Source organism: Oncorhynchus nerka, linkage group LG2 (assembly GCF_034236695.1).
Source record: "Oncorhynchus nerka isolate Pitt River linkage group LG2, Oner_Uvic_2.0, whole genome shotgun sequence".
Lineage (NCBI taxonomy): Eukaryota > Metazoa > Chordata > Actinopteri > Salmoniformes > Salmonidae > Oncorhynchus > Oncorhynchus nerka.
The window spans coordinates 24,656,218-24,800,396 of record NC_088397.1 but is presented as its reverse complement, the minus strand read 5'-3'; the positions used below and the strand labels follow the sequence as shown (position 1 = coordinate 24,800,396).

The 144,179-nt window shown below is 43.6% G+C and overlaps 2 protein-coding genes across 5 annotated transcripts; one reads left to right on the top strand and one right to left on the bottom strand.

The window, feature by feature from the left end:
- Positions 1-31,781: 31,781 nt before the first annotated feature.
- LOC115133015 (rho GTPase-activating protein 6-like) lies at positions 31,782-119,281 on the bottom strand. Its single transcript, XM_029665834.2, is given in 14 exon segments — positions 31,782-33,875; positions 33,878-34,342; positions 34,430-34,501; positions 35,880-36,112; positions 36,300-36,391; positions 38,371-38,550; positions 39,535-39,683; positions 42,252-42,402; positions 44,097-44,152; positions 45,228-45,423; positions 45,587-45,864; positions 51,825-51,896; positions 59,701-59,860; positions 118,476-119,281. Coding segments are annotated over 14 exon segments (2,748 nt in total). The 5' UTR covers positions 118,995-119,281; the 3' UTR covers positions 31,782-33,750.
- A 3,060-nt stretch (positions 119,282-122,341) lies between these two features.
- On the top strand, positions 122,342-138,409 carry LOC115133007 (male-specific lethal 3 homolog). 4 transcript variants are annotated; one of them, XM_029665813.2, is made up of 13 exons: positions 122,342-122,578; positions 123,300-123,382; positions 123,878-123,973; positions 124,076-124,173; positions 124,300-124,400; positions 124,554-124,673; positions 124,957-125,117; positions 125,383-125,541; positions 125,807-126,129; positions 126,437-126,646; positions 126,764-126,848; positions 128,401-128,471; positions 136,607-138,409. In XM_029665813.2, exons 1-13 carry the CDS (start codon positions 122,480-122,482, stop codon positions 136,681-136,683), a joined length of 1,683 nt encoding a protein of 560 aa, XP_029521673.1. In that variant the 5' UTR covers positions 122,342-122,479; the 3' UTR covers positions 136,684-138,409. The 4 variants fall into 4 exon arrangements, with proteins under 4 accessions (XP_029521673.1, XP_029521663.1, XP_064881147.1 ...); XM_029665803.2 differs by having other exon boundaries at positions 124,551-124,673; XM_065025075.1 differs by lacking the exon at positions 128,401-128,471.
- Positions 138,410-144,179: the final 5,770 nt, after the last annotated feature.

Genomic DNA, 144,179 nt, shown 5'->3' with positions numbered 1-144,179 from the left:
TAAATCTAGGCCAAAATATTTTTGCAGCAGATTGCAGGATTTTGGAATTAGAAGTATGAGGCGCACTCCTCCCCAGCATGCCTGCAGTTTGATTGACAATAGGGGTTCAACATTACTCACTCAGAGCTTCAGCTTAATGTCCTGTAGTTCTGGAGCGATATCCAAAATGACCGCTTTAGACATCTGGGAAAAGCAATAATATGTTGTACCCCCTGATGACACAGGCTGGGGATTTGAATTACCCATAGCGGTGCCAGCAGAGCAAACCTCTTACAAGATCAGGAGCATAGTCAAGCTGCAACTAGACAGCCCAATTTCCCCAAAGGCAGGACATGGAACTGATTTCGCTAGTATCCCTCCACCCACACGTGCAGACACATGAGAGATAACCCAACAATGTGTTCAGTTAGATTACAGTTGGTTTAATCTTATCCCAACAAAGCTAACAGAATAGGCCCACCCAACATAAAACTGTTATTTTCATAATAGGGTTTACACAGTAGGGATGCAACATGGAATCTGATAGCTGGATCAGTTTAGAAGTACTCTAGAGGCTAGCTAGACAAAGACGACTCACTAAGTTTACCATCTGGTCAGTGTTTGTATTGCTAAAATGCTAAACAAGCAGCATAAGCGAGCTCTGGTTAGAGAAAAGAGATCATTCAATATAGCTGGACAGAAGCTCTTCAAAGAGACCAAACCAAGATCAGTTATGGTTAAACTGGGGGGAACGGAGGTTCACCACCTATAGATCAGTTATGGTTAAACTGGGGGGAATGGAGGTTCACCACATATAGAACAGTTATGGTTAAACTGGGGGGAACGGAGGTTCCTCACCTATAGATCAGGTATGGTTAAACTGGGGGGAACGGAGGTTCACCACCTATAGATCAGTTATGGTTAAACTGGGGGGAACGGAGGTTCACCACCTATAGATCAGTTATGGTTAAACTGGGGGGAACGGAGGTTCACCACCTATAGATCAGTTATGGTTAAACTGGGGGGAACGGAGGTTCACCACCTATAGATCAGTTATGGTTAAACTGGGGGAACGGAGGTTCACCACCTATAGATCAGTTATGGTTAAACTGGGGGGAACGGAGGTTCACCACCTATAGATCAGTTATGGTTAAACTGGGGGAACTGAGGTTCACCACCTATAGATCAGTTATGGTTAAACTGGGAGGAATGGAGGTTCACCACCTATAGATCAGTTATGGTTAAACTGGGGGGAACGGAGGTTCACCACCTATAGATCAGTTATGGTTAAACTGGGGGGAACGGAGGTTCACCACCTATAGATCAGTTATGGTTAAACTGGGGGGAACGGAGGTTCACCACCTATAGATCAGTTATGGTTAAACTGGGGGAAACGGAGGTTCACCACCTATAGATCAGTTATGGTTAAACTGGGGGAACGGAGGTTCACCACCTATAGATCAGTTATGGTTAAACTGGGGGAACGGAGGTTAAATCAGTTATGGTTAAACTGGGGGAACGGAGGTTCACCACCTATAGATCAGTTATGGTTAAACTGGGGGAACGGAGGTTCACCACCTATAGATCAGTTATGGTTAAAAACTGGGAGGTTCACCACCTATAGATCAGTTATGGTTAAACTGGGGGAACCAGGTTCCCACCTATAGATCAGTTATGGTTAAACTGGGAGGAATGGAGGTTCACCACCTATAGATCAGTTATGGTTAAACTGGTGGGAACGGAGGTTCACCACCTATAGATCAGTTATGGTTAAACTGGGGGGAACAAAGGTTCACCACCTATAGATCAGTTATGGTTAAACTGGGGGAACGGAGGTTCACCACCTATAGATCAGTTATGGTTAAACTGGGGGAACGGAGGTTCACCACCTATAGATCAGTTATGGTTAAACTGGGGAACGGAGGTTCACCACCTATAGATCAGTTATGGTTAAACTGGGGGGAACGGAGGTTCACCACCTATAGATCAGTTATGGTTAAACTGGGGGGAACGGAGGTTCACCACCTATAGATCAGTTATGGTTAAACTGGGGGGAACGGAGGTTCACCACCTATAGATCAGTTATGGTTAAACTGGGGGGAACGGAGGTTCACCACCTATAGATCAGTTATGGTTAAACTGGGGGGAACGGAGGTTCACCACCTATAGATCAGTTATGGTTAAACTGGGGGGAACGGAGGTTCACCACCTATAGATCAGTTATGGTTAAACTGGGGGGAAGAGGTTCACCACCTATAGATCAGTTATGGTTAAACTGGGGGAACGGAGGTTCACCACCTATAGATCAGTTATGGTTAAACTGGGGGAACGGAGGTTCACCACCTATAGATCAGTTATGGTTAAACTGGGGGAACGGAGGTTCACCACCTATAGATCAGTTATGGTTAAACTGGGGGAACGGAGGTTCACCACCTATAGATCAGTTATGGTTAAACTGGGGGTTAAACCTAGATCAGTTATGGTTAAACTGGGGGAACGGAGGTTCACCACCTATAGATCAGTTATGGTTAAACTGGGGGAACGGAGGTTCACCACCTATAGATCAGTTATGGTTAAACTGGGGGAACGGAGGTTCACCACCTATAGATCAGTTATGGTTAAACTGGGGGAGAGGTTCAGTTATCAGTTAAACTGGGGGAACGGAGGTTCACCACCTATAGATCAGTTATGGTTAAACTGGGGGAACGGAGGTTCACCACCTATAGATCAGTTATGGTTAAACTGGGGGGAACGGAGGTTCCTCACCTATAGATCAGTTATGGTTAAACTGGGGGGAACGGAGGTTCACCACCTATAGATCAGTTATGGTTAAACTGGGGGAACGGAGGTTCACCACCTATAGATCAGTTATGGTTAAACTGGGGGAACGGAGGTTCACCACCTATAGATCAGTTATGGTTAAACTGGGGGAACGGAGGTTCACCACCTATAGATCAGTTATGGTTAAACTGGGGGAACGGAGGTTCACCACCTATAGATCAGTTATGGTTAAACTGGGGGGGGAGGAACCTATAGATCAGTTAGGTTTCACCACCTATAGATCAGTTATGGTTAAACTGGGAGGAATGGAGGTTCACCACCTATAGATCAGTTATGGTTAAACTGGGGGAATGGAGGTTCACCACCTATAGATCAGTTATGGTTAAACTGGGGGAACGGAGGTTCACCACCTATAGATCAGTTATGGTTAAACTGGGGGGGAACGGAGGTTCACCACCTATAGATCAGTTATGGTTAAACTGGGGGAACGGAGGTTCACCACCTATAGATCAGTTATGGTTAAACTGGGGGAACGGAGGTTCACCACCTATAGATCAGTTATGGTTAAACTGGGGGAACGGAGGTTCACCACCTATAGATCAGTTATGGTTAAACTGGGGGAACGGAGGTTCACCACCTATAGATCAGTTATGGTTCAACTGGGGGAACGGAGGTTCACCACCTATAGATCAGTTATGGTTAAACTGGGGGAACGGAGGTTCACCACCTATAGATCAGTTATGGTTAAACTGGGGGAATGGAGGTTCACCACCTATAGATCAGTTATGGTTAAACTGGGGGAACGGAGGTTCACCACCTATAGATCAGTTATGGTTACTGGGGGAACGGAGGTTCACCACCTATAGATCAGTTATGGTTAAACTGGGGGAACGGAGGTTCACCACCTATAGATCAGTTATGGTTAAACTGGGGGAACGGAGGTTTATCAGTTATGGTTAAACTGGGGGAACAGTTCACCACCTTATGGTTAAACTGGGGGAACGGAGGTTCACCACCTATAGATCAGTTATGGTTAAACTGGGGGAACGGAGGTTCACCACCTATAGATCAGTTATGGTTAAACTGGGGGAACGGAGGTTCACCACCTATAGATCAGTTATGGTTAAACTGGGGGAACGGAGGTTCACCACCTATAGATCAGTTATGGTTAAACTGGGGGAACGGAGGTTCACCACCTATAGATCAGTTATGGTTACTGGGGGGAACGGAGGTTTAAGATCAGTTATGGTTAAACTGGGGGAACGGAGGTTCACCACCTATAGATCAGTTATGGTTAAACTGGGGGAACGGAGGTTCACCACCTATAGATCAGTTATGGTTAAACTGGGGGAACGGAGGTTCACCACCTATAGATCAGTTATGGTTAAACTGGGGGGACGGACGGATGGTTCACTCACCTATAGATCAGTTATGGTTAAACTGGGGGGGAGGTTCACCACCTATAGATCAGTTATGGTTAAACTGGGGGAACGGAGGTTCACCACCTATAGATCAGTTATGGTTAAACTGGGGGAACGGAGGTTCACCACCTATAGATCAGTTTGGTTAAACTGGGGGAACGGAGGTTCACCACCTATAGATCAGTTAAATGGTTTTAAGACTGGTTAAACTGGGGGAACGGAGGTTCACCACCTATAGATCAGTTATGGTTAAACTGGGGGGAACGGAGGTTCACCACCTATAGATCAGTTATGGTTAAACTGGGGGGAACGGAGGTTCACCACCTATAGATCAGTTATGGTTAAACTGGGGGGAACGGAGGTTCACCACCTATAGATCAGTTATGGTTAAACTGGGGGGAACGGAGGTTCACCACCTATAGATCAGTTATGGTTAAACTGGGGGGAACGGAGGTTCACCGCCTATAGATCAGTTATGGTTAAACTGGGGGGAACGGAGGTTCACCGCCTATAGATCAGTTATGGTTAAACTGGGGGGAACGGAGGTTCACCGCCTATAGATCAGTTATGGTTAAACTGGGGGGAACGGAGGTTCACCGCCTATAGATCAGTTATGGTTAAACTGGGGGTAACGGAGGTTCACCACCAATGGATTTGCTGGCATGAAACAGTGAAAGTTGAATACTAAATGAAGTAACTTCTCACAAAGTTCCTAAATGAAGTAAGACCAAAGGACAAGACAGTACACGTATACTGGGGGTCGCTAATCTTAGAGTGGTGGGCAGGGACAAAGGAACATTTAGGTCGTCAATCCTTATTTGCAAAGCCTTTTTAATCAAGTATCAACAACATGCTGTTCTTATCTATATTACAGCAGAAGTAGAGTAGTCCTGCTGAGACTGAGGCTGTCCTAATATGGACACCATGCAGCAGTCTTTTTCTGGGCAGAGGAATGATGGTCTCTCAGAGCTACTTCAGTAATACACAGTGGCGCCAAAAACACAAAACCCAGGGCCAAGAGTCAGAGCAAAAGTAACAGAGGCAGGTCTAAACTCTAAAGAGAGAATAGCATCCCTCCAGTGAATTCGCAGTAGTTTGTATACAAGTGGATGTGACAGGTTCACTGTAATACAGCTTGCTTTGGTACAGGTCAGTGGTGGGGTCAGGTTTAAAACATGACTCTCCAGCACAAATCTCAGGGTCAAGTCTGTGTCAGAGGAATGGATGGGGGAAAGTGTCCACGGGCAATGCTGTTACCTACAAGCCATTGAACAAAGACTGCCTGCTCATGACATTAATGCTTTGTGTCACAGTATACATGAACATGACACGATTTCTGCATGTGGAGCACCACAAGCCTTCACAACTGTGGACCATCTTCACCATCCTCCCTCCATCCTCCTCAATCCCAGAGGCTCTTATGTAATGTGGGTCAGAATCAAATGGAGACGGCTTGTATAGGACAATACACAATCCATCCAGCTAAATACTGTCACTGAGGTTGTATCTTTATTAACTGGGCACCAATGGAATGGGATTTGAAATAATCCAGACAATATTTTCCCTGAGACTACATACATTTACAACCATAAATTGGTGAATTATATATATGCTGTATTATGTTGTTGGCTTGGAAAGAATATTCTTCATCATGAGTATTGTGTCTGTCACTTAATGAGTGTTAGATTGTTAGAGCTATGAAGCAGTAGAAAGGAAACTGCTAGTGTGATCGTTAATAACTAAGGTATTGCAAGTTAAATGGAAAGATACTTAGCAATTTAGCTGACTATTGAGAGAGAATTGAGGAGACACCAATGCCTTTTATATAACATACATCTCAAGATCGTAGAACGACGCTAACCAACGACCTACTCACTCATGTCAGTGGCCATGAACTGTACAGTGAGATACTGTACAGTACATCCCCCAACAGAGCCATGTGCCAAGATGGAAGCCAGCGTTGAACTCCGTCAAGTCTCTGCCCATTTAGTCAGTGCAGCATGCCTTGCTGCAGGCTCTCCAGTACTTCTGGAGCTTCTATCATATGTAGGACTGTGTCTCCTCCGAGGCTCCTAGCCCGCCAGGCAATGCCTCCGGGCTTTAGTGTGTGGGCGAGGATGGGGAAGAAGAATGCCATGACCACTTACCGCCTCGTGTCACTACGACTCTCAGCAACCTTCCATTCCCTTGACCCCCCGGTCGACTTTGTAATTAAAGTAGGCCATGTCAGCTGCGAGGCAAGGAGCAACCATGGGAAGTGACCTGGAAAAATGATTCATTTTTCTCAGCTGCCCCTGAGGGGTTCGGAGGGCGGGAGATCGGGTGGGGGGTGGATGGGATGGATGTGTTAGCCATATAGCCTCCATCAAGCAACATTACGGTTTGGCCGGGGTAAGCTGTCATTGTAAATAAGAATTTGTCCTTAACTGACTTGCCTATTTAAATGAAGGCAAATAGGGTGTCACGTAAAAGAAGTGAATTAAACCAATAAGTACTGCAGTGACTCTCACAATGGCTGCAGATTGTGCTCTGAACTTTGCTGTGTTGTTCCAGACATATATAGTCAAATGTTATCTACGCATTCAGAGGACCCTCCAGGACCCTGAAGCGTACTCAGAGCATAGTTTCAATCACTCTCGCTCACTGTGTTCTACAAGCGATTTCTCGCTATTTGCTTCTTTGGGGGGAATGTTAATTTAATTACATTCACTGCCTGTTCCAGAAGGCCAAGAACAAAACCAACACAATTAATGAGCGATTCCTTTTGCTCTTTGTTCCTCCACAGTTCACCTAGCTCAGTACTCCCCCAAGGCCAAAGGGATTAGCTTTTTTTTGTTTTACTCAAATCCACCACTGTAATTTTCATTTGCTAAGTATAAAATAAACACCTCTTTCACAAGTTCACAAACTCTTAAAGTTTAAGCTCTGTGCGATGGGAATTTGTATGCAAGAGATTGAGTGTTAACACCAAGGTCTTCTTGGACTTCTTGAAATGCTGTCATAGTGATAGCTAATGATACTGCATCTCTTCCAGGACAGCTCACCACGCATTAGGATTTCTCAGGATTATATTTTGACTGAATAGATTGCAGATGGCCTCCATCTCCCACGTGCCACTTCACTGCATATTGGGGTTAATTAGCTAGCGAGTGCAATGATCTGGAGAAGAGAAACCATCAGACATGTGGATGGATGTAGAGACAACTGGGTTGTATTCATGAAAACAAATGTTACTTTTTGGACACATTCAGGTAGGCTGTCCCTGATTCCATCGCTTTGTCTTCTATTTGGTGTCTAATTAACATGACCCTGCTGTGTGACCTTCATATGAGCAACATGATAATAGTCCACCCTGGGGATAACGTATATAATAAGTATGTTAACCATTGTCGCTACAGGCATTAGTGAAAACTAGGTTATGACTGTATATTTCCATTATACCAATTAATTTATGGGACAATTATGGCGAGGACAGATTGAACCGAGAATACTTAACTATGGTATGTTATGTCATTTTATATTGTACTGCAAATTGCAACATTTGACAGGTGCAACTTTTCGGGAATAATGGATAACACTTGGATTTCACATCTTGGACACACACACACTTGAACACACAACCGTGTGGTTAAGGGCAATGGTGCATTAAAGAGATGCGCTATCCAGGCCCTCTGATCTTCCTTTTCCATCCCTGGAGAGGATTTGTGTCATTTCTAATTCCATGTCTTTATTGGGCCCATGTGTGCCACACACATCCACAGAGCCCACCGTAACACCACTACTACACATCAAGCTTGGTAATAACAACACTGTACTGTAACACACCCTGCGTGTGCTTGGACCACTACTGCGCCCTTTGCAACACTTTTCTTATACCTCTGATTGGAGTGGTAGACTGGTGGAGGACTGTCCATCAGATTACTGACACACACGTACAGATGTGGGGTCCTGATTGGATCATCCTGTTGCAGGAGAACTGTCAGGACATTTAAAACATGTTGTGTATTTGTGACCCAATTCAGGAAACTAGGCATATGTCGCAAGTCACAACTTCACAGGAGAGCCGACTGAACGTAAAACATGTTTTTTAATCAAAATGCGTTTTTGCCAGAAATGCCTTCTCAAACATGTGAACTTTCATGTGCCATAATAACAAACTTGTATGCCATCTGAAAATATGAATACAATTGTTAAATTACGAGCCTTGTTGGTTAAGCCACAGAAAAAGTATCCATGATTGGCTGGGATAATGAGTGTGCTGGACATGCCGAGAGAGGAGAGAGGATTGGTCTGCCATATTGAAGGCTTCTGTCTATTTGAGCTCGTCAGTTTGTGTTAGTAATCCTGTTGAATGCGGCTTTAAAAAAAATGTATTGTGTAGTGGAGCTGCATACGTGTTGCTCTCCACTTTCTGGGGGATCAAGTTTTGAAATCAGTGGAATAAGAGTGTGACAGCTAAAGAGATGGAGAAAACACCTGTCTCTGGATTACATCTTCAAACTAAGGGCAACTGTGGTATAGCATTCCTGACAGGGAGAGAGACGCTTCCATCATGCATGATGATGTATACAGGTAAGATAGTCTAGTGTTAGCTAGCTACATTTTCACATATTACATGCTTCTAATTTTGACAGAAAGTGGTTTCATTCCAAGCTAAACTGTACTGTATGCCAGCTAGCTAACGTTAGCTGGCTGACTCCCTTGCTGACATTATTATTTGTTTCCCAGAGAAGTTTGCTTTTCTAGTTAGAGCCTAATGTTAGCTAGCTAACATTGAACCTGGTTGATTAGCTCCCGGGAATGTGGCAATGTTGCCACTTTGTTCATTGTTGTTTAACTAGCTAATGTTAGCTGGCTGGCTCGTTAGCTAACATTACGTGATGTGTGTGATCTTAAACATTGTTTACCTAGCTAAGTTTGTTGTTTACCTAGCTAACTAGCTAGCTATATGTCTTAAGCTAAAGTGTACTGTTAGCTAGATAGCTAACATTAGCTGGCTGGCTCCCTAGTGGACATTATTATTCATTTCACAGGGCTGTTTGCTTTTCTAGTTAATGCCTAATGTTAGCTAGCTAACATTGAACCTGGGTGGTTATCTCCCAGCACTGTAGCATTTCTGACACTTTGTTCATTGTTCTTTAACTAGCTAACGTTAACTGGCTGGCTCGTTAGCTAACGATACCTACCTGTATGCCTTCAACTGAAATGTGTCTTCTGCATTTAACCCAACCCCTCTGAATTAGAGAGGTGCAGGGTGCTGCCATAATCAACATCCACATCTTTGGCACCCTGCCTTGCTCTGGGGTAGAACAACTTTTTAATTGGTCAGCTCAGGGATTTGATCCAGCAAGCTTTTGATTACTTGCCCAATGCTCTAACCACTGGGCTATACCAGCCATTTAAAAATAAAATAATCCCATTTGAAAGTTTGTGAAAATTTCCCAAAAATTTGAAATTTCTGTTGCAGACTTGTATCAAATTTTCTCTTATGACCACTAAAAATGTCCATCAACGGATAAACATCATACCTGAGAAAAATGTCCATGAATTATAATCCCAGTGGTCTTATATCAAATCAAATTCAAATCAATTTCTGATATCTTGCTGAAGCCTAAAACCCCAAACAGCAAACAAATTTTGCCCTGCTGTATCAAACTGGCTCAAGATGTTCAAAGATCCTAAGGCAGAACATCTGCAGTCTGGACTGGGGACAGCAAGGACCACTACACGGCACCACACATTGTCCACTGTCGTTCATAAATGACCAGCATGGTTGAATAATAGTAAGGCAGAACAGGATAAACATCATACCTGAGATAATGCTTCTACACATGTCACAACAACACGGATATAGTTAATACTAGTCCGTGTGTCTCTCCCAGTGGTCTTATATCAGTGTTTAGTGGTGATAATTCCAGAGGGAACATTTACTTAACAACTGTAGGCTAATCTGTAGTCCACTGGCTTATGGTTTCTAACCTTTGAAAGGTCATTGGTTGGCAAAGCGTCTCAGACAGACAATGTCCTGGGACTAAAGTCTTGGAATGTCAACTTCAAGTTAACATACTTGCTGATGGGCAACCAAGACCTTTCCATGGGAGATTAATGTTAGATAGAATGCTAGATAGAATGCACAGTTGTCTCTCTGAGAGAGAGAGAGAGAGAGAGAGAGAGAGAGAGAGAGAGAGAGAGAGAGAGAGAGAGAGAGAGAGTGGGGGGATATAGTATCACAACTCAGGATTAGACCCAGATGCAGACAGTTCGAATCACAGATGTTTATTGACTAAACAGGGGGCTGGCAGAGGTCAGTAATCCAGGGCAGAGTCAGACAGGTACAGAATGGCAGGCAGGCTCGGGGTCAGGGCAAGCAGAGGTCAGTAATCCAGGGCAGTGTCAGACAGGTACAGAATGGCAGGCAGGCTCAGGGCAGGCAGAGTGGTCAAACCCGGTAAAACTAGAAAAACAAGGGCTAGCGCTAAACAGGAGTATGGGAAAAACACGCTTGACAAGATGAAATGGCAAAAGACAAACATAAAACACAGATATAATTGCACATAGGATAATGGGGAAAATGTGCGACACCTGGAAGGAGGTGGAGACAAGCACAAGACAGGTGAAACAGATCAGGGTGAGAGAGAGAGAGAGAGAGAGAGAGAGAGAGAGAGAGACACAATGAGAACTTTTCCCTGATTATATTAACCTTTCAGTTTCCAATAACAGTGACCGTTGAGCAGGTAACAGGGCATCTTTTAAAATACATCTCCTTGCCGTGTTTGAGAATGTCTGTCATCCTCTCATACTCAGCCACATTTGACAAACATGTGTCTTGTATTTATCTCATTGATTTCATCACATACCTGCACCATACATGTGTTCACATACAGTATAGTACATGCCAAGACATTGTTCACCTCTCTGGAGAAGCACACAAATCATTCATTCTATGTTTCATTGTTTCGTCGGTATAGGGAAGTTGGTTTATAACGTTTTTTAGGAACACAACAGATGTCTGCACATACCAGTGGTTGTTTTATATTTATATTTCTTATGATTGGACAGCACATTGAGTTGAGCTGGATCATCAAAGATGGAAGGGAGGGAAATTGAGAATAAACAATGTTATGAAACATTTGAAGAGGGACTGTCATTCCAATTGCAAGATCTGAGCAAAGAGACCTACAATCTGATGATTTCAATTCATTTGGTGTTCTTGAAATATCTTTGAAACTCTTGTCGTTCAAAGGTAACCACCCGAGTTCAATCACTGCTCCTGGATAGTCCAGCGCTGATGAACTCTTCTCATCTGGGTATTTCCGAAGAGAACATAAAACAGATTGTGTTTTCTGAACCCCACAAAGAGCATAAAGAGCCTTTCTGTATCGTCTCTATCAGATGCATGTATTTCTCCCCAAAGAGATCATGTCGTCTCTTCGAAGAAAAGGGGAAACCGCAGCATCCACTTTTGTTGATGTATATTTTATAACCTCTCATTTTGTATATAAATATATATTCTTATTTGGCCAAGTGGGTCCCTGAACAATGCAGTCGTAGCTCTTAGGAGGCATTAAGAAGAAGCCTTGTGCTCTCAGACGAAGAGTAGCAATCACGCTTTGAAGGAATGAAGGGAATTGAAGGCTTTTAGTGCCACATGAAAACTTAAACACATCTCTGGCACATTTTTTGCTTAGTGACTAAAGCCAGCTCTCAGAACAAGGTTTATAGAGAGTTTCAACACCTCAGATTTGTATTCGTTTTTGAATGTATTCAATGTATTTATTTTTCCACTGTGTGTTACCTGCGACGTGTGTCATCAACTACAAAAGTGTATACGTTAACACAAATGTCCCACTGGGAACACACTGGTTGAATCAACATTGTTTCAACTTAATTTGTCCTCATATTGTGACGTCGAATCAACGTGGAAAATACATTGGATTCGAAAAAAGTAATCACGCAGTATTGTTTTCACCTCATTTCAAGCAGGGTTGCAAACATTGAAATTAGGGTAAAATTTCAACTTAAATACATTGACTTAAAGAGATACTTTGGGATTTTGGCAGTGATGCCCTTTACCTATTTCAGATGAACTTGTGGATACACTTTTAATGTCTCTGTGCCCAGTATGAACAAAGTTGGAGGTAGTTGCTAACTAAAGTTAGAGGTAAATGCTAACTAGCATTAGCACAATGACTGGAAGTCTATGGTTATCTACTAGCATGCTAGCAAAAACAAAATGGTATCTATGAGTTCATCTAACTCTGGGGAAGAAGATAAAGGGCCTCAGTGACAAAATCCAGAAGTATCCCATTGAAGGTAGACTCAGTGATATGACGAAGATGCAGAAAGCAAACAGCATAGTGGGTCACTTTCTGCACCAACTAAGAGCGTTGAAATGCGAGGCTCGTCTTCTCTGCTGTTTTGGTCCCGTGATAACACACATTATGACAACTGACTATTTCATTGACTTTTGGACAAATCATTATTTTCGTTCATTCATTTATTCCTTCCTTCACTTGTCTGTTGTGGTTGCAATAGCTGTTTATCATCGAAACACAATTTATCCTATTTTTGTTTTCACAATTCCCTGGCATGATGGCTACACTGCATATCAAGTGCCAGTCTGGGCAAGAAATGTGTTTTCGTGAGTTAAGTTACAGAAATTGCTTATGGCAGGCTGAGACTACTATACCAAAACAACATACCATAAATACACCATCAGATGTATAGAGATTCAGCCAGCTGAGATTTATAGTAATCTTGTACACACACAGAGAGCGAGAGAGCGAGAGAGAGAGAGAGACAGATAGACAGACAGACAGACAGACAGACAGACAGACAGACAGACAGACAGACAGACAGACAGACAGACAGACAGACAGACAGACAGACAGACAGACAGACAAGTCAATTATGTTTACAAACATGTTGTGAGAGTGCATAAGTGGATTAACATAAACTGATTTTAGTTCAAAAGGAAAGTTGTAAGTGTCAATCAATGTTTGCCTAGTATTTTCCACTAGATAGTCATTGGATGGTCGTTGGTGCGGCTCGCTCTAGACAAATTGGAATGGCATAGTGGTAGTTACAAACATTCTGCAATCAACCTTATCCACCAGCATCTACAGGGCTGTAACTGTATATTGTTACCTCTACTGTGCACTTGAATTAATCAAATTATACTTGTAAAAAGCTTCCAGTAAAGAATTAGATTTTAACAAGCCGAAGATGTGTGTATTTTCCCTTCACATGGAGATGAAATTCTCAGATGTTCATTGGAACATGTTGCACTCTCGATAGAGGCACGAAGCCCCAGGCCTGGTATGACACGGTGCACTCCACTCTAATCTGAGACATGACATCAGAGTTAGCACTGAGGGCAGCTGGGACCTGTCATACTGTACTGTAGGCTGGAGCACTGGAGCAACCAAACTAATTGCCACGGATAAAGACTCTCAGTTTTCAGAACAAACTCTGTAATTTGTAACACATACACGAACCCACGCGCAAACAGTGGACTGGCTGGAGTCACAGTTTCCACTGTCTGTCCAGGCGTTATGATATGGTTCCTCAGCAAAGTTCCACTGTCTCACATGAAAGGAGATCCATGGAACTCCACCCTGGACTCCACCCTGCTGTTGGACCTGGGCACAGCTTAGCGCTGTGTCTGGGATTGCCCACGGAGAGGGCAGGGCAGGAGAGGAGAGGACCAGATGTCGATGAAGTTATTTCTGGCTTTGGCCACCGTAATCTTGTAATTTGTGTTGGCAATGTTTCCCTTTGTAGTTCATCTCTGTTTTGACTTTGGATCATTTAGAAAACAACACAACCAACAATATGGCTGACTATGAAGTAATACTACACCCAGTGCTTGACTAGGGATGAAATAAGAGCACGAGTTGTTTTTTTCCAACTCAGTCCATTAGACTATGTTCACCGAAATTCACAGATGACATGATACTATAGAGACCTCTGATTATTCACTGTTAAGGGTTCACACACCTTTTCCATGACTTCTCAATGACTTTTAACCAAATTTCCATGACGATTATTATTATTAAAGCCTACATGAAAAAGTAAGCATTATTGACACTGGACACTGCTGTGTCTGATGGCCTACTATCTCCTGCCATTGTGGCCTCGATTAAGGCACTTAACCCTCCACAAAGTAGAACTGCACTGGTAGTCACACGTTGTCAACATGTGATCAACCCTCCATCTGGAGAGCTCCTAGGTATGCAGGCTTGGCTTTTGATCCAGTCCTGAAACACAGCTCATCAAGGTCCAGTTGAGCAGCTGATGTTAAAGCTACAATGCGGTTAGATCAGGGCTGGAACAAAAGCCTGCACATCCAGTAGCTATCTTGGAGGATGGTTGCCACCCTGGATTGAAATAGTGCAACATTATGCCTACAGGCAAATACTTTTGTCTTTATCAAATGATTCCCTCATTCAATGACTCGGGGATCAGATGGATAAGGTAGGCTGCTTCAAAGCAAGGTATCTAGACATGCTGTATATAAGGCTCAAGTATTCATGTTTCAGCCAGTTATTAGTCAATTAGGCTGTCTTAGAATATTTGTAATATTTTCGCAATTACATGGGAATCCCAGCTTCCCAATGGTGCAGATTTATTTAGGTTATCTACAGTGCCGGTGACAGTCAACAAGGAAATTAATGCTTAGTTAGCTATAGTTAACTAGTGACATATCTGCTCCAAGTTTTCTTTTGAATTGGTGATCTAGTTAGGCTGTTTGTCATTATTTTATACCTGTCGTGCTGTCTCTCCTCGGGCAACGGCCCACTCACACTGGCACACACCACAGGAGATTGGTGGCACCTTAATTGGGGTAGACAGCCTCGTGTTAATGACTGGGGAGGACAGGCTCGTGTTAATGACTGGGGAGGACAGGCTCGTGTTAATGACTGGGGAGGACAGGCTCGTGTTAATGACTGGGGAGGACAGGCTCGTGTTAATGACTGGGGAGGACAGGCTCGTGTTAATGACTGGGGAGGACAGGCTTGTGTTAATGACAGGGGAGGACAGGCTCGTGTTAATGACTGGAGAGGACAGGCTTGTGTTAATGACTGGGGAGGACAGGCTCGTGTTAATGACTGGGGAGGACAGGCTCGTGTTAATGACAGGGGAGGACAGGCTCGTGTTAATGACTGGGGAGGACAGGCTCGTGTTAATGACTGGGGAGGACAGGCTCGTGTTAATGACAGGGGAGGACAGTGGGACTGGGGGACAGGCTCGTGTTAATGACTGGGGAGGACAGGCTCGTGTTAATGACTGGGGAGGACAGGCTCGTGTTAATGACTGGGGAGGACAGACTCGTGTTAATGACTGGGGAGGACAGGCTCGTGTTAATGACTCGTGTTAATGGGAGGACAGGCTCGTGTTAATGACTGGGGAGTTAATGACTGGGGAGGCTCGTGTTAATGACTGGGGAGGACAGGCTCGTGTTAATGACTGGGGAGGACAGGCTCGTGTTAATGACTGGAGAGGAGTCAGTGGAATGGTATCAAGTACATCAAACACATGGTTGGATACCATTCCATATACTCCGTTCCAGACATTATTATGAGCCCTCCACCCCTCAGCAGCCTCCACTGGCACAGACAGCACACACAGTCATGCACTGAAGGGTCATTCCGATGATGGCTGATATGACGATTTTTGTGTTCCATTTTTTTTTTGTGTTTATTATATTTGAAAGTGTGCCTTTAGGAATTACATTAGCAAAAGTGATTTGACTAATTTCCATGACTTTTCATGACCTTACAAACCCTAATTTGACAAATTGGAACAGCGCATCATGCGCATTCCGGCTGGTGTATTATCAATCTGTGCAATCTCGAACAGCCTACTGTCACGCCCAGATTCACAGACTATCGGAAAATAAACTTGAACAAAATCGGAATCAAGAAATAAAATGTCCACTCTCCGTTGCTATTTAATGCAGATCCTGCCTTCATTCCGCTTTGATCAACCTTTTTTGCCTGTGTGAATCTGGGCTGGTGATTATAGAGGAGTCGGTACGCAATTCCGCAAAAATATGCTGGTAAGGAGCTCAAGACAGCTCTGGCCCAAATCAAGCACCGTCTACACCTTAATCAAAGTTGACAGTAAAGTGCCAAGACAAATTCCTGTAATCCTTTATCCCATGTCAAACTGTGCCACCAAGCCCATTACCTTTGTATCTGTTGTGCTAGATGAGGTCTTATTCCCAGCACATACATTTGGGAGTGAAATATGCTATATATTCAAAGGTAGGTGTACAATAACTGTATAAAAAAGTAAATAGGTGTCAGTGTTTAATTGGTATGTTTTACAATGTATTCGAAAGTATTCAGGCCCTTTGACTTTTTCCAAATTTTGTTACGTTAAAGCCTTATTCTAAAATGGATGAAATCGTTTTTTTTCCCCCTTATCAACCTACACACAACACCCCATAATGGCAAAGCAAAAACAGGTTTTTAGACATTTTTACAAATGTATTACATATTTTAAAAAATATATAAATCACAATTACATAAGTATTCAGACCCTTTACTAAGTACTTTGTTGATGCACCTTTTGCGGCGATTACAGCATTGAGTCTTCTTGGGTATGATGCTTGGCACACCTGTATTTGGGGAGTTTCTCCTATTCTTCTCTGCAGGTCCTCTCAAGCTCTGTCAGGTTGGATGGAGAGCATCGCTGCTCAGCTATTTTCAGGTCTCTCAAGAGATGTTTGATCGGATTCAAGTCCGGGCTCTGGCTGGGCCACTCAAGGACATTCAGACTTGTGCCGAAGTCACTCCTACATTGTCTTGGCTTTGTGCTTAGGGTGTTGTCCTGAAGGAAGGTGAACCTTTGCCCCAGTCTGAGGTCCTGAGCGCTCTGCAGCAGGTTTTCATCAAGGATCTCTCTGTACTTTGTTACGTTCATCTTTCCCTCATTCCTGACTTGTCTCACAGTCCCTGCTGCTGAAAAACATCCCCACACAATTATGCTGCCACCACCATGCTTCACCGTAGGGATGGTGCCAGGTTTCCTCCAGACGTGACACTTGGCAATCAGGCTAAAGAGTTTAATCTTGGTTTCATCAGACCAGAGAAAATTGTTTCTCATGGTCTGAGAATCGGACTGTTGTGTGCGATAAGAGCTACAATGCTAATATTTGAGTAAACTCTTCACAATTGTGTTCTGTGGGTGTCACCAAGTAGACTGATACCCATTTCATTGCTTCATATTCCAACCTTTTTTAACATGATCTAGTCTAAATATGGCATGATTCCACCAATTGTAACCTTTTGCATCACTTTCAAAGAGGTACTTTTATTTTGAAGGCAAACCGCAAATTCCACTATTTTGCCAAATCCTTATTGTGGCTAGCTTCATAACACAAAACCCGGTCTGGTCGAGCCTCACTAGCCAGATTAAGCTAGCTAGCTGCTTATAAAGTTAGCTTTGGGCAACAGGGTTAAGCAGCTGGCTAGCTATTTAATTTCATGAACTGAAGTTCAATTTCAATAGGTGAACAACAAGTGGCTACCGAACTAATACTTACTTACAAGGATTCCTAAATCATTGCTAAGAATAGTGAAAATGACTGCAGTTTCTACCGGTCATTGTTTTCAGGCTGGTTGTATTGGTGCAGGCTAGGTACCAAACTAAAGCTAGCTAGCTACCCCAGAAGTTGCGGTCGAACAAATATTACTAACGCTGTATTGTAAACATCATTCCTTGCCGGTGTTTGCTTGTTTGCAGACTTTTTTGTACAGCTTTGACAGATCTACTGATAGTAGTGGTGGTGCTTGGCTTGCACATGCAAAAGCAGAACACACAACATTCTATAATAGAACTGTGTTATTTGACGTGTCAAATTAAAAGCTTATTTAACGCGTCAAATAGTGTTATTGTCAAATAGTGTTATTGTCAAATAGTGTTATTTGACGTGTATCTTTTTTTGACACTCAAACACCCAAACGGCGTTCCATAGTATGTCGTGAAGCTAATAGCAGTGACGCTATTACCGTTTAACTCAGGTAGGGCAACATCTGAACAATAACGTACTTTTAACGTTAGTGTGTACTGGTGCTCGACCAGTCGTGAAAGCCAACATCGCCCACGACAAAGAACAGTTGATTGTCAAGGGCAATGAATTCCATTATCTTGGCATGAATGGATTTCGCCTTTGAGTTGTCTCGCTGAAATGTTCTTACTCTTTCAAATAACTCGACTTGTTGACTTGCTCAATCCACACAGCAGACATTGTGGGCTAGGTTAGGAATGCTGTGTTGCACGGGTAGCACCAACTTTTACGTGGCATCATTACGCCATGTACCTACATTATATAGGTCTGCACGTCAGCTTTCACACCGGTTTTTCACATCAGCGCTAAACTAGACATCGGGCGATAACGATGTTGCCATTTTTATCTAATATCGTCTGACTCTGATATGTTCACCGATATATCCTCCATGCACTTGCGCTCAATTTCAATTCTCATAGCAAAGGGTCTGAATACTTCCGTAAATAAGGTATGTCAGATTTTTTGCAAAAATGTCTAACAACCTGTTTCCACTTTGTCATTATGGGATATTGTGTGTAGATTGATGAGGATTTGTTCAATTCAATCAATTTTAGAAAATGGCTGTAACATAACAAAATGTGGGGAAAGTAAAGAGGTCTGAATGCTTTCCGAATGCACTGTATATATATAATAAGTTATATATTATAATATATTTCTGCTATTTGATTCAATATGTTTTCTACTATTTCTGTCCCAAAACTGACAAAACAAACAAGTACTGGGTTAGAGTGTTGTATTGAGTAGTCTTGGCCAGCATGCTTAAGTCCACTTTGCTCTCCTATCATTCATTGCCTTTAGATAAAACATTCAGTTTGAAATAATGAACACAAATTAAAGATAAGTAAACCCGTTTGTCAACTACGATCCGTCAACCAGAGTAGACAGGACGCTTAGCTCGCCCCTGAGAAAAATCCATCAGCATCTGCTGAACCACGATTGTCTGAACCACTTTCCTCCCAATTCAATTTCAATGCAAATCATGCCCAAAAGCAATATTCAAGCCAACCAAAATACAGAAATAAATATTCTGCATTAAATTCATAACTGGCCCCTAGTGTATTAGTTGCTTTGTGTATTTTGATAGGATACAATCATTACATAACCAATGCACTTTCATTATTATAATGATGCATTATTCAAACATAAAGTCTGGGCAAAACCAAGTCCCGATCTTGCCTTGTACACCTGTAACATTAGTAAACAGATTTGTGGGTTGCAGCATATGATCTTGTATATTAATCCATGCTGAATATGTATTTTCCCTGGACAGGAGAGGATTATGAGTGAAAATAACCCCAACAACTGAAGTTCTGGAAGTTCTATGGCTCAGACGCTATAGACATAAGTAATTCATAAAAGTCTTTATTTCAGTATAGCTGAGAGGGAAACTACAGTGAGGGAAAAGTATTTGGAACTTTTTGGGACACAAAGAAAAAAAAGCTCTGAAACATTCATTTTCGCTCTTTTAAATGAAACCGACTGAATTAATGCTTACAAGTACATCAATCATACACCAACTAGGTTGCATACAGTGTTCACACACTGTAACCATTCCTGAATGATGGGTGGCTTTAGAAACCTTTCTTACATTTTGAAGAAAAAGTATTTTTTTCCCCACTGAAATGAAGAAGTAGGATGAATCCTTGGGGAACTTCCAATGAAGCCATCCACTTAACGACTGAGAAGTTAATTGTCATGTTTAATGATGCTGGGTTTCCTTCCGGCTCTACGCACAGTAGCTATGAGAACCACATAGAGAGAGATCAATGAAGAAGAGGAGAGGGAGGAGTAGGGTGGGACGGAGAAGAGGCAATGAAACGGGGAGGAAGAAAATATAAAGTCATTGCCTGACCCGTCCAAGATGGTAGACTAGAGAGGCAAGGCAAGATGCACACTTGTGTATGGCTGATAAGTCCTGACCTCATGTGTCTTTCCAGAAAATCCCCACAATCTATCTTGCCTTTACACCATGGTTCAACTCAACAACTGCCAGGTACGGAATCAATATTTCACAGAGACAGCTGAAGCTCAGACGTCTCCAAACAATAGAATAATAGATGCCCATTAGGCATTGACCTTGCATTAGCCATTCATTATCTCCTCTCCAGGTAATACATATCGCACAAGGGGATGCAACTTTTACCAAACTTCAGGTAACTGAATCTCAACATCCGTCTTTCCTATCCGCAAAAGCTCTGCGGCGATGTATGATGTTTCAGGCCATCTACGATCACTAGTCTTACCCAGTGGACTGAGTGCGAGGCCTTTGAAAAATATCACAACTCGGAAAAGATTTCTTGTGAATCTTATTTATTCATTCTAACAATAGATGTGGAGGGGCGTACAACTACAGAATTGGCATCCACGCCAACGATGCACGGTGGACCACGGGAAGAGAGTTGAAGGTACCTCAAAATACATTCCGTTCGTCTCGTCAAGTGGGATTAAAGGAACGTTTCTTTTTAATATGCGATTCAAAATGGGCAACCGTTAAACTCGTCTAAGTAGAGCAGATCTGTATCTCTCCAGTAGCTCAACAAGACCATATAGCATAGCATTCTCATTAATATGAGAACGAGTTATCTAAATTAGAAATGGACTAATTACATTCTAGTACGGCAGTCAATCTGAGCGAGTGTTGAGCATCGACATCCGAATTCATCAGGCAGAGCAAAGAGAGTTATTCTGTAAAGGGGAAGAAAGAGGGAAAGACAGAGAACATAACACCTGTTGGACTATATTGATTAGTATAGGGTTAAAAGTCAAGTTGGTTCTATCACTTCAACCCGTTACCTGCACCAATTTGCCTGTGTTTTGAGAAAAACATACATTAGTGACTATATCTATGTCTGGTCTATATAGCATACGATAGCTGATCTTTAAACAATTTGCCTGCTGCTGTCTGCTGTGCAAAGTGAGTTCTCACAGTAAATGGTGCATACCACTCCCAGCAGTCTTTTTACAGACAGGCTCACTGAGAGGGAGGTACAGTGAGAGAGAGGACAGAGGAATGTGGAGGAGAGCCAAAGGTTCTGCTTTTCTATTACTGCTCATAGTAACGAGGCCAAATTCAGTTCGGCCACCTCTCTGCCCCTGCTCTCACATGCTCAGGAATGTTCAGTGAACGGTTTACATTGACATTGTGTGTGTGTGTGTGTGTGTGTGTGTGTGTGTGTGTGTGTGTGTGTGTGTGTGTGTGTGTGTGTGTGTGTGTGTGTGTGTGTGTGTGTGTATAGGCCCAAGATGACCCTGCCTGTCCTCAGAGTCTTCTCTTCAGAAAATACACAGCCTACTTATCATCAGGACTTCTGCTTCAGCATAATTACTACCTGATCTGAGAGCCCATAGTTATGTGTTTAAAGGCGTTCTCTACACTCTTCGGAAAAAAAGGATATATCTAGAACCTAAACCTCAGCTGTACCCTTTTGGAAGCCTTTTTTCGTAGAGTGTATAGTGTAGTTTAGCTTTGCCTCATAGACACACACTGAGGCAAGATCCGGTTTGACTAACTGCAAGGTCAGCAGGAGGTACCACATTGTCCTCCAAAGCAGTCCTGTCATTTGTAATTATCTATGTTCCCTTTTAAATGATATGTTACTTGCCAGAGAGTTGTGGTTTAAATGTTTCTTAAGCCTCCAAAAACAACCATCTCTCAACCTATTCTAAAAATGTTTGGAGAGCAAAGCCACTGTGGCGAGTTCAATGAAGAGGGGGGGGGGGACTGTATTGATGGTCTATCTTAAATCGATGTAGACATAACCAACCATTTTGCACCTGCAATACCAATGAGAGTTTAATTGAAAATTCCATGTTGAGTGACATCATCATTTCCTGTCAAGATGGTGACAAGTGATCCAGAACGTCACTTTGGACGCTTCTGCTGTCCTACTGTTACTTACTTTCCACTGAACCGGTCATATAAACTAAGTTATGAAAAAACCTGCATCTTGAAACAACTGGTTTCCCTTCTCCTGAGGCATGCTGGGATTCATATAATCTCTGAAACAGTGTTGCCTCTCACCCCCAAAGGTTACTAAGAGCAAGGGGAGCACAATCTGTCATAACACCTTATTCTTCCTGTACCTCCCATGTGGGACTATACCATGATTGCAGAACTCCCCTCACCTACCCTGAAATAACAGAAAGGTGTTGTGAAGTCATAAAGTACAATACCAGCCCGGGGATAATATGCCTGCTGCTGCTACGATGCAGTTCCGCTTGATTTTCCATCTCTACAATAGTTTTTGCAGACGACGTGGTAAAAATGTATGTAGATATGTTTTGACAGCTATTACATGTAATACAAAGCTGTTCTTTAGAAATATGAGTTTAGAAGGGTTTCAGAGGGAGAGAAAACCCTAAACACCCCTCAACATATTACATAGATTTGATCTATATCCTGAGTGAAATGTAATATGGTATGTGCCTTATCACGTCTTTTCCGGAAGCTAGCCTGGGTGCAAGAGGAGAGGAGAGGAGAGGAGAGGAGAGGAGAGGAGAGGAGAGGAGAGGAGAGGAGAGGAGAGGAGAGGAGAGGAGAGGAGAGGAGAGGAGAGGAGAGGAGAGGAGAGCTTATCAAAAGTCATTTCACCAAGCTTATTGAAACCTGGTAACGTGGGGATATTTAGTTGATATGCTTCAACGGTGAGTGATGCCTTTATTGGAGCCAGGTGATGGGGCATAGAATGTTGCAGGAGGTTTTAATAACCATTTAAACAGATAGCTGACTGTACCTGTCTCTAGTTACCCTGACCTTCCTGTACCCATACACTTCCATTCGCTCATATGTCAACATAGGTATGCGAAACATTTCACCGAGTATGTCTTCGCATAAGGGTTGCATCCCAAATGGCAGCCTATTCCCTATATAGGGCACTACTTTTTTACCAGGGTTCATAGGGAATCGCCCACTATATAGGGAATAGGCTACCATTTGGGATAAACACATTTAGTCACAGTTCTTATAGGAGAGAAACAATCTGTCTGTCTCAGGTCCGTTCGCACCATGAGCCAAACTGTCTCCATTTGCTTCGCTGCCAGTGCAGCTAAAATGGAAAAAAGGACATCTTACTCATAACAGTCTGTTCGCTCTGCATGCAACCATCTGGACAAATGAGTTGCGTTAGAGTTGATAGCCCTTTCTTTCACAGATGTAGTTGATGTATTGATTTAGTGGGTTTTGACTGTTGGATGGCATGTCCTTTTCACATTGTCCGATTTGATTACCCCATGGTGAAAATGTCACGTGAGACATTCCACTGTAGATTAACATCATATTAAGGTCATACACGACACACGTATGAGTATGTGTTGACATATACATACAGTAGATGAATGTATGAAGACATGTTTGTTCAAACCAAGAGCACCGGCTCTACAGTCACAGGCTAGAATTCCTCCATAAACTAAAAGAATAGAGACATTGGTTGTAGGACAAATGTCATCTTTGCAAACAACATGCAGACACTTCATGAAGGGCAGATCCCAGCTGTAACATATCACATTGGCAGTTGGCATAGTGTTTGCATTGGGGGATGTTAGTTAGCGCCATCCTCCCTGCCAGAAGTAACCATCTCCTGCTGCTACCCCGCTGGAGGGACCATTCAACCTGATTGTCACAATCAAAACAAAACAGGAAATTGCACTCAGCCAGTCAGAAGCAGCAAGGCTGTCGCCTAGGAAACCGGTGGTGCAGGGAAACAGAAAGATACTGTATGTGCCCCTGATGTGATGAGGTGCTTATCAAATTGGCTTATCACATCTGTTCATCCAACAGACTACATGGGACCACCCTTGAGAGTGTCAAAATGATTGAGGAATGTTTTCTATCAGCTGTTTCCTCTACAATATCATGCTGGCATGTTTCATAGACTTGACTGTGAACTGGAACGGTGTAGAGGAGAGATTGACTGCATCACTACTTGTCTTTGTGAACAGTCTGTTCAAATAGCTAACACACAGCTCAGACATCTTCCACCTCAAGTATTTTAAGCGAGCCGGCACAAAGCGACAGTGAACACACAGCTCAGACACCCGTACAAGACATGCCACCAGGGGTCTCTTCCCAGTCCCCGAGTCAGAACAGACTCTGGTAAATGTGCAGTCCTACAATGAACTCTCTTCCACATCAAGCAACTCAAGCGAGCCGTAAAATCCCATAACAAAACAAACAAAACAACACCTCACGGCACAACGCGAACTGTGAAGAGACACACACACAAACACACACACACGAATACACACACACACATATTGTAATGATATGGTATTGTGGATTTTATATTGTAATTTGTAATAATAGAGTAATAATGTAATAATGTCTTGTATGATTTATGGATTTATTTAGTGATGTATACTGTTGTTGTTTTTTGTTGTGATGCAATTGTTCTAATCCTGTTCGGACCCCAGGAATAGTAGCTGCTGCTTTGGTAGCAGCTAATGGGGACCCTAATAAACACTAAATATGATTGATTGTTGCAAAATGCAAAAATAGCCGCATAACTTTGTTTTTTGAACTTCCATTTTTTGACCTTCCCGTTGCATAGTTGCATCTGAATGTTCGACATCTGTTTGCATATACTTTGGCTGTCGACAATGGCTGCCAGAGACTACTACACATTGTAGCTCTAGGCTACTTCCAAACATCTAACAGTTCTTCATTCTCTCTTTCAGTACAATAAATGCATCGAGAAGGCTAAAGGAGGTTTGAGGGTTATACCTCCACTTCCTGATTTCAGCACTTACTGGGTAACATCCATCATACAGCTCCGAGCTCTGGGAAACACCTGCATGGAAAACGTGACCATGGTGACCAAGGCCTGAAGTCACTATTGTCACGCTTCACGGCTGCTGACTTTGAGTGGTCAACGACTGAGAAATGATCAACGACTGAGAAATGTGCACGACATGTATGACATACTGTATATGATCTATGTCTGTCAGCCCTCTTCTTTGAGGAGAACCCTGGCATGGCGACCATATCTTGGCTTTGAACTTTTGAAGTGGGCACTTCCTATTTGGGCACTTTAATTTATGCGGTATTTCCCTGGACTCTCGGGATAAATATGAATTATTCCCGGTATTGAAACTTGGTACATTCTCTGGAAAATATGAATCCCTACTGTACACAGACCCTATTAAATGGCTTTGATATAATTCCATTCCTCCGTTTTCTGTCTCTCTTGTTGTTTGACTTGTTTCCTCCAGAGCACTTTTCTTTCCTCCTTCGCCAGCTAGCACAGTGGATCTGGGCCGAACCGGCTGAGAGTCGGGTCAATCGGCTGAGAGTCAGACTCTGCCGACGTCGCGTGGCCCAAGTTCTGTTCGGCAGTATTACTTATGGCTAGGATGCGGGGATTGAGTTCTATGTCATCTGTCATAGTTCTGTCATCTCAATTGTCAAAGTTCTATGTCATCTGTTATATAGCATGTTGAGCGTTTGGGTGCTTTGTTTGTTTGCCACCTAGAAGAATGTAATTTATCTTACTGTTTCTCAGAGCCAGAATCTTGTCAGACCTACTGTATGATCCAGGTACATTAGATGTTGCCCCAACATACTCTTACCATTGGAGGTAAAAATAAAAAAAATCTGACCTTAGATCAGTTCTTTAGGTCAAATTGAATTGAGTCAAATGACCAGGTACAGCAGATCTTTCTCCAACCTACTCTTACTATAGGGAGGTAAAAATGTAATTGTGACCTTCGATTAGTTTATAGGTGTGAATCAAAGCCAAATTATATTATAACCCACTGAGTCAAAAACCAAGAACAACACAGGATACTGTCCCACAACATTGATTGCACCCAGAACATTCAATATGTGTTCAGGGGAGAGAGACGGGAAGGACATACCTGAGTTGGCCTTTATTTTCAGCGTGCTCAGACAGGCCTGTTCCATACTGTAAGGGCCCGCGGTAGGCTTCGATCGGACAGAGCAGGATATGGAACACATGTGCGTTCACATGGGGAGGGATCACAGCTGTTTCAGGGCTATCGGTGTTGAGTTGGCCTCTTACTCATCAAGGGAGTGGGCGTGTGTGAAGAGTAAGCAGGGTGTCTGTGTGTGTTGGGGGGGGTCAATGAATGGTTTGATGAGCATGAAAACAATGTAAACCATATGCCATGGCCGTCTCAGTCACCGGATCTCAAACCAATTGAACACTTATGGGGGATTCTGGAGCGGAGCCTGAGACAGCGTTTCCAACCACCGTCAACAAAACAGCAAATGATGACATTTCTTGTGGAAGACACTTGTGGAATGTATGCCAAAGCACATTGAAGCTGTGGTGGCCCAACGGCCTATTAAAACAGAAGAAAGGAAGAAGGGGAGCGCTGATAAGGTACACAATTGTAGGTTTTGGTAGAATCTTCGGTAAAAGAGGTCAAATGGTCATCAAAAAAAAAGGAGGACCAATGCACTCTTCATATATCTTTCAATGGAAAGAGTTTAAAAACTCAGACGTGTTTCGGCTGCTGCGTACTCCCTGATGAAAAACATGCAGCCGAAACATGTCAGAGTTTTAAAACTCTGTTTCCATTGAACATGCCATACAAATAAAGGCATTTTAATTCATTATATGAAGAGTGCCTTGGTCCTCCTTTCTTTTTAATGACCTATTAAAATACTTCATGTTGGTGTTTCCATTATTTTGCCAGTATGTTGCTCCCTTTTCTCCCATTATCCTTTGTTGTGCATGGTAGATGAACATTGATGTAGTTGAATGGGAACATTTAAGGCTTTTCTTTTCATGTATATTGATGTGACATCCAAATGCTGTCAAAAACATGGACACACGTGTGTGTGTGTGTGTGTGTGTGTGTGTGTGTGTGTGTGTGTGTGTGTGTGTGTGTGTGTGTGTGTGTGTGTGTGTGTGTGTGTGTGTGTGTGTGTGTGTGTGTGTGTGTGTGTGTGTGCACGGTTCTGCTCGTTCGTGTGTGTGTGTGTGCTTCCATATCTACAATACAGTATGTTTGCATCAGTGTGAACATGTGTGGTCCATGTTTGCTCCCTATCCCCTGTGGACAAATCTGACAATGTTACGGTTGGATGGAACACTTCCTCCTCTTCCTCTTCCTCCCCTCCTTCCTCCTGCCCTCATTCCTCCTCCTCCCCCTCCTTCCTCTTCCTCCTGCCCTCATTCCTCCTCCTCTTCCTTCTCTTCCTCCTCCTCCCCTTCCTCCTACTTCCCCATCTCTTCCTCTTCCTAGGCCTCCTCCTCTCCACTCCTTCCTCTTCCTACTCCCCTCCTTCCTCCTCCTCTTCCTCCTCCTCTTTCTCTTCCTCCTCCTCCCATCCTCCCTTTCTTCTCATTTCTTCTCATCCTCCTCTTCCCCTTCCACTCCTCCCCTCCTTTCTCCTCTTCTTCCTCCTCTTCTTCCTCCTCCTCCTCTTCCAACTCCTTCCTCCTCCTCCCCTCCTTCCTCCTGCTCCTCCTCCACCTTCTCCTCTTCCTCCTGTTCCTCCTCCTCCTCCTCCTCCATCCCTTCGGCTGCTAACAGAGCTCTGAATCCCCCAACTTCCATCCTCCTTGCATCCCAGCCCCCCTGATGATGTGCCCATCCACTCTGGGCACTGTTGGCATCCAGTCAAATCAGAGTCCCTCCCTGTCCCGACCACCACAACCTCAAACATGATGCAGATGAGCCAGTGGTAAAACACATCTGGATGATTATTTACTAAGTATACCACCGTTCTTGACTCACAACTGTCTTAGGGTTTAATCAAAAAGCTGGCCCATGGCACACAGCGTTATGCAGGCTATTTAATTCATGTGTAAAACGTCAGTGGGTCTCCGTGGGCAGAACCAGTACCAGATCACAAATATCCAGGAAATGTAGAATTTTCTCACCGCGCAATAACAATTGACAGGGAAATTAGGTCAGTAATCTTGATTATAAACAGACAGCTAGCTGCTGGTCCTTTTTGCTAATGAGGCTCTCAGGGGCACAAAGACCCGACACATACACACTAATGCATGAACACACACACACACACACACACACACACACACACACACACACACACACACACACACACACACAGTGATGGTGAGAAAAAGAAAAGTGATGGAGATAAAAAAAAAACATTGAGGATAAGAGGCTCGTGAATGCATTGGGCACCAAAGCACGTGCAAAGTGACTATCCTACCGATCCTCGACTTCGGCGATGTCATCTACAAAATGGCTTCCAACACTCTTCTCAGCAAACTGGATGCAGTTTATCACAGTGCCATCCGTTTTGTCACTAAAGCACCTTATACTACCCACCACTGCGACTTGTATGCTCTAGTCGGCTGGCCCTCGCTACATATTCATCGCCAGACCCACTGGCTCCAGGTCATCTACAAGGCCATGCTAGGCAAAGCTCCGCCTTATCTCAGCTCACTGGTCACGATGGCAACACCCATCCGTAGCACGCGCTCCAGCAGGTGTATCTCATTGAGCATCCCCAAAGCCAACACCTCATTCGGCCGCCTTTCGTTCCAGTACTCTGCTGCCTGTGACTGGAACGATTTTCAAAAATCGCTGAAGTTGGAGACTTTTATCTCCCTCACCAACTTCAAACATCAGCTATCTGAGCAGCTAACCGATCGCTGCAGCTGTACATAATCTATTGGTAAATAGCCCACCCATTTTCACCTACCTCATCCCCACAGTTTTTATTTATTTACCTTTCTGCTCTTTTGCACACAAATATCTCTACCTGTACATGATCATCTGATCATTTATCACTCCAGTGTTAATCTGCAATATTGTAATTATTCGCCTACCTCCTCATGCCTTTTGCACACATTGTATATAGACTCCCCTTTTTTTTCTCTACTGTGTTATTGACTTGTTAATTGTTTACTCCATGTGTAACTCTGTGTTGTCTGTTCACTCTGCTATGCTTTATCTTGGCCAGGTCGCAGTTGCAAATGAGAACCTGTTCTCAACTAGCCTACCTGGTTAAATAAAGGTGAAATAAAAAAATAAAAAATTAAAATAAAAAAAAATACTGTGTCGAAAAATAGAACCACACATTCTACATCTAACTAAATACTCCAGTACATCAAAGGTTTGTTTACCTCCCACAGCTCACACCAACCAACTGTTTAACCCCTGCAGCAAGAAATCAAAGGCCAGTGAAAGGGACAGATTTCTCTTCCATTGCCAGACGGCTTATATTATTAGGAGTTATGTCATTAGGCTCAGAAAGAAAGCTGCTTTGTGTTTTCTATGTTTGTTTTCACGGTCCATGCAAAGGCTATTGAGAACAAAGCTCCTATCCAGAAAACAGACATGTCCTACGGGCCAGAAGAGACAAAAGACAAAAGATCCGGGCCTTAGAAACACATCCCATTGGGCACACACTGGTTGAATCAACGTCGTTTCCACTTCATTTCAATGGAATGACGTTGAACCAACATGGAATGGATGTTGAATTGATGTCTGTGCCCAGTGGGATAGTCAAGCATCGGTCCCGATCGCTCTCGTGTTACTAAGGCAGATTGATAAAAGTGAGTGTTGCCTGGCTTCAATGCAGTATTTCTCATATCACACATACTGTAAGTAGTCAGCAGCATAGCGACTTCTCACGGTATCCTTTGGTGGGCTAATTTGAATAACTAGAACATTGAAATTAAACAGAAACAATGCATGGGCAAGCATTCAGTAACAGACGAAAGCTTCTAAGGAGAAAAGTAATTGTGTGCCGTTGTTTGGAGTCATTGTTTGGGCTTCAATCGTACTGGGCTTGTCTGTTTTTGGTCACAAAAGAGTTTTGTTGTACAACTCCTTTCTAGTTGTGATAGATACCAAACAGTTCACATTACTTCTGGAGGCGGAGAAATACTCAGGAGAGAACACAGAGTCAGTCAAACCTTCTCCCTGAAGGCACAGGAGTGTGTGTGGTCATCTCTTTGAAGAAGCGTACTTTCACTTGTTCTCTCTCTCTCCTCTGTCTCTCACAGTCCCCCTCTCTCTCTTTCTCTCTCTCCCTCTCTCCCTCCAGGAGTGTTTTCCATGAAACAGGGCTGCGTGGGCAGGGTAGCAGAGTGGAGTCGGATCTCAGAGACAGAACAGAACCTCAGACGGGCGTGTTCCTTCTCAGAAACAGAACCATTCCTCCTCCACTGGGCTAGGGATTGAGGTCAGTCTTGAGTCCGGCTCCAGAACCATCTGGTCCCCATGGTTCCACTTTGCAAGAGCCAAACCGGAGAAGGAGGGAATTACTGTGGCCTGCATGCGATCATCTGCCTCCACTGTATCTGCTTGTTCTGCAACACTGACAATCTATTACAATACATGGTTAATGTCAGGTGGACAAGGGAAAATAGCTACACTGGTCCATACCTGTAGAGTATGATCACTGCTTTCCATAGACTAAGATATCCCCTGGAAACTAATAGAAAAATAACTCCCTTCAGTGGTTGATGTCAGTAAGATAGTATGTACTCAATAATCCTATGGTCCTAGTGACGTAAATGGATTCATTATGTCTTGTATCCTTTCTCTCCTTGTGTCTGTGGTTACACCAGGCTAAGGGGAAATTGAGCTCATATTGAGTAAGAACGGTAGGCCTACCACTGCCTGCTCGGAAATATTCAGTGGTCTACAGATAGACAGTGATTGGAATTCCGATTGGGTGAACCACAGACTTTAAAGGAAGTACTTTAATCACATGCTTTGACTGCTGTTTTGGATGCTGAACTAGGGGGGGGGGATTCTGAACAGTCCATGGGACACTGCACCATTGAGTGTCAACTATCTTTGAGGAAGTCTGTTTTCAGATCATTATACACAGTCTGATTCCACAAATCACAGTGATTTTGTTTTATGGAAGCTATTTTCCACAGAAAGCTTAACATCCCTTTGAACTATTTTGAGCTAGGGGATTTTATTCATTTTCAAATGTTCAAAATACTTCTAGTTGATGGTTTGCAAATAATTGCACAAAATGACCTACCAAATAGCTTACTCAATCATCAAATGATCAAATAGTAGACCACATGTTTTTATGATGCTCGGAAGTCAGTGGAATCTTTGTGTCTTCTGACCACATCTCTCTGGCTGTACTTACACACGCAATTAGCAGGACATTACCGATTTAAGATTTGGGTAATGATCTCCTGGAAGTTCATTTTCAGCTCTGTTCTGTGCCGTAAACAGATGTAGGACTTCTCCTGAGCTCAGATGGAATTAAAGCCGCCAGCGTGGAACGTTCTTACGGAGGTCTTGGTCTTCACTCTTACCCTCCTCCCTTCCACACTCTCTCTGTTGCTCTCTCCTCCTCTCTCCTTTAGATTATTTTTCCTCTTTCAAGGTGAAGAATTATCAAATTGTCCAAATATATCCAAATTGTTTTAAGAACGTTTAATAACGTATCTTTAGAATGACCTGTGGACAAAACGACTAAGCAAAAAGATCTAGGGTCCCCTCTTTTGGTTCTACACTGTTATTACACCGTCAAACATTCATGTATTGTCGAAATGGGTTACATCGCCACTGGTAAAAGGAGTATAAGACAAACCAAGTACACAAAACACCTTCTTCCACGTTTAATTCCACAATGGCATATTTAAGACGACACACAATACAAAAGCGGACATCAGATCAAAACTCGGGCCATATACATGTGTTTGTTGATTTTTTTGGGGGGGGGGGGAGTAAAATCAGTTATTTCCACATATTACAATACTGAACAGACATAACAGTTGTAATCCTTTTCAAAGAGCATGGGTCCATGGCATACTTGACTCCAAACACACAGACATTGAGAATAGTGCATAGAAACACAAGCTGTCGAAAGCGTTTTTTTATAGAAGTGAAGATGGGACGCGTATTCGACATGTCATTTTAGGGACACTGTGAAGATATGTAGAAATGTGCGAATCCTTGTAAATAATTCAAATGTCTCTCACACTTCAAACTCCTCTCGACATGCAGACGGATTGAAATGAACCAACAAACCAACTACCATTTAGAAAGTGTGCAGTATTTGCCAGCAAATATCCACAAAACTAGGAAATGATTGTAGACTACTGGTGTATTTGGGAGCAAAAAGCATCAGGTAAATTATAGAGTATCAAGAGCTGTATCACATAGGGCGGCGCACAATTGGCCCAGCATTGTCTGGGTTCGGCCGGGGTAGGCCGTCATTGTAAATAACACTTTGTTCTTATCTGACTTGCCTAGTTAAATAAAGCTCAAACATTTTTTTTTTTACCATTTTTACATTTACAAAAAAAATAGAGGCAGACAGTGCATGTAATGACAAAAGCAAGAGACGTGTTTGTTTGGTTGTTGAAAAGGAGGACTCAAAAAAGCTTTGGCAATTCCCAGAGTCCAGTAGAGTACTGTAAGTGAAAATATCTCGTAAAATCCCATATCAATCGGACAAATACGGTGAGAGAGAAAGCAATGAATCTGTCAGGCCAACAATGAACCTGTCAGGCCAGCAATGAACTTGTCAGGCCAGCAATGAACTTGTCTTTTTAATATTCCTATGCAGCCATAACCTTGACATCAACCACCTAATGGAATGAGAGAATCATTGGAATGAATTATGTTGATATGAGCTTGTAAAATAAGCCATGCTGTAGCAACCATGGTGAGGTGAAATCCAATAGCTAAAAGAACAATATCAACTACGGAAAGAGAGAAAGCAGATGAGACTTTATAGGCACCCAGAATAATATTTGATGAAAAGAGAGTCAAGGAATTAAAGAACTTTGACACAGTACTGTTCTTTTAGAACCCAACTTAGTAAAGCTTTGACAGACGTTATCTTTTTAAACCGAGTTAAAACCACACGACACAAACATTTAGGCAGCCTGTAAAAAAAAATGTTAGCTAGGCCCGACATAAAATACATTATAATGCTTATATACAAACTGTTGCAAAACTGTACTATGGGCTCTGTTACTTGGTGACTGACATTGAATAAAACTCTGCTCATACAAACGTGTGCGGTACTTACCGGGATATAATCAGCAAGTAAATACCCTCTGAATATTAGCAGCGATCACTAATATATGTGATGACTTCAGTAAATATATAAGGGTAGGATTGGTCATGTAAATTGACTGTAGCTTATCAAATTGTTGTCATAAACATTAAACCTTCCTGTCTTCAAAAGTCACCTCTACATATTTCATGCAGCTCAATTTAAACTGGGGCCTTATCGAAAAGTGGACATGCAAGTGTGAATGAAATTGATAAACTTGACGTTTGAGGTATGTTTTGCTGACAGTTTCATTTTGATCCTCTCTGAAACAGCTCAGAGAGAATATTTAATAACATGTAAAGGGATGACCAGGATACAACATCAATCGCGGATCAATACATAGCAAATAGGAAACACTAGTGACTTTGTACCAAGTCCGTAGTATAGGCAGCAGCTGCACATGTAAACAACGCCATGGCGCCCATGTTTAGGGGGAAGGACGGAGGGGAGGACAGAGGGAGGGATGGAGGGATGGCTAACACTACCCCACGGTCCTATGGTCCAGCTTACACCAGTGTCTCTGGGAGTGTGTCTGCGTTTTCCGAGGACAGGAGTTGCCAGATCTGCCATCTGTCCCTCTGCCAGTCCTGCCACTCTTGGCTCATGGGTACCATGCTGTCCGTGGTGGGGAGGCTGAGTTCTGTGGCACCATTGGCCTCCCACCCTGCAGGGGGTGCTGGTGAGGGGGTGCTGCGAGGGAGGGGGAGACAGGCTGGGCTGGTTTAGAGGCAGAGGGGGAGAGCCTGGAGGACAAGCCGCCGTAAGGGGGAGGGGGAGGACCCGAGTGGGCGGAGTTAGGGCTGGGGTTAGCCTGGTCTCTAATGCCCTGGGGGAGGTTCTCTGCGCTGCTGGCTGCTGATTGGCTGTCAGGGTACGGTAGGGGTGGGGTCACAGGGTTGAGGCTCAGCAGGAGGCGCGGCCGTCCCGCCTTGCTGTGAGGGCTGCTACAGACCCGTGTGACAGGGGGATGGGGCCTGCATTCGGCCACGCCCAGCGAGGTCTGTGTCCGTCGTACCACCTGCCTGGCATCGCCTTGGAGACAGTCAAGTCCTTCCTGGGAGCTGCGTGAGCTGCCCTCTGACATGTTGCTATGGGAACCTGGAGATACAGATGTCAATGGAAAAAGTCAGAAAATTAAGATAAGTAAAAGTCCAAAAATGTGATTGTTACATTTCAACAGCTTACCTGCATAAGGCTGGTCCATCAGCCCTGGTTTCAGAGTGGAATGCCAAGCTCCCCAGATATTAGCATGCTCCTCTGACGTATAGGACATAATGAACATGACCATGTTTAGGGACCATCATACCCATTATCATCATCGTCATTATTATCAAGATTATAATCATCATCATCATCACCTCCACCACCACAATCATCATCGACATCATTATCAAGATTAGAATCATCATCACCTTCACCACAATCATCATCATCATCATTAAGATTATCATCATCACCTCTACCACAATCATCATCATCATCATCATTAAGATTATCATCACCACCTCCCAGGTGGCGCAGTGGTCTAGGGCACTGCATCGCAGCGCTAGCTGTGCCACCAGAGACTCTGGCCGGCCGCAACTGAAAGGTCCGTGGGGCGACGCACAATTGGCCTAGCGTTGTCCCGGTTAGGGTATTTTTGGCCAGTAGGGATATCCTTGTCTCATCGCGCACCAGCGACTCCTGTGGCGGGCCGGGCGTAGTGCACGCTAACCAGGGTCGCCAGGTGCACGTTGTTTCCCCCGACACATTGGTGCGGCTGGCTTCCGGGTTGGATGCGCGCTGTGTTAAGATTCAGTGCGGCTTGGTTGGGTTGTGTTTCAGAGGACGCATGACTTTCGACCTTCGTCTCTCCCGAGCCCGTACGGGAGTTGTAGCAATGAGACAAGATAGTAAATACTAATAATTGGATACTATGAAATTGGGGAGAAAAATATATATATATTTTTTTTATACAAAAAAAAAAATCATGGTCATCATCATCATCATCATTAAGATAATCATCATCATCATTAAGATAATCATCATCACCACAATCATTACCATCATCATCATTAAGATAATCATATTCATCATTAAGATAATCATCATCATCATTAAGATAATCATCATCACCACAATCATTACCATCATCATCATTAAGATAATCATATTCATCATTAAGATAATCATCATCGTCATTAAGATAATCATCCTCACCACAATCATTACCATCACCATCATTAAGGTGATCATTATCATCATCGTCATTAAGATAATCATCCTCACCACAATCATTACCATCACCATCATTAAGGTGATCATTATCATCATCGTCATTAAGATAATCATCTTCATCATTAAGATAATCTTCATCACCACAATCATTACCATCACCATCATTAAGGTGATCATTATCATCATCGTCATTAAGATAATCATCTTCATCATTAAGATCATCATCATCACCACAATCATTACCATCACCATCATTAAGGTGATCATTATCATCATCGTCATTAAGATAATCATCTTCATCACAATCATTACCATCACCATCATTAAGGTAATCATTATCATCACAATCATCATCATTAAGATAATTATCATCATCACCTCCACCACAATCATTATCATTGGACAGTAGTCCCCTCACCTTTTGAGACCCAAGGATTGGACCCATGGGTGTCCCGTGTCCGTCCTGCCACCTGCCTCATCAGGGTGTATTGTTCTGACCCTGGGCTGGTCCCTTCCCCCTGGTGCTCAGACAGAATGGGGGAGTTGTTGTCATAGGGGGACAGCTCTCCACTGGAGACCTTGTTGGAGTCACTGGAGGAGCGCCTCTCGCTCAGGGAGAAAGGATCCTCCGATCGCAACACGTCTGGACTCCTGTGGAGTGGAAGGAGGGATGGATGAGGGAGAGAAAAGGATGGGTAGAGAGAATAAAAAGATATTGCCAAAGATGATGGGTTCTTCACTTTCTCTCAACAGACATGAACACCAGGCTAAGCAACTACTTTCGATGAGTACTCAAAATGTGTGACTGTGATATGTGCAGTGGAACCAATGTACTCACTGTGATGCCTTTCTCCTGAGCAGATAGTCTACCACATCAGGATCAGTCTCCAGTAAAGTCATTAGGACCTCATTCTGCAGGTCCGGGGGCACCTACACACAGACAAGAGCTAACCATGTGTATGTGACAAATAACATTTGATTTGATTTGATTTGTCATGACCAAACAAGTACAAAAAACATGGTTTATGTATGTAATGGCACATGATAGAGCACTAGGGGGTGCTATTGACCAAGACAACCTCATGGTGAAAGTGAGTCTAACTTTTTCCATCTTCACGTTCAGTGACCACAAGCCAGTCAATACATGAACACATAGTATCACATTGAATACTATTAAATACCGGTCTATGGATCCATGTATAGCAGGGAAGGGCAACTTGGCGGCCCACGGACTACACCCTTTTGTTGGTCCGTGGACCAATTTCACACCAAAAACAAACAAACAAAAATATTTTTTTTGGGGGGGGGGGGAAGAATAATAGAATACACAAGGTTAAATTTAGAAACTTGGTTGTGCATCAGAATTCCCTCAATTAGCCCATTTCAGCATTTAAAAAAATATATATATTTAGATTGGTAAGTTAGTCTAGCGGCCAGCTATCTAAACTTATCGTCAGCATGGTTGAATTACCGCCCGGGTTGGGGATCATTGATGATCAGTTATCATATTAAAAACAGTTGCCCCCAACAGTTGCCCCCAACAGTTGCCCCCAACAGTTGCCCATCCCTGATGTATAGTGTCTGGGCAATGGGCAATCAAATACATGGGCAATAAAAGAAGTGATTTGGCAATGAAGCACGACAGTCCGAACACATCCAACTCAAGAGCTACAAACATCTTTATTGGTTTACGTCAGGACCTTCAGCAAACAACCCAGCCCAGTCGAAAAACACGAGGGATAACATTTCAGGACCTAATGTAACCGACGTGAAATGGTTAGCTAGTTAGCGGTGGTGTGCGCTAATAGCGTTTCAATCGGTGACGTCACTTGCGCTGAGACCTTGAACTAGTGGTTCCACTTGCTCTGCAAGGGCCGCAGCTTTTGTGGAGCGATGGGTAACGATGCTTCGAGGGTGACTGTTGATGTGTGTAGAGGGTCCCTGGTTCGAGCCCGGGTAGGGGCGAGGGGATGGACTAAAGTTATACTGTTACACTAACAATACCTCTTTCCAGCATCCCGCCACTACCCTGAATTACACGGTCTGAGCGGAGGGAAAAACAACCTCTGCAAAGTTCAAAGAATACGACTTCTGTTCAGGGAAATAGTGGTGGTGGTGTCAGAACAATCAGTGCAAGTGATTGGCCCATAAGTCTCTCTGGCACCGTCTCAAAAGCCTGTGATCTGTAGTGGTCTGGAACTGGGCCCTAAGGCCTTTAATCAGGTCCAGGATCAGCTCTAACAGCACTAACAAAGGCCCACAGAGCTTTGTTTTCATTCTATAAGACAGAACCATTGTCTGGTAAAGCCTGGAGAATCTATAACTTAAACACAGGCTGCATCCCAAATGGCACTATTCCCTATGAGCCCTGGTCAAAAGTAGTGCACTATATAGTGTACAGGGTGCCATTTGGGATGCAGATATATGTTACTGAGTGGCACCGCTAACCCGGGACGAGGGAGGGAGGGATGTGTGATGGCAAGAAAGAGGACAGGCAGAGGTAATGGAAATGGTATGGCTGTATACAGACCTAGGACATAGAGAGTTCATCAAATGTGTTAGTGCTAAACCCATGTATTTGACGTGGTAACTACATAAACAGATTGAGTTTACACAATGTAGGTTATGTAGTTGTTGCAACTTCTCTACAACTGCATCACCTCACCTGTGTACAGTGTATACAATGAACTCACAAGGGAGTCTTACTTACTGGCACAAGGGAGTCTTACTTACTGGCCAATCTAAAGTGATAATTCATTGTAGCTTGTTTGCTGGCTATTAGGAATACATTACTGTAATTACACAGTACCTGCCTGTCCAATTACCATATACGTGCAAGGTTGTATTATAAAGAGGGATTAAACAGGAGAATGGGTAGGATATCAACACACACACACACACACACACACCATGAAGAGGGAGTGGAAGGTTGCGATCATCCTCTGGAGGACAGCGATGACAGCGGTGCTCTCCTCTGCGCGGGCCGGACTCTGCACACTGAACTCCTTGTCTGAACTCTTCTGCTTGTGGAGCAGGTTGGGACCAAAGATGGTGGCCAGGTTCAGAGAGGTCATCTTGTTCCCCGTCACCTGGAGGAGATGAGGACATAGGAATAACAATAATGCCAGCTGCTTAGCAAATGGTTTTATCTAAAGCCACTGAGTACAGTGAGTGTATACAGTTTTGTGTGTCCTGTATGTGATTCCTGCATAGCATGGAATCACATACAGCCACACTAGACTAGGCAAACATGTGCAATTGACTGTCATTAACACAAATAGATACACTTCATTATACTTCCTGATTTAAAAATAATAATTTGACCAGATATAATACAATATTGACCTCATAGAATACCATATTGACCTCATGGAATACCATATTGACCTCATGGAATACCATATTGACCTCATGGAATACCATATTGACCTCATAGAACACCATATTGACCTCATAGAACACCATATTGACCTCATAGACTACTATATTCACCTCATAGACTACTATATTGACATCATAGACTGCTATATTGACCTTATAGACTATAATAGACCTCATAGACCACAATATTGACCTCATAGACTACTATATTGACCTCATAGAATACTATATTGACTTCATTGAATACGATATTGAGTGCTTCAGGAAAATAACTAGCTAAACAGAATTGGACAACTACCATGAAGAACACGCAACAATGGCTAAACTGAGACTTCACCACGATGTCACAGAACAGCAGCCCTCTGTATTCAACCCTCTGAATTAGCCTCGTCCCCTTGATCACATCAGGAGACCAAATCAGTCACTATGCATCAGAGGGACACAATGACATGACAATGTTTTGATTGCGTGTTCCTGAGACCTTGTGCCCCCCCCAGGAACCTGAGATCGCGAGAACTAGTCTCAGTGCGAGTTAGTGAGGGAGGAAGATATGCTGTTGAAGCTTGACGCCGGTTACACACCTATCCAATACTCTCAGATCTAGTTTATAGGGAGGTCTAGGGGTAGGGGCATGTGGTTGTTTTGGGAATCATGGGGAGTGGTGGGGGTAACGGAAGGGGTCTTCGCCTCACCCCCTGTCCGTCTTTGTCCTGGCTGTCGTGGGCGTGGTTCGCCACGGTAGAGAGGAACTGCAGGAGGCGGTGCAGGGTGTCGCTGTTACAGGCTGGCAGCAGGTAAACCAGGAGCTGGGTGGCACTCCGCTGCTCCTCACGGTCCAGCACTACAGAGGAACAGGACAGGGGTCAGGGGTTAGAGGTTAGAAGTCAGGGTGTCGCTGTTACAGGCTGGCAGCAGGTAAACCAGGAGCTGGGTGGCACTCCGCTGCTCCTCACGGTCCAGCACTACAGAGGAACAGGACAGGGGTCAGGGGTTAGAGGTTAGAAGTCAGGGTGTCGCTGTTACAGGCTGGCAGCAGGTAAACCAGGAGCTGGGTGGCACTCCGCTGCTCCTCACGGTCCAGCACTACAGAGGAACAGGACAGGGGTCAGGGGTTAGAGGTTAGAAGTCAGGGTGTTGCTGTTACAGGCTGGCAGCAGGTAAACCAGGAGCTGGGTGGCACTCCGCTGCTCCTCACGGTCCAGCACTACAGAGGAACAGGACAGGGGTCAGGGGTTAGAGGTTAGAAGTCAGGGTGTCGCTGTTACAGGCTGGCAGCAGGTAAACCAGGAGCTGGGTGGCACTCCGCTGCTCCTCACGGTCCAGCACTACAGAGGAACAGGACAGGGGTCAGGGGTTAGAGGTTAGAAGTCAGGGTGTCGCTGTTACAGCCTGACAGCAGGTAAACCAGGAGCTGGGTGGCACTCCGCTGCTCCTCACGGTCCAGCACTACAGAGGAACAGGACAGGGGTCAGGGGTTAGAGGTTAGAAGTCAGGGTGTCGCTGTTACAGCCTGACAGCAGGTAAACCAGGAGCTGGGTGGCACTCCGCTGCTCCTCACGGTCCAGCACTACAGAGGAACAGGACAGGGGTCAGGGGTTAGAGGTTAGAAGTCAGGGTGTCGCTGTTACAGCCTGACAGCAGGTAAACCAGGAGCTGGGTGGCACTCCGCTGCTCCTCACGGTCCAGCACTATAGAGGTACAGGACAGGGGTTAGATGTCAGAGGTTAGAGGTTAAGAGTGAGGATTCAGTCTAAATCATTTGAAATATGTCACACTCTCACATATATACATATAGGCAAATATACATACACATAGACATACAGTCGTTGCCAAAAGTTTTGAGAATGACACAAATATTAATTTTCACAAAGTTTGCTGCTTCAGTGTCTTTAGATATTTTTGTCAGAAGTTACTATGGAATACTGAAGTATAATTACAAGCATTTCATAAATGTCAAAGGTTTTTATTGACAATTACATGAAGTTGATGCAAAGAGTCAATATTTGCAGTGTTGACCCTTCTTTTTCAAGACCTCTGCAATCCGCCCTGGCATGCTGTCAATTAACTTCTGGGCCACATCCTGACTGATGGCAGCCCATTCTGGCATAATATATGCTTGGAGTTTGTCAGAATTTGTGGGTTTTTGTTTGTCCACCCGCCTCTTGAGGATTGACCACAAGTTCTCAATGGGATTAAGGTCGGGGGAGTTTCCTGGACATGGACCAAAAATATTGATGTGTTGTTCCCCGAGCCACTTAGTTATCACTTTTGCCTTACGGCAAGGTGCTCCATCATGCTGGAAAATGCATTTTTCGTCACCAAACTGTTCCTGGATGGTTGCTCTCGGAGGATTTGTTGATACCATTCTTTATTCATGTCTGTGTTCTTAGGCAAAATTGTGAGTGAGCCCACTCCCTTGGCTGAGAAGCAACCCCACACATGAATGGTCTCAGGATGCTTTACTGTTGGCATGACACAGGACTGATGGTAAGCGCTCACCTTGTCTTCCGGACAAGCTTTTTTCCAGATGCACCAAACAATCGGAAAGGGGAATCATCAGAGAAAATGACTTTACCCCAGTCATCAGCATGCTAATCCCTGTACCTTTTGCAGAATATCAGTCTGTCCCTGATGTTTTTCCTGGAGAGAAGTGGCTTCTTTGCTGCCCTTCTTGACACCAGGCTATCCTCCAAAAGTCTTTGCCTCACTGTGCGTGCAGATGAACTCACACCTGCCTGCTGCCATTCCTGAGCAAGCTCTGTACTGGTGGTGCCCCGATCCCGCAGCTGAATCAGGTGCAATCTTACTGATTCTAAGCACCCCCTCCTTTCTTTTGAAGCTTCCAGTCTGTTCTTTGAACTCAATCAGTATGACAGAGTGATCTTGTCCTCGTCAACACTCACACCTGTGTTAACGAGAGAATTACTGACATGATGTCAGCTGGTCCAGGACTGAAATGCAGTGGAAACTTTTTGGGGGGATTCAGTTCATTTGCATGGCAAAGAGGGTCTTTGCAAGTAATTGCAATTCATCTGATCACTCTTCATAACATTCTGGAGTACATGCAAATTGCCATCATACAAACTGAGGCAGCAGACTTTGTGAAAATGAATATTTGTGTCATTCTCAAAACTTTTGGCTACGACTGTACATGTAGACAATGACATTCGCATACACAACACTTGGCACAATGTATGCACTCTGGTAGGGTAAAGCCCAACCTTTACAGTGCATACAGCCTGTGTGTCATTGACCCAAGTATACACTCTTAAGTGTGGGTTTAGTGCAAACTGAAGGTGTGTCCTACTAAAAGAGGCCAACGAAGGCGATTGGGCCTAGGGCAGAGACTGACTCTAATGCTGCACACAGAGGGTAGTATTCATAAGTAGTGAAGTTGATGTTTCCTCACACATGGTGTTTATGAAGGCAGTGTAGAGCTCCTTGGTGAGGAGAGGGTCAGGCATGTCTCTGAGGAACTCCTTGAGCAGCGCGGCCACGTCGTGGACACTGTGCTCCTCATCCAACTGGACGTCCACTCCCCGGTCAAACTCCTCCCTCAGCTAAGAGTACAGAGTAAAACAGAACATGAGATATACCATGTAGTCCACATACTTTACTGTTTACAGCGACTACAGTTAGAAAGTGAACTCAGAGAAACACTCAAACATATTCGCATCACACGCATGTGAACACATTCCACTCACGTTACGGGGACACACAGATATACACACACCAGGTGTGACCTTGGTGGTGAAAACATTCTCACAGGTAGTCCTGGTCCAACCTGTTCTGTTCCCATACTGTGTCAGCCTGCTTACTCCGCAATCTGACCCCTAGCATTACTCAGGATTCAAATGGGTCCACTTAGTCCAGTAAGATAAGCATTATAAGCAAGTATTGTGTTTGATCAAGCATTCTAGCGAAGTTTGATTATAGCTTGTGTTTTAGATAAAAGCCTGGTTGCAGATCTAAATGTTGGCAGGAAGTAGCCTAATCATATAGCTACTTCCTTAAAGTGAGAGATGGTTGAGATTGAAGTAACTTTGAAAATACGATCTGTTAGTGATGTCGACGATGTAGTCCGTTCTTTTTCCAAGTCTGCAAACGGGGGATTTACAGTGAGAAGTCATGTATATTGTCTCACATGGTGACATTTTGATTCAACGCGCTGATAGCTTTGTATTCCCTCAAACGGTGAGATGTCGAAAATAGAAATAAACTCCACCATCTCAGAACGGAAACAACACCATTTAAGACCGAGGCTGAAACTGGCTGGCACCAGTGCTTGTGTTTTCGCTGACTCGAACGAAAGATTAGGATCTGCCATTGTGAGCGTTGCGTATGAGCTACGCATACAGAGAAGACGGAGAAGTCCAAACTCGGAGAACACAAGTCAGAAAACACTCAAATCTCCTTCAAAAAAAACAGAGACATTGTCCAAAAACAACACTTCAACGAATGGAGTTTTCTGTCATAATAACCAAAAGCAAACGTTCAACTGACATTAAAAACCACACTATGACTATATAGGCAGAACATACATGTCCATGTAATCTGATTCATTATGATATAAAAGGCGAACCTGATCCTAGATCAGCACTGTGATGGAAATTGAATACAGGCCCTGGGATGGAAATTGAATACAGGCCCTGGGATGGAAATTGAATACAGGCCCTGGGATGGAAATGAATGCTACAAGCCCTGCTTGAATTACAATATGGCATTAAGGCTCGACTACGTCCCTTTGTAGACTAGGGCCACGACTACAGAGGAGCCTGGCTCTTCAGCCGGGGCCAAGTTCATCCGCTCTGCTTCCTTTAATAAAAGTACGCTGAACTAATGCTAAGTGGGTGTGCATTCTCCGAAGCAGCAGTAATGTCAAAACCAATGCATGAATATAAATATATTGTGGCAATATATCAGAATTTGAATAGCTTCTATCTATATACATTCATTTCAACAGCTTCTATCTATATCACAGTATACAGAAATATAATGTAATTAGCATTGGTCCCTGTTAAAAAAATTATAATAAGGACTTATAAAACCATATTGTCAACCAGAACCAGTCAATTAATAAAATGTGTAATTCATTTCAATCGATGCTTCAACTGAGTTATCGATACAAAGATCCTCTATTAATAAGATGGATTAAGTTATAAGGGGTCGCCGACCACTCGCGGTGGGCTGTAAACAACAGCTTTGTGCAGCAACGTGTGAGAGGTATCAAAAAGTGCCTCTCCCAGGTTCTCACCTGCCTCACTCTCTTCTTGGAGCTCCCCACTCGGAATATCCCCACCGTCTGAAGACCTGTCGGAAGAAACAGCGGAGGACATAAGTGAGCGTCATCCTCCACTGGTCAAAGAGACACTCAAGCCAAATAATCACAGATGGAAGAGACGTGAAGACGCAGCCGCCATACGCCTCCTTTCAACACAGAGATTATAAACCAGCAAACCTACACCAACGCTACTGTGGCCCATTCCCGCCGAAGTGGACGTTAGCTCCTAACGCTCAGTCCAGCAAGTGAGGATTCAAAGACTGCGGGAGAGCGGGGGGAGTAAACCCAGGGATCCACGTTGAGAAGGATTGCAAAGTCGGTTCACTGAGTGTCGGGAATGAATGGCCAGACACTACTGCCTTGTTTCTACATCATCTTGGTTGAGCAGTGCAGGGCGGGGTAAAGATGTGGGGTTGGTTGGGCAGTGCAGGTCAGGGTAAAGATGTGGGGCTGGTTGGGCAGTGCAGGGCGGGGTAAAGATGTGGGGCTGGTTGGGCAGTGCAGGGCGGGGTAAAGATGTGGGGTTGGTTGGGCAGTGCAGGACGGGGTAAAGATGTGGGGCTGGTTGGGCAGTGCAGGGCAGGGTAAAGATGTGGGGCTGGTTGGGCAGTGCAGGACGGGGTAAAGATGTGGGGCTGGTTGGGCAGTGCAGGGCGGGGTAAAGATGTGGGGCTGGTTGGGCAGTGCAGGGCGGGGTAAAGATGTGGGGCTGGTTGGGCAGTGCAGGGCGGGGGTAAAGATGTGGGGCTGGTTGGGCAGTGCAGGGCGGGGTAAAGATGTGGGGCTGGTTGGGCAGTGCAGGGCGGGGTAAAGATGTGGGGCTGGTTGGGCAGTGCAGGGCGGGGTAAAGATGTGGGGCTGGTTGGGCAGTGCAGGGCGGGGTAAAGATGTGGGGCTCGAATCAGATCAGGTGAGTGATCCCTGACAAAGACGAGGATTTTGACCACAGGAATAGAGCCGTGTCCAACACATAGGAAACGTTTTAAAACAGGGAGGTGCTACCTGCACTCGTTTTTGTTTTCCGTTGCAACACCTTTTGCTGCATTGTGCCCTACTGAACAGGCTCCAGGTGTGATCAGTGAGAGGGGCTGTATTCATTCGTACCATACTTCTCCAGGTGCTGGCAGCAGCTGTCCACCAGGCGAGGCACCTGTCTGTAGATAGGGTTGAGGCTCAGCCTCTTGTCCCGGTGCTTCTCCTTCTTGCTGGGTGCTTCAGGGGGCAGAGACAGCTGCAGCGCCTCCAACAGGCGGGATTGGTTATCATCCAGGTCTGTGATGGAGTCCACCGACATGCCCCCCTGCAGACCACAATGAGAACATTATCAAGCTGACATCTACTTGAGGTCACAGACACACACACACAAACACACACGCACACACACACACACACACACACACTCACACGGCGATGGAGTGTGTGTATGGAGTTGGTACAGTAGGCGTGTGGGGGGAGACCCTCACCCTCCTGCGTGCCCGCGGGGCAGCCTCGGGCGTATTGGGCGATGTGGACTCGTTAGCTGTCTCCGAGGTGGAGCTGAGGGAGGAGTTACTGCTGGACAGCTCCTTATTGGTGGACCTCTTGGTGGCAAACTGCAGGATGGACGACACCAGGTCCGACGGGTCCTTATGCTCCTCCCTGTGAGGAGGGTCCTGACGCAGGCTATCCTGGCGCTGCCTCTGGGTCCGGTCGTTGGCGATCACCTGGGACAGGGCCATACCGAAGGCCTGGGGTATGCATTCTGGAAGGGGAGGGGAGGGAGAGGAATGTAAATACCATATTCTTAGCAGAGAGAGAGAGAGAGAGAGAGAGAGAGAGACAGACAGACAGACAGACAGACAGACAGACAGACAGACAGACAGACAGACAGACAGACAGACAGACAGACAGACAGACAGACAGACAGACAGACAGACAGACAGACAGACAGACAGACAGACAGACAGACAGACAGAGGACGACAGAGAGAGAGAGACAGAGAGAGAGACAGAGACAGATAGAGACAGAGGGAGCGAGAGAGACCGAGGGAGAGAGAGAGACCGAGGGATAGAGAGAGAATGAGGGAGAGAGAGAGGGAGAAAGCGAGAGAGAGAGAGAGCGAGAGGGAGAGATCGAGAGAGAGAGAGCCCAAGGGAGAGAGAGAGAGAGAGAGCGAGAGGGAGAGATCGAGAGAGAGAGAGAGCGGGAGAGAGAGAGAGAGAGAGAGAGAGAATGGTTGGGTATGCATGAAAGATGTATGTGCTCCTCCATGTGAATGTGTTGTGAACGATAGAGATCTTTAGATTATGATTGTTACTGTATTGATTGTTCAGTGAGTATTAATTCACTCATTGAATATTTGGACGCAGGTGTTGTTGCGCACGCATCCACACATTCGACTACATCATATTTACTTTGTGGCATTGGTAGGCCCGCGAGAGAAAAAGGAGACATTCTTCACGTGTGCTATAATAGTATAAAAATTTTAAAAAAACATAACAAATGATGTTTTAAAGGTTTCCTGATTCAGCGCCAAATCCTAACTGGAGAAGTGCGTGTGTAGCTCAGACGTTTGTGTTATTCATGCATTGATGTCAATTGGAGCTTGGCACGGAAATTCAAGTTACATACTTGGATCTCCAGTGAGGAACTCAGCCACCACTGCCTACCCAGCTTCTAGCGGACTAATGAAAAACAACAGTGGACTAATGAAAAAAAAAATATATATATATTTTTGGGGTGGTATTTTCCTTTAACAGGGTGTATCAATTCCCCTAACAGACACAGGTCCCTGACAGTACACTCTTAGAAACAAAAGTACAATCTAGAACCTGAAAGGGTTGTTCAGCTGTCCCCATAGGACTACCATTTGAAGAACCCTTTTTGGTTCCAGGTAGAATCTGCATTTGAGTCTAAATGTTGTTATTGACATAGCCTTGTTCTGGTCAATGTTCTCTACCTACAGTATATAGTAGTCTAAATATCCCAATTACTGTTTAGTTCAAAAGAATATCAGACACAAATTGCTGACACAAATGAGGCTTTGGAACTTTAAAGCCAATTATCTCAGAATCCTCTTTTTGCAGATAGAACCTTATAGTCCCAAGCTCTCGATATATAAAAACAATATTAATAATGTATTGTTATCATGGTGACCAAGAGACAATGCAAGAGACATGACCGACATGTATGAGACAGAGTGATAGAGAGGAAGGGAAGGAAGACAAGGAAGAAAAAGAAAGAAATTCAATTCACACAATGGAAAGAGAAGGGATTCGTGGAAATTCAATTCACACAATGGAAAGAGAAGGGATTCATGGAAATTCAATTCACACAATGGAAAGAGAAGGGATTCATGGAAATTCAATTCACACAATGGAAAGAGAAGGGATTAAGCTAAAAATAGCTGTTTACAGACTTGGTTTATCGCAGCTCAGGATTATCAATGTGAAACAAATCTCCAATGAAACCTTTCAAGATACTATCAGTTTTTCGATGAACACAGCGAAAAGAGATTACTGCAAATGCTACGAATAAAACAGATTAAACTAAATCTCATAAAACTTCTCACCCAGCCTACATTTTCCCATAAATAAGTCAACAAGGAACCATTTCTTAACAGTAAGTCCGTTTAAGACTTCTCTGCACGTAAGCCCACCACATTAGCCAGGTGGTCTTTGATTCCAGTGAACAATAAAGTCCTGCTTACAAGTCATTTTTAGAACAGGCTCATGGCAGTCTCGTAAATTCAATTAACAGTGTCTGTGTGAGCTGGCACTACTCTAGGCCTGTTCTCACTCTCTGTCTAGGAGAGAAACTAAACTATTTTAGTGTGCCCACTCAAAATGAGCACACTAAAATCAACTACAGTCACAACCTTTAGAGCAAGTGCGTCTCCAAACCGGAACCGAGAGAGACACAGACTACAGTAAATGTTAAGCCGTATTAGGTTCAATGTGGAAACCGTTGTTCACATTGGATGACAATATATCTTCCGTTCCACAACAAACCCAAGGTCCACCCAATCACAAGCCAAAGGCATCACCCAGACAGATGTCTGCTTCAGTCCCGGAACACATTCTGTTGTTGCAGTGCAGTGTTAGAAGGCTACATTATAAGCAGGTCCCTCTCAGGAGTGAGTTTGATGCAGTGTGTACCCTACTGTAAGTTCATTTACTATGGTTGTCTGAACAGCTGAGAGAGAGGCTGCTCCAGAGGCCAGTACGGCATCACGTCAACCCCTATGGACCACAGCACATGCCACATCATCACACACGTCCCGCTCTGGTGACAGATTGAGCCAGAGCTTTGAGACAACACATGACAGCTGGGATAAAGAGAGGGGGGTGGAAAGAGAGAGAGGGAGGGAGGCAGGGATGCAGGGAAGCAGGGAGAGAGAGAGGGAAAGAGGGGAGGGAGAGAGGGAGATGGAGGGAAGCAGGGAGAGAGAGAGAGGGAGAAAGAGAGATGGAAGCAGGGAGAGACAGAAAGAGAGAGAGAGGGAGGAGAGAGGAGGAGGGAGAGAGAGAGGGGGGAGAGAGAGGGGGAGGGAGAGAGAGAGGTATGGAGGGAAGCAGGGGGGGAGAAGGAGAGTCATCATGTACTAAACAACCACATATGCTAGGTGACACAGTCCACTCTCTCTACAACCACAAACTTTGAGAATGTTCACTTAAACACACACACACTTATGCACGCGCACACACATACATACACACACACCTTATTGACACAGCATTTGGCAGCCTGCATGTTCACAGCCACTATGTTTCTAACCCAGTACCTCAGGGGAATGTTTCATCGACCGCTGATCTCTCACGCAATGAGTTTACATGACATGAGAAACTGAGAATGGGACTGCTGCTGTGATTAATTATTTACATACAGTACCAGTCAAAAGTTTAGACATACCTACTCATTCAAGGGTTATTCTTAATGTTTTATTTTTTTCTACATTGTAGAAAAATAGTGAAGACATCAAAACTATGAAATAACACATGTGGAATCATATAGTAAACAAAAAAGTGTTAAACAAATCAAAGTAGCCACCCTTTGCCTTGATGAAAGCTTTACACACTCTTAGCATTCTCTCAACAAGCTTCATGAGGTAGTCACCTGGAATGCATTTCAATTAACAGGTGTGCCTTGTTAAAAGTCCATTTGTGGAATTTCATTCCTTCTTAATGCGTTTGAGCCAATCAGTTTTGTTGAAACAAGATAGGGGTGGTATACAGAAGATACGCCTATTTGGTAAAAAACCAAGTCCATATTGTGGCACGAACAGCTCAAATTTTGTAATGTTTTTTTTTATTTAACTAGGCAAGTCAGTTAAAAACAAATTCTTATTTTCAATGATGGCCTAGGAACAGTGGCCCCTGTTCAGGGGCAGAACAACAGATTTGTACCTTGGGGATTTGTAGCTCGGGGATTTGAACTTGCAACCTTTCGGTTACTAGTCCAACACTCGAACCATTATGCTACCCTGCCGCCCCAAATAAACAAAGAGAAATGACAGTCCATCATTACCATAAGACATGAAGGTCAGTCAATCTGGAAAATGTCAAGAACTTCGAAAGTTTCTGCAAGTGCAGTGGCAAAAACCATCAACCGCTATGATGAAACTGGCTCTCGTGAGGACCGCCACAGGAAAGGAAGACCCAATTTCTGAGGCTGGTAAACTCTAATGAACTTATCCTCTGCTGCAGAGCTCTGCTGCAGAGCTTCACAGAGTTCAAGGAACAGACACATCTCAACATTAACTGTTCAGAGGAGACTGCATGAATCAGGCATTCATGGTTGAATTTCTGCAAAGAAACCACTACTAAAGGACACCGATAAGAAGAAGAAACTTGCTTGGGCCAAGAAACACGAGCAATGGACATTAGACCGGTGGAAATCTATCCTTTGGTCTGATGAGTCCAAATTTCAGATTTTTTGTTCCAACCGCCATGTCTTTGTCAGACACAGAGTAAGTGAACAGATGATTTCCGCATGTGTAATACCCACCATGAAGCATGGAGGAGGAGGTGTGATGGTGCTTTGCTGGTGACACTGTCAGTGATTTATTTAGAAATCAAGGTACACTTAACCAGCATGGCTACCACATAATTCTGCAGCGATACGCCATCCCATCTGGTTTGCGCTTAGTGGGACTATAATTTGTTTTTCAGCAGGACAATGACCCAACACATCTCCAGGCTGTGTAAGGGCTATTTGACCAAGAAGGAGAGTGATGGAGTCTTGCATCTGATGACCTGTCCTTCACAATCAGCCGACCTCAACCCAATTGAGATGGTTTGGGATGAGTTGGACCGCAGAGTTAAGGAAAAGCAGCCGGCAAGTGCTTAGCATATGTGGGAACTCCTTCAAGACTGTTGTAAAAGCATTCCAGGTGAAGCTGGTTGAGAGAAATCCAAGAGTGTGAAAAGCTGTCATCAAGGCAAAGGGTGGCTCCTTTCAAGCATTTCAAATATTACATATATTTAGATTTTTTTTAAACACTTTTTTGGTTACTACATGATTCCATATGTGTTATTTCATAGTTTTGATGCCTTCACTACTATTCTACAATGTAGAAAATAGTAAAAATAAAGAAAAACCCTTGAATGAGTAGGTGTATCCAAACTTTGGACTGGTACGTTATACCACTTAGAGTAGTTTTTACCTCCATCTCTATTGGAGAGCTACCTTCCATCTGATCTGTAGTTAGCACGTTGCCAAATATGCCGTCTGTGATGCAAGCACAGTGGCTGTATTTCAGCCCAGTCCCCTTAGAAGGAGTTGCTCCACTTTGCTAAATATATCCCTGCTCCTCCCCTAGTAAATATGTCTATGTTTCATAGCCACTCTGCTATTCACCTGGGCCTGGGGCTACACTTTAAAAAAAGATGCTATCTAGAACCTTAGAGGGTTATTTAGCTGTCCCCATAGGAGAACCCTTTGAAGAACAATTTTTGGTTTCAGGTAAAAGCCTTTTGGGTTCCATGTAGTACTCTTTCCACAGACGGTTCTACATGGAACCCAAAAAGGTTCTACCCGGAACCAAAAAGGGTTCTACTAAGGGAACAGCCAAAGAACCCTTTTTAAACCCTTTCTTCTAAGAGTGTAGGGCTGGGGATTGACAAGTTTCTGTTCCTTCTGGAAACTAAATGTTCAGGACTGGGAAAACGTCTTCAGAAATGTGACAGCGTAAAAAGAAAAAGTAAAACCCAAAGAAAAAATTCAAACAAGAGTGCTCCCCTTAACCCCTGGTTCTAGTTTGCATCTGAAAATACACCCAATCCTTATCTTTCCAATATTTCCACTATCCTTATGCCTCCCGAGTCCCTTTTGAAGCACCAATAGTGAAGGGACTGCTTTCAATGTCTGCCTTGTTAAACAGTGTTAATCGTATTACCAAGGAGGACACTGCTTGCATAGCCTACAGATCTGTTATATTAACTTGACCAATTTGTCACAGCAGGAAAATGTACAGTACAAAGCACTTAGTCTTTCCATAAAATACCATGCTGAGGGCTTTGCACTAGTTACCACAGCTACAAAGTCATTTGGCTTTTGGTTCATTTAAAGTTAGGGTTAGGCATAAGGTTAACAGTGTGGTTAAGGTTAGGGTTGAGTTTAAAATACAATTTTAACAAGAGAAACTGAAGAAATGGGCAGGCTTATGACTTTGTGGATGTGGTAACTAGTGACAACCATGTTGAGGGCTTCACATCAATGTACCTTTATCTTTGTTTTTCTCTTTCGCCAAAGAGTCCAACTTCCTCCTCAACGACTTCTTCCTTTTCTGTCCATCTGAGAGAAAAAATTAAGAAAATCATGAAAAACTGTCAGTTATCTGTACACACTGATAACAATCCACACAATGGCAGCCATCTTCCATTATCATGTATGTCGGCCATTTTGGAGATGATCAAGCCAGTGGCTTCAAAGAGCATTGGTTATCAAAACACTGCAGCGATAAAGATGACAAATGAGTGTCTCCAGCCTCTGGTCCAGTGATTTCATCAATAGTAAAACCAAATGCATGCTTTTCAACCGTTCGCTGCCCGCACCCGCCCCCCCGACTAGCATCACCACCCTGTATGGTTCCAACCTAGAATATGTGGACAACTATAAATACCTAGGTGTCTGGCTAGACTGTAAACTCTCCTTCCAGACTCATATTAAACATCTCCAATCAAAAATCAAATCTAGAATCGGCTTCCTATTTCGCAACAAAGCCTCCTTCACTCACGCTGCAAAATGTACCCTAGTAAAACTGACCATCCTACCGATCTTCGACTTCGGCGATGTCATCTACAAAATAGCTTCCAACACTCTACTCAGCAAACCGGATGCAGTCTATCACAGTGCCATCCGTTTTGTTAGCAAATCACCTTATACAACCCACCACTGCAACCTGTATGCTCTAGTCGGCTGGCCCTCGCTACATATTCATCGCCAGACCCACTGGCTCCAGGTCATCTATAAGTCTATGCTAGGTAAAGCTCTGCCTTATCTCAGTTCACTGGTCACGATAACAACACCCACCCGTAGCACACGTTCCAGCAGGTATATCTCACTGATCATCCCCAAAGCCAACACCTCATTTGGCCGCCTTTCCTTTCAGTTCTCTGCTGTCAGTGACTGGAACGAATTGCAAAAATCGCTGAAGTTGGAGACTTTTATTTCCCTCACCAACAGATCAACTATCTGAGCAGCTAACCGATCGCTGCAGCTGTACATAGTCCATCTGTAAATAGCCCACACAATCTACCTACCTCATTCCCATACTGTTTTTATTTTATTTACTTTTCTACTCTTTTGCACACCAGTATCTCTACTTGCACATCATCATCTGCTCATGTATTACTCCAGTGTTAATCTATTAAATTGTAATTATTCGCTCCTATGGCCTATTTATTGCCTACCTCCTCATGCCTTTTGCACACACTGTATATAGACTTTCCTTTCTCAACTGTGCCATTGACTTGTTTATTGTGTTATTGGCTTGTTTATTGTTTACTCCATGTGTAACTCTGTGTTGTTGTCTGTGTCACACTGCTATGCTTTATCTTGGCCAGGTCACAGTTGCAAATGAGAACTTGTTCTCAACTAGCCTACCTGGTTAAATAAAGGTGACATTTAAACATTTTAAACATTTAAAAAAATAGAGGATCAAGAGGAAAGAAACATAGGACATTCTCATTTCCTCTTGATCCTCTGGCTTTCCTGTGAAGAGGGATTATTAAGGAATCAGCCAATCAGCATTCAGGGCTCGAACCATCCACTTTATAATAAGGAATCAGGTCACCTGAGCTCAATCCTGGAAGTGAAACTTAACACTGAGAAAAGTAGAGAATGAGCACCTTCAATGTAAAATGTATTTTATAGCATATTATTCTACGATTATATCAAGGTTACAGCACACTACTTCACAAGATTAGATATCACCAGCAGATGGACGATATGGATAATTTCACATCATGCTTGGAATTAGGGTGGATCCAAATATGAGTTTCAATTTGGAAACGACTGAATCATTATGAGGAAGGGAAAGAAGTGTTTTGTCAGCTGTCAACAAGATCTATGACTCCTAGCAAGATCTTTGATTAATGCACAGGAAACCTCTGGCAGCTTGGACCAAGGGTTGGAACTCTTATTGAGGAAATACCTCAAAACTGTGTCTATAGCCAGAGAATCCTCTAATCAAACAGTCGATGAATCTGTCTTCAAAACAGTCAAGATGTTATTAACTGGGCACACACTGATTGAATCAATGTTGCTTCCACGTCATTTCAATGAAATTACATTGAACCAATGTGGAATAGATGTTAAATTGATGTCTATGCCCAGTGGGTATGCTCTTTTATGATTGGTTTAAAATCTTAACAAGGATGTTTTTTCCCCCATTGGCTCAGTCAAATCCCACTGTTCGTGGAACAGGTATATATATACTGTATATATATTTATTTTTTCACCTTTATTTAACCAGGTAGGCAAGTTGAGAACAAGTTCTCATTTGCAACTGCGACCTGGCCAAGATAAATGGAATAAGCAAATACACGATCAATAATACAGTAGAAAAGTCTATTTACAGCATGTGCAAATGAGTTACGATAAGGGAGGTAGTAAGGCAATAAATAGGCCATGGTGGCAAAGTAATTACAATGGAGCAATTAAACACTGGAATGGTAGAATGTGCAGAAGATGAATGTGCAAGTAGAGATACTTGGGTGCAAAGGAGCAAGATAAATAAATAAATAAATAAATACAGTATGGGGATGAGGTAGATTGGATGGGCTATTTACAGATTGGCTATGTACAGGTGCAGTGATCTGTGAGCTGCTCTGACAGCTGGTGCTTAAAGCTAGTGAGGGAAGTAAGAGTCTCCAGCATCAGTGATTTTTGCCGTTTTTTCCAATCATTGGCAGCAGAGAACTGGAAGGAAAGGCGGCCAAAGGTAGAATTGGCTTTTGGTGGTGACCAGTGAGAGATACCTGCTGGAGCGCATGCTACGGGTGGGTGCTGCTATCTTTGTGGCTTGCATGGTCTAAAAAAAGAAATTGTCAGCCTGAATGTGAGCTATATAAAAAAATATAAAAAGCCTTAAGGACCTTGACTATTGTCTGAATCTGGCACGTAAGAATGGTGTGTTGTGATGGTTCTCCATAGATCTAGAGTGTCTGACCAGTGAGCTGAGATAAGGTGGGGCTTTACCTGGCATGACCTGGAGCCAGTGGGTTTGGAAAATAGTATTTTTTTTATTTTTTATTTAACCTTTATTTAACCAGGTAGGCTAGTTGAGAACAAGTTCTAATTTGCAACTGCGACCTGGCCAAGATAAAGCGTAGCAATTCGACACAAAGAACAACACAGAGTTACACATGGAATAAACAAAACATACAGTCAATAATACAGTAGAACAAAAGAAAACAAAAAGTCTATATACAGTGAGTGCAAATGAGGTAAGTTAAGGAAATAAATAGGCCATGGTGGCAAAGTAATTACAATATAGCAATTAAACACTGGAATGGTAGATCGGCAGAAGATGAATGTGCAGGGAGAGATACTGGGGTGCAAAGGAGCAAAAATAAATAAATACCAGTATGGGGATGAGGTAGGTAGATGGGCTGTTTACAGATAGGCTAAGTACAAGTGCAGTGATCTGTAAACTGCTCTGACAGCTGGTGCTTAAAGCTAGTGAGGGAGATGTGAGTCTCCAGCTTCAGAGATGTTTGCAATTAGTTTCAGTCATGGGCAGCAGAGAACTGGAAGGAAAGACGACCAAAGGAGGAATTGGCTTTGGGGGTGACCAGTGAGATATACCTGCTGGAGCGTGTGCTACGAGTAGGTGCTGCTATGGTGACCAGTGAGCTGAGATAAGGCGGGGCTTTACCTAGCAGAGACTTGTAGATAACCTGTAGCCAGTGGGTTTGGCGACGAGTATGAAGCGAGGGCCAACCAACGAGAGCATACATGTCGCAATGGTGGGTAGTGTATGGGGCTTTGGTGACGGATGGCACTGTGATAGACTGCATCCAGTTTGTTGAGTAGAGTGTTGGAGGCTATTTTATAGATGACATCACCGAAGTCGAGGATCGGTAGGATGGTCAGTTTTACGAGGGTATGTTTGGCAGCATGAGTGAAGGATGCTTTGTTGCGTTATAGGAAGCCGATTCTAGATTTAATTTTGGATTGGAGATGCTTAATGTGAGTCTGGAATGAGAGTTTACAGTCTAACCAGACACCTAGGTATTTGTAGTTGTCCACATATTCTAAGTCAGAACTGTCCAGAGTAGTGATGCTGGACGGGCGGGCAGGTGTAGGCAGCGATCGGTTGAAGAGCATGCATTTAGTTTTACTTGCATTTAAGAGCAGCTGGAGGCCACGGAAGGAGAGTTGTATGGCATTGAAGCTTGTTTGGAAGTTAGTTAACACAGTGTCTAAAGAAGGGCCAGAGGTATACAGAATGGTGTCATCTGCGTAGAGGTGGATCAAAGAATCACCAGCAGCAAGAGCAACATCATTTATGTATTCAGAGAAGAAAGTCAGCCCGAGAATTGAACCCTGTGGCACCCCCATAGAGCCTGCCAGAGGTCCGGACCACAGGCCCTCCGATTTGACACACTGAACTCTATCAGAGATGTAGTTGGTGAACCAAGCGAGGCAATCATTTGAGAAACCAAGGCTGTTGAGTCTGCCAATGAGAATGTTGTGATTCACAGAGTCGAAAGCCATAGCCAGGTCAATGAATACTGCTGCACAGTAATGTCTCTTATCGATGGTGGTTATGATATCATTTAGTACCTTGAGGGTGGCTGAGGTGCACCCATGACCAGCTCGAAAACCAGATTGCATAGCGGAGAAGGTACGGTGGGATTCGAAATGGTCGGTAATCTGTATGATAACTTGGCTTTCGAAGATCTTAGAAAGTCAGGATAGAATAGATATAGGTCTGTAGCAGTATGGATCTAGAGTGTCTACCCCTTTGAAGAGGGGGATGACCGCGGCAGCTTTCCAATCTTTGGGAATCTCAGACGATACGAAAGAGAGGTTGAACAGGCTAGTAATAGGGGTTGCAACAATTTCGGCAGATAATTGTAGAAAGAGAGGGTCCAGATTGTCTACCCCAGCTGATTTGTAGGGGTCCAGATTCTGCAGCTCTTTCAGAACATCAGCTATCTGGATTTGGGTGAAGGAGAAGTGGGGGAGGCTTGGGCGAGTTGCTGTGGGGGGTGGAGGACTGTTGATCGGGGTAGGGGTAGCCAGGTGGAAAGCATGGCCAGCCATAGAAAAATTATTCTTGAAATTCTCAATTATAGTGGATTTATCGGTGGTGACAGTGTTTCCTAGACTCAGTGCAGTGGGCAGCTGGGAGGAGGTGTTCTTATTCTCCAAGTCCCAGAACAGGATGCAAATTTATGCTTGAAAAAGCTGGCCTTAACTTTCCTACCTGCCTGTGTATATTTGTTCCTAACTTCCCTGAAAAGTTGCATATCACGGGGGCTGTTTGATGCTAATACAGAACGCCACATGATGTTTTTGTGCTGGTCAAGGGCAGTCAGGTCTGGAGAGAACCAAGGCTATATCTGTTCCTGGATCTATATTTTTTGAATAAAGGTAAAATAAAAAAAGAATAGATTCAAGGCATAATGTACAGACAGAGGTATGGTAGGATGTGAGTACATTGGAGGTAAACCTAGGCATTGAGTAATAATGAGAGAGATATTGTCTCTAGAGATGTTTAAACCAGGTGATTTCACTGCATATTTGTGAGGTGGAACTAAATGGTAGGTTAAGGCATATTGAGCAGGGCTAGAGGCACTACAGTGAAATAAGACACTAACCAGGACAGTAATGGACAAGGCATATTGATATTAGGGAGAGGCATGGTGATTAATAGGGGTCCAGTGAGTGGTTGGGCTGGCTGGAGACATGGCAATTCACAGACAGCTAGCAGGCCGGGGATAGCAAGCTAGCAGAAGGGCCTTAGAGGGACGTCTCGGCGGAGGAAAGTCTGTTTTAGCCTCCGCGTGCGGTGACGTCGATAGACCAGCCGTGATGGATTAGTAGGGTTCCGAGTAGCAGAGGCGTCCAAGTTCAATTGGCAAAATAGGTATAGTACTCAGATAGCAACTAGCTAGCTACGACGATCCAGGTGAAAATGTCCAGAGCTTGCGGTATGAATCCGGGGATATGGAGAAAAATATGTCCGGTATGCTCTGGTTTGAGTAATGTTGTACGAACTGGAGAAAGGTTTCCGAGCTAATGGTTAGCTGATGACTGCTAGCTAGTAGCTAGTGAGCTGGCTAGCTTCTATTGGGGGATTCCGGATTCAAAGTGAATAAACATACTTTAGAAGAAAAACAGATCCGCACCACATTGGGTGAGGCGGGTTGCAGGAGAGTGTTTTGAAGTTGAGGTTTAGAAAAATATATAAAAAAGATATGTGAAGAAAAAGATATAAAAAGATATATACATGGGACACGACAAGACAAAGGACAAAAGACGTTTGACTGCTACGCCACCTTGGATTAAGTTGAGCACAATAGGTTCATAGAGATGCTGACACCAATAACAAGCTTCAAGTGAGTGCAATTATGGGCAGTCAGATCAGTCCTGAGCAGTGTCCGCTATTTTGACCCTGGCTCTGCCCCTCGCTGCCACCCAGCCTCCCCTCACTGCCTCCCAGACTCCTTGGCATATATATACAGTGCCTTGCGAAAGTATTCGGCCCCCTTGAACTTTGCGACCTTTTGCCACATTTCAGGCTTCATATAAAGATATAAAACTGTATTTTTTGTGAAGAATCAACAACAAGTGGGACACAATCATGAAGTGGAACGACATTTATTGGATATTTCAAACTTTTTTAACAAATCAAAAACTGAAAAATTGAATAATTTTGCACGCCCAATTTTTCAGTTTTTGATTTGTTAAAAAAGTTTGAAATATCCAATAAATGTTGTTCCACTTCATGATTGTGTCCCACTTGTTGTTGATTCTTCACAAAAAATACAGTTTTATATCTTTATGTTTGAAGCCTGAAATGTGGCAAAAGGTCGCAAAGTTCAAGGGGGCCGAATACTTTCGCAAGGCACTGTATATATATATAGAACAGGTTGCTAAGAAACTATGCTTCGACATATCTACAGATCATTATGGAATATCTGAAGACAGAGTATGACAGAACAACAGTGAAGAATAGAGAGGGAGCGGGGAAAGGCAGCGGGGGGTATTAGAGAGATGCTATGAGAGAAAGGGAGCGGGAGACAGTATGTGTGTGACAGAAAATAGAAAGAAAGAAAGAAAGAGAGAGAGAGGAAATAGTTTGGATTCTTGTCAGTTGACTCGGCAAGTTGGACAGCAATCCCAGGAACCTCCAGTCCTCTCTCTCTTCCCCACTCCAATTACTTGTAAAACGATCCAACCAGCCATTTGCTTTTCTATTCTCTATTTTTTCAAGGATCTCTAGGCCTCAGCAAACCACCGGCTAACCCAACCGCAGGCGCAAGATAAACAAAACCCACAGTCGAGGTGCTGAAATATCTCAGTAACACATGCCTGAGGGGTTCTGGAATTCATAAGGAACACAGACGAACGCATTAAATCATCCGGGGGAGAGGTAGAACCTTTGACTGGAATGCACGCCCTGGCTAATATACAGCTCTCCACAGAGCATGACTTAGAACAGAGCAGCGGGCTACGGCCCTATGGTCCTGAGTGGAAAGGACTACATCTTCATGTGTAAGTGTCTTACTGACACTACATAAGACAGGAAGTTCACTCCTGAGTCTTTTAGATGTACTGTATAGGAAATCAGGTGTACTGAGGTTTACATCTCAAATCACAAGTGCTTACAGCTTCCTCAAACACACTCTGTGGAGGGGAAGTTCAAGATTGTCTGCTAGACAGTTTGAGGTTGGTCTCGGAGAGGTCCAAGGCGGATGTTGATGGCAAATGTTTGTGAAAATGCTTGTAGCATTAGCACAGGGACAGACTGACTAGCCACATGAACAGACAGACGGACAGGCGGATGGACGGACTAGAAAGGAAGTCAGACAGACGGACGTTTACACACACACACACACACAAAAATACCGCTATACTTTACCTTTGGGTATGGTGATCTGACAGCCCAGGTCATAGTCTTGATGGAGCCTGTTGAAGGCTACCTCCTGTAGCCAGGTCCGTTCCAGCTCTGACAGGCTCTGGATGGCCGTCGGCGTCAGCCGTACACTCCGCCCTGACAGGCTGTTCCAGGTGAAGTCACCCTGGGGAGAGATTTATATTCTGTCACTTGGCAGAGGAACATTTGTTAGTTATCAGGGCTAGTGGCTAGCACCACTGTTACCCTATCTCAAAGCAGCTGTTCTTATTTAACATTTTTGTGATAGGGGGCAGCATTTTCACTTTTGGATGAATAGCATGGCCAGAGTGAACTGCCTCCTACTCTGTCCCAGATGCTAATGTATGCATATTATTATTAGTATTGGATAGAAAACACTCTGAAGTTTCTAAAACTGTTTGAAAGATGTCTGTGAGTAAAACAGAACTCATATGGCAGGCGAAAACCTGAGAAAGATCCAACCAGAAAGTGGGAAATTTGAGGTTTGTAGTTTTTCAACACAGCCCCCATTGAAGATACAGGGTGATATTAGTTATGTTTCACTTCCCAAGGCTTCCACTAGATGTCAACAGTATTTAGAACCTGTTTTAAGGATTCTACTCTAAAGGAGGGGCTGATAAGGGCTCTTTGAGTGAGTGTCTGGCAGAGTGCCACAGCCTCGGTCTGACGTGCTCACGTGAAAGGTAGCTACGTTCCACTTCATTTGTACAGACAAAAGAATTGTCCGGTTGGAACATTAACAAAGTTAAAGTTTATGTTAAAAACATCCTAAAAATTGATTCCATACTTAGTTTGGCATGTTTCTACGGGCTGTAAACGGAACTTTTTGAACTTTTCGTCCGACGTTCGGCACGACCTGGATGAGCTTTTGGATTTGTTTACCAAACGCCCTAACAAAAGAAGATATTTGGACATAACTGATGGACATTATCGAACAATGTTGACGACCCAATATGGCGGGTATCTTTTTGTCTAAAGGCTGTACTCAGATTATTGCATGGTTTGCTTTCTCTGTAAAGTGTTTTTGAAATCTGACACAGCGGTTGCATTAAAGAGAAATATATCTAATGTTCCATGTATAATAGTCGTATCTTTATCAATGTTTATTACGCCGCAGCCCGTCTGGTGTTCAACCTTCCCAAGTTCTCTCACGTCACCCCGCTCCTCCGCACTCTCCACTGGCTTCCAGTTGAAGCTCGCATCCGCTACAAGACCATGGTGCTTGTCTACGGAGCTGTGAGGGGAACGGCACCTCAGTACCTCCAGGCTCTGATCAGGCCCTACACCCAAACAAGGGCACTGCGTTCATCCACCTCTGGCCTGCTCGCCTCCCTACCACTGAGGAAGTACAGTTCCCGCGCAGCCCAGTCAAAACTGTTCGCTGCTCTGGCCCCCCAATGGTGGAACAAACTCCCTCACGACGCCAGGACAGCGGAGTCAATCACCACCTTCCGGAGACACCTGAAACCCCACCTCTTTCAGGAATACCTAGGATAGGATAAAGTAATCCTTCTCACCCCCCTTAAAAGATGCACTATTGTAAAGTGGCTGTTCCACTGGATGTCTTAAGGTGAACGCACCAATTTGTAAGTCGCTCTGGATAAGAGCGTCTGCTAAATGACTTAAATGTAAATGTAATGTAAATGTATTATTAGTATTTCTGTAAATTGATGTGGCTCAATACATACATGTAACATGAAGTCCTATGAGTGTCATCTGATGAAGATCATCAAAGGTTAGTGACTCCTCGCTTTGGCTGGGAAAATTGCTGTGTTTTTCTGTGGCTTGGTGGTGACCTAACATAATCGTTTGTGGTGCTTTCGCTGTAAATCCTTTTCGAAATCAGACACTGTGGCTGGATTAACGAGAATTTTATCTTTAAAATGGTGTAAATACTTGTATGCTTGAGGAATTTTAATTATGAGATTTTTGTTGTTTTGAATTTGGCGCCCTGCACTTTAACTGGCTGTTGCGGGGGGTTCCGCTAGCGGACGAGTTTCAGAAGAAGTTATTTGTTTCTGGCCATTTTGAGCCTGTAATCGAACCCACAAATGCTGATGCTCCAGATACTCAACTAGTCTAAAGAAGGACAGTTTTATTGCTTCTTTAATCACAACAACAGTTTTCAGCTGTGCGAACATAATTGCAAAAGGGTTTTCTAATGATCAATTAGCCTTTTAAAATAATAAACTTGGATTAGCTAACACAACGTGCCATTGGAACACATTAGTGATGGTTGCTGATAATGGGCCTATGTAGGTATTCCATTAAAAAAAATCCAGCTACAATAGTCATTTACAACATTAACAATGTCTACACTGTATTTCTGATCAATTTGATGTTATTTTAATGGACGAAAAATGAGCTTTTCTTTAAAAAACAAGGACATTTCTAAGTGACCCCAAACCTTTGAACGGTAGTGTGCATAGCGGAGCGGACAGTATTGTATATGGTAGGTCAGGGAAAGGGGAGTAATGAGAGTGGATCGATTGACTTGCAGTCAACTCAAAAAGAGCTTAATGAGGAACTCATAAATCACCTCAATCCCTGGATATATGGTTCTGCATTCTCCTCTGTCATCCCTATGAGCTGGTGAAGAGAGAGGACAGAGCTAGACTACCGATGTTTTAGCCAGAGATCAGAGCAGGTCAGCGTTTCTAATCATGAACCTTGTTCTGTAGGCAGGTCTGCAGAGTGGTCACTAGCTGGCACAGCCTCAAAGTCTTAAATCTGACATACACACACACACACACACACATACACATACACACACATGGAGTCCCTCCTTGAACCTGCCTTAATACGTCATAGAACTTCATTTAGCTTATAACTTGTTCTTACGCAAGCCTAGTTTGTGCACCGACCTTGGATTCACTCCTGCTTAAAGATACAACAATACCCACCTCGTGCTCCCAAAACGCCCCAGCCAGCAGAGAGGAACAACAACATCATCCACCAGAACAGTGAAAAACAGGAGGTGGAAACAGAAGATCTACACAGTTGTACTAAGAGGACAAAGGCTTCTCACCCGCCCTGCAGAGGAGCAGCCAGATGCACTTGCTCCAATAGTTAGTCACTAGCGTCTAGCCCTGTGTGGATGAAACCACATCACTGTGGTTGTGAGTTCCCCACCCCACTGGTGATGGCAGAGAGTTTGTTCCGTTCCAGTCCCCGCCACTGGTTGCACACACAGGACACAGCCGTAAGGGGTGAAGGGAAGGAGGACCCTGCGGTTGAAGGGGGGTGACAACAGCTGGAAAAGCAGGGGCTGCTTGTCTCTTGAGCTGTTAGGTTTGGCAGGGGGGCTGAATGAGATGGCTAAGCTCCAATTCCCCCGAGTCCATCGATGGAACATGTTTGGAATGGCTATGGAACGCGGGTACCTCAGAAATGCTGCTCCCTCCCCACCACTTCTGAGTTCTCTTCAGACTAACTCTAGTCTCTATGAGCACATTTACAATACAGTAAACAGGAAAGCCAGTTGACTTTGACAGTGCTTAGTGTACACAACTAATTTGTTACAAAACAATTCAACATGTTTGTAAGAGCCATGACCCACTGGGTGAATTAAAGGGGTCAAATGTATCTACTATGGCTGCTCCCTTAACAACCTCAGGAATAAAAAGGATCTTGTCCAATTTTATCCTCTCCGCTGTACGTACTGTAAACTTTTGCCAGAGAAACAATCAATATTGGGCAGTTTGCTTTTCGTAATCACTCTTTTCACACTTGGCTAAGGATTACAGTTGACTAGGGATGACTAGAAACTACATCTCCCAAGCCTGTTAGCCATCTCTACTCCTGCTCCAAACCCCCAGCTTTGGGGCCCACACGGTCTTCCACACATGGCCTTCTCGTTTTATAGAGACAGGATCCGACGAGGCTGCCTCCCTCCATCCCCTTAGTGTGTTTTATACATCTCTTTTTCCACTACTCACACATAATATCCACTCTGCGCCTGAAAACATGTTTACCCTTGACATAGGTAGACCTCATGGCCAGAGGTACTGCTAATAGGACTAGGGCAGATTGTCACTCAGAATGAGTTGTCCTCAACACATCAATTCCATTTGATTTCCCAGTGAAATCAGGAAATGAATTCAACTTCCTTGCCAATTGCATTGAGCTGACATAATAAGCTTACTGTTTTCCTTTCAGTAGCGCATTGTCATAGGTGCCAATCACATTTGAGCTTGATTTAATAGCGGGATGAGAATAGAATTGTTTGTCCTTAAACAGTTGTTTGTTTATCCTATGACCCCATTCCGTTCACATTATAAAATGGCTGTGTACTGCAATCGAGTTATTCCATTTGCTTCGAACATCTCTATTCAACCAATCATCAGATGATGTGCTTGAAAACACTTCCTGTTATCTAACTATAATCTTATTCAGGTTGCCATGCTGCTGTGACTAATCATATCACTTAACAATTTGGCTTATGTAATTCAATTTTTTTGAAAAGTGTGAAAGTCTTGCAAGAAAGGTTAACTGTAGCATACCAATAGGGTAGGCCATGTAGGGTAGGCTATTACTCTACTGTGATATACAGGACAAGTCTACAATAATGCCTTAAGGCAGACTGACGGTTTGTTAAACAAAGTATACAATGTATAGAGGGAGGAACAACATCATGTTACACTAGTAATGGCTATTCCAGACCCTCAAATCCGAACTGAAAAATCTATTGACTCATGACAACATTCAACCTATAGGTTCTGTTCTCTCCAAGATACCTCTGTAATGTATTGTGGGGTTTTAATGTTTGTCAGGGCAGCCCTTTTCTAAATAGCTTTGGGATGACTCAGCTAATGAGGTGGGCGTATGCGCCTTTTTAAAATCTGTTCAATGAGCGAGGACAAATTGCACAAATTGAAGCAAAATAATATGTGTGTTTCCATGGTAACATGTACACAGAGCCTCAAGTGTTTCGGGATATGCAGAAAACATCACCATGGCAACCATCGATCGAACGCTCAATCGCTAAACTTTTCACAAGCTACTGACCTCACTGAATGGACATATAGTAAAGAAAGTGCATCATCAGTCGAATCAATGCGCATGTTTTCATATTAGAAGACCTAATGGAATGTTCCATCCGCTCTCTCTCATTTCTCAGTCAAATGCAATGACCTAAAACCTTCTTCAACAACTCAGCAACCATCAGCAGTAGCAAACCGCACAGTAACTTCAACTACATCATACAATCAAACATTTCATGGTGATTTTCATAACACGCTGTCTGCATGAAAACCAGTGAATTTAAAATTGGGAAGGCACAATAGCCCTGGTTGGCACTCTGCCAAAGACAACATGTTCCTCTCTCTTAGATTCATTCTATTACGACCCTGGCGGGTACAATCCCACTGCTTTAATTGAGAACATATTCATCTGATCCAAAGGACCAGAAGAACCTGGGCCCAGAACTGAGGTGTAGGATGTCACTCTAGGTATCAACACATAGTCATAGCCTATAGGTGAGAGCATAGAAATAGAGGTACACTCAATATGGCCGCCGGAATGTTGACTTGAATAACCATTCTAGTCATTCTAATTCAATGGGTGAGAGAGCGTAGAGAAAGAATGTTGACTTGAATGGGAATCCTCGGATATGACTGTATTGACAACACATGTCCATAGCGTTGGTTGCAGGACAAAAGATCACGACATCACCCATTAAAACCCAGCAAACAAACAATGCAGCATGTTCTGAACCTAACTAATCAATTCACCAGTCAGATTCAATTCTGGGCCACAGGAGGTTGTTGTATTACCTTAATTGGGAAGGACGGGCTCCCCAATGAAACTTTAGAATGAGAATCCAAACCCTGAAAATGAACCAACCAGTATGCTACAGACCTCATTTGCTACAGACGTCATTTGAGGGCGTCTTATTATAACAACAACCATGTGAATAAGATCGTGAACAGATGAAATCAGTGACAGCTGATGACCCTGTCATCAACTATCACCCCTCTAATTTTCTAAATCCATTGTTACTGCACGTGTATTCTATGTGATATGATGAAAGAGAATCCAATTAATGTAAAAACAAACCTTGAAACACTCCCAAACTAGCATATCCACACCACAGAGAGAGGACAAGCCCTTGGGCCCTTGGGCTCCAATAATACAAAAATAATTTTCTCAATGGAGGAAAATGCACTCCGTCCGCACATGTAACTAACGGCAAAATCTGTTCTGTTTGAAAATGACGGTCGGCTCTTCAACCCTCTCAGAGGAGGATACCACATCGCACATCTGGGGATGAAACATACCAATCCCAAATAGGCCTCCCAATCCCAATTTCGCGTAGGGATACCGCCTGATACCGTGGCCCAGGAAAAAAAAAATGTTTTGAAGAGGGAGATATGTTAAGAGATTGCAGCAAAGGAATGTTCCTTTTTACATAATTGTTTTTACTCTTTATGTTTTCGTTTTACAGGTCCCGTTGACTCTGACAGGGTAATGGATTACTCGTGTAGCGTTGGAACCACACCAAGGTGAACATCTGCTTGTAATTACAGCGCCGCTGGGCTAGCTAAACACTGGTTGGCCTGTCAGAGACAAAGGATTGATGGACCCCTCCACCTGCCGTGGTCCATCCGTCTTGCTGCCTGAGAGAAAATAGCCCGGGGGAAATCCTGGTATGTCAACTAACAAAGACAACTGGGGGGCTAATGAGGAAGAACATATATCATAAACATACAGTGAGAACAAAAAACATGGCTAACTATCCGAGCACATCAATTGTGAGCCTTCGTCTCATCTCGAGCATGACTGTCAGGGTGAGACTATATCCCACGCAAAATAACCACGGTGAAACAGGTGAGGTTACTACCACTGGTCTTATCAACAATGACAAAATATTTAGTGTTTCAGGGGATGGTGTGCTTCCAATGTACTATTCTAATTCGCAAATATGTGGGACTGTGACAACACACCAGCTCTAACTCATGACAAACATGCTTGTTTGATAATCAAGTGGAGGGGGGGTCATATGAGGTAGGTTATTTTGAAGACATTTGGGTAGCACAAACTCAAAACTGTAACGACATAAGCATGTGTGCATTAGGGTAACTGAGTTCAAACCTTGAGGTTGAGGGTATAGATTACATCATTGTTACATAACCTATAGAACCAAAACAACTCTGGTATCAAGCAAATGTGACTGTTAAGGAGAGGTTGTAGACAAGCAAATGTGACTGTTAAGGAGAGGTTGTAGACAAGCAAATGTGACTGTTAAGGAGAGGTTGTAGACAAGCAAATGTGACTGTTAAGGAGAGGTTGTAGACAAGCAAATGTGACTGTTAAGGAGAGGTTGTAGACAAGCAAATGTGACTGTTAAGGAGAGGTTGTAGACAAGCAAATGTGACTGTTAAGGAGAGGTTGTAGACAAGCAAATGTGACTGTTAAGGAGAGGTTGTAGACATTACCCCAGTCAGGCCAGCAAGACAACATGGGTTCAATTAAATCAGAAACACATTGAGTTTGTCAGTAGAAAAAAGGGCCAATCACAGAATGGTTTATTACTGTAAAGTTTTATTAGTGTAAGTTAAGTACTGTAAACTTTTCCTCCAGCATGCTATAACTTTATGTGTGTGCGAGTGGCCCGTGTGTGTGTGTGTCATATATTTTAATCATATAACCTCATGTGAAACTAAACCACACCTCCTCCCACTGCTCTATTCAGCCTATAGAATGACCCAAAATCGCTCCCCTCTCTCTCCTTCCTTCTCTCTTGTTCCCCATCCCCCTGTCCATCCAGCCAACCAGCCCAAACACTAAGGGTCTCTGGTGCAAGCGCTCCCTGCTCTCCCGTCCCCTACAGCCGAGATCACCACCTCCGAAGATTGTGTGTAATCTCCCATGCATGCCAGCAGGTAAATCCTCTAGCCTTTAAGCTCAACAGTGCGGTGAGCTAATGAGTGCTCTTAATGATTCCAATATCATATGCAGAGCTTTCAATGATTAGTCAATAGTGGGGAAAATGTGTGGAAAAAATGTGCCGCCCCTTGCAATTTGACTTGAGTGCTGCTGCGTGATTATAGCTGGAGAGGAAGGCAGTGAATTGGAGCCTTTTGAAGGAACAGTGGCGATCTCCGAATGGGCGCACAATAACAACAGATGAAGATGTCACAACAAACACGTAAATGTGAGGCAGGAACGCAAAGACGTGTGTGGCGCTGGATATCAGTTTCAAAACTTGAAAAGTGGTAGCCATAAACATCGAAAATACATCATCATTTTGACTGTATGTTCCCATGTCTCCATATTCACTGTCAATGGTCAATGAATGCATACTCTATGTTTCCCCATTTTCACCAATGCATATACTGTCAGGGGCCTGTGTCTTTTAGGGAAATTGTGTTTTTTTTAAATACCACCCAAAAATGATCTTCTGGTATTTCTTTCATTAGTCCACTGTTGTTTTTCATTAGTCCGCTAGAAGCTGGGTAGACAGTGATGGCTGAGTTCCTCACTGGAGATCCAAGTACGTAACTTGAATTTCCGTGCCAAGCTCCCATTGACATCAATGCATGATTTACACAAACGTCTGAGCTACACACGCACTTCTCCAGTTAGGATTTGGCGTTGAATCAGGAAACCTTTAAAACATAATTTGTTATGTTTTTTTAAATGTTATGCTATTATAGCACACGTGAAGAATGTCTCCTTTGTCTCTCGCGGGCCTACCAATGCCTCAAAGTAAATATGATGTAGTCGAATGTGTGGATGTCATACGCAAAAGCACTTGCGTCCAAATTCTTAAAGACGAATCACAGAACAATCAAAACGATAACGAGCATAATCGAAAGACCTCTCGTGTTCACACACAAAACACATTCACGCGGATGGCCGCACATCTCTCTTCCGTCTCCCCTCAGTTGCTGATTCTAATCTACACAGCTAGAAGCTCCTGAGTTAAGGCATCATTATAGTAGGATTTACACATATAAATCAAATCAAATCAAATAAAAAAATGTCACATACACATGGTTAGCAGATGTTAATGCAAGTGTAGCGAAATGCTTGTGCTTCTAGTTCCGACAATGCAGTGATAACCAACAAGTAATCTAACTAACAATTCTAAAACTACTGTCTTATACACAGTGTAAGGGGATAAAGAATATGTACATAAGGATATATGAGTGAGTGATGGTACAGAGCAGCATACAGTAGATGGTATCGAGTACAGTATATACATATGAGATGAGTATGTAGACAAAGTAAACAAAGTGGCATAGTTAAAGTGGCTAGTGATACATGTATTACATAAGGATGCAGTCGATGATGTAGAGTACAGTATATACGTATGCATATGAGATGAATAATGTAGGGTAAGTAACATTATATAAGGTAGCATTGTTTAAAGTGGCTAGTGATATATTTACATCATTTCCCATCAATTCCCATTATTAAAGTGGCTGGAGTTGGGTCAGTGTCAATGACAGTGTGTTGGCAGCAGCCACTCAATGGTGGCTGTTTAACAGTCTGATAGCCTTGAGATAGAAGCTGTTTTTCAGTCTCTCAGTCCCAGCTTTGATGCACCTGTACTGACCTCGCCTTCTGGATGATAGCGGGGTGAACAGGCAGTGGTTCGGGTGGTTGATGTCCTTGATGATCTTTATGGCCTTCCTGTAACATCGGGTGGTGTAGGTGTCCTGGAGGGCAGGTAGTTTGCCCCCGGTGTTGCGTTGTGCAGACCTCACTACCCTCTGGAGAGCCTTACGGTTGAGGGCGGAGCAGTTGCCGTACCAGGCGGTGATACAGCCCGCCAGGATGCTCTCGATTGTGCATCTGTAGAAGTTTGTGAGTGCTTTTGGTGACAAGCCGAATTTCTTCAGCCTCCTGAGGTTGAAGAGGCGCTGCTGCGCCTTCTTCACGACGCTGTCAGTGTGAGTGGACCAATTCAGTTTGTCTGTGATGTGTATGCCGAGGAACTTAAAACTTGCTACCCTCTCCACTACTGTTCCATCGATGTGGATAGGGGGTGTTCCCTCAGCTGTTTCCTGAAGTCCACAATCATCTCCTTAGTTTTGTTGACGTTGAGTGTGAGGTTATTTTCCTGACACCACACTCCGAGGGCCCTCACCTCCTCCCTGTAGGCCGTCTCGTCGTTGTTGGTAATCAAGCCTACCACTGTTGTGTCGTCCGCAAACTTGATGATTGAGTTGGAGGCGTGCGTGGCCACGCAGTCGTGGGTGAACAGGGAGTACAGGAGAGGGCTCAGAACGCACCCTTGTGGGGCCCCGTGTTGAGGATCAGCGGGGAGGAGATGTTGTTGCCTACCCTCACCACCTGGGGCGGCCCGTCAGGAAGTCCAGTACCCAGTTGCACAGGGCGGGGTCGAGACCCAGGGTCTCGAGCTTGATGACGAGCTTGGAGGGTACTATGGTGTTGAATGCCGAGCTGTAGTCGATGAACAGCATTCTCACATAGGTATTCCTCTTGTCCAGGTGGGTTAGGGCAGTGTGCAGTGTGGTTGAGATTGCATCGTCTGTGGACCTATTTGGGCGGTAAGCAAATTGGAGTGGGTCTAGGGTGTCAGGTAGGGTGGAGGTGATATGGTCCTTGACTAGTCTCTCAAAGCACTTCATGATGACGGAAGTGAGTGCTACGGGGCGGTAGTCGTTTATTGACTGGAGGGAGGAAACCCTGAAGTTCTAATAGTCCCCTTTTTAGACTGCTTACGTAGGTTCCCCTGACACATAGGTTGAGTGATTTGGCTTCATACCCAAGCGCTTGTTACTCGAGGTATGCAGGCCACAATGGCACCGCTGTTCTGTGTTTACAACAGAGGATGTTCTCCATTCCTTTTCAATTGTCCTTTGATGTCAAAGCTACCAGGGGTGTCAAACATGTGACCCGAGGCGAAACATGAGGTTTTGGTTAGGTTAAAAGGGAGTGGCTGATCTCGAATGAAATTACCTTTGTCCAACTTAGCTAATTATTGTGCTGTGAGTTATAGACTATGCCCAAAATTAGAGGTGGCAATGACAGTATAGCTGAGGTATGTTATAAGTATGGCCTCCCAATGTGTGTCAATAACTCCAGGAACTCTTAACTGCAGACGTTAGCTTCAGTAGTCAGCAGCTTCTGGTCTCTTTCCCTCTCTCAGCTTCTTTGTCTGTCTAGGAGGCAGTCGAGCCAGCCTGAGGCAGCGTGTTCGCTAACTAGCCCACTGGGCATTGGTTTCCCATAGAACCCTCCAGAGAACACTCTGCCATACCCCACAGCATGAGAGCATATCACTACATTACTACATCACTACATATCACTACATATCACCCATTCCCCAATAAATAATGTGCCACTCAATCATCCTCCTCAGTCGGGACGTCTGGAAATAAATAGAGAATCAATCAGGAGCAATCAAGCTGAACGACCATATTGAGACAAATGATCCACTAGTTGGTTTTGGATTAACTTTGGTTCTTATGGTGGTTTTCATAGAACCAAGAACTAGAGAAAAACAACAACACAATATTTCACAACGTTACACCATCAAGACTGGGGGTTTTCTGTGGGTGCCAGAAAAGTGAAATGTTTTATTTCCCTCTCTCCTCTCCTCTCCGTTCCCTTTCCTCTCTTCCTTCCTTCTCTCCTCTTCGTTCCCTTTCCTCTCTTCCTTCCTTCTCTCCTCTTCGTTCCCTTTCCTCTCTTCCTTCCCTGTCTCCGCACTCTTTTCAGGAAACCGGTGTTTGTTCGCCAGATAACAAACACCGGGGACCTCCAGACGCACTACACTCGCTGTGACATTTCACACTTCCTGCGAACCAATCGCAACATCCCTCTAGCATGGAGGGACTAAATCTGTGGCCCTTGTGGCCTGTTAATGTGATGTCACGGCAGCTCTGGCTCTTACGAGAGCTTCTTTAGCAAAATGGCTTTAACAACGCTTAATAAACAACGCTCAAACTAGCCCACTGTGAACGAGCCCCAAGCCACACTGCATTCCATCCACTACCTAGTCTCACTTTGACAGGCGCTGTTAAAAAAAAACAAGGATTACAACACTGCTTGGTTCCACTGGGCTGGTTTAAAGCTTTGATGACAGGGGGAAGGCCGAGCACCAGGCAATGCCCCTTTACGAGACACATGGCACCGTTTACACTCGCTACGCGCTAAGAAGCCATCAGATGTTCATGAGAATGTGATTGATGGTTACAGAGTGTTGTGGCTGTGCTGACTTAAGCAGGCTGAAAATGAAAGCGATTCATAACCAGAACGGTTACGCAAGGGGCCTGTAAAGGTGTTTCTCAGATGTCCTGATGGAGAGGTTATTACAGTACATTTGTCCTGTCCTGTAATTCTCCTGTCAAATTTTGACGGGAGATTATTCAGTCAACATACATCAGGGTTTCTTTAAACTTTGGGTCAGGACACTATTTCTTCTTAGTTTGGGTTGTTGGAGGAGGATTTGGGTCACGGGAGGACGGTCAACTACTTAGTTGGGTCTCGAGATTAAAACGTTTAAGAACCCCTGAACTATAGAATGGAAGAAGAAGTTGAAAACCCCCACAGATACTTCACACTGGGCACACACTGGTTAAATCAATGCTGTGTCCACGTCATTTCAATTAAATTACGTTGAACCAATGTGGAGTAGACGTTGAATTGATGGCTGTGCTCAGTGCGTTGCTGTTGATGCATCACCACTTTGTCATGAACTGTGTCATGAATGCCTATGTATAGCTAGTGTTTGTCTTTGAACCCTGCCAACTGTACACTCAGCAGGTGATATGACCAATGGGGAAGGAATTCTTACAGAACTTTCTCTTGCATCTGTGTGCGTGTGCACCCAGACAGGCCTGTGTGTGGCATGTATGTTGAATTTTGTCCTTATAATTTTGTCCTTATTTTGTCCTTATCTAGTTTTGTGCACAATAACACTACTACAGTTTGATTTACCAGTTGGACTTGATTTAACAACGACTCACAGTGTCACAAGCTGCCACAGTCAGCCATTGCTGCTAATTTCTCTTAACTCAGGAAGTTCTTCCGGCAGAGGTGTGTGTGTGTGTGGCAACAGTGCCCAGCTTTCCAGAACCAGGGCTGCATATATCAGCCAGGTCGGTTCGGTCACAGGGTGGGAGGCTGGTGCTTTATTGATTTTCCTGGCAGATTATTGATCTGAGTTGCCCGGCTCTATACCTCCTCCCTCCAGCACTGCAACATTCAGCTGACCTCTTCGGAGTTCAGCGTTGTGGACAACTTTCCCTTTTAGCCGAGTGTTACCATCGGCATTTGAACTGTGGGTGTAGTCAGTGTTCAATGCATTTGTTCATGATGATGAATATCATCCAACAGTCTGAATACTTGTTGATGAGTACTAATGAGGCATTTTTAATTAGCATCACGGTATCGTTCCACTATAAACACAGTCTAACGCTGGTAGGTTGTCATGTCTATACATGTACTGCTTTCCTTCCACACACACACACACACACACACACACACACACACACACACACACACACACACACACACACACACACACACACACACACACACACACACACACACACACACCCCAGATGGTGATTTACTGGTGTGTTTATAAGACAATGACTTAATTCTGTTCCCCTGCACTCACAACTTCCTCCTCAACATCCCTCACAGTGACAAATGACTCCCAAACTACCTATTAGAAAGTCTTTTCCACTAAAAGTGTAATTTCATAAATACACAAATCCTGGAGAGACCCGTTCTTCAGTGAGTCATCGACAGGCCATAATACCGGAGAATTAGAGAGCACTTCCGCTGCATATAGAAATCCCTGTTGACAATATTTGGGGTGAATGAATAAATAATCAATCCATTTTGGTACACCCTTTCTAAAAATACAATTTAGTCAGGTATTTTGGAGAGTCTTAATCACACCATGTATCTGTATACTTACTTAGCTAGTTTCCTGGTATGATTTCACCTTCGTTTGGGACTTCTTTACCACAGTTCAAATAGATTCATCTTGGAAAGCAGGAGTTCTGGCCATTAATCCAGCTATCTGCTGACTGCCACTAGAACCACCCAGCCTTTCATACTCTGTTAGGACTTGGCAAGGGAAGAGATAAAGTGCTGGACCTTAACGGTCTTCACTGAATGTTTTCTTAGACAAGGACCCTCCAAGCTAAACTGGGCTCTATCCTCCTCAGGGTCTAAGAGAGAGGGTGGGGAGCAGCTTTTGCTGCCTTTTCAAAGAAAAAGAAGGAAAACACTATCGTTTTGATCGCTTTCTCTCTCTCTCTTTTCTTCTGACATCACAGGAACCCTGTGAAGAAAAGTGGGAAGCGCTTTGTCATTTTTACGTTGAGTCTGGAGGGGGTCTCATTGGGGATACACAGCTAGCTCTAGACATGGGATATATACTAACGAGGTGTGATGTCACGTTACTGGAAAAAGGGAAAGAAAGGTCCATCATGGCATCACCTATAGAACAGTGCTTGTACTTAGCCACTGACATTTCCTTCGTCTTGAATACAAAACATGGAATAAGTGACAAACAACTTTTTCTTCCTAAAGGAACTTGCTCGCCCAGTCCTTTGAGAGAGAGTCGCTCAGTCTAACCACACAAGGCTGTCAGACACAAGATAAATGTCCACATGCTGGAGATAAGAGATAAGAGAGACTGAAGGCAGAGGAGACAGCCCTCAAGCCCCACATCTCTTCTGACGGATGGTTGTTCGGTCTCCCGCTCATCCCGTTGGTGTTTCCTCTGTGCCATGCACCTCTGACCCTGCCTGTTGGAATCCTCTGATGGAGAGAGGTGAGCTATCAGCTCACAGTCACAAGACACGACCAGCAAACATGCCAGGAGAGGGGGGGGGACAAGCACTTTCTGCTTTTTTTCAGCCACACAATGTTCACCGCAACCAGTTGAAAGTGAAGGGTGCAGTAATTCAGCTGTAATGAGGAGGAATGTCATCCTGATGTAAGAGCTTTGATGTGGTAAATATAACATATTGAGTGGAATTTCAGTGTAGTTTAAAATTCACTAATCAGTGATGCTTAACCTCGTTCGGCCTCCGTGTATGATGATGAGGTGTGTGTGTGTGTGTGTGTGTGTGTGTGTGTGTGTGTGTGTGTGTGTGTGTGTGTGTGTGTGTGTGTGTGTGTGTGTGTGTGTGTGTGTGTGTGCCGGTGTTGTATGCATAGTTGTATGCGTAGACACACTTGTCGGCCTGACATTCCTCACCTCAGCATGGAAACAATCTACTCTTAAAGGGAAAATCTACTCAAAAACTATATATATATATATATATATATATATATATTTTTTTTTTTTCATTAGTCCACTGTTGATACAGTCCCGAAATGTTTTGCATGTCAGCTGTCACATTTTCACGATACTGGACTTTCAAGAAGCAAAGTGTCACCGGCCACATCAGCATGAGCTAAGAGGTCACACACTAGGCTTGAATTAACTATGGCCACCCATACACAGACCTGTGAACGCCACAACACACACACACACATTCACTCACACGAGCACTCAAACATAGACACCCGTTTACACATAAAATCAGTACAAGCCCTCTTAGGCCTGTAACCTTCTGTGAATAAGTAGTCTGCAGAATTCTCCTTATATGGTAGAATATGTGCTCTTCATCATCTAGATTGGCAGTGCTTCTGTTTCCAGGAATAGAAATTGAACGTAGAACCATTACACTCACTTTACAGTCTAAAATAAAGTGCTATGTTCGTTCGCTCTTGTAACTATAACTCTTCTGAGCATTCAAGTGTCCATGTGAAATCAAGTGGGAATGTCCTTTCTATCCATTCAATTGTAAGTGTCTTGGGCGCTGCAGGAAATTGGCTCCATGTAAGCAAAGAACATGAATTTGTCAAGGAGTTCCAGGTTTTTGATCAGGGAAAAATATATAAAAAGCTTTTTATATCTACATCATCAAAAGGAATTTACAGGGAAGCAGGGAATCTTGCAGAGTTCATTTGGACACTATTTCCATCGGAAGCATATCCCACTATTTTTCCATACATCATCTAAGTTTTTGAGTGTAGCTGCATAAGCTTTTTCTTTGAATGTTCCTCTCCCCTGGCTGGTTGAGTTAGCCTAGCCACACTCCCCCGATCCTGAACATTTCCTTGACTGCAGTTCAGTGAGCTCCATGACCTTTAACACAGAGAGACATATCAGAAAAGTTCATCAGATGACAGAGATGTGCTGACCCCTGTCTCACCTTTTGACCCTGTGACCTCTGTAACACCACAAGATTTTCCAGTCCCAGGCTAAATGGGCACTGGAACAAAATAACTGCATCCGATTTTAACGTCCAACATTTGAGCCCCATTGGGCTGTTATGGCGGTTTTAATCCTACAATACTACTCAAATCAAGAGATAAATAAAATAAGAAATTGGTCTGACCTCTTCAAATGTTTTTTGAAAATGATATTAAACAGTACAGCTTATTCCTTGTATTTATATGTGAGGTTCTGGTGAGATTACAGAACCGTAAGTAGAGATCCAACACACTGAATCTGTTTCCTCAGAGTCCAATACAACGTGTTATACTGTATCATTAGTTTGACCATGTTGGCTGAAATCACTGAAATTGCCGGTAACAGAAAAAAGTAAAGCCTTGATAGAGATAGATATGTTAGAACTAGAACAGCTCTAACTCAATCAGAATCAATAGAAATCTACTCAAACACTGTTGGAACTGGGCAACATCCTGGAGGCCATAGGATCCTTGCCATGTTCTGTTATAATCTCCACCCGGCACAGCCAGAAGAGGACTGGCCACCCCACATAGCCTGGTTCCTCTCTAGGTTTCTTCCTAGGTTTTGGCCTTTCTAGGGAGTTTTTCCTAGCCACCGTGCTTCTACACCTGAATCGCTTGCTGTTTGGGGTTTTAGGCAGGGTTTCTGTACAGCACTTTGAGATATCAGCTGATGTACGAAGGGCTATAAAAATACATTTGATTTGATTTGATTTAATCATGGAGTCAGGTGCCTTGAAACAGCCTTCTTTGTGCGGCCGATCACCTGAGTCCTATTTGCAGAGGGAGTGGTTGTGGTTGGGCCAAAGCAAACAGCCTTCAGGAAACAACAAGGACAAGGTGAGCGGAAAACAGGTACGGGGGTCAGACCAGACCCTGTTATGAAACATCTACTTAGTACTAGAACAATGAGAGGAATTTGGAGCCTGTCTGTGCAGGTACTTGGCCCACTGACGAGGCTCTCTGAGTGTCTCCAGGATAGGGAAAAGGGTGGATGCAGGTTCCTTTTGGCCAGTGATGCCTCAGTTAGGAGGAGAGGCAGGAGGGCAAGTGAGAGCATGTGGACAGGGGGACAGAGACAGAGGCCCAGCCACTGTGATACAGAATTCTTTTGAAGGTCAGCTGACAACACCAGCACGTATGTCATCAGTCATTCAATTAATCAACAATTAAACAATCCGATCTGTAGTCAACGTGTCTGACTTTCTGTCTGCTTCCTCTCTCTGAGTCAGTCACATGCACACAGTAGACAATAGGTCTGTTGCTACATCACACAATGTACCAAATCTGTACCCATTTCCTGCAGTCATATTACCAAGGCACCCTCTAGCGGCCTCATGGGTGGAATGTTATTCATCTTTTTCAAAATTAATAACCATTTCAAAAAATGTTTATGTTTCTATGTCAAACAATGTTGTTATATTTCAGTCTTTTGTGATGTATATAACATGTAATATTGGGATGCAAACTCAACATTTTATACATTTAAACTCTATATCTGACATGGTACAGGGGTCATGTTTTTTTAAGCCCATAACCATGTGTGTGAGGTGTATACTTTTGGTATAAAGTAGATCTGTTTAAGACTACCAAGAAACACTCTGTGTGACCCTGAGTTACCCCACTGCAGTAAAAGGTTAAAGGACACATTGGAGAGCCAGGGGAGAGTAAAGATGCAGCTTTCGCACAACAGTGATACAAGCCGGAGTAGCAGGATCCAGCCTCAGCAGAGTGAGTGGCAGTTGAGGTTGACGTCACTTCCTCTAACCATGCCACAAGCACGTGCCATCCTGTGTAATGCCCTGACACTAAAACCAGCCACCAGATGACATCAACACATCACCATTTTAGTCAAGGAGGAAGCAGGCAGCAGATGTTTGGCCAAATGAGGAAGAGAGAATCCATCATGGATCCTCAAACTCCACCAAGACAAAAGCATTGGAAGAAAGAATCCGAACACATTAGATAACAACCATGTAATAACACCCGTCTGGGAATGGTCCGGAACAAAGGGGAGACCAACCTCGGTGAAAACCAATCCAGTGGCATCTGATCATTTTTTACATGTGTGTCATTTAGCAGACGCTCTTAGGGTAAAGAGCAATTAGGGTAAAGTGCCTTGCTCAAGGACCTTTCGGCAGGGTAGCCTAGTGGTTAGAGCCGGAAGGTTGCAAGTTCAAACCCCCGAGCTGACAAGGTACAAATCTGTCGTTCTGCTCCTGACCAGGCAGTAAACCCACTGTTCCTAGGCCATCATTGAAAATAAGAATTTGTTCTTAACTGACTTAACTAGTTAAATAAAGGTAAAATAAAAATAAAGAGCCAAGTAGAGCAGAGCCACATGGCCGCTTACCAGACAGATTCAACGTTTATGCTTCGGCAACCGGCATAGTGCTGCTCTCTCTCCTCTTCAAATACTCAATATCTCCAATCGGTATGACACTGGAATCTGGAATATTTATACACAGTGGACAAAATGACAGAATATGGAATTTGTTTATTGGAAGGCTGATGGGGAAAGCTTATGCGGACCTAATCCTCCTTTCCACGCTTTGTCTCCAACTTTTGGGATCCTTCGGCAGTGATATTACCCGGCAGTGATATGCCAGAGAGTTCACTACTAACAGCCAACCATAAACCACTCCTACACACTCGAGGCAGCAGCACTCAGGTTCCTGTGTCTAAGTCTAGGTGGAGTCTGCTTAAACAGTTACAATGAAAACCAAGGCACTCTGCTGCAATATGATATGTGCAATGTGTTGCTTACAGTCCACATGACATTCATAACTCCAGAGACAGTGGAAGTTGAACGACCAGTTCATTTCGGGAGAGAGATGCGAACATGTTGTTTATCTAAGTAAACTGTGTGTGAGTGATACCACAACTTAAGAGTTTACACACTTGCATGGGCTTTTCATACACGCTACATTTCATACCCCTCAAGAAAAAATGTCAGTTGGGAGACCACAGTGTTGGCCAGTGGAGCCAAAGAAATCTGTATTGTTTTTCAATCTTTGGTTGCGCTTTTATGAGTCTTCGCCTCAAAAACATAGCTCAGAAAGGGAAGTCGACACCACCGAACAGCCTCAGTGGGCAGTAGATTCATTTCCAAGGGGAAAGACAGCAACACGCAATGCTGATCTAACCACCCATGAGGATTTACAAGCAGAAGAGTTCTTTGTCACTCCACGATTTGGTTAAGACTCCACTACGTAAACAAAAGACACCACTCACAATTGCTAAAGAGGCTATAGTTGCATTAGTTCAGGTATTATCTGTGATCACCGACAGCATGGATTTGATTGGTCCTTATCTACCACCTCTGTGGTGCCTGATGGAGTCAACCGCATCAAAACACAATTGTGGCAACATGGGGTCATTGGGACACAGAGCTCCTATAATGTTTTATGTAACCCAACCTATCTTTTAAATACCCGAAACGTATAAATTAACCTGTTTCTGAAGGGTTATCTAATCACGTGCTACTTTGGAATGAGCCCTTAATGCATGCTGGGATTAAGCAAACATACAACACATTCTGACAGGTGTAAGGCGTGTGTGTGTTTCTCTCTATCCTCTACTCTGCCTCTCTGACCCTTGCATCATTAGACCACCTCTCTTTCTCTCTCTCTCTCTCTCTCTCTCTCTCTCTCTCTAATAAGAAGTGATATAGAATGTGAAGTTAGCACAAGAGGGAAGACTGTGGGCTGATGGTAGGAAATGACAACATGTTCAGTTCATGAAATACTGGAAACACTGCGGTTCCAAAAGCACAGGGCATTAAAGGCTACACAAAACCTGTTGCTTTCTATGCTCGGAGCTCTATGTGAAGCCTGAGTGCACTCACTGCACTGGAACCCTGAGCTGACAGTGAGAAAAAGAAGACTTATGGCTTTGCTTGTACTGTTCTTTCTTCATCTCTGTGGTAACATCCACTCAGCCAGCCACATAACTCTCCAGAGTCATGAGGCAGCCTACCACTGACCTTAGCTGCCTCTGGCTCTCTCCTCTCCTGTTTTGACATCGGGGAAGGACACTGGATGGCCTATTGTGTGTGAAACTAACAGATTTTAGTTGGCATGGTTCGTTGGTAATTTGAATACCAGCGGAAATGAGGTGAGGCTAAAACACTACTGCCTGGAGGAAGAAGTAAAACAAGTGTGCATATAGCACATAGCCTGGATTCATGTCGATGCTGCACAATGTGTCAGTCATTTCTTTTCAGGAAACAATATCCTTCCATCTCTGTCCTCTAACATAAACAAATACAGGAGGAAGCCTATGTCTCAGCTACCATACTTCTTAACCACAGTCTGTATAGAGATAAGCATAACGCAGAATACTTACAAGGTAAGCATTGTGCCTCTCCAAGAATACGGAGTCGCCCATGATTCAGAACAAGTGTCCACATATAAAGTAGCCTATCCAAAAGTGAACGAGGAAAGAAAATAAATGTTCATCGAATCCCTCCAAAAGTAACGGAACGAGCGTTATCCTTATATCCTCACCACTCGCTGTATTATCAGTTTCGATTGAAGAAAAAAGCTACACAAAAAAACAAACACTTGTAACAGGTTTACGCTGAATAGTCAAATCCCCGAATAGGACAACACTTGTACGGTTGGAGGTTATGCATGCCACGGAGGACAGCAGTGTCAGTGCGCAACAGCTCCCGCTCCATGCTGGCTACTCGGCTCTGTAGTGGACCTACTGCTGAAGTTTGCGATGCTGCGCCGCGGTTCTGAACAGAGAGGAAACTAGTAGGGGAGAGGGGCTAAAGGCGGGGCACCTCAAGGGAGCACACGGAGAGCGAGTGGAGAAAGTGAAAGGGATGAACGGCCAGTGCAACAACAACATAAAGTTATCCCGTGCATTTTTTTGGGTGCAGTGATACAATGCATTTCCTGCAATTCTACACATTTTTCCATGGGGTAGTGAGACACTATTGTCATTTTAAAGCTCATTTCTTGCAGTTCTATATATTTTTCCAGTACTTATGCCATGTTCATGATATCTGTGTGAGAATGACTGGAGGTCAGGGCCCCTGTAATCTAATGTAGTGGTTGTAAAAGAAACGCCTGAGTGGGTCCCCACATTCGGTTTTCAGGGGAAAACATATAGCTAGGTTGAAGATACCTTGTCCCTGAAAACCGATTGTATATTCAGTTGAGGATGGGGCCCTGAGCAGATGCCCTGCATGTCAGGTAAGGTCAACTGGTGATGATTAGGCCTATTATATATAAGGTCTATATAGCTGGCTAGACTACTTTACCTAGCAATAAATAAAACATGTAAAAAGCTATCTGACACGGGCTAATTGAGTGACTGACATAACAAGTGGAAAACTGCTGATGCACAACTTTTCTAACTCTCGTCAGTCCGTTGAGACCCCGACTGAGTTCCCCAAAAACATTTACCAAACGCACACAAAGGCGATTGAAAAGGTGCCTTTTCCAGTGCAACCGGGGTCCATTTCTTCTTCCCCGCTATCAGTGGAACAAACTGTTATAGGCTGTTTACTCAGTCACCCTCCCGTTGTACAATTAGGCTGTATTATGCATGGTTGTCACAGCGGTGTGTAGTTGGAATCAAAATAAACAGTTCACCCCATTGCTTCTACAGAAACTTACAGAGATGCAGGGAAATGAATGTGTTGTGACGTCACCACTACGCAAAACCCCTTATGTACATTGTTTGCGGTGGGGAGGGGGGGACTATAGATGAGACCCTCAGACTTCAAAGTTATGCACGATGGCTATGTGTCACACTACTGTTAAAAGGATATTAAAGAGAACTAGTGGCTAAAAATAAAAGAAAGAAATTAAAAAGTCAATTTGGGCTTTAGGGGGACATTGCTGAGTTTGTGCAATGCTTTGTGTGAGACCAGACTTGAGCAATCCTGGCCAAGGTTTGCCTGCAATTTCTACGAACACAAACATGAAATAAAGCGGTTTTGTCAGGTCACAGTGCACAGGGACTAATACTGGCCTCCTGTGAGGGGTTTACAATACATTTTCCAGACTCCTATTCACTTGAGTTAATGCAAACCATTTCCCTTGCTCTCTATTGGCAAGTTGGCCAAGGGTTTATTGGGAAACTTTCTTCACTGTCCGTCTCTCATGTACTCATGTACTCATGAGTTCTTATAGGGGACACTAATACTGTACCAGCACGGGGCATGGTTAAACCTCAGGGGACTCGGTTGAAAATGACATGCAGCACATGATTAGGGTATGTAGGCTATACGCACATTCATACACACACACAAACAGTCTGAATACCGGTGTAATCAGAACGAGACGTGTAAACATCTGAAGAATGTGTGAGGCACAGCAAAGTGAAATCTGCTGACTAAAAGGAAAGGAGGGTGTTTGCATTACACTACAGTACAGCTATATCAAAGTGCATGATCAAGATCAACTGACGTCATCATTGTTACAATCTGAGTATGGAACCTGGGAAACGTGTTCGTTTGGCCAACCCTGCTCCCTGAAATAAACATAGATCATTAAAAATGAATAGGTCATAGTACTATAGATGTATTCTTTCCAACTCATTGAGTTCACTCCACTGGGTAAGCATGAGTTCATATCTGAATGAGCCACTTTGTGATCCCCTGGATAAATCCTTTGTCTCCTAAAAGGGTATTTTGATAGTCCCGGTGTGACTGTAGCTGACACGCTGACATAGCGGCCTGTGCTGAAGAGGAGGGAGAAGGAGGAGGAAGGAGGAAGGAACGTGGCAGAAAATCCCAAAACTCCAGATGTGTTGCATCACACAACATGGAGCGGTTTGTCCCAACCAAGCAGCGCTCTCAGTGTTCAAACCCTGGCAGTGAGAGAGTTTAACTCAAGAAGGAAAGCTGATCAAAAAGAAAAGGTTAGCAGCAGTGGTTTATTAAGTGAAACAGAAGACATGTTTAAGCTCCCACACCTCTCTATTGAGAAAAGGTTGCCAGTTCAGATTCCAAACTGGCCACTGCTATGTTACGCTGAGCAATCCACTTCATTCTGTTCCCACACAGCTGTGTGAGTTAGTGAGTAGGATGAGAATGCCCGACACTATACATTCCATCTTCATCTTGCTGTAGAACAAATGCCTCATTAACGTGTCTGGCAAATGTCAACCTAACCAAGAGTCCCCACTGAAGCCTACAAACATATAACATGCATATTATCCTGAGCTCTTCTTGCAATATACTCACAGCTCGTCAAAGTGTAGGCCTAATCCAACAAGTGAGAAATAATTCAAAAGTGCAGGTCCCTCCCAGCTTCCTCCCTCACAACGTAAAAATTTGAAAGTGTAAGGCTCCGAGATGGGAACATGATCATCATATTCAATCTGACCTGAGTCATCTTGAGCACATACATCTTGAGCCTTGGGATTTTCTCTGTAACCTTTAACCTGCTTCTTGTGCTAATGTTCAGCAGCAGGGACATTTTTTGTTATTGTATTTAGCACTGTGCTTAATTTTTCCACTGTTGATTCTGGCATAGAATGATCCTATTGATGGTCGACATATTTCATAGTCAAGTCATTCATATTTGTGGCAATGAGAGGAGAAAGGTTCAGAGGGGAATAACAAAAAGACTAACAGTTGGACAGAATGTGGAATGTTACTACTCCCCAACACATGAAACATAAACACACATTTCTAATAATATTACTAATTTCTTCTTCACATGCTCCGTTATGCGTCACACCTCTGTTATTGCTGGTTGTGTGTACATTGGTTGTATGGACTATTGCTTTTTGTGACTCAACTATAGTACAACATACAGTGTATTGTCACACCCTGATCTGTTTCACCTGTATTTATGATTGTCTCCACCCCCCTCCAGGTGCCGCCCATCTTCACCATTATCCCCTGTGTATTTATACCTGTGTTCTCTGTTTGTCTGTTGCCAGTTCGTTTTGTTCATTCAGACCTACCAGCATTTTCCCCCTTGCTCCTGTCCTGTCTATAGTGCCTGTTTCTGACCTGTCTGTCTGCCTGACCTGACCCTGAGCCTGCCTGCCGTCCTGTACCTTTGCCCCACTACTCTGGATTACAGACCTCTGCCTGACCTGACCCTGAGCCTGCCTGCCGTCCTGCACCTCTGCCTGCCCGTGTTCGATTTAATAAGCTTTTGTTACTTCGATATTGTCTGCACCTGGGTCTTACCTTCAAACCTGATTGTATATATAACCCTGACATATTCTACTGTCTGCCATGTGTCTGTTTTTATAACTGGTATTTGGATTGTTTATTCCTATGCCTGATTCCGTGTGAAGTGATTTACTACCTCAGTTATTTCTCCCAGGCTATGCATCTGGAAAATTACAAAAGAATGAAATGCACTCATCTGAGGCCATCCTAATACCTTCTGTCATCATACTCGGAGCAAAATGCAAATGTTTACATCGCTCAGTTACTACGTGCCTGCTTTCTCCAGTCAAGTGACTACATGTCTCTGCACTGAAATCACTGAATCGTATGGAAAATCTCCCATAAAAGGATTTACGACAATCTAATAAATGACAAAATATCCCATAAGTGGTCAAGACCTGTCTAATAAACATTCACAGAATTAGATGTTGTGACATCAAACTCGACATTAAATACTTGCACGAGTTCTGTTGTTGCCCTTTCTGTGATCGTTTGGTGGATTCGTTTTGTTTATGTGACTCTCTTTCTTCATCTGGATATCTCCCATGATACAAGAAAAGAGCTAGTGAAACACTGCAATAGAACAATAGTAACATTTAACCCTGGACAAATTTACAACACTTGTTTGCCCAGTTTTTTCTTTCATTTGAGTTCACGCTCTCCTCTGTGAAAACACCATCTTACGAGATAAGCACGAGAAGGGATCTGGGGAACACAAGCGAGAGCGAAGAACAGAAGTGGGGAGGGGGGGGAACGCTGAAGGTTGGGTACACACATAAACGACTTTACTGCGGGAGCGACACAAAGCGACCTGGAGTGATGACCTCAAAGCTGGGGAATGCAGATTCGACCCTTTTCCAGAGAGGAAAATAGAAGAAAGAAAAACAGCCGCTTATTAACCACTGTGTCTCTCGCTGACATCTTCAAGGACCTCGGATAACGCCACTGTACGAACATGAGTTCTTGCAGAGGAAGAGGGGTTAGGGTTAAGACACCCTTCTTCGCATCCACCCCATCCCAAACACACAACACCCCCTGGGCTGGATTCAATCACCAGGCTTCAATCAGCAGGCAACAGGGACCACTTGCCCTGAATCCATTTCTGTCCTGAGGGTGAACAGGACTTCTATACATATTGTTTACTCCAGTTGTCCCATCCAAGAGCTATTCAAGAGCTATGCTAAAGCTGAAATGGGCAGAATTTATTTTCAAATACTCGAAGTTAAAAGTAAAGTAGGAAGGAAGTAAAACACTAATCAAATCCAAGTGTTTCAGAAGACAAAAGGCCATGGCAGTGAGATGGAATCCAGGCTTGCGTGCTTTTTTTGGGTCAGTGTGTCCTAGTTACACCCTCTTGCCTGAATATCTGGCTGCTGACGGCTGGCTATACTTCATCACATGCCTCCCAGTGATGTCGTCATGAAGTTAGGCTTCTCTGGCGAAACTGCACAGCTTGTACTCTCCAGCACAGTGGTATGGTAAAAATTAGGATTAAGTTGGCCTGTGACGGATTGGGAGTGACGTTTACCAGGCTACACGCATAACACTGTGCTCTATTTCTCCCCTTAAGTTTTACATGTAGACAGAGCCACTCACATGAAGTATTCCCTGTTTAGCGCCACTTAAAATATGGCGTAATCTATTCCCCGTTTAGCTCACAACACAGTTTAAGAAATGTCTCTGTTGTGGCTTGGCTTTGTGAGGCTTTTAAAACCATGGCAAATTAGGTAGTTGGAATGTCATTCGTGTGAGCTGTTAAGGACCTCAAAGGTAGCTTGAGAGGACTTTCAGCTTCTGCGACGTGTCCTCAATGTCTCAATGTCAGACTGTCCTTAAGGGGAACACTAGTCCCGTAGAAACCAATGCGGACACAGAGGAACAGAGGAACTGAAGGCAGGCGTAAACCAGACCTAGACAGGGAAATATGATGTGCGGCTCACGCTGCTTTTACACAGAGACAGAGACAGACATCCTCCACCTACGCACCTACATGTTTTCCACTGACCACCGTTGACGACTGTTGCCATGGCGTCAGGGCCTGCCAGATGTAAGAGACAGCACAATGCTACGAATGTCCATACAATGTCAGTGTCACGCGTCACATTGTTTGTCACATGAAACATACACTAAATCTGAAAGAGGACTGACTGAGGGTTACTTGACTAAAGAGAGCAACGGGCATCTGGTACGGACAGTTTCACAGAGATGGTATTTACTTGAAGATGATTTGGTAGAATTACACAAACTACAATTATCAACCACTTTAGATTACATCCCTACTTCCATCCATCCCCCTCTCTCCCTTTCCCTAAACCCTTATATCTGAGTCCTACTGTTGGCACCAATACCTTCCTGTGATGCTGTGTCTCTGTCTAAGGAGAGGAAGATGCTTGAGGGCTCCTTGATGAATTAGTCCTCAATAAAGCCAATGTCTCACCCTACAGTAATCAGAGATGGCATGTCCAGAGAAAACACAGACTCACTACCGGCTAATGTCTCTCAAGTGACTCCTCTTCTGCACAGCTAAATATCTCTTAATTGTCCTCCCTCAAAAGGAGGGTTGTCTAAATGGGCACACAGGCAAGAAGGGGAATGGCTACTTTAAATTAGGTGATTATATTGCCCTGCGCTGTTGTGGATGTAGTACACCGTCTGCTCTGTACTGTCATTGTGTGATCATGGGTGTTCTGGTCCATTAGGAAATTGCAGCTTGAGCATAGCGTTTGGTCTTATGAATTGGTCTCACAGACAGAAATAAAGCCAGAGTGAGACAACCGGCATCCACACACACACACACACACACACACACACACACACGCACACACACACACACACACACACACAAGCAAATACAGATGCATGTACGTGGTCATGGACATGCACTGAATGCTCTCACCCATCCCCAGCCCTCTCCTTGTCTCTCCCCTCTCTCCGCTGGCCTTGACAGGGTCACCGGGCCTCTGAAGCCTGACCTAGCCCAAACCCAGTAGACATAACAGAACAAGTACAGTGACAATGTCTGGAACGGCTGTTCCGGCGTGACTATCCTCTCTAAAGGAAACACAACCCAGTAAACCCAGTCAACCCACTATAGTATACTGAGAGCTGAGAACAACCCACTATAGTATACTGAGAGCTGAGAACAACCCACTATATTATACTGAGAGCTGAGAACAACCCACTATAGTATACTGAGAGCTGAGAACAACCCACTATAGTATACTGAGAGCTGGGAACAACCCACTATATTATACTGAGAGCTGAGAACAACCCACTATAGTATACTGAGAGCTGAGAACAACCCACTATAGTATACTGAGAACAACCCACTATAGTATACTGAGAACAACCCACTATAGTATACTGAGAACAACCCACTATATTATACTGAGAACAACCCACTATATTATACTGAGAACAACCCACTATAGTATACTGAGAACAACCCACTATAGTATACTGAGAACAACCCACTATAGTATACTGAGAGCTGAGAACAACCCACTATATTATACTGAGAGCTGAGAACAACCCACTATATTATACTGAGAGCTGAGAACAACCCACTACTCTACAAAAACATGCAGGACATATTTGGTGACTTTGCTAACAATACATTTATTATACTGAGAGCTGAGAACAACCCACTATAGTATACTGAGAGCTGAGAACAACCCACTATAGTTATAGCTGAGAACAACCCACTATATTATACTGAGAACAACCCACTATAGTATACTGAGAACAACCCACTATATTATACTGAGAACAACCCACTATATTATACTGAGAACAACCCACTATAGTATACTGAGAACAACCCACTATAGTATACTGAGAACAACCCACTATATTATACTGAGAGCTGAGAACAACCCACTATAGTATACTGAGAGCTGAGAACAACCCACTATATTATACTGAGAGCTGAGAACAACCCATTATATTATACTGAGAGCTGAGAACAACCCACTATATTATACTGAGAGCTGAGAACAACCCACTATATTATACTGAGAGCTGAGAACAACCCACTATATTATACTGAGAGCTGAGAACAACCCACTATAGTATACTGAGAGCTGAGAACAACCCACTATAGTATACTGAGAGCTGAGAACAACCCACTATATTATGCTGAGAGCTGAGAACAACCCACTATAGTATACTGAGAGCTGAGAACAACCCACTATATTATACTGAGAGCTGAGAACAACCCACTATATTATACTGAGAGCTGAGAACAACCCACTATAGTATACTGAGAGCTGAGAACAACCCACTATAGTATACTGAGAGCTGAGAACAACCCACTATAGTATACTGAGAGCTGAGAACAACCCACTATATTATACTGAGAGCTGAGAACAACCCACTATATTATACTGAGAGCTGAGAACAACCCACTATAGTATACTGAGAGCTGAGAACAACCCACTATATTATACTGAGAGCTGAGAACAACCCACTATATTATACTGAGAGCTGAGAACAACCCACTATATTATACTGAGAGCTGAGAACAACCCACTATAGTATACTGAGAGCTGAGAACAACCCACTATATTATACTGAGAGCTGAGAACAACCCACTATATTATACTGAGAGCTGAGAACAACCCACTATATTATACTGAGAGCTGAGAACAACCCACTATATTATACTGAGAGCTGAGAACAACCCACTATAGTATACTGAGAGCTGAGAACAACCCACTATATTATACTGAGAGCTGAGAACAACCCACTATAGTATACTGAGAGCTGAGAACAACCCACTATAGTATACTGAGAGCTGAGAACAACCCACTATATTATACTGAGAGCTGAGAACAACCCACTATAGTATACTGAGAGCTGGGAACAACCCACTATATTATACTGAGAGCTGAGAACAACCCACTATATTATACTGAGAGCTGAGAACAACCCACTATAGTATACTGAGAGCTGAGAACAACCCACTATATTATACTGAGAGCTGAGAACAACCCACTATATTATACTGAGAGCTGAGAACAACCCACTATATTATACTGAGAGCTGAGAACAACCCACTATAGTATACTGAGAGCTGAGAACAACCCACTATATTATACTGAGAGCTGAGAACAACCCACTATATTATACTGAGAGCTGAGAACAACCCACTATAGTATACTGAGAGCTGAGAACCCACTATAGTATACTGAGAGCTGAGAACAACCCACTATATTATACTGAGAGCTGAGAACAACCCACTATAGTATACTGAGAGCTGAGAACAACCCACTATATTATACTGAGAGCTGAGAACAACCCACTATATTATACTGAGAGCTGAGAACAACCCACTATATTATACTGAGAGCTGAGAACAACCCACTATATTATACTGAGAGCTGAGAACAACCCACTATATTATACTGAGAGCTGAGAACAACCCACTATATTATACTGAGAGCTGAGAACAACCCACTATATTATACTGAGAGCTGAGAACAACCCACTATATTATACTGAGAGCTGAGAACAACCCACTATATTATACTGAGAGCTGAGAACAACCCACTATATTATACTGAGAGCTGAGAACAACCCACTATATTATACTGAGAGCTGAGAACAACCCACTATAGTATACTGAGAGCTGAGAACAACCCACTATAGTATACTGAGAGCTGAGAACAACCCACTATAGTATACTGAGAGCTGAGAACAACCCACTATAGTATACTGAGAGCTGAGAACAACCCACTATATTATACTGAGAGCTGAGAACAACCCACTATATTATACTGAGAGCTGAGAACAACCCACTATATTATACTGAGAGCTGAGAACAACCCACTATATTATACTGAGAGCTGAGAACAACCCACTATATTATACTGAGAGCTGAGAACAACCCACTATATTATACTGAGAGCTGAGAACAACCCACTATATTATACTGAGAGCTGAGAACAACCCACTATATTATACTGAGAGCTGAGAACAACCCACTATATTATACTGAGAGCTGAGAACAACCCACTATATTATACTGAGAGCTGAGAACAACCCACTATATTATACTGAGAGCTGAGAACAACCCACTATATTATACTGAGAGCTGAGAACAACCCACTATATTATACTGAGAGCTGAGAACAACCCACTATATTATACTGAGAGCTGAGAACAACCCACTATAGTATACTGAGAGCTGAGAACAACCCACTATAGTATACTGAGAGCTGAGAACAACCCACTATAGTATACTGAGAGCTGAGAACAACCCACTATATTATACTGAGAGCTGAGAACAACCCACTATATTATACTGAGAGCTGAGAACAACCCACTATAGTATACTGAGAGCTGAGAACAACCCACTATATTATACTGAGAGCTGAGAACAACCCACTATATTATACTGAGAGCTGAGAACAACCCACTATATTATACTGAGAGCTGAGAACAACCCACTATATTATACTGAGAGCTGAGAACAACCCACTATATTATACTGAGAGCTGAGAACAACCCACTATATTATACTGAGAGCTGAGAACAACCCACTATATTATATACTGAACAACCCACTATATTATACTGAGCTGAGAACAACCCACTATATTATACTGAGAGCTGAGAACAACCCACTATATTATACTGAGAGCTGAGAACAACCCACTATATTATACTGAGAGCTGAGAACAACCCACTATATTATACTGAGAGCTGAGAACAACCCACTATATTATACTGAGAGCTGAGAACAACCCACTATATTATACTGAGAGCTGAGAACAACCCACTATATTATACTGAGAGCTGAGAACAACCCACTATATTATACTGAGAGCTGAGAACAACCCACTATATTATACTGAGAGCTGAGAACAACCCACTATATTATACTGAGAGCTGAGAACAACCCACTATATTATACTGAGAGCTGAGAACAACCCACTATATTATACTGAGAGCTGAGAACAACCCACTATATTATACTGAGAGCTGAGAACAACCCACTATATTATACTGAGAGCTGAGAACAACCCACTATATTATACTGAGAGCTGAGAACAACCCACTATATTATACTGAGAGCTGAGAACAACCCACTATATTATGCTGAGAGCTGAGAACAACCCACTATAGTATACTGAGAGCTGGGAACAACCCACTATATTATACTGAGAGCTGAGAACAACCCACTATATTATACTGAGAGCTGAGAACAACCCACTATAGTATACTGAGAGCTGAGAACAACCCACTATAGTATACTGAGAGCTGAGAACAACCCACTATAGTATACTGAGAGCTGAGAACAACCCACTATAGTATACTGAGAGCTGAGAACAACCCACTATATTATACTGAGAGCTGAGAACAACCCACTATATTATACTGAGAGCTGAGAACAACCCACTATATTATACTGAGAGCTGAGAACAACCCACTATATTATACTGAGAGCTGAGAACAACCCACTATATTATACTGAGAGCTGAGAACAACCCACTATATTATACTGAGAGCTGAGAACAACCCACTACTCTACATGCAGGACATATTTGGTGACTTTGCTGACAATACATTTATAAAAATAAAAAATTGCTGTTATTTCACGTTGGTCTAATTTCAAAACGTCCAAATCAACAAAGTCGCGATTTTGAACACATCAAAACCCTTATCTGTCGCACAACCGAGAAGCTTCAATTATTTTGAGCTCTCGTCCTAAATATTTATGTTGGATTCTAAACACGTGGTTCTGAGAGCACAGTCTGCAAGCTGTGAAGACGGGGTCATTGTATGTGTTAGAAGAAGGACCGTGAGCAAGCAGAGAGAGACGGCAAGCACCGAGTGTATTTTTCCATTTTGGTTTCATGCCACCTCTTCTGTGTCAGAGTGCCCTAATTGTCAAACATAACGTAGACTGGAACAAGACATTGGTATCTCACCTCCTACACCACACTAGGCCACTGCAACATATACACACACACTCACACACTCTCAAACACGTCAGCTTGTGGGGAATCCCACTACACACCATATTATCGTATTATACACGTCCTACTGTATATCCATAGTATGAAGCACGTGGCATTAATGATGAGTGAACACAAACCACCACTGTTTATATAGTCGATTGGCAGTCTGTGTAACTCTACTGTAAATAATATTGAATTCATTGTTTGCAGCATTAGGTCCTAACTGTACTTTTCCAGACGTTCTGTAAATATTTACACTAACCCACGGAGGATTTGACAATTGAAACTACATTTTGGAGAACGATTCTAAAGGTTGATCTCATGAATTGACTCTCCTTCCAAAAGTGTAGTCGTGTTGCGTTTCTGCTTGAGCTTTTGCAGGCAATTGTGGGAGAGAGAGGGATGGAGGGAATGAGGAAAGAGGGGAGAAAGATCCATCCCGGCTCCGGTTGAAAGATCCATCCCACCTCCGTTGCCCTCCCTGGGAGCTCCCGGAATGCATCTGGAATCCTACCCAGACTCCCCCATGTGCACCACCCCTCAGCTCCAGCCTCCCTCTCATCTCAAACCAGCAGGCTCCTCTAGCACTGCAACAAAACCCACCGAGGTGAGATCTTCAACTAACTACCGCACAAGAGATGGTTCAAACTGATGTGGATGTTACATTGTGAGTTGGAGGTGGTATTCTTGAGAAGGTGGTATTCTTGAGAAGGTGGTATTCTTGAGAAGGTGGTATTCACGGTCAGACTTGGGAGGGGTTTATTTGGCCCCTATAATAGCCAAAGGAGGTGAATATGCTTGTTCCTCACAACCAAATGTAACCCCTGTGCATTACAGCCTACATACCTATACTGTAAGCTATTTGTATGAGCCTTTAACATTCTCTGAGTGTAAGCGGTCCACGTTCTGGTTTATAGAACATGTAAAGATGCTGTAACCACTGTGGGTCTACATGCAGTATAGAGACATCTCAGAGGCTTTAGTTCAGTACCTTTCTTCTGGATTACCCTACCTACTCACCCTCCTACAGACAGGGTCACCAGAAATGTTTACAACACTCCATGGTCGCCATGGCAGCAGCCGTGAAACACGCAGGAGGAAGCAGAGAGGAGTGTGTGGGCAATATCACCGTTGGGAGTACGCAATAGCAAAGCGAATATCAGGCAAATTGTACAGTTTTAGGTCCTACTACTGCTTGGCTATTGCAACATTCGATGACCCAACCACATCTAAAATGTTACATTATTATCAGATGGAGAATCAAATATTTTTGTTGGACGCAACACAATGAATATATATATTTTTGCATTTCACCACTTAGTCTGCCCTTTTCACACTACCATAGTTCCTGGAACCGTACAGTATGGTTGGGGTTGGCATGATAGTGTGAAAAGGGTTTTTAGAGCCATGTCGTGTAACCCTCCATCTATTCAGTCAGAGTGGATGGTCAACCTGGAGGACAGTGGTCACTCACTGGTCAGTCCGTTTCCCTGAGTCTTAATGCACCACAGGCCCTCGCCACGAGCGTGCTCTCAGTGAGAGGTTAGCAGTGTGTGTCCTCCTGCTCTGAGAGCTTCCAGCTGCTCTTGGCTCTGTAGGGGTGAGCCGACACCAAGTGTGTGTGTGTGTGTGTGCGTGTGTGCGTGTGCGTGCGTGCGTGCGTGCGTGCGTGCGTGAGTGAGTGAGTGAGTGAGTGAGTGAGTGAGTGAGTGAGTGAGTGAGTGAGTGAGTGAGTGAGTGAGTGAGTGAGTGAGTGAGTGAGTGAGTGAGTGAGTGAGTGAGTGAGAGTGAGTGAGAGAGAGAGAGAGAGAGAGAGAGAGAGAAGGGGAGAAAGAGACACTCCAGGGATAAGGTAGAGAGGTCTGTATGCTCAGTGGCAAGATAGGGCCTGCCTGTTGTTATTACATGTGTATCCAATGACAACATAAGTAAAAGTAGTGGGAACAATATCAATTGCTTGTGGTAGTGGTACAAGTAGAAGTGGCAGCATGAAAGTGGTAGTGGGCTAATATCAGCAGTTTCAACATGATAGAAGTAGCATGCAGATGAGCATACAGTAGCAGGCTGATGAGTTTATTAAGTTATAGAAACTTGGATGGGCAGCCCCCTGAGAGAAGAATGTTGGGCTGCTGGTTGGTAGCAGTGTTGGCCAGTAGAGGGCATATTCTAGTCGCTCTGCTGCTGCACTACAATGGAACAGTGTTGCCCAGTAGAGGGCATATTCTAGTCGCTCTGCTGCTGCACTACAATGGAACAGTGTTGGCCAGTAGAGGGCATATTCTAGTCGCTCTGCTGCTGCACTACAATGGAACAGTGTTGGCCAGTAGAGGGCATATTCTAGTCGCTCTGCTGCTGCACTACAATGGAACAGTGTTGGCCAGTAGAGGGCATAATCTAGTCGCTCTGCTGCTGCACTACAATGGAACAGTGTTGGCCAGTAGAGGGCATATTCTAGTCGCTCTGCTGCTGCACTACAATGGAACAGCGTTGGCCAGTAGAGGGCATATTCTAGTCGCTCTGCTGCTGCACTACAATGGAACAGCGTTGGCCAGTAGAGGGCATATTCTAGTCGCTCTGCTGCTGCACTACAATGAAACAGTGTTGGCCAGTAGAGGGCATATTCTAGTCGCTCTGCTGCTGCACTACAATGGAACAGTGTTGGCCAGTAGAGGGCATATTCTAGTCGCTCTGCTGCTGCACTACAATGAAACAGTGTTGGCCAGTAGAGGGCATATTCTAGTCGCTCTGCTGCTTCACTACAATGGAACACTGTTGGCCAGTAGAGGGCATATTCTAGTCGCTCTGCTGCTGCACTACAATGGAACAGTGTTGGCCAGTAGAGGGCATATTCTAGTCGCTCTGCTGCTGCACTACAATGGAACAGTGTTGGCCAGTAGAGGGCATATTCTAGTCGCTCTGCTGCTGCACTACAATGGAACAGTGTTGGCCAGTAGAGGGCATATTCTAGTCGCTCTGCTGCTGCACTACAATGGAACAGTGTTGGCAACACAGTGACGATGACAAATCCACATGCTGCTAATCTACGGAGTACAGGTTTAACCCAAATGTGCTGTGTCTGTCGGCAAACATAAGAACAGGAGGTGAGAAGGGACCGTTTGGAATGTGTGAATGCAGTGGTGTGTGTGCTTGTCTGTCTGTCTGTCTGTCTGTCTGTCTGTCTGTCTGTCTGTCTGTCTGTCTGTCTGTCTGTCTGTCTGTCTGTCTGTCTGTCTGTCTGTCTGTCTGTCTGCCTCTCTGTCTGCCTCTCTGTCTGTGGGTGCAGCACAGTATCTAACATGAAACCCACCGTCTTACATGGAAGCCACTGTCTCACACTGAACCCAGTAAGACAGTGCTCTGCTCCTCACACAGCGGCAGCAGCAGTAAGTCATTTCAGAGCCTATTAAGTCTCCATTAGAGGGAAGTCCTCCCTGCTGGCTCAGCTAATCCGACACAGGTGTGGCTTCAGACAACCGCAGCTCTCAAACGGGCCTCAGCCTGAGCAGCTTCTACCTAGGACTCCATTTCCCACGCTACCCCATGGGCTTTGAGGTTCAGCTTAGGGCAAAGTATGATTCATTCATTGATTGACGACTCAAACGGAGTTCTTCCACTGTCCTATGTTCGCTCCATACTTCAGTCTAAGACTGCCATCTTTGAAGTTGTTTGTGGTGATGTCAAAAAGCGGGGTGTTGTACAAAACAAAGTAATCTGCAATTGGCTCAGCTCTAACCAATCAGAGTATCTAGCCCAACCCATCGGTTTCTGGGACCAATCAGAATGGTTAGAATGTGTTTGCATTCTATAAATCGTCTGGAAGGTACTCAGATCCAGACTCATTGCGGACAATGAACTAACGTGTGGCCTAAGCAAGTTTGGGGAGCTAGGCAAATTAATTCAGCCTTCTGCAGAAAATTAGTAGGAGCCGTTCATTTTTACAATCATATTAAAGCCGAGACTAATGTCTTAATATAATGATCTAGACTCCTAGTTAAAGTGTTGGCTCCTCTTTGGTTTAGATTGACCACAAGAACCTCCCCTCTTTGTTTCAATAAGCCTCCCAAATGTATTTCCTTCGTTCAAATTATCCAGAGACAATTAAGCTATTCTAAACTGAAATTCACCCATCATTTGGGCTTCTTAATGTAACTGACCCCATGGGTGTCTTGATTCAAATGACTCTGACTTTTGAATAACGAGAACTCAGCCTTAGCTCAGCGTCCTTTCCCTGTAGTAACAACCTCCTCTCTCTACTCCTTCCCTGCCCCTCCCTCTCCTCTCTCTACCCCTGAAGCCGTCTGCCTCTCTCCCTAATACTCCTCCATTGCCGCGGCAGCTCGAGTTTCCCGAGCGGGCCAGAAAAATGATTATTCCTGTAATGTCTCCATTCCAGCAGCAGACTGTTCTCATCTGAGGGGAGCCAGTGGGGTGTGGGTGTAGTGATACAACGTGACAAAGGGATGTGGAAGCAGAGAGAGACAGGAGCAGCAGCATGGACAAAGCCAGGCAGACCAGGCACAGTAAAGTGGGCACTAAGGGGACTCTTTCAGTGTGTTTATTCTGCACACATTCCCACAGTGCACTGGGCTTTGGGTAGAATGATGACATTTTAGACACTAGAGCAATCTATGGCTCTAGTCTTTTCTAAAATCATAACAAGGGCATTTAAAGGTTTATAAAACACTTGGCTAGAACATGAGCACATCATCAAGTGTATCCAACTGCTAAAAAACACACACACACACACACACGCATACGCACACACACACAGAACACTGAAGTGCGTCAGCGCTCTTCAGACCCTGCTCTGGTATGACGAGGGTCTATGATCCCTTCCAAAACAGTGTGAGTGCAAGGGAGGGAGGGAGGGAGGGAGGGAGGGAGGGAGGGAGGGAGGGGGAAAAGAGGAATAGACACAGGCGCTATGTTTACCTCTGTAACCAAGATAATAAAAGGACAGCTTCTTTCTGCCGTCCATTTAATTAGCTACTAACATGGAGTCTGTGGGTATGTCCCAAATGTCAGCCTATTCCCTATATAGTGCATTCATTTGGAAAAGGGGCCATGGGGCTTTTGTCAAACGTAGTGCACTATATAGGGAATAGGGTGCCATTTGGGACACATCCTGTGACTTAAGGAGGACACGCCATCTGAATAAAGTGAAGGATGGGCGATAGAGAGATGAAAGGAGGAAAGGGAGAGATAAAAGGTTGGAGAAGGGAAAATGTGGACAATGAAAGAGTGTTTTCAAAAAGATACAATATATTATCACAAATAATATCCCGACATGTAACTGTAGCGATCTTTTGCCATCACTACCCTACACTGCTCTCACATCTAGAGGCCAGGATACACACCACATTTACACACACACATTCTCTCACTCACTCACTCGCACACACACACACACAAACACACACACACACACACACACACACACACATACACACACACATACGTAACGTCACAGCAAGGAAGGGACCCAGCAGTAGGGTAAAGGATCCATGCCCTGGATATGATGTCTATACCCACTGAGTAACTCATTAGTACTTTGTTCTCTGGCCATAGTATTACCATAATTCACACTCTTATACAATAATATTATGTTGTAACAGCATAAAAAAAGAGGAATAGACACAGGCGCTATGTTTACCTCTGTAACCAAGATAACAAAAGGACAGCTTCTTTCTGCCGTCTATTTAATTAGCTACTAACATGGAGACAACATGTCAGCCTATTCCCTATATAGTGCATTCATTTGGAAAAGGGGCCATGAGGCTTTTGTCAAACGTAGTGCACTATATAGGGAATAGGGTGCCATTTGGGACAAATCCTGTGACTTAAGGAGAACACGTCATCTGAATAAAGTGAGGGATGGACGATAGAGAGATGAAAGGAGGAATGGGAGAGATAAAAGGTTGGAGAGGAGGAGGAGGAGAGGGGAATATGTGGACAATGAAAGGGTGTTAGAATACAATGCAATACAGCAAGGTGACACATCCATACATTATCCGAAGAAAAACAACTAAATATTTCAAGCACCGCCTTGAAATATTAGAATACTTTATAGGGTTGCAGACCAGACCATGCAGTGTGCCATATCACTTATTTTCTATGTTGACATAAGAATATAGCCCTCCGTCAGCTTTAGTAAAACAACATACTGAAGGTTGTCGTTTTGTTACCTCAGCTCCCCTGCTCTTCCTGTTTCAACTGACTCCTCCACCGCTCGTTTGTGCAATAATAATAGTCACTCTCCTACAGTCCTCCCATGTTACCGTCTATTCACCCATGGTGAACTCAACCCTAACCCTGGTGAACAACTCTAAGCCTGGGGAACTCGACCCTAACCCTGGGGACCTCGGCCCTAACCGTGGGGAACTCAACCCTAACCCTGGTGAACAACTCTAAGCCTGAGGAACTCGACCCTAACCCTGGTGAACAACTCTAAGCCTGGGGAACTCGGCCCTAACCCTGGTGAACAACTCTAACCCTGGGGACCTCGGCCCTAACCGTGGGGAACTCGACCCTAACCCTGGTAAACAACTCTAAGCCTGGGGAACTCAATCCTAACCCTGGGGACCTCAGCCCTAACCCTGGTGAACAACTCTAACCCTGGGGAACTCGGCCCTAACCCTGGTGAACTTAACCCTAACCCTGGTGAACTCAACCCTAACCCTGGTGAACAACTCTAACCCTGGGGAACTCGACCCTAACCCTGGGGAACTCAACCCTAACCCTGGTGAACTTAACCCTAACCCTGGTGAACTCAACCCTAACCCTGGTGAACAACTCTAACCCTGGGGAACTCAACCCTAACCCTGGTGAACTTAACCCTAACCCTGGTGAACTCAACCCTAACCCTGGGAAACTCGGCCCTAACCCTGGTGAACAACTCTAAGCCTGGGGACCTCGGCCCTAACCGTGGGGAACTCGACCCTAACCCTGGTGAACTCCTCTAACCCTGGTGAACAACTCTAACCCTGGGGAACTCGACCCTAACCCTGGGGAACTCAACCCTAGCCCTGGTGAACTTAACCCTAATCCTGGTGAACTCAACCCTAACCCTGGTGAACAACTCTAACCCTGGGGAACTCAACCCTAACCCTGGTGAACTTAACCCTAACCCTGGTGAACTCAACCCTAACCCTGGTGAACAACTCTAACCCTGGGGAACTCAACCCTAACCCTGGTGAACAACTCTAACCCTGGGGAACTCGACCCTAACCCTGGGGAACTCGGCCCTAACCCTGGTGAACAACTCTAAGCCTGGGGACCTCGGCCCTAACCGTGGGGAACTCGACCCTAACCCTGGTGAACTCCTCTAACCCTGGTGAACAACTCTAACCCTGGGGAACTCGGCCCTAACCCTGGGGACCTCGGCCCTAACCCTGGGGACCTCGGCCCTAACCCTGGGGAACTCGACCCTAACCCTGGGGAACTCGACCCTAACCCTGGGGAACTCGACCCTAACCCTGGTGAACAACTCTAACCCTGGGGAACTCGACCCTAACCCTGGGGAACTCGACCCTAACCCTGGTGAACTCGACCCTATGCTAGGCTGGGAATTACTAGGGACCTCACCATATGATATTATCACGATACTTAGGTGCTGATAAGATACGTATTGAAAACTGTGATTTTATTGCGATTTGATGTTCCAAACATATTGCTCACCATATGTCTGCTGCGACAAGAGACAGAGCCATCAGAAAACACGTTTTTATCAGTCATGAAAATAAAAGTGCTGAAAACGAATTGGCTCCCTATTTAAAAAGAACAAGCCATGAAGAAAAAATACTGTCGTTTTGGTGCAGCTGCAGCCAACTAGCTGAAAAATAATATTATAATATTGTCAAAAAGATACAATATATCATCAAAATAATATCCCGACATGTAACTGTAGCGATCTTTTCCCATCACTACCCTACACTGCTCTCACATCTAGAGGCCAGGATACACACCACATTTACACACACATTCTCTCACTCACTCACTCGCACACACACACACACAAACACACACACACACACACACACATACACACACACATACGTAACGTCACAGCAAGGAAGGGACCCAGCAGTAGGGTAAAGGATCCATGCCCTGGATATGATGTCTATACCCACTGAGTAACTCATTAGTACTTTGTTCTCTGGCCATAGTATTACCATAATTCACACTCTTATACAATAATATTATGTTGTAACAGCATAAAAAAAGAGGAATAGACACAGGCGCTATGTTTACCTCTGTAACCAAGATAACAAAAGGACAGCTTCTTTCTGCCGTCTATTTAATTAGCTACTAACATGGAGACAACATGTCAGCCTATTCCCTATATAGTGCATTCATTTGGAAAAGGGGCCATGAGGCTTTTGTCAAACGTAGTGCACTATATAGGGAATAGGGTGCCATTTGGGACAAATCCTGTGACTTAAGGAGAACACGTCATCTGAATAAAGTGAGGGATGGACGATAGAGAGATGAAAGGAGGAATGGGAGAGATAAAAGGTTGGAGAGGAGGAGGAGGAGAGGGAATATGTGGACAATGAAAGGGTGTTAGAATACAATGCAATACAGCAAGGTGACACATCCATACATTATCCGAAGAAAAACAACTAAATATTTCAAGCACCGCCTTGAAATATTAGAATACTTTATAGGGTTGCAGACCAGACCATGCAGTGTGCCATATCACTTATTTTCTATGTTGACATAAGAATATAGCCCTCCGTCAGCTTTAGTAAAACAACATACTGAAGGTTGTCGTTTTGTTACCTCAGCTCCCCTGCTCTTCCTGTTTCAACTGACTCCTCCACCGCTCGTTTGTGCAATAATAATAGTCACTCTCCTACAGTCCTCCCATGTTACCGTCTATTCACCCATGGTGAACTCAACCCCTAACCCTGGTGAACAACTCTAAGCCTGGGGAACTCGACCCTAACCCTGGGGACCTCGGCCCTAACCGTGGGGAACTCAACCCTAACCCTGGTGAACAACTCTAAGCCTGAGGAACTCGACCCTAACCCTGGTGAACAACTCTAAGCCTGGGGAACTCGGCCCTAACCCTGGTGAACAACTCTAACCCTGGGGACCTCGGCCCTAACCGTGGGGAACTCGACCCTAACCCTGGTAAACAACTCTAAGCCTGGGGAACTCAATCCTAACCCTGGGGACCTCAGCCCTAACCCTGGTGAACAACTCTAACCCTGGGGAACTCGGCCCTAACCCTGGTGAACTTAACCCTAACCCTGGTGAACTCAACCCTAACCCTGGTGAACAACTCTAACCCTGGGGAACTCGACCCTAACCCTGGGGAACTCAACCCTAACCCTGGTGAACTTAACCCTAACCCTGGTGAACTCAACCCTAACCCTGGTGAACAACTCTAACCCTGGGGAACTCAACCCTAACCCTGGTGAACTTAACCCTAACCCTGGTGAACTCAACCCTAACCCTGGGAAACTCGGCCCTAACCCTGGTGAACAACTCTAAGCCTGGGGACCTCGGCCCTAACCGTGGGGAACTCGACCCTAACCCTGGTGAACTCCTCTAACCCTGGTGAACAACTCTAACCCTGGGGAACTCGACCCTAACCCTGGGGAACTCAACCCTAGCCCTGGTGAACTTAACCCTAATCCTGGTGAACTCAACCCTAACCCTGGTGAACAACTCTAACCCTGGGGAACTCAACCCTAACCCTGGTGAACAACTCTAACCCTGGGGAACAACTCTAACCCTGGGGAACTCAACCCTAACCCTGGTGAACTTAACCCTAACCCTGGTGAACTCAACCCTAACCCTGGTGAACAACTCTAACCCTGGGGAACTCAACCCTAACCCTGGTGAACAACTCTAACCCTGGGAACAGGCCTAACCCTGGGAACTCGGCCCTAACCCTGGTGAACAACTCTAAGCCTGGGGACCTCGGCCCTAACCGTGGGGAACTCGACCCTAACCCTGGTGAACTCCTCTAACCCTGGTGAACAACTCTAACCCTGGGGAACTCGGCCCTAACCCTGGGGACCTCGGCCCTAACCCTGGGGACCTCGGCCCTAACCCTGGGGAACTCGACCCTAACCCTGGGGAACTCGACCCTAACCCTGGGGAACTCGACCCTAACCCTGGTGAACAACTCTAACCCTGGGGAACTCGACCCTAACCCTGGGGAACTCGACCCTAACCCTGGTGAACTCGACCCTATGCTAGGCTGGGAATTACTAGGGACCTCACCATATGATATTATCACGATACTTAGGTGCTGATAAGATACGTATTGAAAACTGTGATTTTATTGCGATTTGATGTTCCAAACATATTGCTCACCATATGTCTGCTGCGACAAGAGACAGAGCCATCAGAAAACACGTTTTTATCAGTCATGAAAATAAAAGTGCTGAAAACGAATTGGCTCCCTATTTAAAAAGAACAAGCCATGAAGAAAAAATACTGTCGTTTTGGTGCAGCTGCAGCCAACTAGCTGAAAAATAATATTATAATATTGTCAAAAAGATACAATATATCATCAAAATAATATCCCGACATGTAACTGTAGCGATCTTTTCCCATCACTACCCTACACTGCTCTCACATCTAGAGGCCAGGATACACACCACATTTACACACACATTCTCTCACTCACTCACTCACTCACTCACACACACACACACACACACACACACACACACACACACACACACACACTCACACTCACTCACACACACACACACACTCACACTCACACTCACACACACTCACACACACACACACACACACACACACACACACGTAACGTCACAGCACCAGGCTTCTGGGGAGGGACACAGCAGTAGTGTAAGGGATCCATGCCTGGATATGATGTCTATACCCACTGAGTAACTCGTTAGTACTTTGTTCTCTGGCCATAATATTACCATAATTCACACTCTTAAACAATAATATTATGTTGTAACAGCATGATCATGTGTAGGGGTTATAATCCAATGAGTCACTACCACCACAAAGTTTGAGCAGGGAGAGATATTCATGGCAGGTTAGCCAGAGGAGGGGGGTGGGGGGGGCAGCTGGGCACAGCTGTAACCACAGGCCACCCGGAAGCTCAGCTCATTCACACTGACTGTGTTCTGCTGGATTGCACCAAATGTCATTGCAGCTGTAGACTCAGCATTCTGTTCAGCTAGCTTTGAGTGAGGCTGTAACAGGGGATGGGGAAGTCAATAGCACCCCCGTCTGGTTAACACAGCAACCTACACCTATTTCTCAACATTCCATCTTGTTTCTTGCACTCTGGATGCGTTCCAGTCTAACTCCCAACTCAGCCACATTGAAATGAATATCACTAGGTGGAGTTAAAGGGTTACATTTCCAAATGAGACACTCCCTTCGTCCGCATTGTCACAGAGAAGAGACTATTTATCTGGAATATGTTAACCAATTATTGCAGATGGATAGTCTCCTCGAATGCACTTTTGTGTGACCTCACATACAAACCTAAGCAACAATCAAACTACCACGTAGCTGTAGATGCCAATGTAAATCCCATATACATTTTCCACGGTTCTAGCACTGCAGACACACACACATTGCACTAGAAATTCAATTTGAACATGATCAATTATCAAATCAGCTTCAGGGCATCCACACACACACACACTATAACGAGATGTTCATTCCCTGTCCTACTCACATAGCCTCCAGTGTGTACTGGACTGAGACATTAGGCCAGAAAACTCTACAAAGAAACACCTACTGTATATTGATACCAACTGCTCCACTACCACGTTCACATGGACACACACACACGCACACACACACACACACACACACACACACACACACACACACACACACACACACACACACACTAAACCCATCGCCCTGTTCCTCAAACGTAGGCCGCCCGGAGAGCAACAAAATAGTCTGAAGCTATTTTCTATTAATAGCTGCAGAGGCCATGGCTGCTGGGACTAAAATGCCTCTTGCTTCATGTTTTGTTATGCTTCCTTGCTGTCTGACAGAGTTCAGGGTGAAAGGTCTTCTGGTTGGAGAGTCTGTTTGGCCTACATCTGAGGTACCATATTTACACAACCATTACTATTTCTGCTGGCAGGCATTCAGGTCAGGCAAAGACCTGAATTAGAAAACCCAAGCAAATATATGCCTCTTATTTTTAGAATCCCAAACACTTTTGCACATTTCAGTTTCACATCGGACGCCATCTTGCTTGGACACAGCTACTGTTGGATGTTTTAGTAATAATCACAAAACGTACAAGCTACAATAGCTACAATAGCTACTACAATACTTTGTCATGGTCTCTAGTGACAATCCTACTGAAGTTGCGAGTTATTTTAAATTATAAACTGGGTGGTTCGAGCCCTGAATGCTGATTGGCTGACAGCCATGGTATATCAGACCGTATACCACGGGTATGACAAAACATGTATTTGTACTGCTCTAATTACATTGGTAACCAATTTATAATAACAATAAGGCACCTCAGGAGTTTGTGGTATATGGGCAATATACCACGGCTAAAGGCTGTATCCTGGCACTATTCGTTGTGCATAAGAACAGCACTTAACCGTGGTATATTGGCCATATACCATGCCCCCTCGTGCCTTATTGCTTAATTATTTCCAAGACCAAGACTGTACAACAGCAGATAAACCTGTCTCCTCTGAGCTCTGCCGGCCAATGGGAGTGAAGGGGGAACACACTGATAAGGTCCTCTCTCAGGAGCGATAGAGTTAGCTACACTGTAGCCTAGCTGAGTAATGTCTTGTTAGTTCACTAGCTCTGCAACATCCCTGTGATTAAATGTGGAGATTATTCTGCTGCTGGGCTCTGCCTGTCTGACAAACAAGTTCAAAGAGTCTCCCATCATTATTTAGGATGGATAGGCCTTCAAGAACGACAAGTTAGTTAGACTCTGTGATCTGTTCAGGTAGGATATATGGGCGCAATGATTGCTGGGGTCTAGCTATATGTTGTCATACAGGGGTTGCAGTTAGCTTGTTTTGGATTGTACTAGTAGCAGTGGGGCGCATTTAACTGTGTAGAGGTTGTCAGTTAGCCGGACTATTTGATTTTTGACAAAACTGGCACATGGTTGATGAGTAAGGCGGACTCTGATATTTCTCAACCCACAACTAAGGATTGTTTGTGAGCTTCGTCCATGTGATTAAGTGCAGTGAAGAACACTACGATACGGAGGAGGAGGAGGGCCTAGCCCAGTTGGCTGCCATGGAAACCAGAGGTCAGGTTACAGCACTGAACAGGCAGAATGGAGAGAGGGAGCGGAGAAGAGAGAGAGAGAGAGAGAAAGATAGAGACACTCCAGGGGTAAGGTCTGTGTGCCTGCTGTTATTACAGATACATGTGCATCCAATGACAACATAAGTAAAAGTAGTGGGAACAATATCAATTGCTTGTGGTAGTGGTACAAGTAGAAGTGGCAGCATGAAAGTGGTAGTGGGCTAATATCAGCAGTTTCAATATGGTAAAGGTAGTATGCATACTGAACCTTTATTTAACTAGGCAAGTCAGTTAAGAACAAATTCTTTTTTACAATGATGGCCTACACCGGGCCAAAATTCGGACGATGCTGGGTCAATTGGGTTCTTCACGTGGGCCTCCTCACACTGACTTACCCCTCTTTTGACCCGAGTCAATCAGAGAGCTGTCTAGAACAGTACATTAGATTTTATGTTCACTCGGATGAGAACACGCTGACCAACATCACAGGCTGTCTGTAGAGTTTGTTTAGCTACGAATTGATTCAAAACACCTGAATATGGACTCTGCGACATGACAATGTTGCTAGGCATAACTGTGTCACTTATTCCATAAGCTCATTCTGTGGACTTGATTAAATGTCAGCAGGATCCTATATCGGCATAGGATTCAACTGAAGCAACTGTATCCTCCCATCTACATCAATCACAACATCAATCAAATGGTAAATTCAAAACAAGCCATAGGCTCCTATAGACATAACTGAATAGAGGGGACCTAGTAGTTCTACAGCATAAACGTACGTATGCCATTCAGACTACTGTGTGTTTCTGACACCAGTGCCTTGGTTATTCTAGGTAACAACAGGCCTGGGAAAGCAGGGTGAAAAAATTTAGCAGAAATAGCTGGAATTTAGCTGAGTGTGAAGCCAGAGGAGAGGATTGGGAATTGTGGGCAGTCACCCTTTTTTCATCAGGGTCCCATGCATCAATGGACTGGAATTCCAAACAACTCTTTCACCCTTCTCTGAGGCTGAAGCTAGGAAGAAGCCGTGAACGAGTGAGGCTGAAGCTAGGAAGCAGCCGTGGACGAATGAGGCTGAAGGCAGAAAACAGCCGTGGACGAGTGTGGCTGAAGCTAGGAAGCAGCCATGGATGAGTGTTGCTGGAAAGCAGCCATGGGTCCAGGAAACAGCCGTGGACGAGTGAGGCTGAAGCTAGGAAGCAGCCAAGGATGAGTGTTGCTGGAAAGCAGCCATGGGTCCAGGAAACAGCCGTGGACGAGTGAGGCTGAAGCTAGGAAGCAGCCAAGGATGAGTGTTGCTGGAAAGCAGCCATGGGTCCAGGCTGAAGCTAGGAAGCAGCCAAGGATCAGTGTTGCTGGAAAGCAGCCATGGGTCTAGGAAGCAGCCGTGGACGAGTGAGGCTGAAGCTAGGAAGCAGCCAAGGATCAGTGTTGCTGGAAAGCAGCCATGGGTCTAGGAAGCAGCCATGGATGAGTTTCTTTCCCTCATCTACTATAAATGTCTACAGAAAAAAACGGAATGATTCGGACACGTAAAACATAACCTAACCAAGAACGATTTTTCTTTCTCCTTTTTTAGGAATGACTGTATTAGGAATTATTGTATCTCAAAAAGTTAAGTACAAAATATGAAATTCTTGGATGTGGGAGTGGTACTCCCATCCTAAAAGTGATTTATTTCTTCTCCCTCATAGTGATACTGAGTCTCAGTAGGAACGGCATGCGAATGGAAACTAGATGCCAAACTTCATGTTCTCGAAAAACATGCACAAATCATTTCTGCTTATGCCGATCTTATCTCACTTGAGCAGAACTGTACCGATGTTAGAGAGTTTTGACACAGACAAATCCTAGATGGAAATTAAAGCACAAGGTAAATGAAGACTTATAGTTGTAATAATTTGTTAATGACACTTGTTTTCAGTGCTTCTCTCTCCAAATAAGATAGAATTCACATCGCAAATAAATTCACATGTAAAAGGTCATTTTGAAAGAATGTGTGAATCGCAAACAGCAGTAGCCTATTGTGAAATGGAAACATACTGCAGCCGGACACACAACTTGTGTGTCAAATAGAATGTATCTTATTAAACCCTCCTGACGGACGGAAGTAGACCTGGCCTATAAAACACTTCCTTCCTTCAGGCTCATTCTCTAATAGTGACAGGAAATGAAAACTGCTCGACTTCCTCGGCCTGATGAAGTCTACAGGTCCCGCTGGCAGAAGGGCCGGCCTGTACGGCCCTCTATTACAGATGGACAGAGGCACAGAGAAACAGCAGCACCTCTAAACTAGTCTTCAGGTGACATGCAAGATGGTAATAACCGTAGAGCAAAATACGTGAGTCCAACTCTCCAAGCTTTGTGATCTTGAGCAAGTGTGTAGGTAGTCTATATGCGTGTTCTACTGAACAGCCACAAACATGGTAATCAGTGATATTGACTTGAGGGGAACGGAGGGCCTCTTGCACAGCCACTATTCCCTTTCACATGGGCTGGAAGCCCAGGTCTGTTTGAAATACTTTACTTGTGAATTTCTCCATGTGAAGATTTAGCCTTTGTATAACAGATTGCCACAGTTCATATTCAACTAAATTAATAAATAAATTGAATTCATGAACCCAATACCCAGTACAAAGACTTATATTGGAGCAGTGTGAGGGTTTGAAATGGCTTAAATCATATACATGCTTTTCCCATGACTGACCACATTAACGTGTGAGCCCTTGTAAGGAGAGACTTAATTGGCAACAGACACTGAGATTTGGCAACGGAAAATCATGTTTACTTTACATGTGGTTCTATTTCAGTAGATACCCCTTTTTCTCAAAGGAGAGAACACTTTCCCATGTAGACAAAATAATAAACCTAAACCATGCCCCAAAATTCCATTTGTTTAATGAAATGACTGCTAATAAACAGTATATATTTCACACTACAGTTGTGAAATATAGCACCCAAAAACGTTTTAAAGCACTGAAAATCGTACTAAAATCCAACATTCAATATTACAAACTAACTGAATGATCACCCTCAGCCAGATCGTATGTCATACAACCCTTTGTGGCATCCAACCCCTGTGTTTGAACAAACCCACAGTTTTGAATGTTTTCCTCTCCTGGCAGGGAGAACAGACGGTTGGTTATTTTCATTTCTCCAAGCTGTAGAACATCATCCTAGTATGATTTTCAACTGCATAAACATTCCACTGTATCTCTCACAGAGACAGCAGGAGCACTTCACTCTGTGGATCACCTGAGGGAGCCATCTTGAGATAATGCAGAAGCCAAAGGTCTGTAGCCTTAGTGGTGATGGTGGGCTAGCACTAGTTGTATAGCCTGACGCATGATCTGTTTGTGCTGTCTTGTCATAGGAGAAGAGTCAGAAGAGCACAGAGATCTGGGACCAGGCTGGTAGTTGTAGGAATGGTGTGCCAATGTGTCTCCTGATAAACCAACAAATAGTGCCCTTCATACACAAATCCAATAACATGCTATCTTCACTTCTAGGATTTTGTTTGTCTTAGGGTCCACTTTTTCAGTCAGATAGCGTCTGTAATTGACGGATAAATAATAGAGATATAAAATGCAAGCAACAACTCTAAAAAACAAATCTGACCCAGATAGCATGGTGTCGGTCGATAGTAACAACTACCACAACAAATTACATTCTGAGTGAAATTAGATTAGAACTCTAGCGGCAGAGGATTCGCAGACGCAAGTCCCCGGTTGATTTCCCCAAGGGGAAGGATGCGAGGGGGGAAAATGCGAACCAGTTATTTCTGCCGGTGTGGCATGCAGACGCACTGTCTTCTTTCTGCAATTAGCTTCATCGTTTGATTGAAGTCCGGCCAGGGAACAATAATTGTCAGATGACATTCACCGAGACTTCTTTTCGAGCTAAGACAGAGTTGCGATTCAGCACTACGTGAAAAAGCGAAGTGGGCAAAAGGGATGGCAGGTTGAACCAATCCAGACGCTACTACATACACTGAAAAACATTCCGGAGATGTCTCTGTCAAGGTCGTCACCCCCCTCTTTAAAGAAATGTGTGTGCGGGCAGGCGTGCGTGCGTATGTGCAGAGTGTAAGGTGGGGTAGCTTTTAGGCAAGATCGAGTTGAAATCAAAACCCTTTCCTCAAAGATCCCAGTGTGATCCACTGGTGATCAATCAACTGGACTTGCCTAAACAGCACTGTAGCCTGAAGACAGACCTCACGATGACTATGCTGAGGAGACACGCTCAGAACACATCCAGAACAGTAATATCTACCTAACCTTCTTTGAACACATGCATCCAGTTAGACCTGCAGTCTACGGTCTTTGAACAGGTACAGGCAGTTATCAATGGTCTTTGAACACATGGTCTCGATTGTTTTGACAGGAGGTCTTCTCTAGGTCACTTGACTTGAGAATGTCTCTCTGTGTGTCTGTCTCTGTCTATGCCAGCTAGACTAGAACACGTACATTATACAGTGGAAACTGTCTATAGCAGCACTGAGCAGCAACCAACCTGTAGCTCAGAGGAGTTTTCCTTATTCAATCTTACACTAACAGTGATTGCACAAACTTAACCTCATCGCTAACCCTAACAGTAAACATTTGGGATTACATGTCTAAACTTAACCCGTCACATTTCTCGCCTAAATAAACCATTCACATTTGTTTCTGCCCTCAAGGCATTATGGCCAAACAGTTATATTTTGTTTCACCAGACCAGTGGACATTTCTCCAAAACGTACGATCTTTGACCCCATGTGCAGTTGCAAACCGTAGTCTAGCTTTTTAATGGCGGTTTTGGAACAGTGGCTTCTTCTTTGCTGAGCGGCCTTTCAGGTTATCGATATAGGACTTGTTTTACTATGGATATAGATACTTTTGTACCTGTTTCCTCCAGCATCTTCACAAGGTCCTTTGCTGTTTATCTGGGATTGATTTGCACTTTTCGCACCAAAGTATGTTCATCTCTAGGAGACAGAACGCGTCTCCTTCCTGAACGGTACAACGGCTGCGTGGTCCCATGGTGTTTATACTTGCTATTGTTTGTACAGATGAACGTGGTACCTTCAGGCATTTGGAAATTGCTCCCAAGGATGAACCAGACTTGTAGAGGTCCACATTTCTTTTCTGAGGTCTTTGCTGATTTCCCCATGATGTCAAGCAAAGAGGCACTGGGTTTGAAGGTAGGCCTTGAAATACATCCACAGGTACACCTCCAATTGACTCAAATTATGTCAATTAGCAGAAGCTTCTAAAGCCATAACATCATTTTCTGGAATTTTCCAGGCTGTTTAAAGCCACAGTCAACTTAGTGTATGTAAACTTCTGACCCACTGGAATTGTGATACAGTGAAGGTTATAAATAAAATAATCTGTCTGTAAACAATTGTTGGAAAAATTACTTGTGTCATGCACAAAGTAGATATGGTGTGTTAACAAGAAATTTGTGGAGTGGTTGAAAAACTGGTTTTAATGACTCCAACCTAAGTGTACGTAAATTTCCGACTTCAACTGTGTATCCACAGTAAAATGAGTCCTATATCGACATAACCTGAAAGGCCGCTCAGCAAGGAAGAAGCCACTGCTCCAAAACCGCCATAAAAAAGCCAGAGTACGGTTTGCAACTGCACATGGGGACAAAGATCGGACTTTTTGGAGAAATGTCCTCTGGTCTGATGAAACAAAAATAGAACTGTTTGACCATAATGACCATTGTTATGTTTGGAGGAAAAAAGGGGAGGCTTGCCAGAGAACACCATCCCAACCGTGAAACACGGGGGGGCAGCATCATGTTGGGGGGGGGGGGGGTGCTTTGCTGCAGGAGGGACTGGTGCAATTCACAAAATAGATGACATCATAAGGGAGGAAAATGATGTGGATATATTGACGCAACATCTCAAGACATCAGTCAGGAAGTTAAAGCTTGGTCGCAAATGGGTCTTCCAAATGGACAATGACCCCAAGCATACTTTCAAAGTTTTGGCAAAATGGCTTAAGGACAACAAAGTCAAGGTATTGGAGTGGCCATCACAAAGCCCTGACCTCAATCTTATAGAAGATTTGTGGGCAGAACTGAAGAAGTGTGTGCGAGCAAGGAGGCCTACAAACCTGACTCAGTTACACCAGCTCTGTCAGGAGGAATGGGCCAAAATTCACCCAACTTATTGTGGGAAGCTAGTGGAAGGCTACCTGAAACATTTGACCCAAGTTAAACAATTTAAAGGCAATGCTACCAAATACTAATTGAGTGTATGTAAACTTCCTACTTCAGCTGTATATCAGTAATACTATAATAATGTTATCCTGTCAACTTATAGGAGGGGAGAAACCATTAGGTAACTGCAGCTAAAAGAGTTGCCAGTATAAATCACAAGTAAGGAGTGAAGGGGTAATGACATCGGGCCAGTTTGAATAACTCTTTGAGATAACGTCTAGTAACTAAATGAGTACATACTTATCCTAAATGAGTATGATGTGGACATATCAGTGAAATGCACATGCGCCAACCAGAACTATATGAAGAGTTTCATTCCAAAACACTATAGAGACATTTTTCAGAGATGTTGGTAAATGAGCTTTTATTGTTTTAAGAAATTATAAAAGAGATTGGTGCCACAGTGTCTCCTGACCCCTCCTGTCTCAGCCTCCAGTATTTATGCTGCAGTAGTTTATGTGTCGGGGGGCTAGGGTCAGTTTGTTATATCTGTAGTACTTCTCCTGTCCTATCCGGTGTCCTGTGTGAATTTAAGTATGCTCTCTCTAATTCTCTCTTTCTTTCTTTCTCTCTCTCTGAGGACCTGAGCCCTAGGACCATGCCTCAGGACTACCTGACATGATGACGCCTTGCTGTCCCCAGTCCACCTGGCCGTGCTGCTGCTCCAGTTTCAACTGTTCTGCCTGTGATTATTATTATTTGACCATGCTGGTCATTTATGAACATTTAAACATCTTGGCCATGTTCTGTTATAATCTCCACCCGGCACAGCCAGAAGAGGACTGGCCACCCCACATAGCCTGGTTCCTCTCTAGGTTTCTTCCTAGGTTTTGGGCTTTCTAGGGAGTTTTTCCTAGCCACCGTGCTTCTACACCTGCATTGCTTGCTGTTTGGGGTTTTAGGCTGGGTTTCTGTACAGCACTTTGAGATATCAGCTGATGTACGAAGGGCTATATAAATACATTTTATTTTATTTGATTGGTGTGTTTTTTCCCCCTATGGCATGGGGTTGTTCAATGACAGTATTTGCTTAAAATCTATCACTTCATGGTTTCATATCAGAGGGAGAAATAACCATATTATTTTCAAAATGCTTTATGTACGCATCACTCAGAGAAATAAGTAGTTTTGCTATGTTTTACACAGACAAATGTAGCAAACACAACAAAATAAATTGACATCAATATTTAAAATATATATATTTCTTTGTTGATATATCATTAAATACAGTAATATGAGATTTGCATTTTAGTCATTTAGCAGATGCTCTTATCCAGAGCGACTTACAGTAAGTGCATTCATCTTAAGATAGCTGGGTGAGACAACCTTCGCTGTCTTCAAACTCCCTGTCATAGATGAGCCAAAGGTGCAGGGTGCATGTAACACCACATCTTTAATAAAGTGAAACCTTCACACAAAAAAAAACACTTATACAGAAACCGACCGTGAACAAACCGTGGCGCACGCAAGCACGCAATCGCACACGCACGCACACACACACACACACACACACACACACACACACACACACACACACACACACACACACACATACATACATACATACATACATACATACATACATACATACATACATACATACATACATACATACATACATACACACACACAGAAAATAAATAATTACCCACAACATTAGGTGGGAAAAAGGCTGCCTAAGTATGATTCCCAATCAGAGACAACGATAGACAGCTGCCTCTGATTTTGAACCACACTTGGTCAAAAACAAAGAAATAGAAAACATAGAATGCACACCCAAATCACACCCTGACCTAACCAAATAGAGAAATAAAACGGCTCTCTAAGGTCAGGGCGTGACACAACCACATATCACAGTCAAATATACAGGATACGAACATTCCATTCCAGCTAAACAATGTATATATAGCATTTTGGCAAGAATAAGACTATTTCTTACACACATCTAAAATCTATTAATTTAAAATTTGAGAATAGTAATATTTTACACACACGTGAAGGCACCCATTAGCGATCATTTCTGATGAAAAAACACAAATGTGAAAAATAGGTGGATATAGCATATTGGAAATAAACTCTTCGTATGCTATACTGTACAGAATGTGCATTAAATTAAGTCATATATGCCTGGATGAGTCTCAGGCCTACTTAGCAACAACGGAACATAAACAGTAAACATACAGTATGTCCAGTAATGGCCTTTTCCTGTTATAGCCTGACTGAAGCGTCAAGCTGGTGTCTTTAGTAGAATGACTCAATAAGATAAACTAAGACACCCTAGCTACTGCTTTTCTCCTTCTCTTCCCCCTTTTTCTTCTTTCCACTCGTTCACTCTTAAACCATTAATGGAAGTGATGTACAAAAATAGGTCCTGAATGTAAACCTTCTAGTTCCTCACAAACCTCAACAAACTGGTTTCACTTCCTGTTCGTGGATCACATCGGAAAATAATAATTACTCTACTCTGAATCTCTTAGCTGAGTAGTTGGTCGAAATGTTCAATTCGGTATCTTGTGATTTCATTAGGCCGATCTGACACAGAATCAATACAGAATCAACACCCACTAATCAACACCCAACACCCACTAAGGGAATCCAGAGATAGACTGTCAAATGGCAATTTATGACAAGATAATCAAGCTACAAAACAAAATATGATATGACAAAAACATGTTCGAAAAAACTGAATACACTACAGCATGTATCCACTAGTTGTGCTTGCCGGCATCTGTAGGAATAGACTAGTGGGATACCACTATCTTATCTAAATATTTTTGAGAAGAAGAAGCAACCCTGCTTTATCTCAATGATACATAATGTATGCAGTGGTAGGATATCCAAAAACAGAGTTACGACCTTGTTAGAGTTTAATATGATAGGCCTTGGGAGTGATCCAAAAAACATAAATCCCAAACCACCTTTGCCAGTTTCGGTTTGCAATTAATGTTCCCTGTACTCTCAATAGGTGCCCTTGGGGTTTTAGGCTGGGTTTCTGTATAAGCACTTTGTGACATCTGCTGATGTAAAAAGGGTTTGATAAATACATTTGATTGATTGATTGGTTGTACCGTCCGAGGATTTCGGGATGAGAAATTATACACCCAAGGAGGCAACACCCAATTACACCCAGGTAGACGATTTGATTGTAGACTTCAAAGGAGCCTTCTAGAGATAATAGATAGCAGATCAAACACACTTTTCATCACCATAACTGAATCAGAGACCCAAAATACTTGATGTGTTACATCATATGCTGTTGATGTCAACTAGTTTAGAACGTCTGGTAACGAGGAACTACCTGTCCTTTCCGTTGCCATATACCTGACAAACCTAGCAAACCTGACATGTTGGTTTTGGAATTGAGTATTTTAAACAACGTGCCACCGTCATAAAATGCCACCTTTCCAACTAATTTCTGCCCTGCTAGAGCTGCCTGTAAGCTGTAAGTGCCGTTATTATGAATTGGAAACATCTCGGAGCAACAACGGCTCAGACGCGAAGTGGTATGCTACACAAGCTCACAGAACGGGATCGCCAAGTGCTGAAAAGCGTAAAAATTGTCTGTCCTCGGTTGCAACACTCACTACCGAGTTCCAAACTGCCTCTGGAAGTAATGTCAGCACAAGAACTGTTCGTCGGGTGCTTCATGAAATGGGATTCCTTGGCCGAGCAGCCACACACAAGCCTAAGATCACCATGTGCAATGCCAAGCATTGGCTGGAGTGGTGTAAAGATTGCCGCCATTGAACTCTGGAGCAATGGAAACACGTTCTCTGGAGTGATGAATCACGCTTCACCATTGGGCAGTCCAACGGACAAATCTGGGTTTGGCGGATGCCAGAAGAACGACACCTGCCCGATTGCATTGTGTCAACTGTAAAGTTTGTTTGAGGAAGAATAAAGGTCTGGGGTTGTCTTTCATGGTTCGGGAAAGGCCCCCTAGTTCCAGTGAAGGGAAATATTAAACCTACAGCATACAATGACATTGTAGATGATTCTGTGCTTCCAACTTTGTGGCAACTGTTTGGGTAAGGCCTTTTCCTGATCCAGCATGAAAATTCCTCGTGCACAAAGCGAAATCCATACAGAAATGATATGTCGAGATTGGTGTGGAAGAACTTGACTGGCCTGTAAAGAGCCCTGACCTCAACTCCATCGAACACCTTTTGGATTAATTGGAATGCCGACTGCGAGCCAGGCCTCATCGCCCAACATCAGTTCCCGACCTCACTAATGCTCTTATGGCTGAATAGAAGCAAGTACCCGCAGCAATGTTCCAACATATAGTGGAAAGCCGTTCCCAGAAGAGTGGATACTGTTATAGCAGCAAAGCGGGGACCAACTCCATATTAATGCCCCTGACTTGGAATAAGATGTTCGACGGGCAGGTGTCCACTTACTTGTGTAGTGTACTGTAGCTCGAATGGATAATACCAGTCACAGGAAAGATACTGCCTCTACTCCTGCATCCTAGAGCATCAAAGTCACCATAGTTTGACGGTCAGCAAAAAAAGGAAATCCTTTCTGTTGCCTCTGTTTAATCGATTTAAATATAAATGTAATTATATTATATTATATTCAATCACATTCAGGCTTGTAGGAAATTCCCACCATTCACACTGACTGAGTTTCCTGAATCATGGGTCTATGTCACATTCATTGCCCTGTTTTGGGGAACAACAACATAATGGGGAAGGGTCCACAAATCGTGAGACAGCTCATTTTTTTCATGTGTCTGTCTTTGACCCAGTGACAGTTCAGTTCACACTGGTGAGAACCAACTCAGTGCCATCAAAATGCGTTGTCACGTGCTGCCAAAGCATCGCTACATGAACGTAATTCCAGGTTTAGCGCTACACGGGATCCTTGGGACGTCCCAACCCTAACCCTAACCCTAACCTTAACCTTAACCCCTCCATTTACCCTAGGGCTCTCCAACCCTGTTCCTGGAGAGCTATCGTCCTGTAGGTTTTCGCTCCAACACCAGTTGTAACTAACTTGATTCAGGTCATCAACCAGCTAATTATTAGAATCAGGTGCGCTAGATTAGGGTTGGAGTGAAAACCTACAGGATGGTAGCTCTCCAGGAAGAGGGTTGGAGAGCCCTGCTTTACCCTAACCTTAACTGTAACCACAGGAGGTTGGTGGAACCTTAATTGGGGAGGGCGGGCTCATTTTAATGGCTGGAGCGGAATCGGTGGAATAGTATCAAATACATCAAGCACATGGTTTCCATGTGTTTGATGCCATTCCATTAGCTCCTTTCCAGCCATTATTATGAGCCGTCCTCCCTCAAGCAGCCTCCCTTACCTAACCCTAACTTTAGCCCGTAACTTAACCATTTTAAATGTAAACTTCAGGTATGAGCATCCTAAGGATCCCAGATAACAAGGGAGTCCACTAGAGATGGAAGGGGGGGGGCATCATTACACCTTTCAACTAGACTGGAGCATGTGGACAGCTGCCAAATATGCAGCCATTAAAGCCACAGCTAAAAATAAATCCCAAGTATGTTTTTGTAAGGATTTCATTATGGGTCTGACTGCTGCAGCCACTCTGCAGATGCTGTTACATGCAGGCACTCTCTCCTATTAACTATGAAAATATGAAACAAATCATCTCTAATTATCAAAAGACAAGAAATGGAAATATAAACATGTGTCACCTTCAGGCCTACTCCGGAACGTTGTACAGCGCCTTCAGAAAGTCTTCATACCCCTTAGGTTGTTACACATAAGTTGTTGCATAAGTTGTTACACATTCTGTTGTGGTACAGCCTGAATTCAAAACGGATTAAATCTTCTTCTTCTTTTTTTTACACATCTAAACACAATAACCCCATCATGACAAAGTGAAAAGATGTCTTTAGACATTTTTGCACATTTATTGGAAATTAAATACAGAAATATCTCATTTACATAATTATTCACACCCCTGAGTCAATACATGATAGAATCACCTTTGGCAGCAATTACAGCTGTGAGTTTTTCTGGGTAAGTCTAAGAGCTTTGCACACCTGGATTGCACAATATTTGCACGTTTATTATTTGTTTAATTCTTCAAGCTCTATCAAGTTGATTGTTGATCATTGCTAGACAGCCATTTATAACTTGCCATAGATTTTCAAGTCGATTTAAGTCAAAACTGTAACTAGGCCACTTAAGAACATTCAAGGTCGTCTTGGTAAGTAACTCCAGTGTATGTTTGGCCTTGTGTTTTAGGTTATTGACCTAAAACAAATTTGTGTCCCAGTGTCTATTCCGTTTCTTTTTATCCAGAAAAAAAAACCATAGTCCTTGCCGATGAGAAGCATATACATAACATGATGTTGACATCGCCATCGCAGTTTTATTTTAGTGTCTTATTGCAATCAGGATACATGTTTTGGAATATTTTTATTCTGTATTTTATTTTGTATTTATTACTGGGGTCCAAACACACCAAGCACCCACATTTTATATAAAACAAAATTTAAAACAGTGAACTATGTTTGTACTGAATGAGCTAAAGATAAAACAGTAAATGCTATAACATCCCTACACCACCACATATCCACAACACAAAATGTTCAGTACCACTATACAACAATATCACAATGTGTGCGTATGCATGTACCTTGCCTTAATAACAAAGGTATTGAATACTTATTGCCTCAACATTTCACCTTTTCATTTTTTTAAATTTGCAAACTTTTGTAAAAACTTAATTCGCGGTATTGTGTGTAGGTCAGTGACACAAAATCTAAATGTAATCAACGTTAAATTCAGGCTGTAACACAACTAAATGGGTAAAAAGTCGAGGGGTGTAAGTACTTTCTGAGGGCACTGTAAATCCTCAAAGACAAACGTATGTTGTCAATATGTCATTCCTCTTGAATACCATGAAGGCTTATTTTTTACTGCGTGGAGTGCACGCGTCGTCATATTTACCTCCGACTTCCAAACGATATAGGCGTGAGAACTGGACTGTTGCTGCTTCTTCTGAAGCCATCTCCGCGGTGAGAATAATGTGTTCGTGCTCCCAGTTGGAGTGACGCTGGGGCTCCTCACCAGAAACGGTAAATCCCACGCGGTATTCCGCTTTGTGCCCCTCACAGTCACGTCATAGTTAAAGGGAAAGTTTGATGTCGGGGAGAGGTCCAAGGGTGTGGAAGGACCAGATAAAGACGAAAGGGGTTGTTTCACCCTAAGATTTCTGGACCGGGCATCTGATTTCAACGCAACCGGGTGCTCAGGGGAGCTTGGCGAGGATGAAAACGCACCTGCCTCCTCAATGCGCAAACCAGGTGACCCCAAGCGGTCCCCATGGGTTCCATCTGTCTCTGTGCCACATTTCCTTATAATATCAGGGTCCAGGCTCCGAGTTTGTCGCAACTTCCTTTTGGAGATGGCTTTGGAGGCTGGAGTGGAGCAGGAGAAGACGTTCAGTAGTCCTTGACCAGATGACATCTCTATCTCTATCTCCTCTGCACAAACGCAGCAGCGTTTGAAAAAAACAACCTTTTCTCAGAAGTTTAGTTTAAGCGCCATAAAGAACCAAACCACGAGATAGGTCCCATCAATATACTCCCACAGTGAACCCTCGGTCCGCGTGTTTTTATGCTGTCATCGTTAGAATGCCTTTATCTCAGATAAAGCGAGACAGAGAGCGCGCAAATGAATCCAATTCTCTGTGCCGTGTTATTATGCATGCAGCTCAGCTCGTTCCCAAACTGTAGTCAGAGCGGACCGCGGGATGAGAGAAGTTTCGCAGCTGATTACCCTCGCCGCCGCTCCTCTAATCCGTCCAATGCGCTCCTGTGGCTGTTAAGACTGCGCACTCGTTTTGCTCCAATGAGCAAAACCAGTGCATACAAATGTCTTCCCCGGGTCTTTACCTGCATCTTTCAAGTTTGAATCATAAATTAATTGTATAGCCTACATAGGTTGGGCCTATGTGATGTATAGCTGCATAGCCTAACTTTCACTTTGTTGAAATAAAGCACAACTAAAGCTGGCCGATTGAGGACATGGCATAAAGATTAATCATCGACCTAAAGCCATAATCCATAAATGAGGATTAATCCTATAGTCTAGTCTAGTCTATTTTACTATAATTCACATTTGTACATTACATTGGGACACATGGCGCGTGTGTTTTACCCTCAAAATAAATATCATGGTCTGATTATCTTGCTCTCTGCATTTTCGCACCACAAGTTTCTCAGAAATTGTGAGAAAGACTGTCAGGCACAATGTTGCTATATATGGGTTAGCTGCTATGCAGCACGTTTGGCCAGAAGGAGCTCAGACTTGGCTCCTTCCTTCCAACTCAACTCTACCAGTGTTAACATTGTAAAGGGACATTTCGTCTTTTGAGAAGCTCAGGGTTATAGGAGCATGGCTTCCTCTTTCTATAATTCTCCCAGCTTTCACTCTCTCAATTCAATTCAAGGGCTTTAATGGCATGGGAAACATAATGTTAACATTGCCAAAGCAAGTGAAATAGATAATAAACAAGAGTGAAACAAATTATACAAATGAACAGTAGACATTACACTCACAGAAGCCCTTAAAAAAAGACATTTCAAATGTCACATGATGTCTATATACAGGTCGCTCTGGATAAGAGCGTCTGCTAAATGACTTAAATGTAAATGTAAATGTGCTGTAGCGATGCGCAAATAGGTTCAAGTGCAAAATGGAGGAGCCCCAGCGTTTTCCAATTCTTTGTGGATCACTCTCTCTCTTTATCTCATCGTTCCCCCTGTCTGTTTTTAGGCTGGTCAAATCTCACTGAGCTGTTATCAGTGTCATGCAGTGCAGCTTCATAAGCAGCTTTATCAGGGCAACCCCCTCCTCCAGTCTCCCATGAGGCACCATTTTCCCCATACCTTCACACATACATACAGACAGGTACACACCCATGCATGCATTTACAGGAATGAACATAGGCATGCATGTACGCAGAAAGGCAGGCCTGCAAGCATGTACACACATACACACACAAGCAAGGCAATTATTCATCCCTTCTCATCATTTTGGGGTCCCGAGTGGCGCAGTGGTCTAAGGCACTGCATCTGAGCGCTAGAGGCATCACTACAGACCCTGGTTCGATTGAATGCTGTCTCACAACCGGCCGTGATTGGGAGTCCCATAAAGTGGCGCACAATTGGCCCAGTGTCGTCTGGGTTAGGGTTTGGCCGGGGTAGGCCGCCATTGTCAATAAGAATTTGTTCTTAACTGACTTGCCTAGTTAAATAAAGGTTAAATCAAATTTAAAAAATAAAAAATGGTAAAAGCGCAGTAGTGTAGATAGAGGGATAAAGATTGGTGAGAAGGAGTCAGAAAGAAGCAATCTATTGCTGCTCTACCTCGTGGCTGCAGGGGTTGTAAAAAGGGTCCCCAGCACTGAAACCAGACATATGACTATATGGTTGGTGTGTACCAGAGGTAGAAATCATCATCACACATGCATGTGCCTGTAAGCTCCCCCATGTTAACCCAATGAGTCCCACTGTAACGCAGGCACGTTTTGGACTTCTAACCCCTTTTAAATATCGTTGTAACATTGGATCCGTCTATTTATTCTGGATGTGTAGATACCAACCATTAAACTGTGTGATTAACAGGGGCTGAGCGGTGTTTGTGATGGGTCGGGGACGGGGGCCGGGTCTTTTTTACAAAAACGTCTGTAGTGTCCGAATGGTTTGAGCAACAAACTATTAAAACCACATATTTTATTAATAGAGTAATGGGAGTAAAACAGCCTGCAGGGGTTAAATTAGGATGAGAGGGGTGCTGGGTAGGGACTAAGTAGAATGGTTTCTAATATACTTTAGTGGGCATCAGCCACTAGAAACCAAATATGATTCTAAAACACTTATATAAAAATGTGTTTATAGATAATATCAGTCCAATTGGCTGTTATAGGAAGAGTAAAGATTTTTTAACAAAGAAACTGTTCTGCTCTAATTCATTATAATTGGAGAAGTCTGTTTCTTGTCTAGCCATAAGGCAAGAAATAGGTAGCCTACTTCATCAGTAACCTACTCTGGCCAACAGTAAACATATGTAGTGTGTTAGGCTGATTAAGTAGGCTATGACATACAATCCTGACCTTGTGAGTTGACTGAGCTAAATGTATCACTCATTAGAATTGCACTGTGAATGCAGGTCTTATTCATGTCACACATCAGTGTGGTGACAGAAGTGACAGCAGAGATAGCCTGATGGTTTCTGTCAGAATGGAAAAAAGCACACACTTGCACTGATAAGCGGTTCAGCATACAAGGCATCATACACATAAATGCAACTAGGCCATAAGAAGAGGGATTTCCTTCAGAGTCTCTCTCAAACTGTCTCGCTCACTGTTTTTTCATCTGAAAACTGAAATGGTGCTAGTTCGGTCTCCAAATTTTGAAAATAATGAGCCTCATTAAACTGAGTAAACATTCACCATCTGAACCCTATCAAAATGTTTTTGTTTGCAATATGTAATAAAAAGCATGAGCTGGCGCACACCCAGAGAATCACTGTGCCTTCTTCAGGGTGATGCAAACATATAAGCCTTGGTTTGAAACAAGCTCAGGTTGGAAAAAGCGTATTTTTTGTTGACATAACTTTTAATTGTTACTGGTTGTCCTTTGTTGCGTTATTTACTACATGGACAAACTTTTGATTTATTGTAGGAGGGGCAACATGTCACAGAAATATTAGTAAGATCATCTTTGAATAACGGCCGCCCTCTGCTGGTCAATTTATGTCATGTTTATTTCTACGGCGTCCATGAAGGACCAAACTAGAAATTCCCTATTACGGATTCGTTTGATGAGTTGTGTCCTAGCGCCATCTCCATATTTTTTTCAAAGACCCCTTTGGATACAGCCCGGCGGGGAAAGGGTTAAGGAGCGGGGGGTCCAGATGCCTCCTCTCCTGCTCGCTATGACGAACAAATGAACTCCCGGGGAATGAAATTTAAATTCCACAAAGGAGAAAAAGTCCTATGTTTCGAACCTGACCCTACGAAGGCTAAAGTACTCTATGATGCAAAGGTAAATGGCTTGTTGTTTAGCCAAGAGTTTGTTTGTGGTCACGAGGGCTGATACTGCATGCAATTCCCAAACATTTTGATTGACATTTTTTATGACTTTATCCAATACTATAGCTAAGTTAGACATCATGTTTATTTGATATATCCGGATAGACCACAGAAGGCCCGACCGAGGTTGCCATGCTAGCTAGCTGCTAGGCTAACGTTTGCTATTAGGCTAACATACCGTTAACGTAATATGGTAGGTTTATGGCAAAAACGAGGCCATCAACAATGGCTGCAGCCGTGTTATTTGTTGCTATGCTGTAGCCATGTTGTAGTTGCTATCTCTGCACGTGCTGTAGCCAGGTTAGCGCGGGTATATTTTCTTAGCTAGCTCGTAGCTGCTACATTTAGCTAACGTCAACTGTCATAACAACAACTGTCCGCTAACGTTGGAAGCAACGTTAAACACCAACGGTGAATTAACATAGCATGAGTTCACGTTAGCTAGCCTCTGTGCAATGCCAGGGCAACACATTACAATCAGCCAACTCGTTGTTTACATAACATTAGCTAGCTACCACCAATTAGTAATGTGTTGTTAGCTAACTAACGCGTACTGATGGCTAACTGTCTATTTGGTGTAGATGTGATACATTTGCCTGCTGTCTGTTACACGCTAACTTGAGTTTGGTTGGCTACCGCTAACTATCGTTCATTTCTGGGATTGTGTGTTGTAGGTCGTCGATGTTGTAATTGGCAAAGATGAACGTGGAAAGCGAGTCCCAGAATACCTGATTCACTTCAATGGTTGGAACAGAAGGTAAACTCACACACAAGACACAGTCTGGGGTGGGGGGCTTGAAGAAGGGATACTGGGGAGGAGGTTGGGTGGGGACAGGTAGCAGGGTTCTTGCTGTGTTCCTGAGGGGTGGGGTGGATGGGAGGATCACCCCCAAATAAAAGTGCCATCCCCTGTATCTATGAGTGGTTTAGGTTAATTTCCCCATCCTTTGTGGATTCTGCCTGTTGAGCAGCAAAAGGGCTCATTTTCCAACATTCGCCCTATAAGCAAGCTACTGGTAGAAACTTTGTACGGTTGGCTAAAAATAGTGGTCACGTTTATTTAACAATCCTTTGAAAACTGTACATAGTTGTCAATGATTTTAGCCATCTATATGGTGGAAATCATTGAGTGTGTATAGCAACCTTCAGTGGAGCTTTGTTCTTGATATCACTTTGACAATACTGTCATGCCGACTGCATGCAGCTTGAATTGGAAGGGGTGGTATTTATCATCTGTTGCTTTGTGCTACAGTTGGGATCGATTGGCAGCAGAGGACCATGTGCTCAGGGAAACTGACGAAAATCGCAAATTACAACGTAAACTGGCTCGTAAAGCTGTGGCTCGCATGTAAGTTTGACTCCATTGGAGAATATCAGAAAAGTAAGCATTAGGTTTGACAGCAGATTTGGTGCCAGTGTCCTGTCTAACTGTGTCCACTTCAACCCACAGGAGGAGAAAGGGATGGGGGAAGAGACGTCGTCGTCTACCCGGTGTTGAGTCAGCTCTGAAGACACTTCCTGAAGAGAAGGAAGAGAGTGATGACGCATGTGAGTTTGCCTGTTCCATCACACTCAAACTAGTGCTAGTGCAAAGTAGTTTATCGGAATGGCTTTTCGGTGGAAATGGCTTGCAAGCTAAAATTACATGCACTTTTTGGTGGGGGTATCTTTCAGGTTTGATTACGTCTTCAGACAACAGTGACGAGGACGATTCCGAGGATCCTGAATCTTTGAAAAGTGAGGAGAGCGACTCTTCCGAAGATTTGGACAAAATGGTATTGTGTTTTGAATTATAGACTACGACAGACAAATAGGTTATGTATTGAGAAAACATATCAACTCAGTTGTTCTATTGACATTGTCAGAAATACACATTTTGACAAAATGGCTCGATGGATCTGACCGTTTGCCCATCTTATCTCCAGCAGGAAGAGCAGGAAGCTCACGCTAAGATGGAGAGTGAGGACAAGACCATCAACATAGACATCCCTGAGGTTCTCAAGAAGAAACTGGAGGATGACTGCTACTACATCAACAAGAGGAAGAAGGTGTGTAATTAAACAAAGATAACACCCGCTTTATTGTAGTTCCGTATACCTATTCATATCCCTCCAAATTCCTAGATATTGGTCCATGTTCAGTAGAGACAAATGATAGAAACAGGGAGGTACTAACTGAGCTAGTCCAATAGGAACACAGATTTGTCATATTCTGTTGCTAAACTTTTTGCCTTGATGTACCGTACTGAATGCAACTCTTGACTTTTGACATTTCAACATCTCACTGCCAATGAGCTGTGATCATGAAGGGCTTTGTTCTTTTTCTACCCAGTTGGTGAAGCTTCCGTGCCAGATGAACATATTGAACATCTTGGAATCATACGTGAAGCACTTTGCCTTCAACGCAGCCTTCTCTGCCAATGAGAGGTACAGAAGTCACCAGAGCACCGCCCAGACCAGCCTCAGTCCTCACTATGTTCCTCCAGAGAAGAAGTGAGTCCCCAAAGTACAACATTTCCCATAAGCCTTTTCGAGTCCCATGGGCTACATAATGGTTTTGTTTGACATTGCAGCCGCCTGCCAACTGACTGATCTACAAATCACCTTGCATCATAAATAACTACTCAATGTTATTTGTAGATCAAGTATGTCAGTCACAATATTACCAATAAATGCATTACAGATTCGATGCTCTCGAACATGGTTATTGTGGATGAAATTATCTTTGTGGTAGCTAAAAGCCACCGTTTTGTTTCAGTGAGGAGCTTTGCAAGGAGATGGTGGACGGCCTGAGAATCACCTTCGACTTCACCCTTCCCATGATCCTCCTGTACCCCAACGAGCACGCTCAGTTCAAGAAAGTCAGCTCCTCAAAGTTCTTCATGCCTATCCGGGACAACACAGCCAGCTCCAGCAAGTAAGACAGACATCAGGCTATGTATGCAATCCTCTTGAATAATTAACATTGGGTCATTTTCAGGTTCGGAAGATGAAACAAAATGAAGTTGAAAACGTTTCACTGTTGGAAGACACTAAGTACATCAGGCCTTTGTTCAGTTTGTATATCTGACCTAAGTTGAAAATGTCAGTGACAAATTATTGTACGTTTCTTTGGTTTTGTGGTGTTGGATGTCATTACCAAACTGGTCTTTCTTTGACCATCTCCGCCCTTCCTATCCCAGGACCCTGCGTGAGCGCACCCCCAGCCCCTCTGGCCACAACCCCTCCACCCCCCAGTCCACGGACAGTCAACCGGCCCTGAGCGAGGCCTCCACAACCACGGCAAACCCCACCGCCACGCCCAAACGCCGGCGCTGTGCCTCCACGGCAGACCCTGACGCCCCTCAGTCCCTGCGGCGCTCCACACGTCACACCTCGGGGGGTGAGCGGATGGCGGGCGAGGGGGGCAGCGGCAGCGCTACGACCTCACCCCAGCCCAAACGCCGCCTCGCCAGCCTCGACACGCCTGCCCAGCTGCCCAAGTTCTTCCTCAATCTGGAGAAGAGTGAGTGGCAAGAAAACACACTCAAACACAATAAGCAGTTAATTGTGTAGTGCTTTACTTTATGCAATGTCACCCGTAGCCTCTGTTGTTGTAATGACTATATCCACCCGCTAGATGGCACTCTTCCCTCTTGTCATACATTACAGTCCGCTCCCAAACACATGGAATATTGTCTGCGCACAGCTTCTCAGTGTTACAGCACACAGTAAATGTCTGTTGTTGTTTCTGAAGTGTCCATAAAAATGTTGTCCTCCACCCACTCCCATCAGTTGATTGACTGCCGTCTGCCCTCCTGTCCCCTTCCCAGAAACCCCTGTCCACAGTGGCTCGTCCTCTCCGTTGCCCCAGACGCCCAGCAAGGAGGGCAGCGGCGTCTTCTCTGGCCTGGAGAGCCGACGGAACAACGAGCTCAATGAGGTCCTGAGCTGGAAGCTGACCCCTGATAACTACCCCCAGAGTGACCAGCCTCCCCCACCCTCCTACCTGTACGGCTCACAGCACCTCCTACGCCTCTTCGGTAGGTGTCCTCCTAAGCCCTTTCTCTGTGTGTGGGGGAAACAGGGATTGTTGTTTAGTTCAATGTAGCCTCCAGTCACTCGTTCTCTTTCAATCTTGTTTTATTCCCCTTATACAGTGAAGCTGCCAGAGATCCTAGGGAAGATGCAAATCCCAGAGAAGAACCTAAGGGCCCTGGTCAAACACCTGGAGCTCTTCCTCAGGTACCTCCTATCTAATTATAGAATAATGACATGTTTTCTGTACTTTTGTTCTTCTTTTAGTGATCAGCCACACACCATAACTAGGCTAGAACCAGGGCTTCAATAAGCTCTATTTCGGCTGCCATAGCTCACCTCCATAGAACCTAGGCCTGGAACGTTTCCTTTTGCTGCCAAAGTAGCCGATGTCAGGTGGTTATTTAAGAAGAAAATGTTTTCTCATTAACCTTCCTGGTTAAATACAGGTCATAAATCACGTTTTCTAAACTGGGTGGTTTGAGCTCTGAGTGCTGAAAGCTGTGGTATACCACGGATTTGACAAAAAAATACTACTTACTGTTCTAACTATGTTGCTAACCAGTTTATACTAGCAATAAGGCACCTCAGTGTTTGTGGTATATGGCCAATATACCACAGCTAAGATCTGTATCCAGGCACTCTGTGTTGCATCATGCATAAGACCAGGCCTTAACCATGCTATATTGGCGAAATACCACACCCCATCAGGCCTTATTCCATTAATAACTAATAACTCCTCAAGCCACATTAACTCGCAGTGGAACTGAAGATGCACAAATCGCCAGTCTCCAGGATTAGTGACACTGACTGGGCGAAGCCCGTTATCCCCCAGTCAATCACTGTCTGGTGTGTAATTGTGCCGGCCGCCTCGCAGGAAGGGACAGGCTGCCGTTTAGTTGCTGTGCCGACAACAGTTCCATGATCGACTTCCTTTGATTACGATAATGCCCACGTCAGCATTTCTTTGGACGTGCTCACTTAGCTAACCTGGTGTGTGGTTTCCACTTGATGGGCCTCTGACATTGTATTAACGTTAGCTTACGTTAGCTTAGCATGCAGAAATGTTTGGACAATGCGGCAGCTTGATGGGCCTCCGATAAAGTGAACCTATAAAAAAAAATAATTGGACAGCGCAGTGGAGAATAGAGAGGTGGATTTTTCCCATTGAGGCTTTTTGTATATCTTGGAGAGGGATGGGAGGGGGTCCCTGTTGGGAGCAATGGAAGTGCAGTCTCCATTGATCTGCTGACACGCACACACAATCCTCTCCGCCTATCCAGTGTTAGCCCCGTCACCTGAAGTCTAGCTCATTCAACTGGGCAGTTTGCTGTGGTGTAATGCTATTAGGTAGCAACTCTCTGTTTGTGTGATTCATGCAGCTCACTGAGTGGAAAAAGTGCTCACTGACCTGTAAGCTGGCTCTCCCTGCATGCCTGCCACAGTTATTGTAGCCATAATATCGTCTAACAGGATGTGATCAGACGATGATGGCTTGAGATGTTATTTATGCAGAGGGATTGATATGCTGTTTTTGTGTCTGTGCATGTGCCTCTCTGTGTGTGTGTGTGTGTGTGTGCGCGCGCACCTGCATCTGTCTGTATGTGTATGAGAGACTGTCAGACTACATTCAAGTGAAGGGAGATGAGTCGGCGTTACACAAGCAGGCGATTCTAATCTTTAAATCCTGCCCAGCGATCTTCAGCTGGCCCCAAACCTAGGGGATTTATTCTCTCCTTTATTAATCAAACGCCTGCAGTTTCCCCTCCAGCCACCTCTCTGCGCTGTTGTACACTGAGGGACATATGACTCCTTTCTTCTCACAGCTGGGTACGTCTCAATCTTTTTTTTAAATGAATTTAATTTTTATTAACAACAAATCAATACATAAAGCACATGAGGGAACACAAACATACATAGGTTACAAACAATGGACAATCGAGCTAGGGGCGGGGCTGGGGGCGGGGCTAGGGGGTACAATATCACATTACAATTACACAAGGACCTTAAGGGACATGCATATACTTACAATTCTAACAGCTTTTTTGTTAGTAGAGCATTTAACCGTCTTAAAATACAGTTCAATTTCTTTTTGTAGGGTACGAAAATGTGGTTTTCTGTTTGTAAATTTACATTTGTGTATATGAAATTTGGCCAAAAGAATAATGAAATACATAAAAATGTTTCAGCTTATTTCTATTGTATGTAAAGAATCCAAACAGGACATCTCTCCACAATAGTGTAAAATCTTACATGCATATAATGCCAAAAAAGATGCAACTCTGTTTCTGGGTGGTCATTACAAAAGGAGCAATTTGAGTTGATGTTTTCCTTAAACTTCTTCATATAGTGGTTGGCAGGATAATATTTATGAATCATTTTAAAGGAAACTTTCTTCATTTTGTTCACAAGTAGGTATGTGTGTGGCAACATCCAAACTTTTTTCCAAAATATATAATCAATAAATCCATTCCAATAAGGCATGACATAAGGTATAGATAAAACATCCTGCTGAAACGAGGTTCGTATCGCTCTGTTGTTGAATGGACCAAAAGAGAAACAAATATTTCCTACTGATGAGTCAGCAGGGTCAATAGAAGGTAGGCTCTGAGGGTCAGGTCTTGACACATTCCTGAATACATAGCAACACCTGAGGGAATGGCATCTATTGCAAAATCTTTAGGTGTTACAGGGACCTTGTAACGTGATAAGAATTCCTTATAAATGAGTAAAAGACCCTCTGCATTTACCAGTTGGCTCACGACAAGGACAACCTTGCCTAATTCCTCTCTTTAACTCAAATCTAGGTGAGGTGCCATATTTCAATTTGATAGAGCTGTTACCATTTGCATAGAGTCTTAATAGCCTTACAGAAAAAATCCCCAAAGCCAAGTCTCTCAAGGGAGTGGAAGAGAAACTGATGCTCTACTATGTCAAATTCTTTATAAAAATAAAATAATATGAAGCTATCCTCAGTTATTAGGTCTGAGTAGTCAAGTATGTCTAATACTAGTCTGACATTGTTAGAAATATGTATTTTCCTCATGAAGCCAGACTGTTTCATCAATGATTGCATCCAGGACTTCTTTAATTATTTTTGCAAGTAGTAAGGCTAATATCTTATAGTCAATATTAAGAAGACAAATTGGACGCCAGTTATCGATGAGCAGCACTTCTTTTTTAGGCTTAGGTATCAGTGTTATTAACCCCTGACTCATTGTAGGAGGGAGAACATTGTGTTTAATCCTCTCTAAAAAGACTTCAAATAGGAAGGGAGCTACTTGTTCAGAAAATAATTTGTAAAATTCTGATGTAATTCCATCAACACCTGGTGATTTATTGTTCTATAGATATTTGATAGACTCGATCTCTTCAACTTCGATGGGTTCATCACACTGTTTAGATTCTATATTACTGATAGAGTGAACATTATTCAGTGAGTTAAAAAACATATCTGTGTTCCTGACAGTACGTACAGCTATACAATTTTCTGTAAAAATTGCTACAGTATTTAGCGATTAAGTTTTGGTCATCTGTAATAACACCATCAATGTTTAACTTATGGATAGTGTTATTTTTAGCGTGAAATTTCTCAAGTCTAAAGAAATCGGATGAATTCTGTTCTCCCTCCTCAATCCATTTTTTCCTAGATCTAATAAAGGCTCCTTCTGCTTTTAATGTATATATATTATCCAGTTTATTTTGTAACTCAATTAGTTCCATCTTCTCCTCCCCCAAGAGGTTGACTGGGGACCTCTGAGAAAGAGAAGTTATCTTAATGATCACCTTTTCCTCCTCAGCTCTTCTAGTCTTAGCAAGATTACTACCATGTTTTCTAAGGTATTTGGACACCTCAAATTTAAAGAGCTCCCAGTTCTTGCAATGAGATTTTTCTTCACAAGCCCTTTCCCAAAAGTGTGAGAGCAGATCTTTAACCTAAAATGTAACTATATCATTATTTAATAATAAGCTAATTAGCTTCCAGTAAGATGCTCTACCAAGGTTCGTATCTGGGGTAAATATTTTGATATCAATGTAAATAGCCTTATGGTCTGTGAGGGGAGTAGTACAAATATTTGTAGTAACACACTCACTATCAATACATTTGGATATAAGCCAAAAATCATTTCTGGATTGTCTGGAACCTGTTTTGTTACTCCAAGTGAATGATCTTTCAACCGGAAACCCCTCTCTCCATATATCAGTAAGATCAAACTTTTACATAAAAAGTATTAAACCCAAATTCTGATTGGTTGGCCTACCTGAGGGCCATCTATCAGTTGAATTATCTATTGTAATGTTAAAGTCCCCTCCTATCAATAATAACGAATTGGGAAATTTAGATAACCAATGAAGTATATGTTTCTCTATAGATTCAAGCAACTCATCATTCTCATGTTTGGTGTTGTACCCGTAGAAGTTTACAGTAATGAGCGTAATGTCATTGTAACTGATCACAAGACAAATAAAGTGACCAAAGGGGTCACATTCCGAGTGTAGAATATTACCACCAAAGGTATTGTTCATTGTAGTGACACCGGCGGAGCGTTCAGATCCATGGGAAAGCCAAATATCGTTGACTCACTGTGACCCCCAGAAGTTGGCATCAGCCGAAATTGAGTGAGACTCTTGAAAAAAGCAAAACTCTGTTCGAAATTGTTTAGCAAATAAAAAATAAGGCCTTGCGCTTCACATTGTTTTCTAACCCCCTCGCATTAAGAGAAACTATAGACAAAGACAAAACAACAAAGATGATATAAAAGTATAAACTGTAGTAGGAGCAGTGAACGTAAACGATAAGGAACCGAGATCTGCACCATTTTAAGTCAATTTAAAGTAAAAATAGCTTATTCCATAACCTTTGAGCTAGACGTTATCTGGCTTTGAAATTCAACTCAACTGAAAATTATGTTCAAGACCAAACCAAGGGTTCTCGTAGTAAGAGAGACTAAAAACCCTCTTTAGTGCAATCAGGAACTATTCTGAGAAATAAAACAACAAATAATAATTTAAATAAAAGGATACCTACTATTTTAAGTACATATGAAAACTGATCATAAAATAATTGAATAAAAAATGTTTTACATATAAACGTTCCTGAGACCTTTTTTGGAAATAAGTATTAATAACTAAGTAGAGCAATAACCGTGTAAAGTCAGAGCAGACCTGTATGCCCTTTAAAACAGTATCTTAGTTACTGTATACATACAAAATAAATACAACTTTCAATCTTCTTCGGAAATTTGTAAACGAAATAGGTCTTCTGGTCATACAAAGAGCAAACTAATAAATTGAAATACCTGAGTATTCCTGAAAAATAGTCACCTGATGCTTGTTAGGTAAACCACATAAGGAAAATGAGAATACCATGGCTGAAACCATCAACCTGTTCCTTCTGGTGAGATTTTAGGGAGAAATATGGATTTCTGAACCGTTGATGAAACCTCGTCCTCCGACGAAGTAAGCAGCCTTCCCCTCACTTCGTGCTATCTTGATCGTTGGCCACAACTTGTTCCTTCTTTCTATGTCTTCCGGGCTGAAATACTCGGCGAAACGCATACCATGGCTCTGAAAGAAGGCGTTCTTCCTAGCAGCTTTCCAGACAGCATCCCTGTAGAATCTGGCAGTGAATAGGATGATGATACCCCTTGGTCTTGAATCGTTTTGCTGTTGCTTCTTGCCGAGGCGATGCACAACGTTGATGGTATCACCAACTTTGTTCTTCTCTGCAGGCAAAACTTCTTGGCAGATACGGATAGCCTCTCCTCACACATCTTCATTCTCCACCTCTGGCAAGTCGTAGAGTCTCACGTTCCATCTTCATTCTCCACCTCTGGCAAGCCGTAGAGTCTCGGGTTCCATTTTCTTGTGTATTGTTCCAGATCAGTGAGACGTCTATGGTAGACATTGTTATTCTTTTCCACCCTTTCCAAAAAAAATTCAACTTTTGCCACTCTCGTTTTCACATTATTAATTTCACCACATGCAAACTCCAGTCTTTTTCAAGCCTTCAATAACCATGGTGTTCGCGCCTACCATTTTCTCAATGGCGTCACACCTGGAGTTGATGAGTAAGGAGAGGGTAGCCACGATGTCAGAGTTCATGTTGGGGTTTTTTTGGGGGGGGGGGGGGGGTTTGCACAGAGTAACCGGCAAAGAGGGGAATTAGTCATCGTCATCTTCAACAGCATTCGAAAGCATGATATTATCCATAGGCCAAGCGTAGTTATGACAGTTGTCTATAAGCACGTTTCTCTCTTGTTGATTAGCAATAGAACGGCTAAGTTCTTCCTTTCTTTTTTTGTCACGACTTTGCATGGACATGCCGAAATAAATGATCCAATTATCATTCCAGTCACAGGAAATGTCTTATATCTTGAACAAATAAAAATGACTGTAAAAAAAAATTCCCCCAATCTGTCTGAAGTGTGGTACAGAGCTCGGTAAAAAAGCGTCTGTTCAAGCCGTCATCTTGGCACCTCCTCTTGGGTACGTCTCAATCGTCTATTAGGGCCTTCTTCCGCTAGTGTCATCTTTTTATTGACAGTAACCACGTTTCCATACACAGCTTTTATACAAGTGAAGTAATTTCGTATAAAAAAAAATGTCACGATGGCTGTGATATAAACAGGAAGTTTCAGTACAGTTTTATAAATTTGGTTTGACATGGTGGGATCTTTTTGTGTCGGTAAAGTTAACTACGAAAAAAATGGCGGTGGAAAGGCCTTTATGCGCAAATGTTGATATAATAACCATAATATCGAAGTAAACTTGGAGTCACGCGATGACATGGTGTGGGGTCCTCCCAATACGACTCTGGAAAACACACAGTTTATTAAGCTATTATGAACTTCACAGGGTGGTAAATGGATGTCATAAGGTGACTGCACCAATTTGTAAGTCGCTCTGGATAAGAGCGTCTGCTAAATGACTTAAATGTAAATGTAAATGTACGGTATGAGCTGGATGCACCTTTTCAATACATATCAAAGGTTTTACTCTGGTGACATGATCGATGCTTTGACTGCCATTTGAAAATAAAAATATTCTTATCATGTAGACTAGCCTATAAGCACTATCTGCGAGCTGTTGGCTAAACCACACGTGCCAAGACCAGACTAGGCACATTTGCTATTTAATGAAACAGTTTTGTCATAAAACTATCGGTAAGGTTGAAAATGCGCTGAACTATAGATTTTTATTCGATACATGGAAAATTCATTGTGCAATGAATTTTATCCGCGACAATCAGTTTGGTGGAAACGCAGCAATGGTGGGAAAATGCGCATATTGGTTTTGCGCGGATTTAGGAATATTCACACATCTGTTGCTGAAATTATGGGAGAGGTCAGAGAAATGCAGGGTGGAGAAATGCATGCCGGGATTGGGCACACGGCTTTGAATCCAGAATAGGTGACCTACGTTATTCGTGTAGATCCGATGAGAAAAGTTTGGGCGAGGGGGGGCTTGGTGAGATGCCTGACCACAGAGACTGTGGGTGCGGCTATTTATAAAAATAAAAAAATGTACCTTTTATTTAACTAGGCAAGTCAGTTAAGAACAAATTCTTATTTTCAATGACGGCCTTGTTCAGGGGCAGAACGACAGATTTGTACCTTGTCAGCTGGGGGATTTGAACTGGCCACCTTTCGGTTAGTAGCCCAATGCTAGCCACTAGGCTACCCTGCCGCCCCATGAGCCATAACCGAAAAACAAGTGGCATTTGGAAAGTGTGGTGGGACAAGTATTGTTAGCATTAAGTATCTTGCTAGCTGGATCGAATTATCCGTTAGCTAGCCAAAGAAATGTTTAGCAACATTAGCCTACTTAACTGATCAAATAATTTAGTGTTTGGTGTGAAAATTAGCTGGCTAATGAAGCCAGACAGCTCATTACAAGATGAGCTAACCAATTCGCTATTAGTATTAGCTGGTAACGTTATACGACTCCTTGCAGTTCCTCAAGTTATAGTTGCTTTCTGGACCCTGGCAATCTGAAATGTTAACTAGCTAACGAACTATCTGTGAACGAATGTTTTCCCTCTACAGTATGTGGTTCATTTTCAGAATGAGAGAATTAGTTGAAAATGAGGCGTTGCTTGTTAAACAAGTGTATTCATGGATCAAGTCGAGCTTGGGCCTGGCTTAAGCTGGATGCCACTTGAGGGGAAAGGAACACCACCCACTTTCCCTATTTTTCACTTTTTCAATACAGTATATACAAAGGGGTATGCCAGGTGTACTCTGCCTGAAAGAGATCAACAGCGGGTATCATGCTCTGCTGGCACATTGTAGAACCTACGTCCACAGACAGAAAGTGTACAATGTAATAATGTGCAGTGTAGCTCAAAGATATTGCTTTTGTTGTGTTAACACTTGTGTGAGTGAGGTGGGGATTATTACAGTTTTTTTACTCCGTGAACGTTATTTTGCACACATGTAGCATTGTGCAGTTGATCGATGTCTACTATAGTAGAGCAAAAATAGAATGCCTGTTTGTTTCATTCTATTTCTACTTAAGATGTTTTTTCCCCCAAGTGCAATATTTAATGTGTATTGCATTCTATGATTGTAAAGGCTGTCATGGCTAACTCATTTGCAGTAAAGTCTAGGCAACAAATAACACTGGATTGCTTTCTTTACATTTTTTTTTAGCTGTGAGTTGGGTTCACATGAACCACTTTTTATTTTACACACAGACTGAACCGGTTGATCAGTCTTTGTTGTTTAATTAGTTAACCTGCATTTCAGTGCAACAAAAAAGTGTCACCTTTTTGGGCCCTCACCTGTTTGCATCCCTTAAAGTACTTAATAAAAATACTTTAAAGTACTAATACTTTACTCTTTGTTTTTTACAACTTTTACATCACAACATCCCTGGTCATTCCTACTGCCTCTGATCTGGCGGAATCGCTAAACACGAGTGCTTCATTTGTAAATTATGTCTGAGTTTTGGATTGTGTCCCTGGCTCTCCATAGATAAATAAATAACCAGGCAATTGTGCCATCTAGCTTGTTTAATATAAGGAATTTAAAATTATTTTTACTTTTGATACTGAAGTATATTTAAAACCCAAATAGTTTCAGACTGTTACTCAAGTAGTATTTTACTTGAGTCATTTCCTATTAAGGCATCTTTTACTTTTACTCAAGTATGAGAATTGGGTCATTTTTCCACCACTGTGGAGAGTGCCTATAGTGTATGAGAACGAGGATGCCTGTGTTCGCCCAGATGCTCTCCCACAAAAATGTATCCATATCTTATCTAACATCTGCAGAGAAATGTGGTTCAATTTTACAGCTTTTGCTCTACATTTGCACTGACTAATAGATAGGACAAACCAATAAATAATGAAGAATAGCTGTAGCCACGGTCCTGTGGTCCATACAAACTAGTTTGGTACTCCACAACGACAATAATTTGTTGCCGGTAAAGCGCCTCTTAATTTCTCCCTCTGATGAGGATAATTTGTTTGCAGTCAAATTATAAGAGCGGGTAGAGCTAAGATGAGATGGCAAGATTTAGAGGATTTGGCTGAGCAGCGGATACTAAGAACATTCCGGATTATTTTCCCTACTGATTAGACGGGGAGATTTTCCCTTTCCTACTCTGGCGAATTGGGTTATTTAAGGCAAGTTACTAAAAGTACTGACTGACTGCAAGCCTGGAGGGGGGAAGGGGTGTTAACAAGCCCCCTGTTTGAAAACACCAGGATTGGGAGTGCTGAGTAACTAGTCTGGTCCGTGACGTCCACAGTATTTGGGGGAGTAATGCATTTCCCACGGTGGTCTTTGCTTCAAATGCATTAGCTGTCTGTTGATGGCCATGCTGTGTTAACTAGCCTTAACTTCAGACTTCTACTCAGTGTGGTGAATTATACCCTGTTATGGTGTTATATCTCTTCCTTATCTCTCTCTCTCTTTCTACTCTGTCCCTCTTCCTCCATCCCTCTCTCTGCTCCCCAGGTTTTTGGCTGAGTTCCACGAGGACTTTTTTCCGGAGTCGGCGTACGTGTCGTCATCGGAGGCCCACTACTGCATGAAGCACCCGCGGGCCGTTTACTGAGGCCGTTTATCTCACCCTGCCCTGCCTCGCCCTGAACTGCACTGCTGGGAGGGGAGCTCCAAGCTGCTTCCCAAACCATCCCTTTCTTTCACTTCTTCTCTGAGACTGCGCCATTATCCCTCTCCCTCTCTCTGTTCACCCCTTGCCCTCCTAAATCCAACCCATGCAGCTATGTGGTTTTGCCTGCCGGAAAGAAGTAAGGCAAGGGTCTTGGCGTCTGATCGACCCAGTACTTCACTCTCCCCAGCCCCCAACCTGGCAGCCTGGCCTAGGAACAGACCCCCCTGGATGCAATGATTACCCAAAGCATGGACGTCTACTTGTTATCCTTGGCTGTAGACCGTAACCCCCTGCTGGGGTTTTTGCCACGATGCTGACTTTGTCCTGCTTTCTCTCGCTCTGCGCTCAAGGACCACATTTGGCCCTCTCTCTTTCTCTAGCAGCATCTGCATCCGATCCTTCTATCTCCGTCCGCCTAGGCAAGCAAACACTGGGAGAAGGCCTATTTGATACGTTCGCTTTATGTGTGACTATTGGCTTCTCCTCGGCTCACCATGCTTGCTGCCCCAAGCCACGCTTCAGTGTGTGTTAAGTTATTTCTAAACTCTTGTAGAATGTCATTACTCTAGTAATGTCTACTATCTGTGTTCCTCTTGCTTAGAGGGGCTGGTGACGTTATGACCACTGTGTGTTCATATTGATATTCGTCATGGCATTACCCCCAATGTTTGAAAAAGGTATTGAATTTCATTGATGTATAAATTCCTTTTCTGTGCTTGTTTTTTTGGGGTTTTTTTTATACACTGTTAACTTGTAGACTCGAACAGGAACACACTTTGGAGGTGGAAATGTAAGAAGATCAACTTTCAGTTTGTTTTCCATTAGTCTTATCTGAAATAAAAGTTGGAGCAATATTTTTGGCATGTGGTTTATGAATATTGCTGTTGTGTTCATGCAAGGCGCGTTATATGGCAGCACAATATAAACAGATAATTGACACTTGAGCCAAACTGCGCTATGTTTATCATGAATGCATTCCCTGCGAATGTTGCCTTTTCAAAAGGCGTTGTCAGCTGTATAGATAGCTGTGCTATAATGCGCTGTGCATTTAATCCTGGTCCTTTTCTCTGCTGTTCTTCTCTCCTTCAAGTTGAGTCCTTTTGTCCTTAAGGAAACATTATTCACACTATAAAGGTTGTTCTAAACTATAGCAAGGTACAAGAGCAGATTGTTGGGTTTATTCTCAGGGCGAATCGGCTACGGTTTGAGATTGAACAGGGCCTTTGGTCTCAGAGGTGTGATATCAGAGATTTGAGAAGGGCAGCCCAGGGGAGGGAGCCTGGACCAAAGCCAGTGTTCTTCAGAGGATGACGTCTGCCTCCTTTGATGTGCACACAGCGTTTTGGGTTGTGCCCCGTCTGTCAGTCGCTGGATATTGGTGCCCTTAGACCAGGGATCATCAACTAGGTTCAGCGGCAGGTCAATTTCTTTTTTCTTCAGAGGATGGACAGGGGGCCTGAACATAATTACTAAGAATTTGTAGACTCCAAATTGACCGCAAGAAGCACAAACGGATCTAATATTTGTCTGAAATATAATCATTTCAACCCTTACTTACTGTGTATGTGATTGTATACAAATGTATGTATGTTATGAGTGGGAATAGTTTGGAACAGATTTGAAATAAAATAACTTGAAGCTGATTTGCTGTTGTTTTTACAGTCTTGTTTCCAACAACACTTTTTAATAAAACTTGTACCAGTTGGGGAATCCTGCCGTAAACAATGCCTCCCCTCTGTCACCTCCTGCCATAGCTGCCTGCTGTAGAATCCTTCTTAACATTGACCAACACACACTGCCTCTGAATATGGGTTCTTGAGTGTAACGGCCAGTGTTGCAATCAACGTACAGAATATTTTTGGCTCTGAACAACTCCAGTGTTTCTGGTTGTTCTGACTGAAACCCCTCCCTCAAGCTATCACATTGCCTCTAAATCAGGGGTATTCAACTTTTACACACCTGGTGTCCCAGGTGTAAATCAGTCCCTGATTAGAGGGGAAGAATGGGGAAAAAAAGGACAAACTGACTTTGAGGCCCAGAGTTGAGTTTGAGGACTCTCGATAGGCCCTGAGGGTCCGAGGGAATAACTAGAGCCTCATCTCAGCACTGGCTAGCCTAGTCCTGACCCTCTTCAGGACAACCAGATAACTACACCAAAGTTCGGGGATCACTGGCAACTGTGATGGATTGCAATGAAGCTTAACCAACGCGGTTGCCTTGTGGTTAGTGTCTGCCCAGAGATTGGGAGGTATAAGGGGTTCAGTCCTCGGTGGAGTCATACTTACAACTCAAAATGTCAAAAGTTTGCTGGCTGTCCTCCAGTGATATCTGTTGATGTATTTGTCACCTACATATTTTTCAGATCAGATTTCATTTTGTAAATACACTGCTTTTTTTCATCCCAGTACTTTAAAGGTGTCTCATACATATTGACACTCGCCAATGAAAACAGGGACAGTATATTGCCCACGTTTTGAGTCCCACACATACTGTAGTTTGTTTTCATTCTGGATTGCCATGTGGCAGACTATTACATATTATTACTTTGGCTGCAGTCGGTGCAGTACTGAAGCTTTCTGCTCAATAAACTATGGGCGTTTCCATAGCAAAACTATGCTCTTAGCTCCCTCAGCTCTAGGGAGGTTAGCATTGCTACCATTACAGAGGCTAAATGTGTTTAGCGGTAAGCGCTAAGGCTTTTTTGGATAGAATGTCCTGTAGTCCTGTAATCAACCACTTCAACACCCTGCTTCGGTGCGATCATATGGCCAGATAGAGCTTTGTGTTCAAGAATCTCCGTCTCCCAGCCACAATAAATCAATTTCTGTTCCACCCTCTCGATATCCACTTACCTACTGATTCAACTGGCTGGAGAGTCGTGTGTGATCGCCTGTAGAAGGTAGCAACGCTCACCTCACACAACTCCTCACCTCTTTCTTTAGTTTCATCTCTCCTCTCTTACTCTCATCGCTCCATCTCACCATCATTCTCCAGCGTGGCTGTCTGGGCATCATGAAGGATGGTGATGGAGCGCAGGCCAGAGAGAATAGAGAAGATGGACACTAACCCCAGTGTTGACGTGTCAGTGATGGATGTCGGGTGGCAGGAGACAGCCATTTACCCAGCAGCCTGCAGAGTGAGTAGCCTCTGGCTAGCACTTGATGTTTGGTTTCTTCTCTAATGACAGAGAGTGAGGATGACCCTACTTTCTTCAGTCTGTTTTCTCACTAGATGCTGGTTCCAAGCAATGCTGATATTTGGGAGTAGAAATTGAGTGTTGAAGGACCTCATTGGTCATTAGGGATGTACTGTACAGCAAGTATTGTTTGAAATTCCTAATGTTGTGATGTCAGAAATAGTTTGGACCTAAATAACTGTTGGTCAAAATTATCCACCAAACCATCAAACCTTTTGAATCTCAAAGTATTGTTGTGAACGTTTTGTCCTCTGATTGCCTGCTGTTGTTGCTACTCCTTCTAATCACAAGTCCCTAAACTTGATTTTGCTGGCTTCTCTCAGGGTGTCACTTTGACTTACTAAATCTCAGATGGGATTTTAAACACTACACCCCCCCCCACAAAGACACAAGTGAAGGGAAGAGGTGAGAGGAGGAGAGCGCGTAGATAGCTGCGAGAAGGATTTATATATACAACGAGCAACGTGATCATGCTGTTTTTATGTGGATCAGGGGTGTATTCATTCCAGGGATAAACATACCTGAATTTGTCCAATAGAAACTCTAATGTGCAACTGTTGGACTAATGATTACATCCTATATGCAGGCAAGCTTGTGCAAGGCAGTATTGAATTTGTAACTGTCACCTTGATTACTCAAAATTCAATCGACCTGTGCACCAACATTGTAAACTTTCAGCAATAGGCTAGGTTGTAGCAACTTCATGATGGGTACAGGGAAAATGTGACTATCATGTAGTAGCCTAAACCAATCGATGTTACATTGAACTGGGTGAATGGAATATGAATGACAGTCATCCAATATTCTGTAATAGAATAAGGCCATGCTCATCAAATAAAAAATAATCATCCTCCCTCATCTTAAATGGCACCGACCGCCACTGGATGTGATATGCCCCTGAATAGTTGATGCTGATCCAGAGTCTACTTTGTCTTTTTTCTACTAAATTCCATTCTAAAATACTTGGATTATTGTGAAGTATCATGGTGGGGATGGAGAGCATACTGAGTTTGGTGTACGTATGGATATTGGGATAGACTGTAAGAGTTGAGGTTTGGCAGAGTCAAGCAATTAACACTTGTAGGCCTCAAAGAGAAGTCTCGCCAATGACACACGTTGTTTTAGTGTAAAGCAACGGATCTGGTGTCAAAATCTGATTTGGGAATCAGATTCCCAAGCCACCTCTGTAGGTAGTCCTGGACACTTCTACACCACATGCCCCCCCCCCCCCACCCCTATTGGGTAAAACAAAGGGAGAAGAGCAAAAATCAACTGTCACTCAACATCCTGCTCTACATTCCAATTTTCATCTTGCTTTAATCACTTTTCACCCCACACCGGGTGCCAGTGATCATCGTTAGAGAGGCGTGTCCAAGCGTAGCTGGACGCCACGGGGGTTTAGACAGCCCATACATCTCGGCGTGCTCTCTATTTATCCACGTACGCCCCACTGCCCCATGGGAGGACCCCACTCAGTCCTACTGAGACAGGAAAGCTGATATAGGGTAACGCGCGCGGCGTCGTTGCGTAAAATACCGTATTTCATTGCACTCCAGATTTGACTATTTGTCATCCCTCTGACAGGTTATGACAGAAAGCAGTGAGAAGGGTTTCAATGTAAAAATGTGTACAGTTTAAAGTGCTGTGTGGGAACAGGGAGAAAGCAAGTGAGAATAGGGATTGCAAATGCCTTGATGGGTAAAAGTAAAGATATCAATTTGTTCTGTTTACATCACAGTGGTGTATTATTTTCAACAGGTGTTGACATGAAGCTTTCAAGAGATGTCTGTGAAGCACATTGCAGATCTAATTTGAACAACAACCTTTTTGGTTGTACCACCTCACCACCACCACTGCTTATGATCGACAAGTACAGTCATTTTTGACCCCTGAATGTCAAATATCATACATACGTGAATGTAGTACACATATACAGTTGAAGTCGGAAGTTTACATACACGTTAGCCAACTATATTTGAACTCAGTTTTCACAATTCCTGACATTTAATCCTAGTAAAAATTCCCTTGTCTTAGGTCAGTTAGGATCACCACTTTATTTTAAGAATGTGAAATGTCAGAATAATAGAAGAGAAAATGATTTATTTCAGCCTTTATTTCTTTCATCACATTCCCAGTGGGTCAGAAGTTTACATACACTCAATTAATATTTGGTAGAATTGCCTTTTAAATTGTTTAACTTAGGTCAAACGTTTCGGGTGGCCTTCCACAAGCTTCCCACAATAAGCTGGGTGAATTTTGGCCCATTCCTCCAGACAAAGCTGGTGTAACTTGAGTCAGGATTGTACGGCCTCCTTGCTCGCACATTCTTTTTCAGTTCTGCACACAAATGTTCTATAGGATTGAGGTCAGGGTTTGTGATGGCCACACCTTGACTTTTGTTGTCCTTAAGCCATTTTTCCAAAACTTTGTAAGTATGCTGGGGTCATTGTCCATTTGGAAGACCCATTTGCGACCAAGCTTTAACTTCCTGACTGATGTCTGAAGATGCTTCAAAGTATCCACATAATTTTGTGAAGGGCACCAGTCCCTCCTGCAGCAAAGCACCCCCACAACATGATGCTGCCACCCCCGTGCTTCACGGTTGGGATGGTGTTCTTCGGCTTGCAAGCCTACCCCTTTGTCCTCCAAACATAACGATGAGAATTATGGCCAAACAGTTCTATTTTTGTTTCATCAGACCAGAGGACATTTCTCCAAAAATTACGATCTTTGTCCCCATGTGCAGTTGCAAACCGTAGTCTTGCTTTTTTATGGCGGTTTTGGAGCAGTGGCTTCTTCCTTGCTAAGTGGCCTTTCAGGTTATGTCGATATGCAAATCGTTTTATTGTGGATATAGATACTTTTGTACCTGTTTCCTCCAGCATCTTCACAAGGTCCGTTGCTGTTGATCTGGGATTGATTTTCACTTTTCACACCACAGTACGTTCATCTCTAGGAGACAGAACGCGCCTCCTTCCTAAGTGGTATGACGGCTGCGTGGTCCCATGGTGTTTATACTTGCGTACTATTGTTTGTACAGATGAATGTGGTACCTTCAGGCATTTGGAAATTGCTCCCAAGGATGAACCAGACTTGTGGAGGTCTACAATTTATTTTCTGAGGTCTTGGCTGATTTCTTTTGATTTTCCCATGATGTCTAGCAAAGAGGCACTGAGTTTGGCACTGAGTTTGATAGGCCTTGAAATATATCCACAGGTACACCTCCAATTGACTCAAGTTATGTCAATTAGCCTATCAGAAGCTTCTAAAGCCATGACATAATTTTCTGGAATTTTCCAAGCTGTTTAAAGGCACAGTCAACTTAGTGTATGTAAACTTCTGACCCACTGGAATTGTGATACAGTGAATAATCTGTCTGAAAACAATTGTTGGAAAAAGTAGATGTCCTAACCGACTTGCCAACTATAGTTTGTTAATAACAAGAAATTTGTGGAGTGGTTGAAAAACGAGTTTTAATGGCTCCAACCTAAGTGTATGTAAACTTCCGACATCAACTGTAGCTCCTTCAGATCTCTGATCAATGGGGTCGATTCAACCATTGACCTCTCTTATCCCTTCAAAGTCTGCAGTCATTCATTCCCACGCATCCTCACTTTCCATAACCTTGTAGCAGACGTATCCTCTTCCTCTTTCTCTTTCACTCACCCCTTGTCCCACTCTTATGCTCTCCCAATCCCCCCACCTCTCTCATCTCTCTCGCTCTCTCTCTCTCTCGCCCCTCTCTCTCTCTCTCTCTCTCTCTCTCTCTCTCTCTCTCTCTCTCATTCTGCACACTCATTCACTCTCTCTGAATTTCCTTGTCTTGTATCCAATGCTGAACCAGATAATGTGATGAAGCAGTATTCATCAAAGCCCTTGGTGGAGATAAAATATGACTGACTCTCTCTGGCTCTGTGTCTAAACCCCAGCACAAGGAAACAGTTAATGTTATTGCACTGTATTTAAAGTCTAAAGAGGTTACAGTGGTCGGGAGAGTTTAAATCTGATTGAGCCATCTGGAATATGCCTGTACCCGCAGCTGGCTGGGCTGAGCCAGGTGAAACGTTCCCACTCTCTCTCTCTCTCTCTCTCTCTCTCTCTCTCTCTCTCTCCAGATGTGTCTGTGGAGGGATACCGCCCCGCCTCACACCGCGCCCCTAACTGAATAGTCCCACCTGACTCCCACCTAAGCCCTCCCAACACACCAGAGTCCCATT

Coding starts and splice junctions, on each gene's coding strand:
- LOC115133007 (XM_029665803.2), top strand. CDS start 122,480: ATGAACTCCCGGGGAATGAAATTTAAATTCCACAAAGGAGAAAAAGTC. Junction 124,174..124,299: donor GGAAGAGAGTGATGACGCAT/GTGAGTTTGCCT, acceptor GGTATCTTTCAG/GTTTGATTACGTCTTCAGAC. Junction 126,849..128,400: donor CACCTGGAGCTCTTCCTCAG/GTACCTCCTATC, acceptor AAACGCCTGCAG/TTTCCCCTCCAGCCACCTCT.